This window comes from Rhinolophus sinicus, chromosome 18 (genome assembly GCF_057876585.1).
Source record: "Rhinolophus sinicus isolate RSI-liver-muscle chromosome 18, RSI-T2T, whole genome shotgun sequence".
NCBI lineage: Eukaryota > Metazoa > Chordata > Mammalia > Chiroptera > Rhinolophidae > Rhinolophus > Rhinolophus sinicus.
The window spans coordinates 96,495,312-96,613,100 of record NC_142518.1 but is presented as its reverse complement, the minus strand read 5'-3'; the positions used below and the strand labels follow the sequence as shown (position 1 = coordinate 96,613,100).

The following is a 117,789-nucleotide window of genomic DNA, read 5'->3' as shown; positions in this document are numbered from 1 at the left end:
TGACCAGTCCTCACAACCAATGAGCCCAAGGGTCAATCCTTCCCATTGGCATGCAAATAGCAACCAAGGCTCAACTACAAGAGGACGACACACACAACCCACACAAGGGACACACATGGAATGCTCAGCTCAAGTGACCAGGAAGACTGTGCCACTGAGCCCCACAGCACATCTACTACATAAGGCCACTATACTAAGACCAGGAGACATAGCAGCCCTATCTAATACATAGAAACAAACACAGGGAGACAGCCAAAATGGGGACACAAAAAAACATGTCCCAAATAAAAGAACAGAACAAAGCTCCAGGAAAAGAACTAAACAAAATGGAAATAAGCAATCTACCAGACACAGAGTTCCAAACACTGGTTATAAGGATGCTCAATGACCTCAGGGAGAACTTCAACAAAGACATAGGAAACATAAAAATGGACATAGAAAACATAAAAAGAACCAGGCAGAAATAAAGAATACTATAATGGAAATGAAGATACATCACAGGTAATCAACAGTAGATTAGATGAAGCAGAGGATTGAACTAGCAATGGAGAAGATAAGGTGGCAGAAAATACCCAATCAGAACAGAGAAAAAAATCCAAAAAATTGAGAAATTGAGAAGAGTTTAAGGGCGGAGCTTCTGCAACAACAAGTGTACCAACATTCACATCATAGAGGTACCAGAAGGAGGAGAGAGATCAAGGAATTGAAAAACCTGTTTGTAGTAATGACAGAAAACTTCCCTCACCTGGCAAAGGAAATAGATATGTTACGGGAGTCTCGGTTCTTCTTGTCAACACAGTGAAGAATCAAAGGTCAGCAAGTTGATTAGTCTGCAAGCAAGGTTTATCAGTGATGTGTTCTCAGGGAAGAGACAGGCTTAGCTGAGGTGGGAGAGAGAGGCCTAAGCAAGATGGGGGGGAGAGAGAGCGGGACAGAGGAGGGAGAGAGAGAGGGAGAGAGAGAGAGGGAGGGAGGGGGAGAGAGAGAGAGAGAGAGAGAGAGAGAGAGAGAGAGAGAGAGAGAGAGAGAGAGAGAGAGAGAGAGAGCCCTTGTCCCGAGGACTTATCTGAACTGGGAAGTATTCTGAAATTACTTTTTTAGTCACAGGAATCTAATAGTATCACATTTTTTAAAGGAACTGATAAAGAGATATTTTTTAAAAGTATGGAGGGTTGAGGTCATTCCTGGGTGCCACACTTGAAGGATATTGACCAGAAAATGTTCAGAGGCCAATGGCTGGGATGGTAATAAGGTCTGGAAACTACCTCATAGAAAAAAAGACTAGAATGGAAACCTAGAGGAGAAAATATTTGTGGGGACGTGGTAGCGGTTGCTAAATATCTGAAAGTCTGTATCTATGGGAGAGGAGATGGATTTTGCTTATTTTTTTTTGGCATTCCCTATGGCAAATTATGACCAAAGGATGGAAGGTAGATGAGTTCAATATCAGGAAGAATTTTTGAATGAGTAGAACTTTCTAACAGTTGAAAGTCTCTCTGACTCTCCTTCAATGAAAGTTCAAGTAGAAGTAAGTGAAGAGTCCAATCGTGGTGAGGGAGTCCTGATCCTCTCATTCCCTCCCTCGCACAATTAATAACTGCACACAAGTTTCAAAAATATATGTATTTTAACTTTTGTTATTGCTTGATTATGTAAGTAACAAATATTCTATGTGGAACAATTTGAAAATACAGACAAGCAAAGAGAAAAGCAAATGAAAACAAAATCATCCATCTTCCTACCTCCCAAAGACTTAAACATTTGGCATGTAGCTTTACAGACTTTTTTCTGTTATTTATCCATATAAATATGTATACATATACTTTTTAAAAACAAAAATGAGATCCCATTGACATTGCTTTTTTCTACTGTACAATATAGTATAAACATCCTTTGATGTCAAATGATATATGACTGTGCAGAGATTTCCATGGAATGAATTTTTTAGTCACAGGAATCTAATAATATCACATGTACTATGATTTGTTTAACCCAATGTTTGCCAAACGGTATTCACATAACAGCAATCCCATAAGATGACCCTTAAAAAAAGAGAACTTAGGTTAAACTGTTTAAAAATGTTTCATACCATATTCCCTTTCTTGGGCTTTCAAGATGTTAAAGAATCAAATTTAACTTAATTTCCGAAACTTACTCAACCAAAGACTGCCTGTGGCCTCCTCCCTCTTTAATTCTTCAGGATACTACTTATTCACATTTTATAAAACACCCTGAGAAATTCTGGCTTACCTGATTCTTTAGTTACACTTAATGGCATTAATTACATTCAATTTGTTATGTAACCATTCCCACTATTTCCAAAACTTTTTCATCATCCCCCCAAAAAACTCTGTAACTCCTCTTTCTCCCTTCCACCAGATCCTGGTAAACTGCAATCTACTTCCTGTCTCTATGAATTTGTCTTTTCTAAATATCTCATATAAGTGGAGCCATGCAATATTTGTCCTTTCGTGTCTGACTTATTTCACTTAACATATGTTTTTCGAAGTTCATCCATGTTATAGCATGTATCAGAACTTCATTCCTTTTCACAGGTGAATAATATTCCATTGTATGGATGTACCACTTTTTTATCCATTCATCTGGTGATGGACACTTGGGTTGTTTCTACCTTTTGGCTATTGGGAACAATGCAGGAATACTGACATACAAGTATGTGTTTGAGTACTTGTTTTCAAGGAGTGGAACTGTTGGATCACATAATTCTGTTTAATATTTTCTGTTTAACAGTTTGGAACTGCCAAACTGTTTTCCACACTCGCTGCATCATTTTACATTCTAACCAGCAATATACAAGGGTCCTATTTCTCCATATCCTCACCAAACCTTGTAATTATCTATCTTTTTTATTATAGCCATCCTAGTGGGTGTAAAGTGGTATTGCATTGTGGTTTTGATTTGTGTTTCCCTAATGACTAATGATATTGAACATCTTTTACATGTGCTTCTTGGCCGTTTGTATATCGTCTTTGAAGAAACGTCTATTCATAAAGTCCTTTGCCCATATTTTAATTGGGTTGTTTGTCTTTTTGTTGCTGAATTATAGGAGTTCTTTATATATTCTGGATTAAATCCTTATCAGATATGATTTACAAATATTTCCCTCATTTTATAGATTCTCCTTTCATTGTCTTGTTCATGTCCTTCAATGCACAAAATTTCTTAATTTTGATAAAGTCCAATTCATTAACTTTTTTCTTTTGTTGCTTATTCTTTTTGTGCCATATCTAAGAATGCACTGCCAAATCCAAAAATCATAAAGATTTACCCCATTTTTTTCTAAGAGTTTAATGGTTTTAGCTCTTCATATCTAGGACACTGATTCCTTTTGAGTTAATGTTTATATATGGTTGAGGTAGGAGTCCAACTTCATTATTTGCATGTGGATATTCAGTTGCCCTAGCACCATTTGTTGAAAACATTAGGTTTTTCACAATTACAAATAACATTACAGTAAACATCCTTTTCAAACTGTTCCATATTTTCCCCTAAGAAAAATTCCTAGAAGAGGGGCTATATCAAAAGATGTGCACATTTTGAAAGCTTTTGTACATACCACCAAACTTCCTCCAGAAACGACATTAGGAAACTACCACAGTAAATTCAAATACCACTTTCCTCACACTCTCAACAGCCTTGTATATTATAAAAAATGTTTAAGCCTCTACTAATCCATGTGGCATGGGAATGTGTTCCAAATCAAGTTTCAGGGAGTTGTAGTGAACTTCCCTTGACAGCCCCAACATCCTAGCCTCAGCAGCTTCCTTTCCAAAGACCTCACACTTGTGAAAAGATTACCCAAGAATAGGATTTGATGTAAACCACTGTGGAGTTTAATATCAGTCTAGTTAAGGAAGCAATCTAAACCCTTCCTCTCTGAAGAGTGAGGCTAGAAATGCAAAGTATAATTTGGTTCCTCTGCTGGATAATGCAATTTCAAAATATTTCCTTCCTCGGCACAAAATCACAAACCAGCTGTTTGTGACTTTCAAATGTGTCCCTCTTCCTTTGTGTTTAACGGAGAATTACCAAGCACCAAGAGCCATGCCAAGAAATCAACTAAACTGAATTTAGAGGATTTTTCTTATAGTCATTGATAATTATTGAAAAAGAAAAAGCTATTTTGCTGGTCATCTGCTTTTCAGTACTAGTTGAGTACTTCCAAATGTGTATTGAGACAGAGTTCTACAATTGATGTAACTTTTGGCCCTGTCTCCTTTGCATCTCTGAAACAAACATGCCAAGTATATCTTTATTTTATTTTTTCTCAAGCTGTAGTTACAGTAGAAAGAAAATTTTATGGTGAGTGCTTTGCCAGTGGGAACTTTTATTAATATGGAAATCCTGAGAGGATCATTTATCCACACAAAACAAGAAACTGGGGGAAATTAGCTTTCCACATTTCATCATAAAGCATGCATAATTCATAGAAGAGAGGAAACTATTGATGAAGCTGAACAAAATGAGCTTCTTGTTGCCAGAAAGAATCAAAATATTAGGTAGAAAGCTTTCGAATTTCCTAAATATTTTCTTAAAGCCTTGTGAAGTTTAATGCCATCATGACTTTCACCATCATGCTAGTAAAGATGAAGGCAGATGTTTTTACAGAATCAATAAAATTGTAAGAGACAGAAGGGATCTTATAAATATCTAGTCCAACCTCACTTTACAGATTGGAAACATGAAGCCCTCAGACGTGAAGGGACCTGCCCACAGTCATACAGAGCTAATGACAGAGCAGTTCTCCTGACTCTTGTACTAATAATGTAGTCCGGCCATACCCCTAAAAGGTTGACATGAACAATTATGTTACCAATTTACTTTGCTGTCAGTAATGCCACAGATTTCTCCAACTTCATACATCTAACTATTGTTCAATTAATAGGATTTAGTCCATAGCTGTATTAAGTTAATGTATTTCTTTCGAGAGACCATGGTCATTTTAAGTCTCCCATTGTTAAGAAAGTTGAGCAAGTTTCCAAGATTCCTCTATGATATATGACTCTTTCCACTTATACATTACATACATTTGTAAAAATCAACCTTAGTTATTCTTGGGTTAAGAACTACATTTTAAGAAATCTGTGAGATACCATGGAATTTAAGGGCAACAAAACTACCTTTTTGTCAGAGTGCCTACTGTTCTCTGGCCTTTTCTAAATGTACAGTTCAACTATTTGACAGTGAAGTCTACCTATATGATAGATTTTTCAAGCTCACCTTTTAGGATCTAAAATATTTAAAAACATTTCAGGCAACTTGTAATTAGTTTTCTCTATAGCTATACAAAGTGCCATACATGCATTTTCATCATGGATATTTATATATAGTTGCTTCTAGGTTAATTTTAAAAATTCATTTAGGAGATGAGATTAAATATATCCTGTAGTGGGAGTACTAATTCAAGGAGCAAGGAAGAAGACTAATGAAAAACTAGAATCTTAACTCACGGGCTTTTAATAGCTCATTTGATTTCCCTCAATTCTGAAGAGCCAATGAAACAGGCCACCTAGATACAAATTCTAACCCTATTTCCCCTTTTTAATGCAAAAGCTTTCTAATAGAGAGTTGTCCAACAAGAGAACGAACTGTTGTGTGAGGGAGTCCGTTTGTTACTACAGATTTCAAACTATGGCTAAAAGGTAATAATCTGTCTGGAATTCTTAAAAGGATTTTTACATTGAAAAGTAGATTAAGACTTCTAAAATCCTTTAAATTCTAAGATTCTGTGATTCCAATATTGTCATTCTCTCCTAGTTTCATAGCACAAGGGTCCTTTCATGTGTGTATCTATAGTCATTATCTTAGACTGCCTGGTATCATTATCTTTGTACTTTTGTTATCCCGCTTGAAGATAGGGATGATATCTCATTCATCTTCATATATCATACAATTTTAAGTATAGTTTCCTGTACACAGAAAGTGTTCATTAAATACCCATTGAATATACTTTAAATTATAACCTTAATTGGTTGCTTTAGCCATTATAAAAGTTAAGAACCATATTTCTTTCCCTGATATGAGACTCTAACTTTATTACTGCAGTGAATTTTTATGTTAAGATGAATTTGGAGTGCTGCTCTTTCATAAGGTTATAAGTAAAATAGGAGTACTTGATTGAACATGAATACATATTTAAGGCTTAAAAATGATGCTTTAAAAAAATTGAAAAACATGTTGCCTCTTTCATTTCCCCTTTCATTGATAATGTGAAAACTAGCATGTATGTACACATACAAACATATATAGTGATAAATTAGCATATTTATATATTTATAATATATCAGACATACTAACACATTTATAAAAATGGTCACCTCTTATTCTGTTTTAAAGATGGGTTATAAGATAGATGATTTTAAAAATGAATTTAAGACAGATGAAACAAGCAAAAATAAAAATTCCAAAATTATCCTGTTGTGGGTTGAACTGTGTCCCCAACATGATAATACTGAAGTTCTAATCCCCAGTACCTGTGAATGTGACCTTATCTGGAAATAGGTGCTTTGTAGATGCAATCAAATTAAGATGAAGTCACATTGGAAGGGGGGGGGTCCCTAAATCCAATTTTTGGTGTCCTTATAAGAAGGCCATGTGAAAACACAGGGACACAGGGAGAACCCCATAGGATGATGGATACAGAGACTGGACTGGTATGTCTGCAACGCAAGGATTTCCAGCAACCACCAGAAGAAGCTAGGAGAGAGATTACCAAGATTTATTGATAAATGTTCCTTATACAACTGAGTACCGTGTTTTCCCAAAAATAAGACCTAGCCGGACCATCAGCTCTAATGTCTTTTGGAGCAAAAATTAATATAAGACCTGGTATTATATTATATTATACCTGGTATTATACAATTATTATATTAGACCCAGTCTTATATTATATTAAAATAAAACCGGGTCTTATATTAATTTTTGCTCCAAAAGATGCATTAGAACTGATGGTCTGGCTAGGTCTTATTTTTGGGGAAATATGGTAGTAGTTTCACCCCCACTGTTCACTTTCTCCATCTTGAGTCTTTGTGCCTGAACATTCTGCAAAACTTTTTTTTTTTTTCTGAAGTGTCAATAATGCATGAGGACCTTTTCGTCTGTCAACGATCTACAATTTCAACAAGGCACATCAATGCAATCACACCTCATGCCATGAAGGCCCCTTATATAATTTACAATTGGCCGAGTAAGGGTCTGGCTAGTAAAGAAGCTGGGTAACAAAGGCAATATGGATAGTTCACTTGTCCTTAGCCAAGTAAAATCCTTTCCCAGTTTCAGGAGACCATCATGATCCCAGTCATCTCATAAACATTCAGTTTCATTTATTCATAGGTAACAAGAATCTTCCCCTACATATATACCCATTCTAATCAATTCCATCTGGGCCACTGTCAAAAAATTATTGGTGCCACAGAATTTTTCCCATGTGGGGCATACCTACATCAGATTTCCATCTTGATGATGATTTCCAACGAAAAGGAAAAACTTAGAAAATTTTAGATAATCATTCCTGTCATTAATGAGGAAATTTAAACTAATTACCAACTTGGTTTCACAAGGATACATTTCTATTTTTCAAAATGCTAATACTACCTTCAACTACTTAAAACACTACTTTAGATTTCAATTTTTTAACACATGATTTTTGTTATTAAGAAAACCCCTTAAGACTCTCAAATAGAAAATTGGGGTTTAAACAAACATTTATAGCCCTTAGGGAATAACTGGAAGCACATAACTCTCGAAGAGAAGCCCTAACATATTAAGTCTGTATTTAATAAAATCAGTAGTCATGATGATGAATAAAAAAGTAATTTATTGAAATGTAAAAGACCACAATTTATTGACATTGTCTTTTTTCCACATTTAATTAGAATACAAAATTAATCAGGGATAATCAAGTTAAACACAAATTGAGTAAAGCCCCAATTACATATTATTTTCTTGCTATTCAATTAGCTTTTATTCATCTTGCTTCCCCTACCTATTTCTTCCCCCAAAATTAAACATCCAAGGATTCATATATAAAATAGGTAATCATTGGATCAGTACCGTATAACTAGCTTGCTTTTAGAAACTGCTTTTGATAAGTGATTTTTTTCCTTAGTAAGTAGAAACTAGCAATTACTGAAAATATCATTAAAAACTAGAATGGATATTTAGTATGTAATCTTGAAAAATCATTTTACCTGTTGATTAATGGAACAATTACATTCCATCAGAACTTATGAGTATAATTTTATTTCTGTATTTATTCACATAAATAAATGGAGCTTTCAATTCATTTTCTTTAAGTCAAAGTGCAGCATGTTTCTATATATTAGCAGCCTAAAGATATATAACTATCTTCAACATAGTTCTTATTTAGAAAACAACTTTGAAAATATTACTATATTACTTTTAAGGACATACACAGGAATTAGACATGCATGTTCTATAAATAAACAGAATTTTAGGAAAAAAGATAAATAGGAAGTAGTCTAAATTATGCCATACAATTCTGTTATTGCTCCAACTTGTGTGTGTGTGTGTGTGTGTGTGTGTATGAGAGAGAGAGAGAGAGAGAGAGAGAGAGAGAGAGAGAGAGAGAGAAAGAGACAGAGACAGAGAGAGTGAGACAGAGAGAGAGACAGAGAGAGAGACAGAGAGAGAGCGCACACATACAAGTGAGAGAATGTGCATGTGTATTTCTCCATTGGTGAGAAAGTCTTGGGATGGGTGAATCACTTAGTTGAAGGTTCATCTACTATAATAAAAGGAGAACCAGAATTGTAGGCAACACAGGCGAGTTTGTGACAGTGCTGATTTTAGCTGGTGAATTACAAGGAGATCCTGTACTGCTGTTGTTTCCATCAAGAGCATCTGAACAGATGACAGACTAGGAGAAGACAATGCCACTTATTGATAACAGAATTCAAGAGATCTGCGAGAACTCTGCTTTGTCTACAAATGAACGCAAAGCATGTGAAGCAAAGAACTTGTACTATTTACAAGAGCAATTTCACAAGAGCAGTAAAACAAATCCACAGTAACAATAAATAAAAAATCCATTCACTGTATTTCCCATTTTAATTATTAAAACATACTTTGTTCATCACCCAGGATTTATAGATGATGCAATACAGAATTGTACACCTGAAATCTATGTAATTTTACTACCAATTGTCACCCCAATAAATTTAATAATAAAAAAAACACAAAAACAAACAAACAAAAAAAACACATACTTTGTTGGCACACTTTTCAATAATATGCTCAGCCTAACAAAGCACACAAAAATCCAAGATAGAAAAGATGGGCAGAAGATAACCTTTTACCAAGCTTGCATTTTTATGTATTTCTCTAATACCTCTTAATCGAATACCAAGACCCCACTTGTATCCACCATATATTAATGTCACACATGAAAGCCTGGGAGGAGATTTAAAGTTCATAGTATTTATTTGGAACATTAGTTTTATAACTTCTAAAAATATTTAATAACATACCATACTTTTGAACATATACAATAGTCAAAGTAAACTTAAAGATTAAGTGAAAATGGCTAATAAAAGTTTACAACCTGATGTTAAGACTCACCACTCATTCATATCAGACATTTAGATAGTATCAGAAGAAGCCACGTTGGTTGTGCCTTGGAAAAATCTCTTAGGCTGATTTTCAAATGCAGTTTCACCTATGACAAAAAAGCAAATCAAGGTAGATATGTTTCATCTAACATGTTTATTATGTTTTTTATTGCAAAAGTAAAACTTGTATATTGCAATTAATATATAAAGTACAGAAAAACACAAAGGAAAAATATTCTCTATCACCATTATCCAGAGATAATCACTTTTCAGTCATTCTTTTTAAAAAAAATTTAATATTAAAAATAATTTAAATTTTTCAATTACAGTTGACATATGTACAATGTAGTGATTAGACATTTATATAACTTTTGAAGTAATCACCCCCATAAATCTAGTATCCATCTGACACTATACATCGTTATTATAATATTATTGACTATACTCCCTGTATTTTACATCCCCATGACTACTGTGTAACCACCAATTTGTACTTCTTAATCCCTTCTCCTTTTCCACCCACCCCCAAATCCCCATCCAGCTGGCAACCATCAAAATGTTCTCTGTATATGAGTATGTTTTTGTTTTGTTTCTTTATTTTGTTGTTTAGATTGCATATATAAATGAAAACATATGGCATTTGTCTTTCTTTGTTTCACGTATTCCACTCAGCACAATACCCTCCAGGTCCATCCATTTCACTGCCGTTGTGACCAGAAATCTAGTAATTCTTGAATATGGGTATGTACACATAATTGGTTTTTTCAACAAAATTAGATTTGTACTGTATATAATACCAATATATAATCTACTTTTTGTTTCTAATGATTATAATTTTCTCATAATAATCAGTAAATTCTAAAACATGGTTTTATATAGCCATGTAGTAAGGCTGTATCATAATTTAATCTCATTCCTCATTTTAAACCTTTAGGTTGTTGCTATCTTTATTTTGCTAGTAAACATACATAATGAACTAAATATAAAAAGATCAATGTTTTATAGCATACAATGAGCAAAATAAATATAATTTTAAAGATTAAGAAGAAAAATCTAATTTCAAGAAAACGCAATGCCATAAACTTCACTTTGAAGTAAATGTCAAAATCTGTACAATGCTACACTTTCATGTGATAACTATGGGTGGATATAAGAAAAACTGATGTTGAAGCCCGTAACTTCTAGAGTAGAATATATTTGAATGATAAAATACTAAGCCCCCCTAATTCATTAAAAAATATCCCTAAGGACAGTTTCCACAGGCCTTCTTTAGGATTAGTATAATTATGGCTCAAAAAAGTATCCTGTCCCATTCCAGATTACACTTACAGCACCATGGAAAAATGACTCATCTCTTATTTTTGGTTTAAATCAAAGATAAGACAAATCAAAACAAATTCATCATAGAAGAAAATTAAAATTTTCTTTGCTAAAACAATTATTATTTGCAAAACGATATTTACAGCTGCCTAATTTCTGCAGATTTCTTAGAATTCCCACTCGAAGCCTTATTTTCTCTTGCTTATTTCTCATGGAAGTAACAGCTGCTTATTCCCATAAAATACACCTTCATATGCTTGGAGACTCTAACCTTTATCTCCACTCTCCTCCACTTCACAGAGTCCTCATTCTTTTTCATTCTCCTGCACCTCCCCCACCAGGACCTCTTTTTGATTTTTTATACCATCTTTCCCCACATTTCCCTTGTATTAATGGGCTCCAAATACTGTGTTTCCCCGAAAATAAGACCAGGTCTTATATTAATTTTTGCTCCAAAAGATGCATTAGGGCATATTTTCAGGGGATGTCTTATTTTTTCATGCACAACAATCTACATTTATTCAAATACAGTCATGTCATCTTCTTCTGGAACATCGTCATAACGTACTATGTAAATGCGTCCATCTGGATGACGATCTTAACTGGGGCTTATTTTCGGGTAGGTCTTATTTTCCGGGAAACACGGTAGGATATAGTTTCTGGTTTCCCCAATCAATATTCATATTCTAAAATACATAAATAAAATTTCTGCTCAATCTGTTATTGCATCTGAAAGACCAGATGAATTTTGACCAAATTTGGACATGCTATGTTTGGGAGGGTCTGACTAAAAATACAGACTATATAGTACATATAGAATTCACTGTGGAGTTCTTAGGGACACTTCAAAGAAACGAGGCAGTCACCTTCCAGAGCAGCTGGAAACCAGGTATAAGAAGCTTGTTTGTGATATACCATGTCCACCAAGACACTTGGCAGAAGCCAAGTCTATTATGTCAAAATTGAAATATAAATTTTTAAATCATAAATTCTCAGAAAATTCCAAGCATTTTCAGTGTCATAAAACATTTTCTGTGTAAATGTCTTAAAGGAGAAATAATTTAATTTAGTAAAACAGTGTCTTCAATTTAAGCATGTTTTATTTTAAAACCTCAAATGAGCCCAACTTTCTAACAGCTCCTTAACTGTTAATATATTTGAATGTTTTTTCAACACTAGCCCACACTTTCCAGCACAGGCAAAACACCCCTAAGCTAGGTCATTGATCCATCATCAAAAAACAATGTACTTAGTTTGGAAAAGAGTATCTTCCAGAATTGATCTAGTCTTAGAATATAATAAGTACATGCTGAGTTAGGTATGTTATGTTTCAATTTCTTTCCCTATAGTTTTGCTCTTCTTCCCCTCCTCCCTCTCCTCCTATTTTTCTTCTTCTTCCTCTTCCTCTTCCTCCTCCTCCTTCCCCTCCTCTACACCCCTTCCTCCTCCTTCCCCTTCTCCTTCTTTCCCATCTTAATGGATTTTTCACAAATACACATTTTAAAAGTTTAATCTCCTTTCTTATTTATCCATTTCCCTTCCAATTAGTTATTTGGTTAAACTTCATACTAAGCCTAGAATTCAGTAGTGGTGTTAACAAAAGACGAAGAACACAGTTTAGTGAGGTGGGGTTGAGGAATGGGATCCAGGATTGTGGGAGTTTAAGAAAAAAACATACTTCTGTTTTTTCCATTGCCCTTTTATTACTGAGTAGTTAGGTCATTTTCCATATATTTAATCAAAAAATAACTCCCATAAAGAAGTGAAACATCAAAGAACATATACCTTAGCATGCATTTTTAGTATTGTAAGTGCATCTAATTTGTATCAACTTTTTCATATGATATTAGCATGTACGTGTGGTGGCAGGGCAGGGCAGGGGTTGAGATTCAGCAGAATACTTGATAACTGATTTACTCTATTTATTTGTTCATTCGTTCATTCCCCACCTTATTTCAGAAAGTATTTAAGGCAGCTAGCTTGGTGAATTACACTTATATAATGGAAATCATAATACTCGACTAAACTGGAATCAAATTTCTCAATTCACAGTTATATGGCATTTTATAGCTTTCAAAATGACTTTACATATAGTTTTCTTTGAAAGGCCTCTAGTAACTTATCAAACATATTTCAAATAAATAAATCCTCTAAGATGAATTTTTGTATAACACTTAATTTTATGATATTTTACAAAAATAATTCAAGGCTATATTTATTTCTGCCGGTAGATAAAAGTACCTTTTCTTTTTATTGATCCAAGGATACTTGGTCTAATAATGTTGGTGGAACTTTGACTTCTTCTAAAATAAAATTATCACAATCATTACAAGAAAATGTTTGAACAAAATCAGCTATAACTATTTCATCATAACAGATCTAAAGACGTAGACTTTAAAAGGAGAGTTTGTATAGTATCCTACATCACATCATTCTACTGCTTTTCTCTAAATATGGGTAGAAACAGGAATGCTCCAGGACAGAAAGCTATCTTACAATTTATAAGGATTCAGGATTTCCCTGAGTTGTGGGGACAAAAGCTAGAAGTTATCTGCAGTCCTGGCCTTGACTTGCCTTGACTCAAGTGAGAATCCTGGGTGAATGAGCAGGTACAGTTATTTAAAGTTCAAGAGTTAGCTCTGATTCTTATCAACAAGCTTGGTCAGAGGAAGAGTATGTTCAAACAGGTTAATAATTGCAGATTCTTCATACATTCACATGTTGTCACACATTCTTAGTCACTTGATTATTTTCAATATACAAAATGATAAAGCAAAACAATGACATTTTAATTTAGCTAAAAAAGACATTACTTTGGTTGTCACAGAACCTGGAGCTATAATTTATTTGAAGTTTCTAAAATTCTTATTTTAATAAACAATTTGGTATTTTCATATAATATAAACTTACAGTGTAAATCGTCGCATAGGACTGGGTTTAGGACTTGTAAGCAAATCAGTACAACTCACACCAGTTTGTAATGATGGAGAAAAACATTGCTGAAACCAAATTGGAACAGAGGTTTTAAATCTGCCACTTTTCACAGAAACAGGGGCGGGTGGCAGGGGAGGGGGTTGATAGAGAGAGCAAAAGATCATGAGAAACTTGTTTAGAGTGTGGGAACTGTTCTGTATCTTGTGACAGGATTGTACACAATTACCAAAATTAATCATATTGAATAATTAAAAGCTGCTGACTTTTGTTACATGTAAATAATACTTTTAGGAAATGAAAAGAAAGGGGAAACTATAATTTGGAATCAGATATACAATACATATGGTCCCCAAAAGATTTGGGTGGTGAAGCATTAATGCTTCATAAGTATTTCGAGGGACACAGACTTTTACACACTCCTTTCTTACCTTCCCAATCCCCCTGGTAATAGAAGCTTTTGAGGATACTGGAATTAAATCAGTACACTTCAGAGAAGATGGATTCTCTAAATTGTTGTCAAGCTGTGTAAGCAGAAAACAGTGTACAATTGTAGCACCACCAATTATTTACCTATCAAATAATTAGGGAGGTAGCTGTGGCATGGGGAAGGGAATCCTTACTGAGTCAGTGGTTATACTAAGGTGAGGAGCTCTCACCATCTTCAAGCAAGCAGGGAACCCTAGATTCACTTCAATAAGCAAAGGTACCCTTTGCCTTTTGGGAAAGAGAACTACATGGTAATTGAGGGACTTCCCTAGTGACCCCAGAAGACCTAAAATGTGCATACTCAATATTGAGCGATACCTACTATACACACAAATCCTAAATTTAATTTTTTTCTCTTTTGGTTTGACTTATGCTTTGCTATTGAAAAATATAAGGGGTTAGCCTTTGGACAGGAGTCCGCCATCCTCCCAGAATGCCGGCATTTTGAATAAACCTGCTTTTCTTTCCACCCTCAAAAAACAAAACAAAACAAAAAACCCCCCCAAACCTATAATACTCTGCCTAGGAAGTAGCAAAAAGGATTTGGTTAGAACTAAGATACAAATGGGACAGCAAAAATAAATACAGCTATAAAAGATGCTTATAGATTTTATGTACACAAAATCAGTACTACATAATTCAGGATTTTAAAATGTCCTCTTTTCTTTTCCAAGACACAAGGAGAGTTGTATTACACATTCCCTTCCTCCTCCTAACACACTCGCAGATTCATTCACACCAACACCTAAAGTAATTAGAATCCTGTCAGTTAAGGGAATCCAAAGCATCTGTAAATTGTATTAGCACCGAAACATGGAGAGTGACAGGCTCCAGAGGTTATCTACTCATTCTTCAGGATTACTGAATCGGGGATAGATGCCCATCTAAGGCACTCCACGCTCAAACAATAATAAGATGTCACTGTTTTTGCTGATGACCCATTTCTTTATCTAATAATTCCCAAATCTGGAAATTGACATCTAACCAGAATCTCTTCTACTCAAATTTCAGCTCATTTCTTGTTTTGTTATTACCTGAGATGTACCTGGAAGAGAACCCTGAACATCATTCAACTACCACAACTAAGTAATCATAACGTGTACGAAGACGTTAACAAATGTTAGCAAGGGATGTAACTAAATCCCAAATACGTTTAACTTAAAGTTGTATGTTAGTGGGAGTATATGTGTTACAGGCATAAAAATGCACTGTTTTCCAGTAAATCCAATGTCTATGGCTTAAAACTCTAGTATATAGTTAATAAATTATGTAGAAGGAAGTGAAATCATTTATTTTATTTTTTGTCATCTAAGCAATTTAACCAGCACAACTGAACTTTTTAAAGACCCACTCGGATAGACAGGAAGCTGGTCCACAACAATATTTTTGTTTCAGACAACTATTTACTTTGAACCCCACTTTCAAACAATGTTAGTTATTTGTATGGGAAAATCATAAACTCTTTTTTAAGAGCAAGCAAAAATTATTTATGCAGCATATATAATTTTAGTTGTCAATGAAATCTTAGATTTCTAGATTTTATAGCAAACTAGGTAGTGCCAACATTGAAAATCAGTAAAAATTTCAAATTTTCTACAAAATTGAAGTGTTAATATCGTACCAAGTTCAAAGATTCTTCCATAGATCGACTTATCTTCATTGTAGTTTGTACCTCCCTACAAAAGAAAATACATCAGTATCGCAGTTTGCCTATCTAAAAGAAAAGATGTGACTGAATATACAAATGATCAGAATGGTAATTCAAAGTACACTACTCACCATTCATGCATTGCTTCTCTTTTTATTAAATCCATGCATTCTTCCTGAAAGGCAAGAACATGAGAATAAACTGAATAAAGTTCCTACAGTTTTACAAAGTGATTTCATTTGGCTGTACCTTTGTTATTATTCACTGGGCTATAGAAGAGCTGGAGTACAATGGAACCTCTAAACAAGTGTCTTGTTCTCTCCTTTTCATTGTTGCACCTACCACACTGAAGATCTATTACTTATGCATTGCAATGCATCAGATATGCAAGAACTAATTGGAGAAAAACTTTGTACCTTTCTTCATTCAAAAGAGAAAACATCAAATGTTAAATATTATACTATTTTCCCTTTTTTTTCTGTTCATGCTAATTATTACTTTTTGATTTACTTTTATTTTTCAATTACAGTTGACATTCAATATTATTTTATATTAGTTTCAGATATACAACATAATGGTTAGACATTTATGTAATTTACAGAGTGATCCCCTGATAAGTTTAGTACCCATCTGGCACCACACATAGTTATTACCATATTATTGACTATACTCCCTATGCTGTACTTTACATCCCAGAGACTATTTTCTAACTACCGATTTGTACTTCTTAATCCCTTCCCCAACCCCCCTCCCACCTGGCAACAACCATCAGTTAGTTCTTTGTATCTATCAGTCTGTTTTGTTTGTTCATTTATTTTGTTCTTTAGATTCCACATAAAATATTATACTATGTTTCCTATCATTAATACTATGATATTAATATTACTTAGAGTCCAAAACAAACTAAATGTTTATCAGTATGGGTTTACTTAAGTAAATGATGATACAAATATGATTTAAATCTAGTCATTGACATTGAAAAAATATTCATTACATATTAAGTAAGAAAAAAATAGATGCTATTTATGTAAAATTATAAACAAAAGGTGTTCAGAAGGATGTTCACCAAAATGTCAACAATACTTATCAATGAATAGTGAGGTTTGGGGTAATTTGTTCTTCCTTACTTTATGCTTTTACCATTTTGTCTGACCTTTTTATAATACGCAAATGTCATTTTCCACATAGTTTTAAAAAAATAACCCACATATGGAAAGACATCCTGTATTTGTGGATTGGAAGACTTAATATTGTTAAGCTAGCAATACTACTCAAAGTGATTTACAGATGCAATGCAACAACCCGTTATCAAAATCCCAATGGCAGGGACCAGCCCAGTGTCTCAGGTGGTTGGAGCGCCGTGCTGCTAATGCCAAGGTTGCCAGTTCGATTCCCACATGGGCCAGTGGGCTGTGCCCTCTACAGCTAAGATTGTGAACAACGGCTCTCCCTGGAGCTGGACTGCCTTGAGTAGCTTGGAGGTTGCCATGAGCTGCTGTGTGATGCCCTGGGCTGCCCTGGGCTACCATAAGCTCCCAGGAGTGGCCGGTGGCCAATGTGAGTGGCCGGCATCCAGAGTGGGGGAGGGGGAGGTAGAAGAAGGGGAAAAAATATCCCAGTGGCATTCTTTTGAAGAAGGAATCCCATCCTAAAGTTCACACATTATCTCAAAGAGCCCCAAGTAGTCAAAACAATTGTGAAAAAAAAAGAATAAACTTGGAAGGCTCACACTTCCTGTTTTCAAAACGTACTACAAAGCTACAGTAACCAAAATAGTGTGGTACTGGCATAAGAACAGACATTTTGGATCAATGGAATAGAGAGTCCAGAAATACACTCTTGCATATATGGTCTATTAATTTTTGACAGGGTGTCAAACCATTCAATGGGGAAAGGGTGGTCTTTTAAAAAATGGTGCATGGAAAACTGAACATCCACACACAAAAGAATGAAGTTGAACCCTTTCGTTACACCACATACAAAAATTAACTCAAAATAGATGAAAGACCTAAAGATCTAAAACTATAAAAGTCTTAGAAGAAAACAGGGCAAAAACTTCATGACACTGGATGTGGCAATGATTTCTTAGATATGATACCAAAGCAGAGATAAGAAAAGAAAACAATAGATAGTTGAATTTCATAAACATTTAAAACTTTTGTGCATTAAAAGACGCTATCAAGAGAGTGAAAAGACAATCACAGAATTGGAGATGCTTACAAATCATATATCTGATAAGGAATTGCTAGCAAGAATATATAAAGAACTCCTACAACTGAACAACAACAACACAAACAACTCAATTAAAATATGAGCAAAGGGCTTGAATAGATGTTTCTCCAAAGAAGATATACAAATGGTCAATCTGCACATGAAAAGATGCTCAACATCATTTGTCATTAGGGACATGCAAATCAAAATCACAATGAGGTACCACTTCACACTCATTTGGATAACTACTGTTTTAAAAATATGGAAAATAACAAGTGCTGGTGAGAATGTGGTGAAATTGGAACCTTCATATATTAATGGTGGGAATGCAAAATGGTACAGACATTGTGGGCAACAATTTGGCAGTTCCTCAAAAGGTTAAACATTAAAATACTATATGATCCAGAAATCCCACTCCTAGATATATACCCCAAAAAACTGAAAGCAGGGATTCAAACAGATACTTGTACACCAATGTTCACACCAGCAGGACTCACAATAGCCAGAAAATGGAAATAATCCAAGTGTTCATCACCAAATGAACAGATAAAAATGTAGTATATACATACAATAGAATATTATTCAGCTACAAAAAGAATGAAGCTCTAACATATGCTACAACATGGATGAATCTTGAAAACATTATGCTAACTGAAATAAGCCAAACACAAAAGAAAAAATATGATTCCACTTATATGAGGTACCTAGAATAGTCAAAGTCATATAGACAGAAAGTAGAATAGAGGTTATAGGAGATGGGGGGTAAAATGGGGAGTTCTTGCTAAATGGGTATAGAGTTTCTGTTTGGCGTGATGAAAAAGTTCTGGAACTGGAAAGTGATGATGGTTAACATCGTGAATGTACTTAATGCCACTAAATTGTATTCTCAAAATGGTTAATAAGAACCCACAGTCCAAATTCATCCTAGTGTTCCTAAAAACATATTTCACACATAATAAAGTATGTAAAATAGTGCTGGGAAAATATGGTGCTAAGTATTATGAGGAACATGAAATAAGCAGATGAGCGTCCCCTAAAGAGACCTAGAATCATATTTGATAGGCAAGCTTTATGTACATTAAGTCGGTGCTTTCCAAAGTAAGCATAATCATAGGCCAGGCGTACAAGATGATCCACTGAGAAGCAAAAAGAAAAAAATAACACAGAAATTCAACTTTTACATTTTCAAAAATCTAAAACAGTAAGAAGTGAAGGCTTGCTGATATTAGATATACAGATTGACAAAGGTGCCCTCACTCAGCCCACAGAGTCCAAAGATATTGTGAGAGAAGAGCACTTTTTAAATTTTTGTTTTTCAACTAACACACTTTAATGCACACCTCTTTTTTCTGAAATTCTTTTTTTTTTAAATTAAAGTTTATTGGGGTGACAATTGTTAGTAACGTTACATAGGTTTCAGGTGTACAATTCTGTGATGCATCATCTATATATCACATTGTGTATTCACCACCTAGAGTCAGTTCTCTTTCCATCACCACATATTTGATCCCTTTTACCCTCATCTACCATTCCCCACCCCCCTCACCCTCTGGTAACCATTAAACTATTGTCTGTGTCTATGAGTTTTTGTTTCTTCATTTGTTTGTCTTGTTCTTTTATTGTTTTCAGTTTTACATACCGCATATCAGTGAAATTATATGGTTCTCGACTTTTTCTGACTTATTTCACTTAGCATAATAATCTCAAGATCCATCCATGTTGTCGCAAATGATACTAAAGTAGTAACTTGGATTTCGAACGTCTCCATTGACAAACATTTCGGTTTAGAAACGCTGTAAACCCAGAGGTAAATAATTCAGTTTTCGAACACGCTTAAGTTTTCGAACACATCTCGAAAGTTTAACATGTCATGCACCTTCCACCGAGTGCAGATCCTGAGGCCTAGCTGTCGGCTGTTTTCAAACGTTTCAGAATCCAAATGGTCTTCCGGAATGGATTACAGTCGAAAACCGAGGTACCACTGTATTTCATTTTTTTCTTATGAAAAAATAGTATGCCATTGTGTATATATACTACATCTTCTTTATCCATTCATCTCTCGAAGGATACTTTGGTTGCTTCCATGTCGGGACCACTGTAAACAAAGCTGCAATGAACATCGGAGCACATATATCTTTACAGATAAATGTTTTCACATGTTTTGGGTAGATACCCAGGAGAGGGACTGCTGAGTCATATGGTAATTCTATTCGTAATTTTTTGAGGAACCTCCACACTGCCTTCCATAACAGCTGCACCAGTCTGCATTCCCACCAACTGTGTATGAGGGTTCCTTTTTCTCCACAGCCTCTCCAGCACTTGTTACTATTTGTCTTGTTGATGATAGCCATTCTAACTGGTGTGAGGTGATATCTCATTGTGGTTTTTATTTGCATTTCTCTGATGATGAGTGATGTCGAGCATTTTTTCATATGGCTACTGGCCATTTGTACGTCCTCATTGGAGAAATGTCTATTCAGGTCCTCTGCCCATTTTTCAATTGGGTTGTTTGTTTGTTTTTGTTCTTGAGTTGTATGAGTTCCTTGTATATTTTTTATATTAGCCCCTTATTGGAGGCGTTGTTTGCAAAAACCTTCTCCCATTTGGTTGGTCGCGTCTTTATTTTGTCGATGGTTTCTTTTGCTGTGCAGAAGATTTTTAGTTTGACATATTCCCTTTCATTTATTTCAGCTTTTACTTCCCTTGCCTTTGAAGTCAAATTCATAAAATGCTATTTGAACCCAAGGTCCGTAAGTTTAGTACCTATGTTTTCTTCTATGTGTTTTATTGTTTCAGGTCTTATGTTTAGGTCTTTGATCCATTTTGAGTTAATTTTGGTACACAGTGACAGATAGCAGCCTAGTTTCATTCTTTTGAATGTGGCTTTCTAATTCTCCCAGCACCATTTATTGAAGAGGCTGTCTTTTCTCCATTGTATGTTTTTAGCTTCTTGGGTGAAAATTATCTGTCCACATTTATGTGGGTTTATTTCTGGGTTCTCAATTCTATTCCATTGGTCTATGTATCTGTTTTTTCAGCCAATACCATGCTGTTTTCATTACAGTTGCCCTGTAGTACAAGCTCAAATCAGGGAGTGTGATACCTCAAGCATTGTTCTTTTTTCTTAGGATTGCTTTGGCTATTCGGGGTCTTTTGTGGTTCAATACAAATCTGGTGATTTTTTTGTTGTATTTCTTTAAAAAATGCCATTGGAATGTTGATGGGGATTGCATTAAATCTGTATATTGCTTTGGGTAATATGGCCATTTTAACTATGTTGATTCCTCCAATCCATGAGCACGAAATGTCTTTCCATTTCTTTGTGTCTTCTTCAATTTCTTTTAAAAAATGTCTTATAGTTTTCAGCATATAGGTCTTTCACATCCTTGGTTAAGTTTATTCCTAGGTATTTTATTCTTTTTGCTGCAATTGCAAAAGGAATTGTGGTTTTTTTAAAATTTCTTTTTCTGAGATATCATTGTTAATATATAGGAATGCAATGGATTTTTGTACATTGATTTTGTAGCCGGCCACATTACTCTATTTGTTGATTGTTTCTAATAGCTTTTTGGTGGAGTCTTCAGGGTTTTTTATACATAGCATCATGTCATCTGCGAAGAGTGACAATTTAACTTCTTCATTCCCAATTTGGATGCCTTTTATTTCTTTGTCCTGCTTGATTGCTCTGGAAAGGACTTCCTACACTATGTTGAAAAGCAGAGGTGATGGGGACAGCCCTGTCGTGTTCCTGAACGTGGAGTAAACGGCTTCTGTTTTTCACCATTAATTATGACATTAGCTGAGGGTTTTTCATATATGGCCTTTATTATGTTAAGTTATTTTTCTTCTATACCTACTTTATTAAGTGTTTTAATCATAAATGGATGTTGTATCTTGTGAAACACTTTTTCTGCATCAGTTGATATAATCACATGATTTTTGTCCTTTATTTTTTTATGTCATGTATCACATTGATGGTTTTGTGTATGTTGCACCATCCTTGTGCTCCTGGGATGAACCCCACTGGATCGTGATGAATAATCTTTTTTAATATACTGTTGCATTCGATTTGCTAGAATTTTGTTTAGGATTTTTGAATCTGTATTCATCTGAGATATTGGTCTGTAGTTTTCTTTTTTTGTGCTGTCCTTACCAGATTTTGGTATCAGAGTAATGTTGGCCTCATAAAATGAGTTAGGGAGTACTGTCTCTTCTTCAGTTTTTTGGAAGAGTTTGAGCAGGATTGGTATTAGATCCTCTTTGAAGGTTTGGTAGAATTCACTAGTGAAGCCATCTGGTCCTGGACTTTTGCTTTTGGGAAGGTTTCAGATTCAATTTCGTTACTGGTGATCGGTCTATTTAGATTTTCCAATTCTTCATGATTCAGCCTAGGAAGGCTATATGTTTCTAAGAACTTGTCCATTTCTTTCCGGTTATTGAATTTGGTGGCATATAGTCCTTCATAGTATTCTTGGATGATCCTTTGTATTTCTGTGGCATCCGTGATAACTTCCCCTTTTACATTTCTGATTTTGTTTATTAGTGTCTTTTGTCTTTTGATCTTAGTGAGTCTAGCCAAGAGGTTGTCAATTTTGTTAATCTCTTCAAAGAACCAGCTCTTTGTGACATTGATTTTTGTATTGTCTTTTTGTTCTCTACTTCATTTAGTTCTGCTCAGATTTTAATTATATTCTTTCTTCTGCTGACCTTGGGTTTCATTTCTTCTTCTTTTTCTAGTTCTTTAAGGTGTAACGTGAGGTTATTTATTTGGGAGTTTTCTTGTTTCTTGAGATAGGCCTGTAATGATATAAATTTCCCTCTTAAAACTGCTTTCCAGAGAACCATGTGATTTCACTGATATGTGGTATATAAACCAAAAACAACAAAAGAACAAGAGAAGCAAATGAGAAACAGAAACTCATAGACACAGACAATAGTTTAGTGGTTACCAGAGGGTAAGAGGGGTGGGGGGTGGGAGATGAGGGTAAGGGGGATCAAATATATGATGATGGAAGGAGAACTGACTCTGGGTGGTGAACACACAATGGTATTTATAGATGATGTAATACAGAATTGTACACCTGAAATCTATGTAATTTTACTAATAATTGTCACCCCAATAAATTTAAATTGAAAAAACAAACAACTGCTTTCGCTGCATCCCAAAAATTTTGGTAGGATGTATTTTCATACTCATTTTTTTCTATGTATCTTTTGATGTCTCTTCTTATTTCTTCTTTGACCCGGTCGTTCTTTAAAAGTATGTTGTTTAATCTCCACATATTTGTGGTTTTTCCTGCTTTCTTTTTGTAATTGATATCCAATTTCAAAGCCTTGTGATCAGAGAATATGCTTGGTATGATTTCAATCTTCTTAAATTTGCTGAGGCTAGTTTTATGTCCCAATATATGGTTTATTCTTGAGAATGTTCCATGTACACTAGAAAAAAATGTATAGTCTGATGTTTTAGAATGAAGTGCTCTATAAAAGTCAATTATGTCCATTTCATCTAATGTGTCATTTAGGGCTGTTATTTCTTTATTTATTTTCTGTTTGGAACATCTATCCATAGCTGTCAATGATGGATTTAGGTCCCCTACTATAATTGTGTTTTAGTCAATTTCTCCCTTTAGTTCTGTTAGTAGTTGCTTAGTACATTTCAGTGCTCCCTGGTTTGGGGCTTATATATTGGCGACTATTATATCTTCTTGTTGTATAGACCACTATATCATTATGAAATGTCAATCTTTGTCTCGTTACCTTTCTTATCCTGAAGTCTGTTGCACCTGACATCAGCATAAGTACACCTGCTTTTCTTTGGATACCGTTTGCTTGGTGTGTCAATTTTGATGCTTTTACTTTGAGTCTATGTTTGTCCCTGTAGCTGAGATGTGTCTCTTGAAGGTAGCATATGGTTGGGTTTAGTTTTTGGATCCAATCTGCTACTCTGTGCCTTTTTATTGGTGAGTTCAGTCCATTTACATTTAGGGTGATTATTGATATTTGAGGATTTCCAATCATTCTATCTCTGGTTTTCTGGTAGGATGGTGTCTCCATTGTTTCTTTGTAGTTTTGTTGCTGTCTATTATTTCAGTGTGGTGGTATTCTATGATTTTTCCCTCTGCTTCTTCTTTTTTTATGTTACATATTTCAATTCTGGATTTTTTTTTTGAGTGGTTACCATTAAATTTATGTAAAATAAAGTTTCATATTTAGAGTATTCAATTTTCTTCAGCATGCTTCCTTTCTCTATTCCCTTGTGCTGGTTGAGACCTTTACTCTCTCCCCTTTTATGTTGTTGTTGTCACAAATTATCCCTATTTATGCTGTGAGTTGATTCTGCGCTGCAGTACCATGTTCTCTTTCTCCTCTCTCTTTTTTTGAAGTGTTTTTTTCTTGTTTACCTTGTATATGTTTAAGTGTATAGTGTCCTATTTGATATGTGAGTTGCCATGTTGTGCTTCTGTCTGTCCGTTCATAATACTGCTCATGGTTTTGTATTCCTTTGCTTTTTTGTTTCAGGTCGAATAGCCTTCTTCAGTATTTCTTGTAGTGCAGGACGTGTGTTAGAAGATTCCCTCAGCTTCTGTATATCTGGAAAGGTCTTTATTCCTCCTTCATATCTAAAGGATATCTTTGCTGGATATATTATTATTTTTTATTAGTTTCAGGTGCACAAGACAAAGTAATACTTAGACATTACTTAGACGTTTATCATTTATATCCCTCACACTGTGTGAACCCCCCTCCCCCCATCCATTATCCCTCTGACATCGCACAGAGCCATTACTGGATATATTATTCTTGGCTCATAATTTCTCTCTTTCAATAGTTTGAATATTTGAGTCCACTCCCTCCTGGCTTGTAGAGTTTCTGTGGAAAAAAATATCATGATAATCTAATGGGCTTTCCGTTGTAGGTTACCGTCTTCTTTTCCCTGGCTGCCTTGAGGACTCTTTCTTTGTCGTTAATTTTTGACAGCTTCAATACAATGTGCGTTGGAGAAGGCCTGTTGGGATTGAGGTGATTAGGTGTTCTATTTGCTTCTTGGATTTGAGGATCCAGTTCTTTCCACAAATTTGGGAAGTTCTCATCGACTATTTGTTTGAATATACTCTCTGTTCCCTTCTCCCTTTCTTCTTCTTCTGGTATGCCCATTATTCTTATATTGCTCTTTCCGATGGAGTCAGAAAGTTCTTGTAGAGTTTCTTTCATTTCTTTTAAGTCTCAAGTCTCTCTTTTCTTCCATTGGCATCATTTCCAGATTTCTATCTTTGATGTGATTGACTCTTTATTCCATCTGGTCAACTCTACTACCTAAGCTGGCTAGTTCATTCTTCATTTCTTTTATTGAGTTCTTACTCTCAAGAAATTCTATTTGGTTCTTTTTAAAAATTTCAGTCTCTTTGGTAAAATGTTCATTTTGTTCTATGATTGTGTTTCTGAGTTCATTAAACTGCCTGTCTGTGTTTTCTTGCATCTCGTTGAGTTTTTTCAGAACTGCAATATTGAATCCTCTGTCATTTAAGTGACATATTTCCATGTCTTTAAGTTCCTTTTCTGGAGACTTTTCACTTTCTTTCTGAGCTGTCTCGTTACCTTGGTTATTCATGGCAATTAATGAATTATTATTTCTCTTCCTAGGCATCTACAGGAGTGGGCTCTGGAACAGGATGATAAGAAAAGGTCTTTCTTTTGCTTTCCACTGGATGTTGGTGGAATGTTTTAGTTTCTCTCCAACTGCAGCCTTTTATTCTCTCTCACTCTGTAGTGTTATATTTTCTATGCACTATTTTGGTTTCTCACACAATGGGGGTGTTCCCTGGCAGGTGGGCTTCCTCTCTGTGAGCAGGTTGCCTGGGTCAGGGCACTGCCTCCGTGGGGGGATGTGGAGAGCTTCTGAATTTCCACAGCTGTTCCTGCATCAGTTTCAGAGCCTATGTGTTTCAGTGGCTTTGTTTACTCCTGCAGAGATCTGCACAGATAGGTGGGCGCAGGGGTGGGCTGGGTTGTGAGACGTGGCCCAGAACAATGGTGGCAACCACCACCAGAGCCAGTCCTGCACGAAAGGTCCCCTCTCCTTTGCCCGTGTCCGTGGGCCACAGTTCTCAGAACTGTCAAAATTCTTTTTTTTTTTTTTTTTTAGCTTACACTGCTACCGTTCCGCTTCTAGAACTCTACAGGTGGGGATGGGGTGAGCTCTGTGGATAGGGAAGGGTTGGCTAGACTCTGTGCCTATGTCTTCCATTCTCTGCTGGGCAGTGAGGCCTTTAACCACCGTTTTCACCATTCTTCCCTCAGTTTTTGCTTCGATGTCTCTGCCGTGATCGTTGGGTTCAGCTGTGTTATATGCTGATCCCTTTGGTGGGACTGTGTGGCACAATGGAGCACTAGCATTCCGAATTCTTCTCTCTCCCACAACTACAGTAGCTCCAGAATGGAGTTCGGAGCTCCAGTCTGAATCCTGTGGCCCGTGGGGCCCGTATCTCCAAATTTCCCCCTTCACTTCCCTCATCCCCCACTTGCTCAATTTGCCCACCTTTAGATGATTTCAATTGCGCATCTCTTAGTCTTGCTTGTCTGCTGTGCAGAGAGTCCTTCATGGAGTTATAGCTGTTCAATTTGTTGTAAATTCCAGGGGAGATTTCAAGAGGCTCACCTGTGCCATTTCTATGACGTAAGGCATTTTAAAAAAAATAATTGAAATCAGATAGATGGTGGCTCAGACTAGAGTTGTGGCAGTTGAGGTGATGTGAATTGGTTGGGTTTTGGAGATGTATGTTTTTTTATCAGTTTCAGGTGTACGAAACAATGTAATAGACATTTACACCCCTCACAAAGTGATATCTCCCCAATATACTACCCATCTGACATTGTATATAGCTGTTACAATTCTATTGACTATGTTCCCTATGCTGTACTTTACATCCCCTGAATATATATATATATATATATATATATATATATATATATATGATTATATAATAGTTGATATTCAATATTCTACTTCAGCTTCAGGTGTATAGTGCAGTGGTCAGACATCTACACAGTCTATGAAGTGATCCCCCGGATAACTCCCATGCCCATCTGATACCCTACATTTTCTTTAAATTATTGATTATATTTACCAATCTGTGTTTCACATCCCCATGGCTATATTGTAAGTACTGATTTGTTTTTTTTTCCTTTAGCTAATTACAACTAATTGCAGTTCACCTGAGCCAAGTTAGGTGGCCATATGCATATGTTATGTAGCTTTAACTAAACCAAGTTCCACAAAATTAACAAGTGCCTTAAGAAGATTCCTACAAGGAAACCTAGGACAGAAGATTAGTAATAGAACTCTAAGCAAATAACAGGGAGATGGCAAAGGTGAAACTTGTGTTACTCCTAGCATACCTCATCATCTGCTACATTATTATGAAAACACAATGCTGAGCTCATCTGCTCTGTCAAGGAGCTGGCTAAAACAATTTTAAATCATAAAGATTATTGGAAATAGGAACTCACATTCACTCTCAATAATGACCTATAGTTAATAAAATTTAAAATTTTCTAAAACCATTCATTTTCAGGTTATCCTTTTTATATTTCTATTTTGCATATATTGTATGATTCACATTATATACTAGCATAGTAGTATATAGTCATAATTTAAATACAGTGTACATATATTGGAAACATTTGCTCAAACATTTTTTACTGATGCAGTATGTGATCAAAAGAGTTTAAATATCATTGTCTATAATACAGACAATAAGTGTTATTGGCAGTCTGTAATGGAAGAGTGGTGTGAGTTGTGTGGATTAAAATTTGAGTTAGGCCTTGAAAGATTTTTAAAATATGGACAAGCAGAGGGTGAAGGTCAGGGTATTCCAAGCAGAAGGAACCATATGAACAAAAGTTTAGAGGAGAGAAAAATACAGCTTGATTGAAACAGAGTTTGTGCTACGAAGTAATGAAAAACAAAACTGGAGAGGTGAAACAGGGCCAGATTTTATAACCTTAAATAACTGAAGAGTTTAAACTTAAAAGAGTTTGTGCAGAATAGCATAGCTGTTAGAACCACAGGCTTTGGAGCCAAACAGAACTGAATCAAATCCCAGTTCTGTAACTTATTACCTGTGCAACCTTGGGTAAGTGACCTAACCTGAGCCTCAGTTTCTTCATCCATATGAAGATTATGGTAATAATGAGGATAATGAGATGGTTATAGAGTTCTTATCATAGTGCCTGCAACCTATGTTAGAAAATACTCAATGTAACCTAGCCATTCTTATTCTTATTCAATAGGTAGTGGGAAGTCATTGTAACTTTTTGCACAGGAGAGAAAAAGGTGAAACTGATGTTTTAGAAAAGTTATCTTGGTGTTGGTTATGGAAGTCAGATTAAACTGGCAGAGATGGGACAATCTTATTAGAGTAATCTGGACCCAAGAGACAGAAGGAAGTAGCAGTGGGAACAGACAGGATGTTGTCAAGGAAGTATTAATAGGATTAGATGCCTAATTAGATACAGTAGAAAAATAAGGAAGAATTAAAGATGAACCTAGAGCTTGGAGCCTTAAAGCTGTGTGACTGTGACTGTTTTGATGCCATTATGGAAAATGAAGGAAATTGGGAAGGGTAGTTTAAGAAATTAATCAGTCTTTAAAAGAAATTTTAATTACATTTATTGGGGTAACATTGGTTAATAACATTATATAAGTTTCAGGCATACAATTCTATAATACATCATCTGTATATTGCACTGTGTGCTTACCACCCAGAGTCTAGTTTCCTTCTATCACCATAATTTGACCCTGTTTACCCTCTTCATCCTTAGCCCCTTTCCCCTCTCGTAACCAGCATACTATTTTCTGTGTCTATGAGTTTGTTTTGTTTGTTGTTGCTTTCAGTTTTATATCCCACATGTGAGGGAAATCATATGGTTCTCGACTTTCTCCATCTGACTTTTTTCACTTAGCATGATATTCTCAAGAACCATCCACGTTGTTGCAAATAACAATATTTCATCATTTTTGTGGCTAAGTAGTAGTCCATTGTGTATATATACCACATCTTTTTTATCCTATCATCCAGTGAAGGACACTTAGGTTGTTTCCATGTCTCGGCTATTGTAACTAATGCTGCAATGAACATAGGGGTACGTATATCTTTATGAATATGCATTTTCAAATTTTTTGGGTAGATACCCAGAAGATGGATTGCTGGGTCATAAGCTCGCTCTATTCTTAATTTTTTGAGGAACCTCCAGTCAGTCTTTTAAAACAAGGGAATAACAGTATGTCTTTTCAGCAAAATATAATTGTTAGTATAGTTCTTCCATGAATATTTATGTAGATGTTTTCCTCTAGTGAGAAGCTCAAAGTATTTTGTAATTCACTCAATCAACAAGTAAAGAACAAGTTTTCTCAGAACTAGGGCAGAATTTTGCTTATTATTCGTCCCATTGAAAGTTGGAAGATTAGCCATCATCAGTTATTTTGAGGGTCATTAGTAAAAGTGGGTTGACTCTTTTACCATTTATATCTTGCCTATTTCCAAAATGAATATGAGATGGCTTATAATGAAAAAAGATTTTAAAAATAAGGATAAAAGGTCAAGAGCCATGAAAATGTCAAGGGCAAAGAGTACTGTATGCCAGAAACCTAGGTTAAAGAGAGTTGCTTGAGCACTTATCTTAGCTTTCTACTTTTTAGCATCCAAGATAAAAACAGTAAGTTACTCATTTTTGCTCTCTGAAAGAGAGTATGCCTGAAAGATATTAGTTGCCTAGTGTCGGTCCAGTGCTCAATAAATATTTGTTGAAAGAATCAAATAATTTATAAACTAAGATCAAATTAAGTTTATTTTTTTTAATTAAATTTGTTGGGGGTAACAATGGTTATTAAAATTACATAGGTTTCAAGTAATACATCATCTATATATTACATTGTATGCTCACCACCCAGAGTCAATCCTCCTTCCACCACCATATATTTCTTTTAAAACAAGGTAGGCTATTCCCTTAAAGAATGTCTCTTCATAAAAGAGACTAGGTACTTAGCAGGTTCCAAAGAAAATTCAAAAACATATCACAGAAATCTAATGTCATTGTTTTACTAGAGTAGAAAATGCTAGCAAAGTCATAAGACAGACTAAATGTGAAACCTGGCCAGCAGATGAAAAAGCTCACTTTATGTAACAGATGATCTTTAAATTGTCCCTCTCAGAAACATGCCCTGTACTCCAACTGGTATAATCTGTTTTAAATGGCTTCATCGCACAAAGTTCCCTTATATTTGTGTCTAAATCCAGTTTAAATTATCCAAACCAGGTAATATAAAAAGATGGTAGTATGTGTTCTAAAGTTCACATTTGTGAAGATATAAGGGATGCTAGAAATACAGAGATACTATGCAAGTTGATAATTTTAAAAATTAATTTTACTTAAGACACTACAGAGAAAGTCACATTCTTACTGGTACCAATGATTTTATATCCTATTTAACACGTCAGAAAATAAATGTAAAGTTATAGAACAATATACTGTGAGTAAACCATCCTCTAAAATCCATCTGTTGAAGTCCTACCCCCAGAGTCTCCGAATGTGACTTTATTTGGAGATAGGGTCTTTGCAGAGGCAATCAAGTTACAATGAGGTCATTAGGGTGGGTGCTAATCTGACGAGGTCCATATAAAAAAAGAAATTTGGACACAGACATGTATACAGGGAAAACCATGTGAACGTAATCCATGTGAACATGAAGATGGCTATCTACAAGCCAAGGAGACAGGCCTGGAACAGGTCCTTCTCTCGTGGCCTCAGAAAGAACCAACCCTGCCAAACACTTGATCTCAGACTTCTGGCATCCAGAACTGTGAGAAAAAAAGTTTCTGTTGTTTAAGCCTCCTAGTTTCTGGTAATTTGTTATGGTAACCATAGCAAACTAATACACAAACTATTTCTGCCAGGCAGTTATTTATGTTTGGGGCTTTGGGAGATACGGCACTAAAAGCTGAGTGTTTTCAATCATCTTTTTTTTTTTTAAATTTAGTGGGGTGACAATTGTTAATAAAATTACATAGATTTCAGGTGTACAATTCTGTATTACATCATCTATAAATCCCATTGTGTGTTCACCACCCAGAGTCAGTTCTCCTTCCATCACCATATATCTGATCCCCCTTACCCTCACCTCCCACCCCCCACCCTCCTTACCCTCTGGTAACCACTAAACTATTGTCTGTGTCTATGTGTTTTTGTTTCTCTTTGTTTGTCTTGTTCTTTTGTTGTTTTTGCTTTATATACCACATATCAGTGAAATCACATGGTTCTCTGCTTTTTCTGTCTGACTTATTTCGCTTAGCATTGTACTCTCAAGATCCATCCATGTTGTCACAAATGTTCCTATATCATCTTTTCTTACCGCCGAATAGTATTCCATTGTGTATATATACCACAACTTCTTTATCCATTCATCTATCGAAGGATATTTTAGTTGTTTCCATGTCTTGGCCACCGTAAACAAAGCTGCAATGAACACTGGAGCTCACGTGTCTTTATCTATAAATGTTTTCAGATTTCTTTGGTAGATACCCAGGAGAGGGATTGCTGGGTCATATGGTAATTCTATTCCTAATTTTTTGAGGAACCTCCACACTGCCTTCCATAACGGCTACACCAGTCTGCATTCCCACCAACAGTGTATGAGGGTTCCTTTTTCTCCACAGCCTCTCCAACACTTGTTACTATTTGTCTTGTTGATGATAGCCATTCTGACTGGGGTGAGGTGATATCTCATTGTGGTTTTTATTTGTATTTCTCTGATGAGTAGTGATGTTGAGCATTTTTTCATATGTCTATTGGCCATTTGTATGTCCTCTTTGGAGAAATGATTCTTCAGGTGGTCTGCCCATTTTTCAACTGGGTTGTTTGTTTTTTTGTTGTTGAGTTGCATGAGTTCCATGAATATTTTGGATATTAGCCCCTTATCGGAGGCACTGTTTGCAAAAATCTTCTCCCATTCAGTGGGTTGTGTCTTTATTTTGTCGATGGTTTCTTTCGCTGTGCAAAAGCTTTTAAGTTTCATATAGTCCCATTTGTTTATTTTAGCTTTTACTTCCATTGCCTTTGGAGTCAAATTCATAAAATGCTCTTTGAACCCAAGGTCCATAAGTTTAGTGCCTAGGTTTTCTTCTATGTAGTTTATTGTGACAGGTCTTACGCTTAAGTCTTTGATCCATTTTGAATTAATTTTGGTACATGATGACAGACAGCAGTCCAGTTTCATTCTTTTGCACGTGACTATCCAATTCTCCCAGCACCATCTATTGAAGAGGCTGTCTTTGCTCCATTGTATGTTTTTAGCTTCTTTGTCAAAAATTATCTGTCCATATTTATGTGGTTTTATTTCTGGGTTCTCAATTCTATTCCATTGGTCTATGTGTCTGTTTTTCTGCCAATACCATGCTCTTTTGATTATTGTAGCCCTGTAGTACAAGCTAAAGTCAGGGAGTGTGATACCTCCAGTATTGTTCTATTTTCTTAAGATTGCTTTGGCTATTCGGGGTCTTTTGTGGTTCGAAACACACCTGATGATTTTTTGTTTGATTTCTTTAAAAAATGCCATTGGGATTTTGATGGGGATTGCATTAAATCTGTATATTGCTATAGGTAATATGGCCATTTTAACAATGTTGATTCTTCCAACCCATGAGCACGGAATGTCTTTCCATTTCTTTGTGTCTTCTTCAATTTCTTTCAAAAATGTCTTATAGTTTTCAGCATATAGGTCTTTCACATCCTTGGTTAAGTTTATTCCTAGGTATTTTATTCTTTTTGCTGCAATTGCAAAAGGAATTGTTTTTTGTATTTCTTTTTCTGAGATTTCATTTTTAGTATATAGGAATGCAATGGACTTTTGTACGTTGATTTTGTAGCCGGCAAATTTACTGTATTCGTTGATTGTTTCTAATAGCTTTTTGGTGGAGTCTTTAGGGTTTTCTATATATAGCATCATGTCATCTGCAAAGAGTGATAATTTAACTTCTTCATTCCCAATTCGGATGCTCTTTGTTTCTTTCAATGGTCTGATTGTTCTGGCAGGTTCTTCCAACACTATGTTGAAAAGCAGAGGTGATAGGGGACATCCCTGTCGTGTTCCTGAACGTAGAGCAAAGGGCTTCAGTTTTTCACCATTAATTATGAGATTAGCTGACGGCTTGTCATATATGACCTTTAATATGTTAAGGTATTTTCCTTCTATACATATTTTATTAAGTGTTTTAATCATAAATGGATGTTGCATCTTGTCAAATGCTTTTTCTGCATCAGTTGATATAATGATATGATTTTTGTCCTTTATTTTGTTTATGTGATGTATCACATTGATGGATTTGCGGATTTTGAACCATCCTTGTGTCCCGGGGATGAACCCCACTTGGTCGTGATGAATAATCTTTTTAATGCATTGTTGTATTCGATTTGCTAGAATTTTGTTTAGGATTTTTGCATCTGTATTCATCAGAGATATTGGTCTGTAATTTTTTTTTTTTTCTGTTGTCCTTACCAGGTTTTGGTATCAGGGTAATGTTGGACTCATAAAATGATTCAGGGAGTACTGCCTCTTCTTCAAATTTTTGGAAGAGTTTGAGCAGGATTGGTATTAGATCCTCTTTGAAGGTTTGGTAGAATTCACTAGTGAAGCCATCTGGTCCCGGACTTTTGCTTTTGGGAAGGTTTTGGATGACTGATTCAATTTCGTTACCGGTGATCGGTCTGTTTAGATTTTCCAGTTCTTCCTGGTTCAGCCTAGGAAGGTTATATGTTTCTAAGAACTTGTCCATTTCTTCTAGGTTGTTGAATTTGGTGGCATATAGTGCTTCATAGTATTCTTGGATGATCCTTTGTATTTCTGTGGTGTCCGTGATAACTTCCCCTTTTTCATTTCTGATTTTGTTAATTAGTGTCTTCTCTCTTTTTATCTTAGTGAGTCTAGCCAAGGGTTTGTCAATTTTGTTAATCTTTTCAAAGAACCAGCTCTTTGTCACATTAATTTTTTTTCTATTGTCTTTTGTTCTCTATTTCATTTAGTTCTGATCTGATTTTTGTTATTTCCTTTCTTCTGCTGACCTTGCGTTTCACTTGTTCTTCTTTTTCTAGTTCTTTAAGGTGTAATTTGAGGTTATTTACTTGGGATTTTTCTTCTTTCTTGAGATACGCCTGTAATTATATAAATTTCCCTCTTAAAACTGCTTTCGCTGCATCCCAAAAATTTTGGTAGGATGTATTTTCATTGTCATTTGTTTCTATGTATCTTTTGCTCTCTCCTCTAATTTCTTTTCCAGTTGTTCTTTAAAAGTATGTTGTTTAGTCTCCATGTATTTGTGTTTCTTCCTGCTGTCTTTTAGCAGTTGATATCCAATTTCAAAGCCTTGTGATTAGAGAATATGCTTGGTATGATTTCAATCTTCTTAAATTTGCTGAGGCTGATTTTATGTCCCAATATATGGTCTATCCTTGAGAATGTTCCATGTACACTAGAAAAGAATGTATAGTCTGATGTTTTAGGATGAAGTGCTCTATATATGTCAATTATGTCATTTGATCTAATGTGTCATTTAGAACTGCTATTTCGTTATTTATTTTCTGTTTGGATGATCTATCCATAGCTGTCAATGATGTATTTAAGTCCCCTAGTATAATTATGTTTTGGTTAATCTCTCCCTTTAGTTCTGTTAGTAGTTGCTTGGTATATTTTGGTGCTCCCTAATTCGGGGCATAAATATTGATGACTGTTATGTCTTCTTGTTGTATAGTCCCCTTTACCATTATGAATTGTCCATCATTGTCTCTTGTTATCTTTTTCACCCTGAAGTCTGTTTCATCTGATATCATTATGGCTACACCTGATTTTCTCAGGATAACTTTTGCTTGGAGTGTCAATTTCCACCCTTTCACTTTGAGTCTATGCTTGTCCTTGTAGCTGAGATGTTTCTCTTGGAGACAGTATATGGTTGGGTTTAGTTTTTTGATCCAATCTGCTACTCTGTGCCTTTTTATTGGTGAGTTCAGTCCATTTACATTTAGGGAGATTATTGATACGTGAGGATTTCCTATCATTCCATCTTTATTTTTCTGGCAAGGCTGTGTCTCCATTGTTTCTTTGCCTTTTTGTTGTTGTCTATTATTTCTGTGGGGTGGTATTTTGTGATGTTTCCCTCTGTTTCTTCTTTTATTACAGTATATATTTCAGTTCTGGATTGTTTTTGAGTGTTTACCCTTAAGTTACATAAAAGAAAGTTTAGGAGACTTCCGGAAAAATGGCGGACTGAGGTGAGCCTCTGTAAAGCTCCCCTGGAATTTACAAAGAATCGAACAACAAAAACTCCACGAAGGACTCCCTGCACAGCAGACAGGCAAGACGAAGAGGCCCACTACTGACTGAAATCACCTACAGGTGGGAGATTCGCGTGAATGGAGGGAGGAGGAAACGGAGAAGTGCGCGGAGACGGAGCCGCGTGGGCGCAGGACGCAGACCTAGCTCAGTGCTCCGAGCTCGCTGCTTCCCGAAACTACTGCAGCTGCGGGAGAGGGAAGAACTCGGACTGCTAGGGCTCCGCTTATGGCCCACAGGGCTGAGGGGACAGCATATAACACGGCTGAACCCAATGCTCACGGCAGAGACCTCGGAGAAAAGACTGAGGGAAAAAGGCTGAAAACGGCGGTTTAAGCCCGCACTGCCAAGCAGAGAAAGGAGCCTTAGGCACTGAGACTAGCCGCCCCCTCCCTCCCCTCCCAGAGCTCGCCCCGCCCCCACCTGCCCGGTTCTAGAAGCGATAACAGTAGCAGTGTCAGATCAAAACAACAGAAAATTTGATATATTTGAGAGCTGTGGCCCACAGACACAATTTCCCAGCCCAACTAGTTTCGGCAAAGGGTAGAGAGCTGTGGAAGCAGGACCGGCTGTGGTGGTGGTCGCTGCCATTGCTCTGGGCCACCTCTCACAGCTCACCCCGCCCCTTACCCCACCTATCTGGGCGGATCCCTGCAGGAGTAAACAGAACTGCTGAAACATACGGGCTCTGAATCAGGAGCTGGAAGAGCTTTGGAACATCAAAAGCTCTCCGCATACCCACCGGAACACTGCGCCCTGTGACCTAGACGAACTATTAACAGAGGAGAAGCCCGTCTCCCAGGGAATCCCCCCATTGTGTGAGAAGTTGGAATAGTGCAGAGAACACATAGCACTACCGTGTGGGAGAAGAAAAATAAGTTGCAGTTAGAGAAATAATAAAACATTCTACCAACAAGTACTGGCAAACAAAAGAAAGACCGTTTTCTATCAACCTGTTGCAGAAGTCACTCCTGTAGATGTCTAGGAAGAGAAATAGTAAACCAGTAATCGCCATGAATAACCAAGGCAACAAGATAGCTCAGAAAGAAAGTGAAAAATCTCCAGAGAAGGCACTTAAAGATACAGAAATATGTGACTTAAATGACAGAGAATTCAAGGTTGCAGTTCTGAAAAAACTCAACGAGATACAAGAAAACACAGATAGGCAGTTAAATGAACTCAGAAACTCAATCAACGAACAGCATGAGCATTTTACGAAAGAGATTGAAATCTTAAAAAAGAACCAAATAGAATTTCTGGAGATTAAGAACTCAATAGAAGAAATTAAGAATGAAATAACCAGCTTAGGTAGTAGAGTTGACCAGATGGAGGAAAGAATCAGTGACATCGAAGATAGAAACCTGGAAATGACACGGATGGAAGAAGAAAGAGACTTGAGACTTAAAAGAAATAAAAGAACTCTACAAGAACTTTCTGACTCCATCAGAAAGAGCAATATAAGAATAATGGGCATACCACAAGGAGAAGAAAGAGAGAAGGGAACAGAGAACATATTCAGACAAATTGTTCACGAGAACTTCCCAAACTTGTGGACAGAACTGGACCCTCAAATCCAAGAAGCAAATAGAACACCTAGTTACCTCAATCCCAACAGGCCTTCTCCAAGGCACATTGTATTGAAGCTGTCTAAAATCAACGACAAAGAAAGAATCCTCAAGGCAGCCAGGGAAAAGAAGACGGTAACTTACAAAGGAAAGCCCATTAGATTATCATCAGATTTTTTAGCAGAAACTCTACAAGCCAGGAGGGAGTGGAACCAAATATTCAAACTATTGAAAGAGAGAAATCATGAGCCAAGAATAATGTATCCAGCAAAGATATCCTTTAGATATGAAGGAGGCATAAAGACCTTTCCAGACATACAGAAGCTGAGGGAATTTTCTAATACACGACCTGCACTACAAGAAATACTAAAGGAGGCTATTCGACCACCATCAACAGGGACAATTTGTGGCAACCAAAACTCAAAAAGGGGGAGCGTAAAGGCCTGAACCGGAATATGGGAATGGAGAAAGTAAGCGTGCTGAAGAAAATGGAATACTCTAATTATCAAACTTTCTTTTACATAAACTTAAGGGTAACCACTCAAAAAAAATCCAGAACTGAAATATATACTGAAATAAAAGAAGAAACAGAGGGAAACATCATAGAATACCACCACACAGAAATAATAGACAACAACAAAAAGGCAAAGAAACAATGGAGACACAGCCTTACCAGAAACTAAAGATAGAATGACAGGAAATCCTCACATATCAATAATCTCCCTAAATCTCCCTAAAAAGCGAAAGCAGTTTTAAGAGGGAAATTTATCTCATTACAGGCCTATCTCAAGAAACAAGAAAACTCCCAAATAAATAACCTCATGTTACACCTTAAAGAACTAGAAAAAGAAGAACAAGTAAAACCGAAGGTCAACAGAAGAAAGGAAATAACAAAAATTAGAGCAGAACTAAATGAAATAGAGAACAAAAAGACAATAGAAAAAATTAATGTGATAAAGAGCTGGTTCTTTGAAAAGATTAACAAAATTGACAAACCCTTGGCTAGACTTACTAAGATAAAAAGAGAGAAGACACTGATTAACAAAATCAGAAACGTAAAAGGGGAAGTTATCACGGGCGCCACAGAAATACAAAGGATCATCCAAGAATACTATGAAGGACTATATGCCACCAAATTCTACAACTCAGAAGAAATGGACAAGTTCTTAGAAACATATAGCCTTCCAAGGCTGAACTATGAAGAACTGGAGAATCTAAGCAGACCGATCACCAGTAACGAAATTGAATCAGTCATCCAAAACCTTCCCAAAAGCAAAAGTCTGGGACCAGATGGCTTCACTAGTGAATTCTACCAAACCTTCAAAGAGGATCTAATACCAATCTTGCACAAACTCTTCCAAAAAATTGAAGAAGAGACAGTACTCCCTAACTCATTCTATGAGGCCAACATTACCCAGATACCAAAACCTGGTAAGGACAGCACAAAAAAAGGAAACTGCAGACCAGCATCTCTGATGAATACCGATGCAAAAATCCTAAACAAAATTCTAGCAAATCGAATACAACAATGCATTAAAAAGATTATTCATCACGACCAAGTGGGGTTCATCCCCGGGGCACAAGGATGGTTCAACATACGCAAATCCATCAATGTGATACATCACATAAACAAAATAAAGGACAAAAATCACATGATTATATCAATTGATGCAGAAAAAGCATTTGACAAGATACAACATCCATTTATGAATAAAACACTTAATAAAATGGGTATAGAAGGAAAATACCTTAACATAATAAAGGCCATATATGAGAAGCCCTCGGCTAATCTCATAATTAATGGAGAAAAACTGAAGCCCTTTGCTCTACATTCAGGAACACGACAGGGATGTCCCCTATCACCTCTGCTTTTCAACACAGTGTTGGAAGAACCTGCCAGAACAATCAGACCATTGAAAGAAACAAAAGGCATCCAAATTGGGAATGAAGAAGTTAAATTATCACTCTTTGCAGATGACATGATGCTATATATAGAAAACCCTAAAGACTCCACCAAAAAGCTATTAGAAACAATCAACGAATACAGTAAAGTTGCCGGCTACAAAATCAACGCACAAAAGTCCATTGGCTTCCTATATACTAACAATGAAATCTCAGAAAAAGAAATACAAAAAACAATTCCTTTTGCAATTGCAGCAAAAAGAATAAAATACCTAGGAATAAACTTAACCAAGGATGTGAAAGACCTATATGCTGAAAACTATAAGACATTTTCGAAAGAAATTGAAGAAGACACAAAGAAATGGAAAGACATTCCGTGCTCATGGATTGGAAGAATCAACATAGTTAAAATGGCCATATTACCCAAAGCAATATACAGATTCAATGCAATCCCCATCAAAATCCCAATGGCATATTTTAAAGAAATAGAACAAAAAATCATCAGATTTGTTTGGAACCACAAAAGACCCCGAATAGCCAAAGCAATCTTAAGAAAAAAGAACAATAATGGAGGTATCACACTTCCTGACTTTGGCTTGTACTACAGGGCAACAATAATCAAAACAGCATGATATTGGCAGAAAAACAGACACATAGACCAATGGAATAGAATTGAGGACCCAGAAATAAAACCACATAAATATGGACAGATAATTTTTGACAAAGAAGCTAAAAACATACAATGGAGCAAAGACAGCCTCTTCAATAAATGGTGCTGGGAGAATTGGATAGCCACGTGCAAAAGAATGAAACTGGACTGCTATTTGTCACCATGTACCAAAGTTAATTCAAAATGGATCAAAGACTTAAGCATAAGACCTGACACAATAAACTGCATAGAAGAAAACATAGGTACTAAACTTATGGACATTGGGTTCAAAGAGCATTTTATGAACTTGACTCCAAAGGCAATGGAAGTAAAAGCTAAAATAAACGAATGGGACTATATGAAACTTAAAAGCTTCTGCACAGCGAAAGAAACCATCGACAAAATAAAGAGGCCACCAACTGAATGGGAGAAGATTTTTGCAAACAGTACCTCCGATAAGGGGTTAGTATCCAGAATATACAAGGAACTCATGCAACTCAACAACAAAAAAACAAACAACCCAATTGAAAAATGGGCAGAGGACTTGAAGAGACATTTCTCCAAAGAGGACATACAAATGGCAAATAGACATATGAAAAAATGCTCAACATCACTAAACATCAGAGAAATGCAAATCAAAACCACAATGAGATATCACCTCACCCCAGTCAGAATGGCTATCATCAACAAGACAAATAGTGACAAATGTTGGAGAGGCTGTGGAGAAAATGAACCCTCATACACTGTTGTTGGGAATGCAGACTGGTGTAGCCGTTATGGAAGGCAGTGTGGAGGTTCCTCAAAGAATTACAAATAGAATTGTCATATGACCCAGCAATCCCTCTCCTGGGTATCTACCCAAAAAATCTGAAAACATTTAGAGATAAAGACACGTGTGCTCCAATGTTCATTGCAGCTTTGTTTACGGTGGCCAAGACATGGAAACAACCAAAATGTCCTTCGATAGATGAATGGATAAAGAAGTTGTGGTATATATACACAATGGAATACTATTCGGCAGTAAGAAAAGATGATATAGGAACATTTGTGACAACATGGATGGATCTTGAGAGAGTAATGCTGAGCGAAACATGTCAGACAGAAAAAGCAGAGAACCATGTGATTTCACTGATATGTGGTATATAAACCAAAAACAACAAAAGAACAAGACAAACAAATGAGAAACAGAAACTCACAGACACAGACAATAGTTTAGTGGTTGCCAGAGGGTAAGGGGTGCGGGGGGTGGGGGGTGGGAGATGAGGGTAAGGGGGATCGAATATATGGTGATGGAAGGAGAACTGACTCTGGGTGATGAACACACAATGGAATTTATAGATGATGTAATACAGAATTGTACACCTGAAATCTATGTAATTTTACTCACAATTGTCACCCCAATAAATTTAATAAAATAAAATTAAAAAGAAAAAAAAGAAAGTTTGGTATTTAGAGTATTCCATTTTCTTCAGCACGCTTACTTTCTCAATTGCCATGTTCCGGTCAGGCCGTTACTCTCCCCCTTTTTATGTTTCAGTTGCCACAAATTGTCCCTGTTGATGGTGGTCGAATAGCCTCCTTTAGTATTTCTTATAGTGCAGGTCGTGTGTTACAAAATTCCCTCAGCTTCTGTATGTCTGGAAAGGTCTTTATGCCTCCTTCATATGTAAAGGATATCTTTGCTGGATATATTATTCTTGGATCATAATTTCTCTCTTTCAGTGGTTTGAATATTTGGTTCCACTCCCTCCTGGCTTGTAGGGTTTCTGCTGAAAAATCTCATAATAATCTAATGGGCTTTCCTTGTTAGGTTCCCGTCTACTTTTCCCTGGTTGCCTTGAGGATTCTTTCTTTGTCGTTGATTTTAGGCAGCTTCAATATAATGTGCCTTGGAGAAGGCCTGTTGAGATTGAGGTAATTAGGTGTTCTATTTGCTTCTTGGATTCTAGGATCCAGTTCTGTCCACAAGTTTGGGAAGTTCTCATCAACAATTTATTTGAACATATTCTCTGTTCCCTTCTCTCTTTCTTCTCCTTGTGGTATGCCCATTAGTCTTATATTGCTCTTTCTGATGGTGTCAGAAAGACTTGTAGCGTTCTTTCATTTCTTTTAAGACTCAAGTCTCTTTCTTCTTCCATCCGTGTCATTTCCAGGTTTCTATCTTCGATGTCACTGATTCTTTCCTCCATCTGGTCAACTGTACTACGTAAGCTGGTTATTTCATTCTTCATTTCTTGTATTGAGTTGTTAATCTGCAGAAATTCTATTTGGTTCTTTTAAAAAATTTCAATCTTTTTCGTTAAATGCTCATGTTTTTCTTTGATTGTGTTTCTGAGTTCATTAAACTGCCTTTCTGCGTTTTCTTGCATCTCGTTGAGATTTTTCAGAACTGCAATCTTGAATTCTCTGTCATTTAAGTCCCATATTTCCATATCTTTAAGTTCCTTTTCTGGAGACTTTTCATTTTTTTTCTGAGCTTTCTTGTTGCCTTGGTTTTTCATGGCAATTACTGATTTATTATTTCCTTTCTTAGACATGTACAGGAGTGGCTTCTGCAACTGTTTGATAGGAAGAGGTCTTTCTTTTGTTTTCCAGTACTTGTTGGTAGAATGTTTTATTTTCTCTCTGACTGCAGCCTTTTGATTCTCTCTCAAATGGTAGTGTTATGTTTCCTCTGCAGTATTCCAGCTTCTCACCCAATGGGGGGATTCCCTGGTAGACGGGCTTCTCCTCTGTTAATAGTTCGCCTGGGTTACAGGGTGCAGTGTCCGTGTGGGTATGCGGAGAGCTTTAGAAGTTCCAAAGCTCTTCCTGCACCAGATTCAGAGCCCGTATGCATGTTTCAGCAGTTCTGTTTACTCCTGCAGGGGTCTGCCCAGATAGGTGGGGCCACGGGCAGGGTGAGTTGTGAGAGGTGGCCCAGATCACCACCTCAGCCGGTCCTGCTTCCACAGCTCCCTCCCCTTTGCTGGAAATATTTGGGCTGCCAATCTGTGTCTGCGGTCCACAGTTCTCAGAATAGCCAATATTCTGTTCTTTTGATCTGACACTGCTACTCTTCTGCTTCTAGCAACCGGCAGGTGGGGCCGGGGCGAGCTCTGGGAGGTTAGGGAGGGGCGGGCTAGTCTCAGTGCCTAAGGCTTCTGTTCTCTGCTCAGCAATGAGGGCTTAAACCACCGTTTTCAGCCTTCTTCCCTCAGTCTTTTCTCCGAGGTCTCTGCCGTGAGCGTTGGGTTCAGTCGTGTTATATGCTGTCCCCTCAGCCCTGTGGGCCATAAGCGGAGCCCTAGCAGTCCGAGTTCTTCCCTCTCCCACAGCTGCTGTAGTTCCAGGATGCAGCGAGCTCGGAGCACTGAGCTAGGTCTCTGTCCTGCGACTGCGTGGCTCCGTCTCCGCACTTCTCCCTTCCCTCCTCCCCCCACCCACGCAATTCGCCCACCTTTAGGTGAATTCAGTAATGGGCCTCTTCGTCTTGTCTGTCTGTTGTGCAGGGAGTCCTTTGTGGAGTTATTGTTGTTCAGTTAGTTGTAAATTCCAGGGGAGCTTTACAGAGGCTCACCTCACATGCCATTTTGATGACGTCCCTTCTCAATCTTCTTGAAATACAGCTCAGTTGTTATTAGGAAAGGAAAACTACTTAAAATAATAATTCCTGAATAGGTAGTAATTAGTATATGTTTAGAAAATTAACTTCCTTGCTAAGCATTTCACAATATATACATATATCATATTATTATATTGTACACCTTAAACTTACACAATGTTATATGTCAATTGTATCTCAATAAAGCTGAGGAAAAAAAGTAAATTAAGTTCCAGCTTGATGAAGGAGGACTGACTCTGGGTGGTGAGCACACAATGTGATATATAGATGATGTATTACAGAAATGCACACTTGAAACCTATGTAATTTTACTAACCATTGTCACACCAAAAAATTTAATTTATAAAAAAATTTTTAAAAAATTCTAGCTTGATGTTCTCAAGCTCTTCGATACCTAGAAAACAGCTAACAACCATAGTCAGGAAGAAATTGTCCATTAATTGCCTACCAGGAAGGGTAACTTAAACCATACACTTACTTAAATGTTGACCCAGAATCTAATATTGACTTGGGGCAGTGTGCTTATTTAAAAATAAAAGCAAATTTAATCAAATCAGTTTATAGGAAATACAGGGAATAAAAGAACATATTCAATAATACCACATGGAAGCAGAATCAGAATGAAGGGATTCTGCAGGACAGAAAGCTTGGTTTCTTCAATAAATGAGTGATATAGAACAAAAACAAGAGGAAAAGGCTGTTTTAAACAAAAGAGACCTAAGAGATCATTGTTGGAACACGTTTGAATGCCAAAAAAAGGGTATTTTTGAGAATCAGGTAAAATTTAATAGAAACAGTTTATTAAATAATACTAAGGAATAACTTAATTTTGTTAGATGTATTGATGACATTGTGATTATGTTAAAAAAAAGTCCTCAGAGATTCATACCGAGTGTTTACGGGTAAAAAGATATCAGGGATTTATTTTAAAGTATCCTCCTTCCCCCAAAGTAGAAGGGGATAGATTAAAACTGATGTATAAAATGTAGAAAATAGGTAAATCTGGAGGTTGAGTACATAGAGGTTCTATTTTGTGTCTTTAAACATTTTTTAATGCAGTGTGCCAGGCATTGTGCATATATTAATTCCTTTCATCCTCACAATGATCCTATGAGGTAGCTACTATTATTTCTCCTATTTTACTGAAAAATAAAATAAAGTGAAATAAGTGCCTTTATTAATGTTATAAGAGTGAAATGTAATGAGGTGAAAACCAGACATTTGTTTTGTACTTAAAAGGTTAAGTTCAATAGCTAAAAGAAGTCATGATAAAGAACGCATGTAACGAAATATGCAACTTAAGATACCTATGAGACCGTTATACTGCTGAAAGTAAATCTTAATTCTCCATTCAATCTGTAGTAATGTTATTTCTATTTTCCCATTTATTTTCTACTTGTTTTTCATTTTAAATGTTTACAATATATATTCTGTCACTATGGAAATAAATTGCTTTACAATTTATATTACTAACCAGTTAAATTAACCTTGATTTCAAGTTTTATAATCACATAGCAACATGTAATCAATTTTCAAAAAATGGTCTAATTTAGGGGAAGCAGAAAAAAAACAACACACACCAAAGTGCACAGATAAACCAGAGGTAACCTTACCTACTAGTTTTAGGTCCTTTCATTAAGAATTTCTAAATAGTTACATACTCACAATGACAAACAGTAAAAGAATGTTTTATCTACTAAAAGGTAAAATACTCTTTACCATATTTTCTTGCTAGTGCATGAGCTGGGCCTTAGGGAAGCCATGGGGTGAGAGGGAGAGAGACAAAAGAAGCAGGGAAGCAGGAGTCGCGTACCGAAAACTACGGTCACAAGATTCTACGGGTTTCGTGCCACTGAAACAGGGAAAGGGTAGCTGGAAAAGAATCCTGTAATTTGGGTAAATCTTGGTTTTGACTCTTACTAACTCTGGGCATTGGGTAAATTACTAAATCTCTCCCATCTTTAGTTTCTGACCTTGTAAGTTAGTTGTGAGATCAAATGAGGTCACAGATGTACAGTACCTACTACAGTAGTAAGTGAATAATAAATAAGTGCTTCGTAACAGTTAAGCCCCCCTTGAACAAAACTCTGCTTGTAGTTGGGTAAAAAAAAAAATCTTACCTATGGTAGTACGGTGATTTGATCTTTAGAATTCTGTAGCTAATCTTTGGATAATTAAAAGATTTAATTCTATGTTAGGCTTTTGCTATTAAACACCTACACACATGCATGCATTCACGCACACACATGCACAAAACACAAGCCAGTAAAGTACAATGTGTTTCTGAACTCAGGTCACTAAGAAGTGAACAAAACATGATAGCATAAAGGCCATTTTATCTGTCAAAAAAAATTCTTCATCTGCTAGTTTCAAGAAAATCATGATAATTATGAAGCAAAAAAATTAATTTTTATATACAGCATTCTTTTTCTTTGATAATGCTGAAAGAAGCTAGATTTAATGTAGAAGAGTACACAGTCTTTGTGGAAATTTCAATTTATTAAAATAGTTAATAAACCAAATAAAATTAGGACTTTTCAGTTGTTTTTTGTTTTTAAGAGAAACCATTCCTGGAATTAAAAACGTAAACACATGTGACCTCACTTAGAATTACTGAACCATAGGTATTTTTTAAAAGAAAAATAAAATTAACTTTTCTAAACGAACAGCTGCCAGTGTTGAAAGTCTTCTTACCTGTTTGATTTGATGAAGGCGACTGATAGAAGTACAAGTGGGAGAAGGTGGCAAAAACTGAAATTGAAAATATAAAAGTCAAGCTTGTTTTAATGTTTTGGATTATTTCTAACATTAATTAAGGCAATGGTGAATTATCTAAATATTTCTTAAATGCTTAATGCATGCTAGCAACAATATTAGTTAAGTTTAACATTTAAAAAATTAAAAACACAGTTGAATCTTGACAGAAAATTGTACTAATGAAGTCTCTCTCTACACACACACACACACACACACACACACACACACACACGGTGCCAAAAAAAATGTATACACATTTTAAGAAAGGAAAAAACTATTAAAATTCTAATACTTAATACATACCCATAACAAAAGACGAATACAAGTCACGTTTGACTTCTGCAATTACAAGAGGTGCTCAAAGTGGTTACCATCAGTGTAATTTTAACAAAATTTTTCCTTTCTTAAAATGTGTACACATTTTTTTGGCACTGTGTGTGTGTGTGTGTGTGTGTGTGTGTGTGTGTGTGTGTATCAGAACAGAATAAAATAACTGTTAACATAAGAAATATGGGACAGAAGATAGAGCATTTTGTTGATCTCTACCTTTCCTTTCCCAAGGCACTAGATCTTGAAATCATCTATTTTTTTCTTCCCAGTTTTAGCCCTTTAGTAAAGCTTAATGATAGGCATTATCCAGAAAAAGCTGGAACAGTCATAAATCAGCAGCTAACTTGCCAAGTATACAAAAGAAATATAAACAAAATATCTCCATCAATAACTCTTATCTTGGAATCTAGTTGGGGAAACCAAACTTTCATACATGGAGTGAGTTAAGGCAATCACTTTCAAGTAGTTCAGTCTATTTTACTCTTGTTTGCTCAGATGCTTGTTGTCTAGGCACTTTCTCTTTTTCAGGGCTACTTTCTCCTTTTCAGTCTTTTCTCAAGGTTTATGAGGACCCATACAAGAGGGAAATGAAAGAATGGAGGGAGTTAAAACTAATTGAGAAAATAAGGCTTGAAAATTACCTTTAGAATTCATTTATCCATTCTATTTGTATTCTGGTTGGTTCTTGAAATGCCAGATAACGAATTAACCATATGTTACTTGCACATTATATCTTAAGAGCACACTGAGTTGTGTATTGAAAAATATTTAATGAGCACCTACGATATGCTCAAGTACTGTGCTAGGCCCTGAGGATCCAAAGAGACATAAGACATTTTCCTGTCCTTGAGAAATTCAAAGTCTAGGTATGGTAACTAGGTCACAGGTAAGTGCCAGAACAAGTTATGATTTGTGAAAGTTCAAAGGACAGAGAACTCTGCCTAGGGTCTTGGAGAAGGCTTCACAGAAGAGGGTAGGAATTCAGTAGATAGAGAAGAATAGGGAGGGTATTTCAGGGAGTGGAAAGAGATGCTCAAGCAGAGAGGTATGCTTGGGGAACAGAGAGGTTCAGGGTGGCTGAAACTTGGTACATGACAGGGCATGACAGAAGCAAATTTGGGGAAATTTGGCTGAAACCATTTTGTGGACTTTGGACTTTAGCCTTTGAACCCAATAGAAAACCTAAAGCATAGGTCCCTCTGAGTTCTTAAACCTCAAAGGTATTTTAAACAAGATCATATCTGTTTTAGAAAGACAATCCTAGCAGCATACGCAGAACAAATTGAAGGTGGAGGGAAGAGGGGCTAGAAGCAGGGTCACTGGCTAGGTGAGAGATGGTGAGGGTCTGAATGAAAAAGGGAAGGATGAAGAGGAGGCAGACTGGAGAAATGATCAGAAAGAGTGGAAAGAGCTAAAGGTTGGCCTGAGGTTTCTAGCTGAAACCTCTAGGTGGATGGTGGTCAAGAAAGGCAGTAAGAGGAGCGAGCTGGTGGGTGCGGAGAAGATGAGTGCTCAAAAAAATGCGTTAAACAAATACATCTTTTTATGAATAGATTGTATGAATTTTCATTAGATTTTAAAATGTATCATACGACTTTTTAAATGTTTCTTCTTTTTTTAAATTAAATTTATTAGGGTGACAATGGTTCCTAAAATTACATAGGTTTCAAGTGTACATTTCTATAATACATCATATGACTTTTTAAAAAAAGATTTTATTGGGGAAGGGGAACAGGACTTTTTGGGGAACAGTGTGTACTTCCAGGACTTTTTTCCAAGTCAAGCTGTTGTCCTTTCAGTCTTAGTTGTGGAGGGCGCAGCTCAGCTCCAGGTCCAGTTGTCATTGCTAGTTGCAGGGGGTGCAGCCCACCATCCCTTGCGGGAATCGAACTGGCAGCCTTCGGAGTTAGTATGGGCTCCAACCACCTGAGCCACCGGGCCGGGCCCCCATATGACTTTTAAAGGAGCATATTACCTCACTAATTATATTTTGCTGAAGAAAGTGTTAAAATCAGTTTGTTTTTTCTAATCATTAGCTAGAAGATGGAGAAAACAGCCAAGGTTGTAAGAGCAACAATAGAATATTCTTATGTGGGTAACTGAAAATTCATTACATATAAATTATATTTCATAATTAGTGACAATTACTTCATTATAACAATTCATACCAGAAAAAATAGGGCTAACTCAAGTTTTTCAATATTAATTGAGCCCTTATTATGTGCAAGGAACTGTTTTTCTGCTCAGAGGGGAATAAAAGATTTAAGAAAAAAAACACACCTAATAATCCATAGTTATTACTATTTGAGACCTTACTATCGAGACATAAAAGCGAATATTATATAAGAGACAAGGAAATGAGTGTTAAATGGAGGCAAAGCGGGGTGGGAATGAAAAGCAAAGATTAAGTGAACGGGTGTAGGGGGTGGGAGGTGGGAAGACAGATTAAAAAAAGCATAAGGCAGAATTTGAGTTGGACCTTATGGGACAAGGATTTTGACAGCATACGAGTAAGCAACAGAAAAGTGTGAGTGCTTGACACATTTTAGGAAGGGTGATTAGTCCTGTGTGAGTGGAAAGCCGGGCATCTGTGGAGGTACAGAAGACTCTGATGCTGAGAGGGTGAAGATGCTGGAAAGCCTTGAATGCCATAGTCAAAGTTTGTACTTTGGGAAAAATTATCTACTTTGGTATACACAGAAGAGCAGATTATACCTAACAGCACTGTCTATTTAACTTTGGCATAGACATACTCACATATGCATCCATTCTGAGTCTGGTTCATTTCTATCCAGTGGGTGAGCATAAAGAGGGAGGGGTTGGACAGCTATAGACTGCCAACTGGACAGAAACTCAGGCTGGACTGTACTGATTGTGTTCCAGGGTTGATATTTCAAGAAAATTCCTAATGTAAATCAATAATGCTACTAGCTGACCCTTCTCACAAAAGTCAGGAAACATTTCTCAATAAAACTTGCATTAAAAAAGGGTGAAGGGGAATAAGAGACACACACTTCCAGTTATAAAATAAATAAGCCATGGGGATGTAGTGTATAGTACAGGGAATATAGTCAATAATATCACAATAACTGCAGAGTGACAGATGGGTACTAGACTCATCGTGGTAATTACATTGTAAGGTATATACTCATACATGTCAAATAACTATGTTGTATACCTGAAACTAATATAATATTGTATGCCAACTATATTTTAATAAAAAACAGTTTTAAAACTTACATAAAAGGGATATATTGGATATATGATTTGTTGCTATTTGAAACAGTGTTATGAAAACTGTAACAGCTCTTTGAAGCATCTATTTATGTTAAATGTGATAATGGTGATAATGCATGTAATATGCTTAGCACAGTGTCTGGCACATAGTATGTGCTCAATAAATGGTAACTGACTATTACTACCACTACCACCATTATCACCACCATCATCAAACACTTCTAGAGTTCAATGTTTAATAATTTATAAACAACTTGGATTATATATGGTATTTATAAAACTAGGGTATCCACTCCCTACTACCCAGCATTCTTCATCGTTTTCCCATCAGATCTTTTACTTTTGTTAATTTTTAATAGACTTAATTTTTTAGAGCAGTGTTTTCACAGCAAAATTGAGTGGAAGGTACAGAGATTTCCCCTGCCCTCACATAATCATAGCCTCTCCCACTATCAAAAGCCAAAGAGAAGTGGTAAAATGTTACAATAACTGAACCTACACTGACACAGCGTTCTCAGTCAAAGTCCATAGTTTACATTGGGGCTCATTCTTGGTGTTATACATTCTATGGGTTTGGACAAATGTATAATGGCATGTATCCATCATTATCGTATTGTATTAAGTATTTTCACTGCCCGTCCTCTGTGTTCCATCTATTCATCCTGAGCTTTTATTTTTTTCAACAGAAACTGACTTATTTTTTTCCTCTTTATAAAGCAATACATGCTCAGTATAAAACATAATTAATGGAGAGAAAAACAGCATCATCCACCATCCAGAGATGAATATAGTAAATATCTTGTTTATTTTCCAGACCTGGATCCTACTGCACATATTATTTTGCAGTTTGGAGGGTTTTTTTTGTGTTTTTTTTTTAGTAACAACACATTCTGGCTCCACATCTGGAGATGTCCACAGCTCTCAGCTCCAGGACCAGCTTCTATCAAAATGTCCATTGTTCATGAAATTCTGTGCAAGCTCAGCTTAGAGAGTGACCACTCTACACCCCTAAGTGCATGCAGATGTCAAAGTGTACACCAACTTTTATGCTGAGTGGGATATTTTGAACACTGAAATGGCCATCATGACTAAAGGTGAGAATGAGGTTACCATCATCAACATATGACCAGCCACAGCAATGAACAGAGACAGGATATCACCTCCACCTACCAGAGAAGGACCAAAAAGGAACTTGCATCACCTCCGAAGTCAGCCTTGTCCGGCCACCTGGAGATGGTGATTTGGGGCCTTTTGAAAACACCTGTTCAGTATGAGGCTTCTGAGGTGAAAGCCTCCTCCATGAAGGGGCTGGGGACTGATGAGGACTCCCTCATTGAGATCATCTGCTCAAGGAACAACCAGGAGCTGCAGGAAATTAACAGTCTACAGGAAATGTACAAGACTAATCTGGAGGACACTGTTTTCGACTCATCTGGTGACTTTCGCAAGCTGACGGTTGTCCTTGCAAAGGGCAGAAGAGCAGAAGGTGGCTCTGTCATTGATTATGAACTGACAGACCCAAGAATGCTTGGGATCTCTATGATGATGGAGCGAAGAGGAAAGGAACTGATGTTTCCAAGTGGATCAGCATCATGAAGGAGCAGAGGGTGTGTGGCCTCCAGAAAGTATTTGAAATGTGCAAGAGCTACAGCCCTTATGATCAAGAAGGAGGTCAAAGGAGACCTGGTCCAGTGTATTCAGAACAAGCCCCTGTATTTTGCTGACTCCATCGAGGAAGGCAGCAAGGGCAATTACCAGAGAGCGCTGTCGAGCCCGTGTGTGGGGGCTGCCTGAAACCTCAGATGGCATGAGCATCCACAAGTAGTGTTCTGATGCTTCCAGCTTGATGGCCATTGAAAATCAGCTTGAGACTAACAGCCCCCATGTGCCTATCCCCGTGAGGATGATATTAAATTAACATCGTCCACCCCCCACCCCCACCAAACTTATTTATGTAAGCATTGCCTGGCTTTCCTGGCTAGTCTCTCTTTAGGCAAAGAAATGACCAATACAAGGCTATGGAAGTGCAATCTATGATGTGAAACACATTGCCTTTTGTGTACTGTGTTGTAAACAGATGAAAAAACTGAATTTTTACTTTAGAAACAAAACAAAAATAACTTAATACATTCTAAGTATCTTTCCATGTCAAAATTCACCAGCAACACCATTTTAAAGGCTAAACATTATACTACATGGATGTACCGTAATAAAAAGCACTCATTATGTGCCAGCCATATCTTACTCAGTTCTCACAACAACCCCACGATACAGACATTCTAATTGTCTCCATTTTAAAGATTAGAAAACTGAGGGCCAGGGAAATTAAGCAACTTGCCCAAGGTCATACAGCTAGTAAATGCTAGAACTGGGATTCAAACACAGGTAATGAAGGCTCAATCATTTAACCTATTCCCTGTTGTTGGGCATTCATACTGTTGCCATATTTTTGCTTGCTTTTATACATAGTGCTGTGATAACAACCTTTAAGCTAATCGTTGCACACATCCTTAATGAATTCTTTAGGGTAAATTCAGAGTTGGAGTTTCTGGGTCACAAGGCTGTTGATACACATTGCCAAACTGCCCTCCAGAAAGCTTATACAAATTTACTTTCCAGCAGTGTACGAGAATATCAATTTCCTTGTACCTCTCCAACGTTAGATATTATTACTAATTAAAAAAGATTTGTATGCTAATTCTTAATGCATACTGTAAAGATTAATCTACTTTCCAAACAAGTAGAAAATATTGTGGTTTATCCAGTTTGGGATATTCCCCCTCTCCCATGTTCCCCTTCATTAGCATTGATCAGTGAGAAATTGTGCAGGGACATGCACCACATCTGAAAAATTGAGGTTTTCCTTTAACCACCCCTGTCCCCCCCACACCTTTGAACAAGCAGAATTTTGATATGCTTAACTCATGCTACTGAAGTTCATATCATCATCATTCAAATACCCTGAAAGTTTACAATATAGAATGTGAAATACTAAGGGTTTACAAGAGTAATAATTTAATTGAAAAGACATGCTAACCTGAACTTAAATATATACATATGCTCTATGTACAGAAACTACGGTACTTTAACTATACTATAATGATGTTTTATATATATATATATATATATATATATATATATATATATATATATTTATATTTATATATTTATATATATATATATATATATATATATATATATGAGAATTGCATGGTGTGGCAAACTGTTCTAAGGTAATTATGAAAAACTTCCTGGAAGAAATTATTTTTAACTGATATCTAAGGAAGGAACTGGTTTCATTTTAGACAAAGGCTTAGAATTTCCTATTGGAAAACTTTATCCAGGAAATCCTGAGAAGATTGCCTGACTGAAATTGATGACATCAACAGGGATATAGTGTGAAATGTCTGCAGAAGGTAGGATTTGAATTTAAGCTATAGAATCGTAAGCCACAGGAAAGTTTTTAAATTGGAGAAAATATGGATCAAGCATTGGACTTGGCTGATTCTTTTATAGTAATAATGTGGAAAATTCTTTTCTGGAAGAGAATTCTCCCAGCTTAAGTACTACAGGTGGTGTTTGCAAGGGAATTACGTTAGATAATTTTTCTATATGAAACAAAGTATTAAAATAGAAATAGTTTCCTGGGATGTCAATAAACTTCACTGGTGTTTTTTGTGTAATTTTCTCATTGTGCCTTTCTCTTACCCTCTGGAGGGAAAAAAGTCCTCGGGAGGAAGCAAGAGTCCCACCCAGCAGCAAGGAAGGATGTGAAGGGGGAAATTGGAGGGGTTGGGGAAGGTGCTGAGTGAAGCTCATTCCCAAGCGTTATCTCCAGTGAAGGAATTAAGGTAAAAAGAAAGACCAAGCTTAGTTCCATTTAAAAGACCACAGAACACTACTATTGTAAACACATTAAATTCCTTAAAAATAATTCTTAACTTTATTATGTTTGCTATTTTTTAACCCATTTCTTACTGTAGTTACAGGACATAAAACACTTAGAAAATGCTGAACAAGAGTTGTATGCTATGTCTACGCATGTTTCTGCCTAGTAGTTCCTCAAATGATTTAAGGTGGTTTATGAAGATTCTGAACATGAATTGAATGTAGGCTAGAAGGACAGAGCATAAAGTAGGACCAGGAATGCATTATACACTCACTACTGGGTGGACCACAAACTGGATTTAGAGTTTGTATAATAGTTGCCAATGTGAAAAGCAAAACCTAATTAGATAAATATTAGTAGACATAAAATTAAAATGAACAGATTGCTCAAGAAAAGCACAACCATTTCTGACAGGAAGACGAGACACTCTCCCGCTTCTTTTGGAATAGGAGAGGCAGGGATGGAGAAAAGACATGGCTGCACCAAATTCAACAGAGGAATCTCTTCCTCTGTGTCAAAGTGGGGGAATAGGCATGCCAACTTGGGGTTCTGCTCATCAGAAGCGGGGTGAAGTGATTTCCTGATAATGGTGAAGAAAACATTTGAGCTTAATTAAAAAAATAATTGTGGGTAACGGATTTTTACAACATTTGGAAAATAGGCATCTTTATTTGTATGCTAAATGATACCGATGGTTCTTCAATGCCCTCTGTCACGCTGATTTTTTTTCCAAACACTGTTTTAATTACATTGAAATACATGAAAAGCAGCACGAATTTTTAAAATTTTAAATTATGGTAAAATATTATAATATAAAAATTTCTATCTTAATCATCTTTATGGGTACAGTTCATTAGTGTTAAGTATATTCATATTGTCGTGCAACTAATCTCCAGAACTCTTTTCATCTTGCAAAACTGAAACTCTATACTCATTAAACAACTCCCTATTCACCCCTCCCCACAGCCTCTGGCAGCCACCATTCTACTTTCTGTCTCTATGAATTTCACTTCTCTAGGTCCCTGCAGCACTGATTTTAAGGACAGTCCAGTATGGGAGAGGACTCTCAAATGTATGGTTCATGATATCACTCAACAACAATTGTATATTTTCAAAAAAGATGTTTCTATTTTGTAATGTGATACAGATCAGCTAGAAATGAAACAATCTGAATTGTTGATACTTTGTGAAAAGCATTTAAATGATATAGAAATGCATCCAGTAGAATTAAAATTCGTCCTCTAATTCCATGCTCCAGAGATAACTACTACTAATAGATTGATACACATTCTTCTCAACATCTGTAATATATATGAGCATACTATACTCATGATTCTGAACCCTGGGTCTAATCACTAGCTACAAAGGTTAGTGAGGCTGCTGAAGTTGGTAGAGTGGTAAGATGGAGGAACTTGGGACTCTGATGACATCACTGAGCAACTGGATTTAAACAACCCTAAACCTTCCTTTCTTCAAAACTTATTTGAGATAAATGACCCTTATTGTTTAAGTTGCTTCTGATTGGATTTTTTTTAATTCTGGCAAAAGCATTCTAATTATCATATCACTCTTGTAGATAACTCAGAATGTCTATACTAAGGCAAGTGTATACCGACAATGAAGTGATACTTTGAACAAAATAAAAGCATATGCATAATGTGTTACACCAAGTTAAGCCAATAAGCCTTGACATTCCCATCATCAATTAAGATAAAATGACTTCATACCGCCGAATAGTATTCCATTGTGTATATATACCACAACTTCTATGTAATTTTACTAACAATTGTCACCCCAATAAATTTAATAAAAAAAAAAATTGGGGAAAAAAAAAAAGATAAAATGACTTCAGTTTTGCCAAACACAATCCATTATATAAGATGGTTACTTTTAAATATGCATTATATTAAATTGTACCCTATGCAAATTAAGAGCCTAGAATTCCTAAGGAAAATTATGCATTAAAAAAAATGCCACAAGAGATGGGTCAAAGATGGTGAATTAGGTAAAGGCTATGCCTACGACATCCCAGGATCACACCAAAATTACAAATAACTTACAGAACAATCAACCTCAAGAATCATCTGAAGACTAGTTGAACAGAACCTCTATAATTAAGGATATAAAGAAGCCACATCAAGACTGGTAGGAGGGGCAGAGACGTGAAACAGGCTGACCCCAAACCCACAGAGACAGGCTGAAGTCTGGGAGGCACACCTCGGAGACAGAGGTCCCACCTGAAGAGGGAGGGGCTCCCCAGCCCCATACCATGCTCCCCAGCCCAGGGGTCCTGTGCTGGGGAAAAAAGTTGCCACACCATCTGGCAGTGAAAATCAGCGAAGAGCCTGTCTGCTCTTCTTGGTGGAGTAGAACGTGGCTGGAAACCCAGACACCCTCTTGTAGAGCCGGCACATGGCCTCGCTTACTTGTGGGTACTTGCTTGGTCTCTGGTGGAGGGGGCGGCAGGTCAGGAGGCCCAGGGACACGTGGGGAAGGACTGAGTTATGTGGTTTCAGTGAGGGAGCTGGAGGGACAGGAGCCATTGTCCCTGTGTGGAGCCTGACACACGTGTGGCCTACAGGAGGGCACCATCTTTTCAGGGTTAAGTCCTCCCCCAAAGGGCCAAAACTGGGACTGTATTGGTCTGGTAGAATCCAGGTGTGCACACTGCCATGGTGGCACCCTGGGTCCCTGCCGCCTGCACAGCTGGTGCTACGTCGCCTCAGGAACTCTTGACTGCTGGGCTGCTGGCCCAACCCCACAGGTTGCAGAAGCCTGTATAAAGTGGGTGGAGGGCCTGTGGCAGCCCAGGAAACATTTGCTGGTGGGCAGTAACCCAAGACCTGCGCTGTGAGCCTGAGACAGGCGGTGGCTGGCTGAAGTGTTCTCAGGACATTTTTGTGGGGAGGTCATTGGACCAGCAACCGTGCTGCGGGAGCCAAGACTGCATTGACTTTGTAGAAACGAACAACCACAGCACTTAGCTCCCTGGAACCCCACCCCACCCACCTAGAGCTGCATTGCCAACGGCACTCTGGGCACCTGGGTGGCCGGACCAGCCCTACAAGACATGGAGGACTTTCACAGCACCAGACAATCTGCAATGGCCCGGGGAGATTTGAGTGGTATACATGACCCAAAAACTGCATGGCAGCTACTCGGTGGCAGCTGTCGGGAATGTGCAAGCCTGAGGCTGCAGTGTCCTCGAGGCACTGTACAAGGTGGTCACAGGCCAGGTACTGGTTGGTGTAAGAATGGAATCTGCATTAACTTTGTAAAAACCATGTCATGTCTCATGACTCTCTTGAACTACACCCTGCCTAGCTAGTGCTGCACCGCCAAGGGCACTCTCAGCACTGGGTCAACCAGCCTGGTACATGCAGCTAAGCAGCCTCTTTCAACGGCAAGGCCTTATGGGCAGCTGGCAGATGGCAACAGACCTAGGGGGACCTGGGGTTTTTGCTAAGCTACTTCAGGTCCACTATTGGTGGCAGCCAGCTTCAGTACACAGAGAGGCCACCCCCACATGTCTCCAGGTCCAGCACAGTCAGCAGCCAACCATATGTAGTTTTGAGGCACCTATCAGGTAGCTGTGGGCTGGTACCAGGCAAGGCTGAAATTGGCCTGCACGAGAGCCCTGCCCAGAAGACACCAGAAACAACACACCCAGAGGCCAGCTTCAGACAACACCACAGCACTACCTGGTTAGCCCCACAAGAAGCACACCTAAAGCGGGGGGTCTCAAAAGGCACAAGAGCCCATGGGGGCAAAGCCTCCTCTGAGGGGTCAGCCCCCTTACAGTAGCTCATACTCTGTGGGCATAGCCAATACTCACAGTCAAACTGGGAGTCAATCCAACCCACTGATGCACTAAAAGCAATCAAGACTCAACTACAACAGGAGAACACAAACAACACACAAAGGACACTCCTGGAACACAAGTACAGGAGATTAGAAGATTGCGCAATTGGACCACACAGGATACATACTACATAAGGCCATCTGGCAAACACTGAGAGGCATAGAAGATCTACCTAATACCGTGCTTCTCCGAAAATAAGACCAGGTCTTATACCATATTTCCCCCAAAATAAGACCAGGTCTTATATTAATTTTTGCTCCAAAAGATGCATTTGGGCATATTTTCAGGGGATGTCTTATGTTTTCATGTACAACAATCTACATTTATTCAAATACAGTCACGTCGTCTTCTTCTGGAACATCCTAATGACATACTAAATGCATCTTAACAGGGGCTTATTTTCGGGGTAGGTCTTACTCTTGGGGAAACATGGTATATAGAAGCAAACACCGAGCAGCAGCCAGAATGAGGAAACAAACAAACAAAAAACATGTCTCAAGTAAAAGAAAAGGAGAAACCTCTAGAAGTGGAACTAAATGAAATGGAAGCAAACAACCTACCAGAGACAAAGTTTAAAACACTGATTAGAAGAATCATTAAGAAACTTAGTGAGAATTTCAACAAAGAGATAGCAAGCATAATGAAGGACACAGAAACCATAAAAAAGAACTAGTCAGAAATAAGAACACAATAACTGAAATGAAGAATTCACTAGAAGGAATAACCAGCAGATTAGATGAAACAGAGAATCAAATCAATAATTTAGAGGTTAAGGGAGCAGGATTCACCCAATCGGAACAACAAAAAGAAAAAAGAATAAAAAACAATGAAGATAGTTTAAGGGACCTATGGGACAACATCCAGCATAACAACATTTGCATCATAGGGGTACCAGAAGGAGAAGAGAGGGAGCAAGGAATTGAGAACCTGTCTGAAGAAATAATGACTGAAAATTCCCCCAATCTGGTGAAGGAAATAGACATACAAGCCCAGGAAGTGCAGAGAGTCCCAAACAAGATGAACCTAAACAGGCCCACACCAAGACACATCATAGTTAAAATGTCAAAGGTTAAAGATAAAGAGAGAATCCTAAAAGCAGCAAGATAAAGACAACAAGGGAGCTCCTATAAGATTGCCAGCTGATTTCTCAACAGAAAATTTGCAGGCCAAATGGGAGTGGCAGGAAAAATTCAAAGTGAAGGAAAACAAGGTTCTAAAACCAAGACTATTCTACACAGCAAGGCTATCATTTAAAATTGAGGGAGAGATAAAGAGCTTCCCAGATAAGAAAAAGTTAAAGGAATTTATTACCACCAAGCCGGTATTACAGGAAATGTTAAAAAGGACTTCTTTAAGCAGAAGAAAGGAGAAAACAAAACAAAAATAAAAATAAAAAACACTAATGAATATCAAAAATAAGAATAATAAAATGGCAATAACTATGTACCTATCAATAATCACTTTAAATGTAAATGGATTAAATGCTCCAATCAAAAAACATAGGGTAGCTGAGTGAATAAGAAAACAAGACCCATGCATATGCTGTCTACAATAGACCCACCTCATATCGAAAGACACATACAGACTGAAAGTAAAGTGATGGAAAAAGACGTTTCACGCAAATGGAAATGAGAAAAAAGTTGGGGTAGCAATACTTACATTGGATAAAATATACTTTAAAATGAAGACTATAATAAGAGACAAAGAAGGATATTACATAATAATAAAGGAATCAATCCAACAAGAGGACATAACCCTAGTAAACACCTATGCACTCAATATAGCAGCACCTAAATATATAAAACAAATATTGCCCGAAATAAAGGCAGATATCAACAGTAACACTATCATAGTAGAGGACTTCAACACCCCACTGACACCAATGGACAGATCCTCCAGATAGAAAATCAACACGGAAACAGCGGCCTTAGATGACACACTACCAGACGCATTTAATTAATATTTTTAGGGCATTTCACCCCAAAGCAGCAGCATATACACTCTTTTCAAGCGTACATGGAACACTTTCCAAATTAGACCATGTTAAGCCACAAAACAAGTCTCGATAAATTTAAGAAGACCCAAATCATATCAAGCATCTTCTCTGACCACAGTGGTATGAAACTAGAATCAATTACAAGACAAAAACTGAAAAACACACAAACACATGAAGACTAAATAATATGATACTAAATAGTGAATGGGTCAACAATGAGATTAAGGAAGATATCAAAAGATACCTAGACACAAACAAAAGTGAAAAAAGAATGACCAAAAATCTATGGGACACAGTGAAAGTAGTCCTAAGAGGGAAATTCATAGCAATGCAGGCCTAATCAAAAAAACAAGAAAAATCTCAAATCAACAGCCTATTTTTACACATAAGGGAACTGGAAAAAGAACAGCAAAATAAGCCCAAAGTGAGTACAAGGAAAGAAATAATATAGATCACAGTGGAAATAAATGAAATAAAGACAAAAAAAAAAAATGACAATGAAACCAAGAGCTAGTTTTTTTAAAAGATAAACAAAATTGACAAATTTTTAAACAGACTCACCAGGAAAAAAAGAGAGGACCCAAATAAATAAAATCAGAAATGAAAGACAAGAAGTGACAACTGACTGCAGAAATAAAAAAATTTTAGAAAATACTACCAGCAACTACCTGCCAACAAATTGGACAATCTGGAAGAAATCGATAAATTCTTAGAAGCACACAATCTTCCAATGCTGAATCAAGAAGAAACAGAAAATCTGAACAGACTGATTACTACCAACAAAATTGAATCAGTAATCAATAAGCTCCCAACAAAAAAAGTCCTGGACCAGATGGCTTCACAGGTGAATTTTACCAAACATTCAAAAAGAATTAACACCTGTTCTTCTCAAGGTATTCCAAAATATCTAGGAGGAGGGAAGGCACCCAAGCTCATTTCAGGAGGCCACCATTATCCTGATCCAAAAACCAGACAAAGACATTACAAAAAAAGAAAACTATAGGCTGATATCCCTAATGAACATAGATGCAAAAATACTCAAGAAAATATTAGCAAACTGAATTCAGCAATACATTAGAAAGATCATACACCACGATCAAGTGGGATTCACTCCTGGTATGCGAGGTTGGTTCAATATCTGCAAATCAATTAATGTGATACATCACATAAACAAAATGAAAAATAAAAATCATAAGGTCATCTCGATAGATGCAGAACAAGCATTTGACAAAATCCATCATCCATTTATGATAAAAACTCTCAGCAAAGTGGGATTAGAGAAAGCATATCTCAACATAATAAAGGCCACATATGACAAACACACAGCTAACATCATACTCAATGGGGAAAAGCTAAAAGCATTCCCCTTATGATCAGGAAGAAGACAACGATGACCACTTTCACCACTCTTATTCAACATAGTACTGGAAGTTCTAGCCACCAGAATTATAATAGACAAGAAAAGGAAGTAAAAGGCATCCAAATGGGAAAGCCGGAAGTAAAATTGGCATTATTTGCAGATGACATGATACTGTATATAGAGAACCCGAAACATTCCACCAAAAAACTATTAGAACTGATAAATTTAGTAAAATAGCAGGGTACAAAATTAATATTCAGAAATCGGTTGCATTTTTATACACCAATAATGAACTCTCAGAAAGAGAAATTCAGAAAATAATCCCATTTGAAATTGCATCAAAAATAAAATACTTAGGACAAAATTTAACCAAGGAAGTAAAAGATCTGTACTCAGAAAATTATAAGAAACTGAAGAGAGAAATTAAAGAAGATACAAATAAATGGAAACATATACCACACTCATGGATATAAGAATTAACATAGTTAAAATGTCCATACTATCCAATGCAACATACAGATTCAATGCAATCCTAATCAAAATATCAATGGCATTTTTTACAGAACTAATAATCCTAAAATTTATATGGAACGTAAGAGACAGCACGTAGCTACAGAAATCCTGAGAAATAAGAACAAAGATGGAGGTATCATGCTACCTGATATCAACTTATACCACAAGTCTACAGTAATCAAAACAACATGATACTAGCATCAAAACAGACACATAGATCAATGGAACAGTACAGAGAGCCCAGAAATAAATACATGCCTATGTGTTTATTTAATCTATGAAAAAGGAACCAGGAATTTACATTGGGATAAAGACAGTCTATTTAAGAAATAGTGCTGGGAAAACTGGACAGATACATGCAAAAAAAAATGAAACTGGATCACCTTCTTACGCCATATACAAGAAGAAACTCAAAATGGATTAAAGACATAAATGTAAGACTCAATACCATAAAACTCCTAAAAGAAAATACAAGAAATAAACTCTCAGACATTACCCTTGTAATATTTTTACTGACATATCCCCTCGGACAAGGGAAACAAACAAAAATAAACAAATGGGACTACATGAAACTAAAAAGTTTTTTCACAGCAAAGGAAACCAACAAAACAAAAAGACATTCTGCTGAATGGGAGAAGATATTTGCCCACGATACATCTGATAAGGGATTAATATCCAAAATTTATGAAGAACTAATACAACTCAACACCAATAAAACAAACAGCATAATTTAAAAATGGGCAAAGGACCTGAATAGACGTTTCTCCAAAGAAGACATACAGATGGCCAATTGACATATGAAAAGATGCTCAGCGTCACTAACCATCAGAGAAATGCAAATAAAAACCACAATGAGATACTACCTCACTCCTGTTAGAATGGCTATCATCAGTAAATCAGCAAACAACGAGTGTTGGCGAGGATGTGGAGAAAAGGGAAACTCATGCACTGTTGGTGGGATTGCAAATTGATGTAGCCACTATGGAAACCAGTATAGAGGTTTCTCAAAAAATTAAGAGAACTACCTTATCACCCAGAGATTCCTCTCCTGGTTATTTATCCAAAACACTAATTCAAAAAAATATGACATGTGATCAAAAGATATGGTGAATGTGTAAATAAAAAAATTACTACAGTAAAAGACACATTGCCATTAATCCCCCTCAAAATATTCCCCCTCGCTTCAAGCACACTTATTCATCGTTCTTGCCACTTTCTGAAGCAGCTCTGGAAGTTCTCTTTTGTGACTGTCTTTACTTCATCCTCCATCATGAGTACGCTCCATGTCATACATCACTTCTGGTACGGCAATTTCTGTCAAATAAAAACATTACAGTGTGTCCTCATGCACCTTATTCACTGGTTCTGGCACCGTGCGACTTCTGGCTCTTCCCTAAAGTCAAAATGACCATGAGAGGAAAACGTTTTGAATCGATTCAGGACATGGAGGCAGCAACGACAGCACAACTAAAGACACTCACAAAAAGAGGACTTCCAGAACTGCTTCAGAAAGTGACAAGAACGATGGGATAAGTGTGTTCAAAATGAGGGGGAGTACTTTGAGTGGGATTAATGGCAATGTGTCTTTTACTATAATAATTTTTAATTTAAACATTCACTGTATTTTTTCATCATTCCTCGAATGCACCCCCTATGTTTACTGCAGCGCTATTCACAATAGCCAAGATATGGAAACAACTGAAATGCTCATCAATAGATGATTGGATAAAGAAATTGTGGTATGTTTATACAGTGGAGTACTACTCTGCCATAAAAAGAATGAAATTTTACCATTTTCAAAAACATGGATGGACCTAAAGAATATTATGTTACATGAAATAAATCAGACTGAGAAAACAAATACCATATGATCTCACTTATATGTGGAATCTAAAGAACAGAATAAATGAGCAAACAAAACAGAATAGACTCAGAGATAGAGAAAAAACTGATGGTTGCTAGACAGGAGGAGGTTTGGGGGATGGGAAAGGTGAAGGGGTTAGGAAGTACAAATTGGTAGTCAGAAAATAGTCATTGGGATGTGAAATACAGTGAGGGGAATATAATCAACAATGTTGTAAAGATTATTTAGGGTGTTAGATGGGTACTGGACTTATTGGGTAATCACTTCCTAGATAATATATATGCCTATCCACTTTGCTGTATACCTGAAACTAATATAAAATAATATTGAATGTCAACTATTTTATACACACACACACACACACACACACACACACACACACACACACACACACATATACAGAGGGTGCCAAAAAAAATGTATACACATTTTAAGAAAGGAAAAAACTGTACTAAAGTTGTAATACTCAATATATACCAATAACAAAAGATGAATACAAGTCACGTTTGACTTCTGCAATTACAAGAGGTGCTCAAAGTGGTTACCATCAGTGTAATTTTAATAGTGTTTTTTTTTCCTTTCTTAAAATGTGTATGCTTTTTTTTGGCACTCTGTAGATATGTACGTATATATTGTCACAGGATGTAAACCAAAGTACAGCATAGGGAATATAGTCAATGGTATTGTCATAGCTATGTACGGTGTCAGACAGGTAGTAGATTGGGAGGGGGTTATCGCTTTGTGACAAGTATAAATGTCTAATCATTATGTTGTTTGTACACCTGAAACTAATAAAAAAATTTATTCAACAAAATCACCTAAAGTCCATAGTTTAAAAAATGGCAGGTACATGGTTGCTCTGTATATGTACTACTACTTATATAAACATACAATATTTATTGAGCATTTAGTATGTGCCAGTGCTGTGCTGAGTGCTTTACACTGATTTTTTTTTACATGTTATAAGCTATTTTTTAAAAATTGTGGTAGGGAGGCCAGATGGCTCAGTTGGTTAGAGCACGAGCTCTGAACAACAGGGTTGCCTGTTCGATTCCCACATGGGCCAGTGAGCTGCGTCCTCCGCAACTAGATTGAAGACAACGAGCTGCCGCTGAGCTTCCGGAGAGGTGGCCGGATGGCTCAGTTGGTTAGAACACAAGCTCTCAACAACAAGGTTGCTGGTTCAATTCTCGCATGGGATGGTGGGCTGTGCCCCCTGCAACTGAAGACTGAAAACAGTGACTGGACTTGGAGCTGAGCTGTGCCCTCCTCAACTAGATTGAAGGACAATGACTTGGAGCTGATGGGCCCTGGAGAGATACACTGTTCCCCAATAATCCCCAATAAATTTTTTTAAAAAATTGTGGTAAATACACATAACATAAAATTTACCATCTTAACCATTTTTAAGTGGTATTAAATACAATTACATTGTTGTGCTATGTACGCTAAGTTTTTTTTTCTTTTTTCCTTTACATGTTTTATTGATAGTATTATACTGTCATTAATGTAATCACTACAACAAACTTTACAGGCAGATACTATTACATTCCCATTTTACACATGAAGAAATTAAGGCATAGAAAGGGTAATTTACCCCTGAATAACCAGGCTAGTCTATATGGTGCTACTTATAGGTCTTCACCTCTCAGTCATTCTTCAACCCAATCCAGTCTGCCTTCATTCCACCCCTCTCTCCATTGAAATTGCTTTCAAATATAAGAAATTTGTGAATAATCTCCATTTTGGTAACCCAAAGGCCACCTTTCAGACTTTATCATGTCTGACAGCTTGAGAGCATATGACTTAATACTTTTCCTTGGTTTTTCATGGTACTGCTTTTTTCTGAGTCTCCTCCCACCTTTCTGACCATTCCATCTTAGGCTTCTTTGGTGGCGCCTCTTCTGACTGATGTGTAAGTGTTGGCAATCTTTTTGCCAACACTAAAGCTTTTTCCTGTAGCCTTACCTCCTTTTATACTCTCTCCATAGGTCATATCATTTTATTCCCATAGATTTAAATAGCAATCTATTGATTCCTAAACGTGTGTCTCTAGACCAGATCTCTATCCTGAACTTCAAACTAGTGTATCTAACATTTCCACATGGAGATCCCAGAAAACCTCAAATGTAACATGTCCAAAACTAAACTTGTCTTCCCTTCTAAATCGACTCTTCTTCCAATATCCCCTTCTTCTTCTGTGGTATCACCACCCCATCAGTTGCCCAAGCCAGAGACCTAGCAGTCACCTTTGCCTCTATTGTTTCCCACTCTCCATTGACTCTATCACCAATTCATTGTACCTTTCAAATATTTCATGAATCTGACACTTTTCTCCATGCCCACTGCTATCACATTAGTCCCTAAATTACTATTAGGTCTTTGCCAGGGTTATTGCAGTTGCCTCCTATCTGATCGTCTTGCATCTACTTTTGCCCTCTTCAATCCACTTTCTACACTGCAGCCAAGGTAATAATCTTTTAGAAATGCAAATCTGATCATGTCAATCAGACAGAATTCTTCAATGACTTCCCATTGACCTTAGGTAAAGTGCAAAATATTTAGCATGACTTAGAAGGCCCTGCAAGATCTTGCACTAGTCTACATCTCCAACTTCAACTCTCACCACTTCATCTTTACTTCCACTCTAGCTAGAACGCCCTTCATTCAAATTCTCTACACACCAGATTCCCTTTCAATCCAGGCCTTCAAGCGTGCCATTTTTTTTATTTCCTAAACTAGCTAACTCCTACACCTCAGTAAGATCTCAGCTAAGATGTCATTTCCTCCCTACAACCCTCCAACTAGGTTAGATCTCCCAGGCAACTAGATCAGGGCTAATACATAGTAGGTTCCTAAAAATATTTATTGACTTTGCTGAGTAGAAAAGACTGGATTGGTATGGGGGTTTTGACAGACAAGCAAGTGCTCAATAAATAGTGTTGAAAGAATGAGTAAACGAGTGGATAGAAGATTTGTTTAATGAACAATTGTAATTTTTCCCCAATATAACATCAGTGCATTTGTGGTTTGAACGGAAAAGGGGCTCTGCAGTTGGTCGCAGACAGAGCTGCCTATGGAGCCCACCTGCCAACCCTGGGTCAGCGTGGCCCAGGGTGGAAGAGGGGCCACCTTGTTCCTTCTGGCTTGTTCGGGCTCCTCTCACTCCTTGCTGCTACTGATTTCCAAATGCCTTTCACTGGGTTGGTCAAAGGTAGCCACCTAGACCTAAGGAATCCACACAAAGGGTCTGTTTCTCAAACCAGAAATCTTCCATACAACTGACCTTCCATTACAAACAGAATTACTTAGATGGCTTGCTTGGCCTGGAATATAAATGTCTCTTTGCCTGAATAAGCCATATATATGCTGTTAAATACACATTTTCAGTTATCCATATCTTCTCAGTAAACCTGCTGATGGACTCTCAATTTATGAGATCGAGCAATAGAAAAACACAACTTTTCCTTTTAATGATAGCTGTGATCCCCAACCCCATTCTTTTTTTGCTTTCGCCACTTCCCTGGTGACCTGAGGCATTTGGGCGGCTGGCTCTCAGGCACCTTGGCTCAGTCACGTTCCGCCTGAATAAATGGCACCCATGAGATAGGTCAGCTCTCTGATATGGCTGTGAAGACAAACCACATAGTCAAGGTGACAGAAACAAACTCCCAGGAGGGCTCTGTCCTCCTCCTCCTACTGTGTTTCCCCCAAAATAAGACCTAGCCGAACAATCAGCTCTAACACGTCTTTTGGAGCAAAAATTAATATAAGACCCGGTCTTATTTTACTATAGTATAAGACCAGGTCTTATATAATATAATACCAGGTCTTATATTAATTTTTGCTCCAAAAGACGCATTAGAGCTGATTGTCCAGCTAGGTCTTATTTTCAGGGAAACATGGTAGTTAGTTTTTATTTTCAGCTCCTGTTTGATAGCTTTTTTTTTATCCTCTACTTATTGCACTGCTGTGATTTGTTGGCCATTATTTGAATTTTGTATGAAAAAAAAGCTTTGTTATAGAAATAAGAATACTATTTTTTTTAATCTGGAGAGACGATATTATGGTGACTGAAAATATGGTCAGGTGTCAAATATAAATATATAAAAGCATTCTTGTTGTCCTGTCGGTCACATTACATTCATTTTGTATTTGCTAGCAACATTGGAGGTTTCGTTTTTGTTTATGTAAACTCTAATTTCTATCAAGGTGTCATGGGTATTTAAAATTTAGTATTTTTTATTACAATTGTCTCAGTGCTGGTTAACTAATTTTTGCCAGGACCGTTATTGATCAAGCAAATAAATTCAACCACCATTTGAGAAAAAAGTAAAAGAAAAGGAGGCTGTGTAATAAATCAGACAATTTCAGTGTCCAAAAGTAACCTCACAGGATGATCTGATCATAAATTCCTAACTGGGCAGGTCCTGGTGGGTAGTCATGTCCCAGGCCTATAAAAGGTTTATCTTTGCCTTAAGCAAGCCCTGTCCACTGTTCTTCTGCATCTAGATTAACACATCTTTGAAATGCCAGAAGTCATCCTGTTTTCCAGACCCCTCAGAGGTGTAACCACCCTCAAGGAAGCACATAATCATGTTTAATCTTCCTTACATTCCCTCCTTAATTCCAAATATGTAAAAAGAACTTCAAAACTGTCATTTGCCAGAGCATTTGAGATCTTGCTTCCTGGCATGTTGTCAGTTTGGCTCAAATAAACTCATAAAGTTCTCTACAGATTTAGATGTTTCTTATGTCGATGGTGAGGATAATACTGAATATGATTATATTAAGAGGAATATCCAGTTTTAAGATTAGGAGGCAATATTTTAAAATGGGTTTCAAGCTATAATATTTCACTAAAATATCTTTTATAGATTCCATCATATTTAAAGATAATATATGAAAAATCTATGAACAATTGTATGTCAACAAATTAGATAATCTAGATGAGATGCACAAATTCCTAAAGACACACAAATTACCAAACTGACTCAAGAGGAAATAGAAAGTCTCAACGGACCTGTAACAAGTACAGTAACGTGTTAGAATCAGTTTCAAATACCTCCCAACAAAAGAAAGTCTAGGACCAGATGGCTTCACTGGTGAATTCTACCAAACATTTAGAAAAGTATTGACACCAATCCTACTCAAACTCTTCCCAAAATAGGAGAGATGGAACATTTCCTAACACATTCTAGGAGATCAGCATTACCCTGATACCAACGCCAGCAAAGGTACTGCAAGAAAACTACAGACCAATAACCATTATGAATGTGGGTAGAAAAATCCTCAACAAAATGAAAGCAAACCTAATCCAATAACACATTAAAAGGATTATACACCAGGACCAAGTGAGATTTATCCCAGGAATGCAAAGTGGTTCAACATGAGAAAATCAATGTAATACATCACATTAACAGAATGGACGGGGAAAAAAAAACCACACAAGACAATCTCCATAGGTACCCAAAAATCATTTGAAACAATTCAACATGCTTTCATGATAAAAATACTCAGCAAGGAGCAAATGGCAGGATTTCATCCTTTTTATTGCTGAAAAGAACTCCCCCAACATGATAAAGGGCATTTACCACAACCTACAGAGTTAATATGATAAGAAAAATTAGTTAACTCAATGATGAAAGACTGAAAGCTTTCCAGCAACGATCAGGAACAGGCCAAAGATATGTGCTTTCTGAAACAGGGAGGTGGTGGTTGAACAACATTGTGAATGCACTAAATGCCCCTGAATTGTGCACTTTAAAATAGTTAACTGTATGTTATATGAATTTTACCTCAATAAAAAAAATTCACATGATGAATCATTTATTCACTTTGGCTGACTGATCTCCTAGCATTTTTCCTATGTTTACAGGATAATTAGTAGATAAGAGTTATAATTTAGAGATTGCATCAAAACACCATGAAAAACAAATTTCATTTTCAATTCAAGATAAATGCGAGATAAAAGTTGAACTAAAAGCCTGAAAACTACTCTTAGGAAGGCTTGCAAATTTTCCTCTCAAAATTATAATGTTCTTTTAAAAACTGGAAGCCAGATGGTCTTATACATAAAACAAATCTCAATGTTAAATCTATATGAGATTTAAGAGTTAATTCTGCTGCAGTTGCAACAAAGCAATCATAACTGTAGCCCATGTGTTTGTCCTTCAGTAATGTTTAGAGCAGTGTTTCTCAAAGTGGGAGCTTGTTAGAAATGCACATTCTCAGGCCCCACTCAGACCTCCTGAATCAGAAACTCTGGGGTTGAGGGCTAATAGTCTGTTTTAACAAGCCTTCCTGGTGCACACTCAAGTTTGAGAACCACTGGGTAAGGTCAAGAGCACAATCTTGGCCAGTGTGCCTGCTATAGGCATTTTCTTACCAGACACTGTCGTGGCATTAATGCTGTACTGCTTCTTCTAGTTCTTAATGTGCCAGATTGCAACACCTGTGGAATATCACTGGCAAGAAAAAGAAAACATTGGTCATTTAAAATCCATTACAAAAACTTTTTAAAGAAATAAAATTTCAAATACTTAAATAGCAATGCCATTAATGTAAATGGCTTCTTTGTTGGGACAGCTGTGCAGATGTAGACATGAAAATACATATACACACATACACACACACATATACACAAAGCCTTAGTTGGCTGAGCCTAAACAAGTGTCCACGTAAAGTAAGGAATTCTCAAGCATGCGACTTTACCTCTAATCATTTTACCAAGAATAAATACAATTTATTGTGTCCTTGGAAATACCTCATATTTTGTGTAAACCCGTAATTGATTGAAATTTATGTGTGGAGGTACAATGTGCTAGTACCAGTTTCCTCTCAACTCCCAAACTTTTACACGAACAGGAGGGATAACCAATAGCAGGGGTCAATAGCACTGAGATATTCACAAATGTATTTCATTTGGCCGATTCAGTGTTTTGTTTTTGAATTAGTTGCGCACATTTCAAACACTGAGAGACTTCACATAAATAATCCAGATTTTCTGGCTTCTATTGAAAATTTGCAAGATTTTGTCACACTGGGCCACATTCCCAAGTGGCAGCAGTGGACTGAAGCTAAGCAGCTGCTGCCTGCTGAAAATGATGCTTGTGTCCTCAGCTTTGATGGTGCCCACCCAGCCGACCTCAGCCCTATTTGGGACCCTAAATAAGTCATCTTTTCCTTTTTATGTCTTCTTTTTGTTATAACTTTATTTTCAAACCGTTTAAGACTCACAGGAAGCTGCAAAAAGAATACAGAATATTCCTGTGAACCTTTTATCCAGGTTTCCCTAATGATAAGAAATTATCTTTAACATTTTCTTTTTTGCTCCCTAAATTCAATCAGGTGCCTGGTCTTCTAGGTTTTACCTCTGTGATCTCACATGCATCTGTCTTACTCTTTTCAGTCTTGTCCCAAACCAATTCAAAGCCACTTTACTTTTCCATAGATCCTGAAATAGTCTAATTGGTCACCTCACCTCTCTTCTTTCCTTACTGCCATCTTTCTAACAGACTACCAGATCACTTCCCTAGAGAACAGCATGCTCTCCTGCTCCAACATTCAGTGACTCTCCACATTGCCTGCGAATTCAGTTACCTTCTTTACTGTCATTCAAAGCCTTTCACAATTTAGTTCGACTTTTGGATTTCATGGACTACTAAAATTTCAAAATGAAATCTTGGCACAAATATATGGTTGCTACCATTCTTTTGCCAAGTAAGGTCACTTAAAAAAAAAATTACCATCTGCCAACACCATTGTCTCATTTAAAAAGGACATTTTTGGTAGTTTAAAAAAACAACAAAAAAATAGGAATAGCAATTTCAGAATATAGTCCTGCCCAGGAAAGGATGATTGGTGACTACTTAACAACGTATTTAATTATGCTGTACTTAACTTTAAAACCATGGATTGGTGAAAACATCACCTGGGATCAGTAATGGTCAGCAGATGAATATTTGGGAGAGACAGTGATGCAGGCAGAGTTGACTAGCTATCTGGAATACACCTATGCTTTTCTGCCTCCAAGCCTGTTCCATATACTTCAAATGCTTTTCCTTATCCCTCAACAATTCCACTGTCATTTCTCATTTTCTTCTTTGAATTCCCCTAGCACTTTCTTTCCCTTCCTAAGCACAGATCTAACTTTACCACATATTTAAGTCCTTTGTGTATTTATTTTTCCTATTAAAGTAAAAGCTTATTGAGCCTTGAGATACATTTTTTTCAGCATGGTAATTTGCATATAATAGGCAGTAATTCAATATTTTACAAGAGGATATATGTATGGATCTAATTTTTATTTCCTTTCCCAGTCATTTTCCCTATAAGAACAGGAATATATTCTAGCAGTCATTTAGAAGGAAGTTGGGGGGATGCTAATGAGTTACATATTTCCACTATCTTTTGTGAGTGGGGGTAATCTTAAGGCGGGCAATTATATTCTCCCTTAAAATTTTGTCTGCCAATTTTATTTAATAAGACTATAACTGAAAGAAATCAAGGCAGCATATACTTCAATTGTTATGTCACTCAACACGATTTCACAAAATCCTTGGTGACTTCTAGAACCGAGTTAAGTGCTATACTTACTTAGAAAAAGTGAAAGTAATGTAACCAGATAGATGTTCAATGCTCCATATCAAACGATCAGTAAGCAGTTCTGTCTAAACTACAATATATTTGTTAGTTATATTCCCAAAGCAATCATACTTCATGACCACTATTCTTCTTCTAGGTTTCTAAGTGTTTACTAAACCACATGGTTGGCAGACATTTTGTACAAAGAGCCAATAGTAAATACTTTGGGCTTTGTGGACCATAGAATCTCTGTTGCAACTACTCAACTCTGCCTTGTAGTGGGAAAGTGGCCATGAACAATAAGTAAACAAATGGGCACAGCTATGTTCCAATAAAGCTTTATTTACAAAACCAAGTGGCAGGCTGGATTTGGCCCACGTGCAGTAGTTTGACTTTCAAACAGAATTGAGGCAATAATAGTCTAAGTGTGCACTCAGGCTAGAGGTATTCAAAGGGGGAAGGCACTGGCAGAAATTCAAGAACTTAATCTCTAATTCTAATAAGAACCAGAAAAATAGAAGACAAAAACTAATACCTTTAAATAAAGTTATTGACACCAGTAGTAAAGTCAGCCAATTGGAGGTCTAAAGAGTATAAAGCACCAAGAGGTTCAAAACTTTTGACACTGGTATTTTTACTAATATTAATATAAGATGTATGCAAAACACTGCAGAGACTTCTTAAAAACAGTAACACTTGTATTAAAGAATTGACATTAAAAGAACAAAGTCTGCAAATGCTGGTGCAAGAGAGATTTAAACTTTCTGCAGGAAGCTCCAAGCTAAATTGGAAAATTACTTGTAAGAAGTGCAATGATATTTAGTGAGCTGTGAAAGAGGCAAAGCCCAACTAAGGGAAGGTGAGAAAAGTGAGCAGTGTATATGTGCAACTGAAAAGAACTGAGGTGAAAATGAATCCAACTAAGGCTCAGTGTAATTCTACATTTTTTTTCCCTTCACTGTAACTTCTCTGACCACACCCTAAACTTGTCACAACAGCACAAAATATGCCCTCAGATCATTTGGACGAGTTTCCTGACCTCAGGCATGTCATATATCATTCCTATCTTACTCCTTCTTCATAAACAACAGCCCCCGGACTTGGCCCACGTTGCGGTTTCTTTACCTTTAACTCCTACTAGATAAAGATGCAACTGCCCCGCACCCTTCTGTACAAATTTCAATTCATACATCAGGATCTTAAGCTACAGAATTTGACACTGCAACTATGCTCAAATTATGATAAAAATAAAAGAAAAATTTCAAATCCTTTGCAGAATAAAGCAAAGTATGAAGGAATAACTGGGATCATTCTGTTTGCTTCCAGGACTTTGGGGATTGGGGAAGGGGGTCTACTCTCCCCCCAGCACTTAACATATTAAACAGGATCCACATGTTTCTTCAAGTATATATCCTCCATCATCTATTTGCAACTTGTTTTTTCATTTCATAAGGCTTCCAATAAAACTAACATTCTCCCCAAGTGCTTTCTTCTACTAGCAGAGTGGTCCATAACAATTCATTTATTTGTACAACAGGATCAGAGTAAAATCCTGAATTTATAGGATGTTCTTGTTCTCAGCACAACATATGGAGCCTCCCCCCAACCCTTATTTTTCTACCCACCTACTGAAAATGGCAATGTATTATTTTTCGGTCGATCTTAGTTTGCTTTGCATTTTGTAACAATATATGCTCTTACCGCAAACGAGCAGAAAGCTGCATTTGTTTAATCAGCCTAGATGTTGATTAGTAGTGGACAAAGCACTAGCTTACTGTTTCCCCAAAAATAAGACCTAGCCAGACCATCAGCTTTAATGTGCCTTTTGGAGCAAAAATTAATATAAGACCCAGTCTTATAATATAAGACTGGGTGTAATATAATAAAATAAAATATAATATAATAATGGATCTTATATTAACTTTTGCTCCAAAAGACGCATTAGAGCTGATGGTCTGGCTAGTTCTTATTTTCGGAGAAACACAGTAGGAGTTAGGAGACAAAGACAGGTTCCTAGTACTGGCTCTACTACTATGCCATTTTGGAGATTTATGGATCTGTAGGCCTCAGTTTCTTCATATATTAAACAAAGAGGGTAGATCTAGTCTCTGAGTCCACTTCTAACAGTTGTGATTTACAATCACCAATTAGCATGATGCCAGCAAGAGGTGAGGAGCAAAGTTAACAATGCAGTGAATACATTTTTCAGATATTTTTTACAATATTGAGAAAACCTTATGATGTTGGGGTGTGAGATGAGCTATCTCACTTTAAAATTCTATTTTAAGAAATAATAAGCTTGAGTCATGCCAAAACTTTGGATACATGCAAGAAATAACAGTTAAATCAGTTAGGGTAGTGTTTCTAAACCATATATGTATGTATGTGTGCATATACATATATATATATATATATACATATATATACATATACACACACACACACACACACACACACACACACACACACACGGTGCCAAAAAATGTATACACATTTTAAGAAAGGAAAAAACTATTAAAATTGTAATACTCAATTATATACTGATAACAAAAGATGAAAACAAGTCACGTTTGACTTCTGCAATTACAAGAGTGGTTACCATCAGCATCCTCAAACGTTGAGCAACGTTGACCAAAGTGTCCACTTGTAAACTTTTTTTGGCACCTTCTGGCATATATGTGTATATGTATATATATATCTCCCTCTAAGGATCCTTTTCAGACATTTCTCTCCCAATCACTCTCCCTTGAAAATTCCCACGAAATTTCCACATGTATGTCTGTGCTTTATACATAAAAAAGTTATATATTTTTACATCCCCCCCCCCACCCAAGAACCAAGTTGGGGACAATATCGGCCATTGGGAATACAAAATTTAGGAGATCAATTTCTGTAGTACTTCAACTTTTTGTTCAAATAAAAAATAGATATAAAAGAGGCCCAAGTTTATTTGCTTGACAACCATTTCCATTTGTTGGAGGTGAAGGTCAGAGGTGACAAAGCAGCTGAGAGAAGAACAAAAATTAGTAATCACAGAAGATGTGGAGGCGAGGGTGGGGCGTGCTCAGTTTCTTTAAAGGAGTGGATAAGAGATGGGATGAAGTTAGAAAAAGTCATGTTCCACAGCAATTAGTTGCTGCTTTCAGGTGCTGGTGGACTGTCAGAAGAGGACATTAAGCTTCATATACGAGTTAACCTCAGGGTAGGTGTGTGCTCGCTCTTTCTGGCCAGCCCATCCCATTTCCCCCTTGGCTAAGAGTGGGGTCTCCAGAACCCAGGAACAAAAGAGGTACCTGCAGAATCTGGATGAATGAAGGGCTGGGAATGCTATTGGAACTCATTTTCCCCAACTCTTGCCACCCATCCCCCTGCTTGCTTCCTCCAGTATCTCAATCCTGCTCACCCAAGACCACTGATCAAAGGGGTGCTGTTGGTTCCTCTGAGGATGTTGCCTTCTGTGGTGGTTGAACTCGGCAGCAGCTCCAAGTCTAATTTCATTATCTCCTGTGACATATCTGTGTTGAGGAAGAAACCACTGCTTAGTTATAAGTTCTCAAGGTTTTCTGGCTCCCCTTCACATAAGGACAAGTCAGCTTGGTGAGATGATGTAGAGAGAGACGAAAAGGGGGAAAAAAGAGAGGAGGAAGCTCTTAGGTGAGAGGGGTGCTCACCTTTGCAGCCCTACTAACCCTAAAACCAGCGGGCATAAAGTGAGGCAGGACTGGCTCCGAATCGCCTGCCCCCCAAGCTCGGAACCCTTAACGTCGAAAAGATCCTCCATATCCAAGCCTATAATGAAAATGAGGAATTTATCTTAGTCACCTCCTCGAATCTTTCTCCTTTATCTGTCTCGGCCAAGGGAAACCTAGGTAAACCTTTCGGAATAAAGCGAAGATTACAACCGGCACATCTTAGAAAATCAGTTGGGCGCCGCCTCTTGGCGCATGCGCCCCGTGCCCCGCCTGGCGGCACATGCTCATTACGCAAGCGATGAGTATTATTACGGGCGCCTTTGTCAGTCAGGCCAGGGGCGCACGCGCAGTTGAGGAGCCCCCCTTTTTTGCCAAGCTCAGTCCTCCCTTTTCTTTTCCTAGTGCATATTTACTGTGGTAGTTCTGCTCCTACGTTAACCCTGGAATGGTTTCGTTAACCATTGTTTAGGGTACAAAGGGTGGGGAGGAGTAAGGTGTACGGGAGAGCCCTCCTTTCTGCCCTATGTGTGATACTAAATTTTCTTCTTTGGTTAATTCATGAACCCCTTATGATTGAGGCCAACAAGCTTGTTACCTCCCATAACGAATTTTTCCATCCTGTTACAGCAGACACACTACACCTTTGTAATTTTTAAAAAGCTAAAGTCTGGGAAATAAAACCACTCCAAAGTGCTTAGATGCCACCTGCTCCCAAAGGGTCCTTGGTAAGGCGCTAATCCAATTGAATCACTTGCGCAGATGAATCATTGTTTTCCATGTGGTTTCATTACTATTTTTTTTTTTTTACAATATCGTACAGTGTATATTCTTACAGTGAATAAAATCTAGCTCTTGAAAGTTATTCGTTTAAGAAAAAGGTTGAGTTAAAGCAGGGAGGCTTAACATCCTTTTTTCTTTTGTTGTTTCTTTTCTATTTTTTCTTTTTCCTTTTTTTTTGGCGGGGGGGGGCGGGAGGCTTGTTTTCTTAAAACAAATATCTCAGAATTTAGTGTCCATACAAATCAGTGTTTCCATTTAACAATGCTGTTGTCATGGTTCAAAACATTTTAAGAACTTCGTTTTTAGAATTTTTCACCATCAGGTAATGAGCCATATTGAGTACTGAAATCTTAACTGCACACTAATAATTTTGTAAAACCGCACATTTTAGGAACGATATGCAGTTCCCAGAAGGCAAGTGCAACTAGTGAAATGGGAGTTGTTAATTAAAATAGTCATAACATTGTATAGCACTTTATAGTTTAAAAATGTTTTCACATCCTTGTCTCAATTGGTTCAATCATGAAATCTGCTCAACCAATCAATGGTGAACTTAAAATGGGATTATCTTGAAACAGTTCATGACAAGTTATGACATGAAAGATCATAATCATTCTTCATTCATTCTGAGAATAGAATAAGAAAAGCTTAATTATATTAAGGAGAATTAGGTTAGCTAAATCCCAGACATGAGGGGATTTGGAGTTATCATTCCTGGTGTAAGGTGGATTAACAATAGCTACCATTTTGGAGGCTCCATGTCAGGTACTGTCCTAAGCACTTAAAATATGTGATCGAATTTAATACTTACAATAACTGTGACGTAGGTGCCATCACAATACCCATTTTTCAAAGGAGGAAACCTAAGCGCAGAGGGGTTACTCAAATTACAACTCCTAAGTGGCAAAGCCAAGTTTCCTCTGCCCTTCTATTTAAGTGAAAAGACAGACGAGGTGCCTCTGGATATTTCTCTGGACACTGTTTCTGTACTCAAAAGCACTTGATAAATACTTATTAAATTGTTTCATGAATACATGCGGGTTTAAATAATCTGTCCTTACAGCTATCTTGTGAAGTAGGTAAATGATTTCTACCTTACAGTTGATAAAATTCCAGAGAGGTTAATGGCACATAATTAAGTAGCAGTAGAATCTGAGCTTGTACCAAGATCTCCTGAAAGCCACAGTTAAAGTTCTTAGGGTACTTCAAAATTTTATGAAAGGTGGCAGCTAAAGGGAGTAAAGTTAGGGTGTATGCAAGAGGCAGTGGTTAAATACAGAACAGAGGGTCAAAAACAAACTTTCTGAATAGCAGGAAAATATGGAGTACACCAGAGAACAAGTGGATTTCACCTCTACTCTACTCTCATTTTTCAAAAAGTTTGTTAAATTCCTGGCAGGTAATAAGGTCTAATGGATACATTTTGAATGAATAGACAAAAATCTCATCATGCCTATGCATTACAGATACCTAATTTTCAAACATCTAAGTACAGTAACACTAAGAAAATAGGCATAATGAAACAAGGAAAGAACAACTGAGAGACTGTTTCTAGAAAGGGAGTAATGATATGAAACGACTAAATACATGAGATGGCAACAAGTTTCCAACTGTTATCAAAGAGAAGGAATTCTCTTTAAAGTGCACCTACACATCAGGAAACCAAAACCCATAAAGATAGAGACGGGACTCATAGTACGTACACAGGTTGGAATGTCAAAAGGAGCAAGAACAACAGAAACAAAGAATTCTGTATAATCAACACAGCATTTGATTATTTTTACTTCTTCTCATTTCTGCTACACATTATTATACCAACCTAGCTGTGTTTCATGATCAGCTCTTGCTGTTTCATAGTAATATACCATGATCTCAGATCGCTGGTTTGCTTAGATATACTTTAACTTTTATGCTACTCTCTTTGTATGCCCCCGTCTGCTGCCATCTTACTTATAAAAGGTGTCCCACAAACATGTCATAATTAGCTGTTATTATACCAGTTGCCATGGCAAATTTTAAGCAACATGTTAACCTTTAGTTATCACAAGAGCAACTTGACCCCAAGTCCACAAGTCACAAACATCCCCAAACCCCCAAAAAGTATACATGAAGAGCACAAGAAACCTACAGGCAAGAATGATGTGAATAAAACCTGGAAATGACCAAGGCAGTATCCATCTTTTCACATATCCTTGAGTTTCTCCTAATTGTTAAGCTCCTGAAAGTTAGGGATTCTATTAAATTGTTTGACTCCTCAGTTAGGGACTGTGCATGTGGTCAACAAATGTTTGTTTAGTAGTTATTGTGAACAATAGAATGTACTATAATTTTTTAGAGTAAGTTGGATGGGGGGTTGCTAAAGACCTTGAGATAGATACATAAATTGATTAAAAACAGGTTGCATTTCTAATCCAGTTGGCAGGAAAATATAGGCAATTTAAAGGAAACTTTCCAAAAGTGCTTTAAAAACTCTCATATTACAAGCAGAAAACATAAACAATGAGCAGAAAACATAAAAAATGAGGAATAAATTGACAAAGGGGCTTGGCAAGTTTAATATGGGACAACTGAAGAGGCAGGTAAAACTAGTTTTGCTAAATTGTGAAACTAATTTCATAATTATTAAATTTCCTGTACTTTCTATGTATGTATGATTAACACAATACAATGACCATCTTTCTCCCTGGGTCCTTCCAGTGCTGAGGATGAAATGAATTAATATTTCTAAAGTTCGTAGGATAGTGCCTAGCACACGGTAACTGCTATGTAGATGTTTGTTAAATAAAATAAATAATTCCAGATCTCACACGTGCCTAATCATGTTTGTTAGGGTCCATAAATCCTGGAAAGAAAAAAAAAACTTCTGGTTCTGCTACTTGTTCTTCCGGACGTGTTCCTACTAATAATATCGTTGAAGCTAACGGTGCTTGTCAAATGGAGGTGAGTGCTTCTCACTAGCTATATGAACGCTTTTTATATTCGCTTTGCTTTTTCACTTCCCTTTAGTGTAGTGAATCCAAACGGATCATCTGACAAAAAAACCGGCCCCTCTAGACAAAGACCAACAAAATCGAAGGGTTTGAAAAAATGTGCGGGGATCACAGAAATCAAGAGCATACAAACTGGGAACGAAATAACGTGGAACCCGCATGTTTCTATATCACTTGAATATTGGCTCAAACTCCTCCTGAAAGATGATGCTCCAGTGTCTCCAAACTATTGGTTCTTTTCAAAATCGGGCGCTAGGCTCCCAGCGCCAATGCTGTGGAGGAAAACGCCGGGGGCCCCCGTGGAAACGCCCCTCCCCTTTGGAGGAGGTTTGCGGGGCGGGGCTCCCACGCATGCTCCGTGCTAGTGCGCCCATTGGCGCGGCGGCCGGGCGCGTGCGCAGTACCCAATGGGTGCCTGAACGCGGAAGACCTGGCCCCGCGGAGGTTCCCGCTTCTGAAGCGTGGGAGGCGCAAGTCGCGGCAGGTTGTAGGTTTTGGTCTTGGCCCCAAGGGGTTCCCCTGGGCCATTAGAACCCGAGAGAGGAAGAGGAGGCACCGTAGCGGGGGCTGAGGGGCCGAACCCCCACCTGTACTCCAGGCGGGAGGGGTCGTAGGGAGGGGAGAAGCACTGATCACAGGGCTGAGGAGCCTCCGGGACCGATCCCGGAGCATGGGGGGCTGGACCGGGTCCCCAAGCATGGGGAGCTGGAACCGCCGAGGTTGCCTGGCCGGGCCCTGCCCGACTGTCAGTTCCTCGGTGCTAGCGCTGCTCAGGCAGCTGCCGAATCTGTAGCCCGGCCCCGCTGGAGGTCGTCGGCCGAAAGATAGCAGCATGAGTTCCGTCGCTGCCTAGTTTCTTCCCCCTCCTTCTCTTCTCCCCCGTCCTCTTTCCTCTCCTTCCTCTTCCCCATACATCGTTCTTCTCTTCCTCCCCCGTGCTCCTTTTTTCCCTCCACCCTGCCGTCTTTTCCCCGTCTTTTTGATTCCTTTCCCCCTTCTGTCCTTTGCCTTTTACCCTCTGCCCTCCTGCTTCTACATCTATCCTTTCCCCCATCCTATTGCTCTTTTCCGTCCTCCTTCCATCCCTCTTCCATTCTCTTCCTTTATTCTGTCACCCTCCACCACAACCTCTCCGTTCTCCCCTAACTCACTAGCTTCCTCCCCTCCTCATCCTCATCGTCCTTCCTTCCTCTCCTGCTTTTCTCCGCCCCAGCCCCCGCCCCCAAGCCTCCGCCCCTTAGCCCCCGCCCCCAGCTGCCAGTCCCCAGCAGCTCAGTCCTGCAGTGAGAGTGTTGAGAGTCCATAGCTAAGCCCCAGGAGCTGAGCACTGTCCACTGTGCCTGCCTGCGAGTCTCCGACATGGCTCAGGAGAAAATGGAGCTGGACTTTGAGCCTGACACATCTGATGGGGGCACCCTGAGGAGATCCAGCAGCGCTCCCCTGATCCATGGGCTCAGGTGAGCAGGGTTGGCGAGGGTGGACTACTGGGGTTCAGGGGTTCCTCGACCCCCTGCAAGCAGTCTTCCTTCCCTAGAGTGAGGTTTGGAGCACATTTGGGCTCTCCAAACTGAGGGGATGAGCACTTGTTTGCTTGACAGTGACTAGGGTCCTGAGGTGGAGTGAAAGTTTGACCCCAAACTCTGGGCAGTGTGGGGACAACGGGGCCCTCTACCTGGAGCTCTGTTGGTCCACTCTAAAAGAAACTAAAAGAATCTTCTGGCTCTTCTATCAGGTTGCCTGCCCTGCCTAATTTACACCACTGAATGTCAGACTGAAGCCCCTGGAACTAGACTTGCAACTTGACACCTGTCTCTAAGAGCTGCTATTTCTAAGCTTAGTTTAGGAACTCTGGCATTAACAGAGGTTTACTTGAATAAATCACAGTTTATCTAATAGCGTGAAATTGAATGGCGTGTTCATGTCCCATTAAGTGTTTCAGATTTGTTGCAATGTTTGCAAATCCTAAAGTTGCCTGAAATGCATTCCAGTGAATAAAAAAGGGTGGCATGTAGCATAGGTCCGTGAAAACACAGGTTTTAGAAAACAGTACAAAGACTCTGCTCTTGAATTTTAGTGGTAGGGTCTTGCGTTTTCATGTGAATTAGTCAACGGAGGGTCTGTTTTAAGGTAGAATCTTGTGATAGTGAAGGTTAGGCTGGCAGACCTCCTGAGTCTATTCCACTTCACTTTTATATGTAGACAGTTTATATTAGGTAGAGAGCCAATTTGTGAGACCCTGTAGAAATGAAATTAGTCCAAAAAAGGGGATGGGAGTAGAGTTAGCCAGAAACATTAATCAAGCACAGGGAAGGCAAAGAAAGAGGTAATCCTTGTCTATCAAACTGATTATAATATTCTCATTTTGGGGGAAAATGGATTTACTTTTTTTCTTTTATTCAATTGTGAAACTGAGGGAAAGATGGAGTGACTTTCCTAATGCCATCCTCTGTTCTACATTTATTTCTGATACTATAGGAATAAACCGGTCTTTTTTGGTTGCCTTTTTAAATCTGGTAGGCAAGCAATTGCTAGGGACTAGGGACTAGGGTGATCCCGTTGACCTGCGTGTAGACTGCTGTAGAAATAACATACTGTTTTTTGAATCACGATTTAAGTAATTTCTTGAAAGGTAGCATGGTGACAGAAGAAGGGGTGAGGAGACGAGGTCTAGTCCTAATTTTCTCCCTGACTGACTATGATTATGAATGAGTCACTTAGCCTTTCTGAGTCTCTGTTTTCTCATTTAAAATGTAGGAGAGCTGCATTAGGCGATCTCCATGGTCCCAAACCTAAAAATCCTTCTTGATCTCTCATCGTGGGCATGGCACTCTGCTAGGCACTGCAGGATATTGTACAAAGATGAACAAAACATCTCTACCAAGGGGTTTAAGACACATGCACATGCTTAGTTTTCTTTAATGAAAGGTAAAGTCAATGTCTCAGGAAGCATCTAATTTCCCATTGTGCTCTTTGGGTTCCAAGGAGGGAAAGATGCATTAGGTTTGTGAAATGAGGAGAAGCTTCATGGCGGGCATGGCATTTGAGATGGGTGCTGAAGGAGAGGAAGGATTTTGACAGATGGTGGTAGGTCGAAGGGGGGGCATTTGAAACAGAAGGGGCAACATGAGCAAAATTCCAGGTACATTTATTTAGTTGGACAGTGGGATTCAAAAGTAGAACACGTGTTTAGGGCCCCATGCTGATGGGTATTGTAGAACAGGGCTCCCCAGCCCTCGTCACATCATGGCACTCACAGAAAGCAGTACTGTTTGTAGGTCCGCTGGGGTAAACAGTTGAGGCTGCTCATTTGTGACTGGTGGGAACTGGTTTTGGGGGGGGCTAAGCTCTGAGAAGAAGCAGCTGGAGGCAACCAGTCTGGAGCTCCGCCCCATACTTCTAGTGGGTCTCCCAACCACCGAGATCAGTATCTTGGCTAACCTGTAATCCACAGCACACCCATCACTCAGGAAGCTCTGAAGAGGATGGTGAAGAGTGTATTCATTGTCTGAAATGAGCCATCGAAGATTTCATTGTTAACTGGAGAATTGGCATTAATATAGTCAAAGGATATCTTAAATGAGAAGACCTTAATAATTTTATTTTCATTTTTTCAGTGACCTTTCGCAGGTTTTTCAGCCTTACACATTTAAAACTCGGAGGAATAGTACAACAATTATGAGCCGTCACAACCTGGTAAGTATAGGAGTAAGTATCCTTAGTGGTTTTTATTGGGGGAAGCACTTTCAAATGTAGTTCTTTCTTAAGATGATGTGCTATGCACAATTGTTTACAATAGAAAAAATTATTTTTTCTGTCTTGTTTGCTGCTTAATGCTGTGCCCATGTTCAGCTTTCGGTGCAAAAGAGGAGAACTGGTTAAAAAAATTTCTTGGCTGTGGGGCTTTGTATTTTAAAAAATTGTTCATTGTTTTGTGTCACTGCTTGCATCATCGTGAGGTAAGTCAGGATTAACTTCTAATTCTAGCTTAGAACAGTGGTCTTTATTTGTCCTAGAATGAAAAAAATCACGTAAATGGTAGCAGAGTATTTATTTCTGTTGGCCAATGCTGTTTATCGAAAGAAAGACTCCTTTAAAATGCTGTATTTGTATTCTCAGTTGAGTTGCTGATCATGACTGTTCTATATAGCCAGAGCTGTCGGGGATCACCTTATTAGTTGGTTGTGTTGGGAGAAATTATGATGACGTTTTTATATAGCACCACTTCACATGGGCAGCCCAGTAGCTGCTGTGCTCTGGAAGACATCTGAGATGTAAGCAAACAGATCTCTCTCTAAATGGCTGAACTAGATTTCCATAGTCTGTGCACAAAGGTTCATCAGTTTATTTATATGAGAGCCTCTCTGATCTCTGAATCATCTAAAATTTATGCACAATTATAATAAGCTTCCAACCCAGTAGTGTGTGAGAAGCAGCAAATCAGAAGAGGTACATTTGGGTTAAAGGTATACTAATAACTGCCAGCAAGGGAGGAGAGGGGAAAACTGAAAAGCAGACAGAGGTGTCTTTAAAAAAGTTTGTGGCTAAGGATAAGGGCTAAGAACGTATTAATGGCCCCTGAAGTGTCAATGGCACAGAAGCGTAAAATAATTGATGTTCTTAAGGACACCTGGGTCTTCCTTCCACCTTTTCTTAAATGATAGTAATACATACCCTTGTATGACATTTTACATGTTACAAAGTACTTTCACACATTTAATGTCATAGCAACCCAATGAAGTAGGCAGAGCAGAAGATGTTTTTCCCAATTAAAAGAGGCAGCAGCTAGACTTAGCTGATATAAGTGGCTTGCTCAGAATCACACAATTAGTAAGTGGCAGAGCTGGGATTAGAATAGAGATCTTTCAGTGCCATTCTGTTTGGTATAATCTGTTTAACAAGGGGACAAATATCACACTTTTAAGAAAGATTTCCAGCTGAAGTGGCTGAAAATACTTAAAGGGGAAAACGTTAGCTATTTGGAGGTTTGATTCACTTCACCTCCTTTCCCTGAGGATCCTGGAAAATGTAAGTACTTTTTTTTGCTGTATATATGAAAAATGTTTCTGCGTCAGTAGCATAGCAAAGAAGGGGAAATGTATTTGCCTCTTTACACTTCACTTTGATCTTTTCTAAGATGTGAATGGAAGATTCTTAACTCTTCTAGGCTCATCTCTCACCTCTCCCTGACAAATACCCTAGGCTCTGGCTGCACTAAAATACCTACTTTGCTGAAGGGGTCTTGTTGATTCTTGCTCTTTTTTGATCCTTATGCTACCCTTCATCCCATCCCTGTTTCCTTTCTAGCTTTCCAGTGTGGAAAGCCTTCCACAGCGCCCTTTGGGTACTTCCATCATAATATCGATTACACCAGATACAGTATATCACAGTGTACTCTGGAAATCTTAATGTGCTTACCTATGTGCTGTATTAACCTGCAAAAGGTAAGGTGTTGATGGGTGAAGTGCAAAGGACGGGACTGATGAAAGAGACATGCAGAAGTAAGATGTTCATGATTTGACCACTGATTAGATATAAAGGCAGGGAAAAGAGGACTCAAAGTGACTGCACTTTTATTTCTTGGTGATGAGGGGGAAAGTGTTGCCTTTGTTACGAGTAGGGAAATTGAGAGGAATTGGTCGTTTGAAGGGACAAAAGATCAATGCTTTCTGGGCATGTTGAGTTCCCGGTGCCACTGGCCCCGTGCCATTTTCCAAAGCAATATTCTAAATCGTTTTTTAAAAACTCTGCAAGCCTCCTATCTCACCACCTTTCACTTTCAGAAGATGACCCTTCTCACTTTGCAGAGAAGGCAGACACCTATCTTGCAGACACGTCAGCTTTCTTCTCCTTAAAACGTCTTTACCTTCACATGTAATGTTTTCTCCTAATGGCTCATGTAGTTTTTCTGACTCTCCTGTCACTTTGGTCGGTCTGTTGTCTCTATCGTGTGTCTTCAGTCCCTTCCTCACCAGCTCTTTTCTTTCCGCCTCCTTCTCCCAACTTACACATCTACTATCTGGAAAACAAACTGTTCTCTTTTTTCGTAGGTCTCTCCTTCCCTTTCTTCTCTTTGCCTTTCAGAGTTTTTTGTTTTGTTTTCCAAAGCTGAGCTACACTCAACTGCCTCTAATTCCTTGTCTCCTAATTTCTTGCCAACTATTTGGCCAGTTTGTAGTCTCATTACTCCTACTACAACTCAGTTAAAAACTTGTTCTTGCAAAAGCCACTAAAGCCCACTTGCTTGTCCATGTTGGGGCTTCTTTTCTTATCCTTCTTGAGCTCTTTGCTTCACTGAACACCATTTACCAGCACCTCTTGGCTTTTTTCTCAACCTACGTTACTCTTGTTTCTGGCACTAGACATGGCTTTGCTCCTCCATACCCCTTTCGGGTCTACTTTCCAGTTCTGTCTAACTGACATGTTGTACATCGTGAAGGTGCAGCATCTAAATGTCCGACTTTCTCCACAGTCAGTGTTTCGCGGTCCTCACTTTGGCTTTCCTGATTATTTCACCGCCTTTGGGGTTTCTTTTGTTCTCTGCTGGACACGTCCATGCTCTCCTCCATACTGTCCTGTTAGAATCTCTCCTGCCTTATTTGCTTGCCTAGTAGCTTAGTGGTTTTCAGATGACCTTATTAAGAGTTCACCAGTAAACATGTATTACTTTCACAGTGGGAAAAAACGCTTTTTTTAAAAAGGATTTTACTAGTAAAGTTTTTCTCTTTTCAAAACCTAAGAGAGGAATAAGTCAAAGAAAGGAGTGGGTAATGAAGAGGTATCTTCTGAGGTAAAATCATCATCTTTCAGTGGATAACTTAAATTTTTTTTTCACCTGAGTTAGCTTTTGCCCAAACAACTTAGAACAGTTTATCACCGTTTTATACCACTCACTACATTAGTATTCAAACAAGTTTTAATAGGATAGGGCCTCTTGTAACAGGATAATTGTCTTACTGAGTTTTATAGTATTACAATTTCATTTGCATTTCTTTAGAGAATAAACAGTAGTTGTTCACATTATTGCTATTAGAACCTTGTAAGATCTGTTGATAGGAATCGTACCTTATATTTTGTCATCAGATTGTAACTATTTTAAAGGAACATAATTTGGCCCCCAAATCATTTCAGTTTTGTGTTAGTAAAAAATAGTGATCTAAGGGAAAGCAAGTTATTCTAAAAACTACATCTTGTCTTCCACATTGATTTTTCTTAACCAGTAAGGTTTGTGGTGATAACATTAGTGATCAAATTTCAGAATTGATTTAGCTCATGCAAACAATATCTTCGTATTGCAGTTTTAAAGTATTTTGGATAAACAATCATAGACACAACATTATACTGGGCTTCTCAGTCTGTCTTCTTCCATTGGTCCATTGGTAATAAAAATGAGTAAAATCAGTTTTTTCTTCTCTTATTACAGTTTCTGATTTTAGATTAGTGGGATAATGGATATTTCCAAGTCCTGGAGTCTTTTTTTATATAAATGTACACAGCTCTGCATTCATTTGGGAAAAATGTTAAAGTCGGTGCCTGTCTAGCGACAGATGGTGCCTTGAGGTTGGACACCTGGTATACTTTCTAAAGACTGAATGTACTGCCTCTAGTGCATTAATGTTCAGTAATTTAAAGACCTAGATTTCTAAGAAGAATATGAGAAATTATCTAGAAAGAGGTTGTACACTGGTGCTGACAGCAGACTGTTGCTTTGTGATTCAGAAAACAGTACATGTTTACTTTTTCTTTCTAGTTGCTGTCACCCTCACCTAATCGGATTCCTAGTAGCCGACTGCACCAAATCAAAAGGGTAAATTTTACTTTCTAACACAGAGCCACAATTTTCTGAAGTTTACATTTTGATTTTACTCTCATTTTGAAGTTTTAGGTAGCAAAAATGCATCAGGCTGCAACTGGCTAGTTGTAGACAGATTGAAATTCTTCTGAGTGTTCAGATAAAATACAGATGTGGCGTGGCTGACAGTCTTAGAATGTTAGTTCTGCTGTACTATGATTATGTCCAATCAGGTAGAAAAGTCTTTTTTCTTTTCTTTGAAATAAAGAACTGTGTGGACAAATATTCTATTTTCAGCACATGTTTGTCTTTGCAGGAGGAAGGCATGGATCTGATGAACAGAGAAACCGCACATGAAAGGTTAGCACGTCACAAGACCACGGCACAGCCTAATGTCTGTCTTGTTTCTGAGCACTGATGGTGTTTCATTGTTGTTTGTTTTAGGGAAGTACAAACGGCAATGCAGATAAGCCAGTCATGGGATGAGAGCTTGAGCCTGGTAAAGTTTTCACGTTTGCTTGTGTTTTTATTTTCTAGAAACCTTTATAGTGTTCATTGGCTTTATTAATTTTTTTCCTCCATTTCCGTCCCTTCTGTTTCCAAATTTGTATTCATTTTTGATCTCTGCTTTTCCACCAGAATATTGTATTGCAATTAGGGTCTGTACATTTCTACTCTAAAAATGTAGGTGTGTTTGAGTAGTAAAGAAGAGCTGTGATGTGCTGAATTGTGAATTATGAGGAAATAACGCTTTATGTTTACAGAGTGATAGTGATTTTGACAAGCCGGAGAAATTATATTCTCCTAAAAGGATTGATTTCACTCCAGTTTCTCCGGCACCATCACCCACCAGAGGATTTGGAAAGGTAGGTTCATTGATGTGGTATTAACTCTTTCACATACTGAGCTGTTTACTTTTTAAAACACACACACGCACACACATACACACACACATCACCGCACTTTTAATGAATCCAACAACTGGAAGGAAATTCAATGAAAGTCTATGATAGTAATTTGGAAAAAAATTATGTATATATAGTCTCATTCACATGTACATGAGAGACACATAGGCAGCTAAACAGTTCTAAGGATGATGTTTCTGTCATTCTGAGAAGAATCTTTTGAAAACCGGAGCGCTAGACCTATTTTAATATTGAGTATGTTTTTCTAGCAATGTTTTTCACCATCCTTACAAATGTTTGTGAGCAGCAGTGGGCTACCACCAAGTCCCATTCCTACTCCGAGATGCTTTTCCAGGTAGGTAAACCTGCTTTTCAAGTGTGGTTGAAATGCTACTTATTAAAATTGTCTTTCTGATGAATTTTTTCCATGACATTTTATTATGGAAATTTTCAAACAGACAGAAAAATTGAAAGAATTTCACAGTGAACATTCATATACCTATCACCTGTATTCTACCATTAACATTTTACCAGATTCATTTTTTTGAGGTTTTAGTGCCAGTTTATATTCAGAGAACATCCCTCTCCCATAATATGTCCTTTATAAGGAAGAAAATTTGTTTAAGATTGTAGACCTGTCAAATCCAAATAACTTTTTAATAAGGTTTATCTTTTAAAAAAAACTGTTGTGGATATTTTATGTCATGGAACGATTTTAAAAGATAGCTTTTTTTAAAAAAAAAGAAAAAAAGATAGCTTGCAATTCCGTGTTATTCCAGATTGCCTATGCCAGCTCAGGTCATGTATTGGCAATTGTTACTCAACCTACAACACAGGCATTTTCCATTTCTCCCTCTATGAATGTCAATTTTTTTTTTTACTTATTTGGTGGGCTGTAATGTTTATCTTGCATCTTAGAAGTACTTCATGTCATCCTGTTTGTTTTTTTCTTTGAAGCAGGAGGCATCGGAGTCCAGTCAAATGCATTAAGCCCAGTGCTCTTGGTCCTGTTAAAAGAAAAGGTGAGCATCACGTTGATATTTCTGATATTAAACCTAGTCGAACTTGAATTTCCAATTAGAATTTCTGTCTGAAATTAGTTTTAGGCATGACTTTTTTTTCCTAAGGAAATGTATGATACTCTTCCCAATGTACGCTTTACTGATTCTAATTTTTGTAAATTAGTTATTCGATACTGTCTATATTTTTGTACCTCATAACTGAATCTTATTCATATATTCATATCATCAATATATATTCCAAAAACTGTGCCTCTCAGTGATCTGAATATAAAAGAGATGCAAGTTGATATGTTGCAGAAATATATGCTTATGCCATGGCAGATAGGTCTATAAGCATGCTGTATGCTCAAATATAGGCCACCACCAAATTGTACCTTGGCAAAGAGAGACTTGCCTCATGTTCAAGTCTATAGGGTTTTTGATATAATGGGGGTGCTCTCTTAATTACCTTCTTTTGGACCACAAAGCACTAAACGAAAATGATCTCACTCAGTGCTAGTTTTAGATGCTTATGGAAGACACCTAATGGAGTCTATTTTTTAAAACGGCCAAAGAAATTTAACAGTTTTAGTCATTATTCCTGGGGATATGACTACATGATTGCAAGTGTTGGATGTCATTTTAAACAAAGAGTTTTAGCAATAATTTTTAAAAAGCAATTCAATAAGCAATTTCTTTGTGTAGATCACCTTCAGAGCCAGTAAATCAGCCCTCATGTTAGGTAAACAGATACTTGATTGCTTTGGTGAAGATTTTCCAGTAATAGCATCATACACAGAATCAAAAAGTGCTATATTTCAGACAACTTAAAATTAAAGATGGTGTGTTCTGGAAAATAGATCCTGATATAGTGACAATATTTGCGTTTAGTGAATATTTTTTTATAAACCAGTAGTCTTTTTCCTTAATTCTTTAAGGAATTATTTATAGTCCTAAGAACATTCTCAGGGGCTATTACATGAAAATAACATGTGGAAATTCAAACTATTATTATTGTCGTTATTATGAATTTGAAATTTGTTGCGGGAAATTGGTGGAATTAGTATGATTGTTTCGTTTCAGAGCTATTCCAAAATATACCAGCAGATGGAGGGATTCTTTGCTAAACAGGACGGGAGCATTGTTGCTCATGAGGTGTTGAAAGCCCAGCGGCAGCTTTTAAAAGCTGCATATTAAAGTATGGAACAGGCAAATAAAAATATAACCTTTCCTGAATTTTAGTAATATTCAGAATAGCTCCAGAGGAAAGATAATATTGAGTAATTGATAATATGGAAAAAAATGAATGCTGTATTTGTTTATGCTTGATCTTTTTCCATCATAAGAATCTTGTACAGGTTTAAGTTTACTGTTACTCATTTCCTACTGGAATATAGATAGGCCCATGACTTAATTTTCTTTAATATTCCATTTTAAGGCTCAGATAAAGAGCTTCAAAACCAAGGCATGTGCATGTTTTAAATCATAGCTTATTTGGAAAAGGGATTTTTCTGCCTAACTTAGGGTTGTTAGTCTTTGCACTCCTGGTGGCAAATGTTAAGCTTTATTCCTTTGATGCAAATTTTTCTGTTACCAGTTCTGAGAAAATCTGTAGGATTGAGGTAGCCGGTAAAATACCAATGTTGTGAATTGATTAATAATTGCTTTCAGTTATGGATATGCTTTCAAAGTTATATAGCCATGTGTCCCTTAACAATGGAGGTATGTTCTGAGAATGCATCAGGAGATTTCATCATTGTGCGACCATCAGAGTGCACTTACACAAACCTAGATGGTCTAGCCTACTACACACCTAGGCTGTATGGTGTGGCCTGTTGCTCCTAGGCTACAAGGCTGGACAGCATGTTACTCTACAAAACAACATGAGATTAAATTGAGCACGAGAGAAAATGATGCCATTAAGAGACACAGTAAACATGAGATGTATGAGGCTGCTGCTGGTGTAACATGACATACTGTTTAACAGCAAACTTTTTTTTATAATAGAAAGAGTAGACTAAAATAATGATAAAAAGTATAGTATAGTAAATACAAAGCCGTTAACAGTCACTCATCATCATCATCAAATATTATGCATTGCACGTAATTGTATGTGCTATTCTTTTATATGGTTGGCAGTGCAGTAGGTTTGTTTACAGTAGCATCACTGCAAATACATGAGGAATGCACTGCAGCCTCCCTAGGTTATAGGAATTTCTCACCTCCATTATAATTTTATGGGACCACCATCAAATATCAGGTCCGTTGTTGACTGAAGTGTCATTGTTATGCAGCCCATGACTGTTTTCAATCTTCATTTTCACTAAGTAGCCTAAAGCAACCTTTGATTTTATACACTCTTTATCAGACTAAAAACATTTAAACTCATTTGACTTCAACTCAGAAAATGTTCTGATATTAAAATATATAAAATCAGTGGTCTCTACTAATCATCTAGCATAAATTATTACACTGTGACTTTCAACTATTTGGAGATACTTTATTTTTACTGTAGTTAGCCTTGATTCATTTTGCCTGATGCAATCAGTGTTCTACTCTTCCATTAAAGAACATGAGTATATCCATAGCATGCTATATGTGATCAATGAGAAGGTTTTTTTAGGGTTGCTGACTTTTTGGTTGAGGTTATGTGGACGTATATTTCTTCTACGTTAAAGCACGTGGAAAAATGTCTTTCAGGTAACAGCTTAAAGAAGTATTCTGAGCTTTGGTTAAACAAAGATCAACCTGCTTTAGTAGTAAGCCTGTAACATTGTTTTACAGAACCATCATCTCTTTCTGTTTTAGGTGAAATGGAGACTGAAAGCCAGCCCAAGAGACTCTTTCAAGGCACTACCAATATGCTTTCTCCCGAGGCTGCACAATTGTCTGATCTCAGTTCCTGGTAAAAAAAAAAAAAGAAAGAAAAAAAAAAGAAATAAAATCAAAATGATATTAGGGTATGATCTATTTAAAAAGAGACATCAAAAGTATATTGGGGGGGGGGTGGTTAGCTCAGTTGGTTAGCGCATGGTCTAGCACCAAGGTTGCCAGTTTGATCCCCGCATGGGCAACTGTGAGCTACGCCCTCCTTAAAAGAAAAAAAAAAGTGTGTTGGGATCATTTAAAATATATTGAACTTTTGATCCATGCTCCAAAGATCTCCATGGAGGTGTATATAATGTGAAAAAGCAGATTATTTGAGAGTCATGAGTACTTCTTTGGAAATGTGTATCTTTTTGGCACCTTCACTTTCAGTCCTCTCTCCTGTTAGGTCAGCCTCTCTCAGTAGGTGCTAATGGTGTGGGAGAGTCAACAGCTGGATGGTGTGAGAGAGGGTTTCTGGGTTGCTCTGGGTAACGGTGTACTGATTATAGCTGCCTTGCCTGCATTTTGTACTTTATCCCTTTTTTGCAATTAAAAAGTTTTTCTATTAACAGTTGCCATTCAGTATTATTTTATATTAGTTTTTAGGTGTACCAATAGTGGTTAGACATTTCTGTAATTTAAGAAGTGATCCCCTTGACTAGTCTAGTGCCCACCTGCACTTAAACTCATATATAGTTATTACCATATTATTGACTGTATTCCCTATACTTTACATCCCCATGAGCATTTTATTTATTTATTTATTTTTTAAAATTTAATTTTATTAAATTTATTGGTGACAATTGTTAGTAAAATTACATAGATTTCAGGTGTACAATTCTGTATTACATCATCTATAAATCCCATTGTGTGTTCATCACCCAGAGTCAGTTCTCCTTCCATCACCATATATTCGATCCCCCTTACCCTCATCTCCACCCCCCACCCCCCACCCCCCTTACCCTCTGGCAACCACTAAACTATTATCTGTGTCTATGAGTTACTGTTTCTCATTTGTTTGTCTTGTTCTTTTGTTGTTTTTGGTTTATATACCACATATCAGTGAAATCACATGGTTCTCTGCTTTTTCTGTCTGACTTATTTTGCTCATGAGCATTTTATAACTGCCAATTTGTACTTTGAATCCCGCGACTTAGCAGAGAATACCAGCATTCTCTTCAGCCTGGCATTTTCTAAATAGCGTTATCTGTTGTTATAAAATATTTTTGAAAATTTCGGGGTATTCTGTCACAATGCTAAGGTTTCATTTTTATAGTAACACTTCCTGATTCCTATGGTCTATTCATATGTGTGTGTATGTGTGTGTGTGTGTGTGTGTATAGATATAGATATAGATATAGATATAGATATAGATATAGATATAGATATATATATATATATATATAGTCTCACTCATCCTAGTTTAGGTATCTCACTTAAGGCCCTTCACTGTTTTTGTGCTGAAGTTAACTTATTTTCCGGTACCTGAACTTGAGCACTTGGATACTGACATATATTGGAAGGAAGGGGAAAGGATAATAGCAGTGGCAGGGTAATTTAAATTTTTAAATACATTCTAATCAACTCACTAAGCACCCATGTTTTAGACATGATTGTGTATGAACTTTCTGTTCCTTGTTCAGAACTTTCCGTTCCCTGAGTTTTATGGCTGAGGGTCTTTTTAAAGAGCCCACGAGAGCATTCACTTTATTTATTTTTTTATTTCATTCACTTTAAAAGGATGGTGTTCTCTAAATGGAAGAATTGTGTAAGCCATTTAAGATATAAGGGTTAACAATTCCTTCTTTCGAAATCACTTATTCCATGTTTTGTGGAAGATAACCTGTACTTCTAGTTGACCAAGAAGTTAGATTATTCTCGTTTATTAGACGTGTTGATCAGTACTGTTCTAACCTTGGAACAAATACCTTTTAGATTGTTCTAGCTATTTTCAGCCCCATAGTCTTTCTTCTCTCCCATCTCTGTCCTTGGTAGCTCAGTGAGCTAATTTTGGTATAGAGTGCCTTTCCAGGTATGTAGATGATTGCAAAGAGAAATCTTTTAAAGCTTGTCAAGAGGACTAATGGATGAAACTCTATACTTAGTGGAAACTGCATATCACTTTTATGGTAAAGTGTGTTTTAATGTAGGCACATGACATTATAAATAGATTTGCTTACCCAGTTACTAACCAAGTAGCCGAGTTGGTAAAAGATGTGAAAGAATTTTGCCAAGCTAAAAACATACAGACAGAGTAAGGTGATTTGAAAAAAAAAAATTGTCGTAAAGCTGACTGTGCAGGATGCCATAAAACAGGTTTACGCAAATAAATAAGAAAGAGAAGGTATGGTATTTACCAAGGGTCCTCTCCCCTTGTTCAGATGTTTATTCCTCTGAGTAGCAAAACCCAAGCTATCAATGGTGGCTGTTGTGAGGTTTCTATTTCTGTTGCCATAACTCCCATTCTCCAAAGAACTGTGACTGGTATGAGAGCCCCAGGATCATTGGCATTGATGATGAAGGGCACTTTTGATCCATAAACACAAAAAGTGTTCCCTTACACTGGAGAGATTTGTTTATCACAGCTACGCATAGAGCACTAATAAGCCAACATATGGCTCAAATAATATGTTAAAAAGAAATTTCTCAAAATGCACAAAATTAAGTGTCAAAAATACTTAAGTAATTAAAATTTTAAATGACATTTTTAGTAAGTTTGTAGCATCTGGGCTTCTGAGGATATTAAAACTTAAGATTGTACTAAGATTTGGGGGATACCTTGGATACTAATATTGCTGATATTTTTGTCTACAACTAAGAGATTTTAAATATGATTTATTTCTGATACGTAAAAATTGGATCCTGCTTTTGCAGAAACTTTTTTCTATCTCTTTAATGTATTTTCATTGATCAGATATCTATATTCTTAGAAATGGGGTCAAAGACAGGAAATAGCTGTGTTCTGGTTTTCATTGCCAAAGATAGCAATCTACTTGATAACAAAGCTAAGGAAACAACTTGTATACCTTTGAGGGAGTAGAGAAAATATCAGATCATTAGTAGATGTTATCTAATCATTTAAATTGTTATAATTTGTTCCCCACCCCACCCTGCAAAGAAAAGATGGGCTTTAACACTTTAAAGTTTATATACTAGATAATGACCTTTAAAATCTGACATCTTTGAAGTACAAATTAAATGTAAAGTTTGAGTATGGATCCATTTGGAATTTGTGCCGAGTGTGCCAACCGCTGCCCAAAGAAATAGTAGGCTTACTCTCTATCATATTTCTTACGAAATGAAAATTCCGAAATCTCTGCCAACCAAACTTGGGGACCATCGTCACCACAAGGCAGGAATTATGTCATTCCGCATTTAGTCCTCATAAACATCAAGAGTTTGATGACAGCTGGGAAGTATACAAGGTGTGATAAAATACGGTGGATGTTTGAATTTTTAAAAAAATGTGTTACAGTAAAAGACACATTGCCGTTAATCCCCCTCAAAATACTCCCCCTTGCTTCGAACACACTTATCCCACCATTCTTGCCACTTTCCGAAGCAGTTCTGGAAGTCCTCTTTCATGAGTGTCATTAGTTGTGTTTTCATGGCTGCCTTGATGTCCTGAATTGATTCAAAATGTTTACCTTTCATGGTATTTTGACTTTGAGGAAGAGCCAGAAGTCGCACGGTGCCAGATCCAGTGAATAAGGTGGATGAGGACACACCGTAATGTTTTTGACAGAAATTGCCGTATACCAAAAGCGATGTGTAACACAGAGCGTTGTCATTATGGAGGATGATTTATGGCACACTTTAAAACACACCTTCTCTCAACCATAGCTCACACCCAACTGACTGCTCCAAACAAGTTGAAACTTGTCACACACTGTTACCAAGGTTTGATGCGCCGCTTCCTGTATTGAAGATCCCTACCATTCCGTTGAATGGCACTAGGCAGCAGCATTCACTGTATTTTATGATCACAGCAGAAAGACTGCACGTTATCCATCACTTCTGGTACAGCAGTTTCTGTCAAATAAAAACATTATGGTGTGTCCTCATCCACCTTATTCACCGGATCTGGCACCGTGTGACTTCTGGCTCTTCTCCAAAGTCAAAATGACCATGAAAGGTAAATAGTTTGAATCGATTCATGACATGGAGACAGCCATGACAGCATAACCAAAGACGCTCAAGAAAGAGGACTTATAGAACTGCTTCAGAAAGTAGCAAGAACTATGGGATAAGTGTGTTCGAAGCAAGGGGTAGCATTTTGAGGGGGATTAATGGCAATGTGTCTTTACTGTAATACGTTTTTTAAAAATTGAAACATTTACCATATCTTTTGATCACACTTCGTACCTTTGCATGGTGCTTTGATTCATTTTGTATGTGGGGAACTCTTGTTTTGCTCCTCTTTCTTTTGTGAATAAGACTCTGTGGCATGAAAGTAAAGGCAATTTTAGGGCTGCTAGTTATGTAGCGAAGATTAAGTGATAGTCTGTTTCTCCTATAGAAAAGGCAAAAGTCTTCCATGAATTTTCTTGCCCAGTATGTCAGTGTTAATGTGACTGCTGATCTAACCTTTATGGTTTTATTTTAACATTTTTCATTAGATTTATGTTAGTGATTTTAACATTGTTTTTAATGTTATATGTGTCATGGCAAGAGCATTTCGTAGTGAATATGTGACAAAGACTAAGATTTAATCATGATTTATTTAATAATAGAAATGTATACATATACTTTGAAGATGTTTGTGAAAGCTTATACATCTGTGCAGATACTTTTATCTGCACCCAAGGTGACTGTGGAAATGATCATCTTTAAATGTCTGATTTTAAAAACTTAGAGGTTATATGGATAATGTTGGAGCTTCCTAAGATAAAATAGTAGAGACCAGAGTACATGCTGTATGGACCAGTTTAACTCACATCAAGAGGTAGGGGCTGTCCTGCTATAGTCTGACCTTGTATCAGAATCTGTGCTGGGCTTCATAGGGCTATGGCCAGTTTCTAGTGCATTTACCTGCCTGCCATTAATCTGACAGAACCCAGTTTATTGACTGGACAAGGCACAAAGTGGCTCAGCTGGATCGTATGAGAGCACAAGTCACACCGGACAGCAGAGTTTTGTTGTTACTTTGTCATTTGAATGTTTTAATAATTCTCTTACAAGTTCACCCTTCGTTTTTTTAGACAGAGGGCACTACTTTAACAGTCATAAGTATTTTTGGTTGTGTGGTTTAAATATTGCCTCAAAATGTATATTCAGTGGCTGGAATGAATTAGTTCACTTTTGATTCATGGACTCCTTTGTCCAATTTGAATTATCTAGATCCTTTGCTTTCTTGCCATTGTCTGGCTTTTGGCCATTAGTCTAAGGCTCATTAACATCTCCATCAGAGCTTAAGCTAGGAAAGAAAGAAGAGAGAAACTCAAATTAGACCATACTTTGTTGCTTTTAGAAGGTTTACTAATGGACACTGTGAAAATCAACTTTTGTCCAGTGATCTTTCTGTGGATTCAAAAACATCACCTAAGTCTTGCTTTATGAGAATATGCTAACAGTGGTAATTTGTCTGCGCTTCCATGTCCGTGGGTAGAGGTGCCAGATTAATTATTAGGTTGGTGCAAAAGTAATTGCAGTTTAAAAGATTAAAAACAATGGCAAAAACCACAGTCACTTTTGCACCAACATAATAGAACAGAAACTAGATTCTAGTTTAGTGAAAATATCTGCTTAAAGGTTTACCAAGTTCTGAATCTAAATTGCGCTGGCGACTAAATGTAAGTGTGCTATTTTTCTGTTAATGAATAAAATTTTGTGTGCTCATATTTAATAATAGAGAAGAAATTCTTGAAAAAAAGATGAAATGAAATGTTCAGATTTATTTATTTTTTCTGAGTAACTTCCCCGCCAGCTTTTTTTTCTCAAGGTAATCAACAGTGTTAAATGACAGATTGCTCTGCGTGAGTCATGTTCTATGTTTTTGAATGAATATAGGATTCACCTAAACAAGCGGGTCTTATTACAAATGGAATCCTTCAACCCAGGGCTCACCATAAGTCTGGTTAATCCAAGCCTGTTTCTTCCTGCTAAATAGCACAGAGCGTGCCCTTCGGCTGCCCAGCCAACATGTGCTTTAGGAAAGTAAATTCGTTTTAATATTAGTCTAGGCAAAATGCTGCAGGAGGAAAAAAATCACATATGTTCCAAAGCAAATATAAAGGTCTTTTGATTTTCCAATGTCTTAGATTATCTGTGCAACTTTCACTAGTTTGAATAATTCATATTTTAGACGCCTTTTGCCTTTTGGTTGAAAAAATATCAGAGCCAGCTAAATTTTCCAAACTTATTTTTTTAAAAGTGGTATTATTAATGATGCATTTGACAGCAGTGAGCATAGAGTGGGAGCACTGTGGAATATACTATTTCCATTTTTATTTTTACTTTTCCAAAGCCTATTTGTATTCTGTCTCCACCTAAAAACAATCCAGAAGCAATAGAAAGAAATGGCATTTTGAAGAAAAATAGAAGGGTAAAGAAGTGGGGGAGTTATATTTCATTGAGGGTGGTATAGGGCCCAGAAACTTACAAATGTACCACAGGTTGCTTAACATTAGAAATATATTAACAGAAATTCATAGAAATGATATTAAAAGACTCAATATTTAACCTTAGTGCACATTAGATTAGGGTGGGCTTTTGCAAAGGAGCTAGTGACCAAACTTCAACTAGAACCCACATTTCTTGATTCATAATTCCTTTTCCAATTCTATGCTTTTCTTTATTTTCAAAAATAAAAAAATGTGTAAATCCTAAAACTGCCTGACTACCTATCCAGCTTTGTCTCTCATTGTGTTCTCCTTACTCTACTATAGCCAACTTACCTTCTTTTGGCCTCTAGAACTATCCTTGCTTCCTCTCAAACCTTACCTAGTTCGTGCCTACTCATTTTACAGATGACAGCTCAAATATCATTTTTGGGGAGACTTGTTCCTCCTTGTTCTCCCAAATTAGATCAGGTTGCCCATGTTATACATTCTGAAATCCCTTGTATCTTTCCTTTATTGCTTTGATCACAAATTTATAATTACATATTTATTAGCATGGTTATTTCAATGTCTGTCTCCTACACTCTCTTGTAAATTTGATAAGGGCAGGGATAAGGTCTGTCTTATATACCATTGTTTTTCTAATATCTAGCATACTTCCTGCCCTTGGCAGGCATTCAATAATATTAGAATAAAGGAATGAGTGAATTTCGGCCAAATATAGAGCATAGAGTTTTTATGTTGGATTGATGGGCATCAAAGCCAGAAAGGCAGCCTGATGCCAAATTGTGAAGGTTCTTGATTGGGAATGTTGAAGTATGGAGTCAGATTTATGAGCCAGATTGATTGTCGGGAGCCGTGAAGGCCTGGGCTGCATGGGTAAGGTATCCCTGGGCTACGCTGTAGAGGCTCTTAATGCCCAGATTAGGTGTTTTAGTGGAAAGGTAGGAGCAGAAGGCAGTCATCGGGATTAAAGAGGTGAATGGACTGTGAGGGTATTGGATCTGTGGATACAGAGCATTCCTTTTAGAAGCTTAGCTGGGTAGTAAAGGAAGGGATTAAAGAAAGGAGTCTTTTAGTGATGGCAGGGAGACCTTTGGGTTTTGAAAGAGGAAAGGAAATAGTGTAAGAAATTCATAAAATGAGAAGAATATAAAGGGCAAATAATATGGGAAATTAGAGAAAAAAATGTTTTTGAAGCGAAGGCCTCTTGGGAGTGGGGAAGTGGTAAAATCTAGGGCAGTTGAAAGGCTTTGGTTCTGGAGTAGAGGGACCGTGAAGTAATGTACTTGACAGAATTCTTCACACAGTCTGGGGTAGGTACCTCAGTGAGTAGCCATTCCTTTCACTCTAAGGCTGATGGGAGGGTAAGAAGACAAATATAAGCATAGAAATCTCTTGAGCTGAAGGTAAGGGAACCCCCTCACGAAAACCATGACCTGTCAAGAGGAGCACTTATTGTATGTTGGACATTCTGGTGCCTCCAGGAGAGCACTCAAAATGGTACAGAACCTCAGGTGTCTTACTTTGCATTTCCATGACTTTGTCCTTTTGCAGATATCTGAATATAGTACACGCACAATGTAGTTCATTGCTATTGCTTTTATGCTTTTTTGTTATTTACAAATGCTTTACTGATTCGTGAGTTCTTGAAATTGTGTTGTTGCATGTTATGTTTACATTTACCCTGATAGATGCATCCGCTTATAATTGTTTTTGCTTTGTCCTCAGTTCAGATATTTTGGATGGCAGTAGTAGCAGCAGTAGCAGCAATGGCTTACCCTCAGCCTCACTGGCTAAAGGCAGCACAACCGCAGTCTCCAGTAGCATGCTCCAATTCATGCCCTCCGTTCATCTTGATGGATGATCTCTCACCCAAGTGACTTCTGATCCAGTGTTTTAACTGCTGTTTCCTACATAAAACATTCAGTGAGGGACACAGAACTTTGATCCGTAGTGAGGATTAAAGTGTCACAGATTTAAACCACTACTTTGATGCCATTCTTCTTTGGCATCTCTCTTTTCTAAAGTTCAATTTTACAAGTGTAGTGACCTTACTTATGTCTCTTTTTGCTGATCTCACTTTGGATCTAGTGACTAAATCTCAAGTACTCATTTTTGATTGCTTAGAGTATGTATAGTTTTTTCTCAGTGCCTCAAAGAGTGCCCATCTTAGAGTCTATACTTTTAAGAAAAGCACTGATGTATTTTCAATAATGGTTCTTTTTTCCCAGCAGTGATATGACAGCTAGAATTGATCAGAAATTCTCTTGCTTGAGAGATTTTTGTCTTCTGTTGACTACATAGTTTCAAATCTCTCATTTCACAACAACAGATGCATTGCATTTGATTACATTAAATGTTTCTTTTTTTTCTCCATCAGCCTAAAGTACATTATTTTGTTTGCCCTTTCTGTTTGAGCTGCTTACTTGCCCCTTTCTCACAGAGCAGAAGAAACACATAGTTTCTTTCATTACTACCCATACTGCTTGTTTGCTGTTGGCGTGTGTGATGTGAGGATTGATTTTAGTGCTGAGAATGGAAATGGACTTACAGGGTGCCTGGAGTTGTCGCCACAGGTTCTTATGACTTAGCTACCACAGTTGTTGTTTTTCTCCCCAAACCTGTTGCCCCACGGAATGTATAAAATATTGTTAATATTTTTAGGTGGTGTCATCAAGGAGAAGAAATTCCTGCCTTGACCAGATGTGTGGAGCATCTACAAATGAATGAATAATGTTCTTTACACACAAACCACTGTGTAGAAAAGCATACATGGAGCTTGACAGCTTGTCTTGTCTTGGGGGGTATTATGAGGCCTGAGGTGTCTTGGGGTGTAGTGCTGTGCTGTAAAGATGTATATCACATGGTAGGGTAGAAAAGGGGGCATTATGTGACTGATTGCCACATGCTTTCTCAACTGCTACTTTTTTCTGATTACATTTTTGTCATTGGGTTCGTTTGTTTTGTCGTGTGTGGTGAGTGGTGCTGTTGACTGTGTTTTGGTCATTCTGTTGCCACTGGAATTGGAATCCAGTTCTTGTTCATGTTGCTTTATAGCAAGGGTGGTTTGATATCTACGAGGCAGCTTTTAGGAGCTGAAGAAGTCAATGTTATTGCGCATTCTGCTTTTAAGAAGCTGTTTGAGCTGTGAACAGTTTCTGTGATAGTAAGTCTGAGGTACCAGAAGTTATTTCATTTTAAAAGAGGGAAGTCCTGAACGGAGCTATTTAAAAAACCTGAGTTTAGTCTGTTGTGTTATTTATTATTTAAAACTGTAAAAATGTCTGTTGTGATGAATTTCTTTTAATGTTCAGGTATCATGGGTGGATTGTCTGTATTTAATATGCAAATTTGCCTGCTAGGATCATAATATTCTATTTTTGAATGAATGTAAGAAACGAAAACTACTGCACTTGTATCTTTTGAAGGCAAATATCCTTGAATTTTAAAGGAAGATGTTGCACGTTGTGGGTACTCACAAACTAGTAATACTGTATGGCTTGAAGGGAACCCTATTCTCTTTCAGTTATAAGAGAGCATCACTTAGCTAGCAGTAAGTAGTTCTGTTAGCATCAGATGTGTTGCTTGTTTTAAATTCTACTAACTGCCATAATGGCCATTAATGGCTTTCTCTTATTGCTTTCACCTGTGCAAAGTCCATAATCCTTCAAACCTAACATAAATGTATATATTGTGAAGATTGTTCCCTTGTATGCCATTTTAAAGAAACATTACTTTGATGTTATTCAGTGTGTTTATTCTGTTTGTGAAAGAACCATGTTAAGCTGTTTCTGCCTATATAGTACTAAGAGATGGTTTTGTCTTACGGGATATTGATCCACCCTCACTCTACTGTCTTTTATGCCTTAAAGGGACACTTTTAGCCATGATTTTTTGGCTCTAGTTTAGGACTCTTAAGAAATAACCTTTGGAATGTGATGATATTTATTTTTGAAATTCAGCGGTGGGATAGAATTGGGACAGGAAAATGAAATTGTTCCAGTGGTATGAGAATTAGGAGGCAAGATGATTCACTTTATTGTTTAAACTAAGGTTTGTTTTTATTGTTTAAAGTGACTAGAAAGTTAAGTTTGTGCAGGGATTGTTTTGAAATAAATAAAAGAGATACTGACCTTCAGATGAGCTTGATTGATGGTACTCCTTTATTTTTATATAAAGTTTAATATTTGAAAAGTGATCATTGTTATAAATTAAAATTATCCCTTCCTGGTCTAATATAGTCTTATATCATATTTCAGGCTTCTATTTGAAAACAAGTACGAGATAATATGATAAGAAAATGCTATAGATGATGAACTTTTGCTTGAGTTATATTATCACTGTATTTCATGATACCTGCTTTTGTAATAATAGGAAATTTTGTGAAATGCTGACCTTGTGTATGTATATCTTAGAGTGCAAATTTAATAAAGTGTGTACCACTGCATAAAATTCTGTAAAAAGTTTTAAAGTCTATTTCCTTTATTCTTATTAACAATTATTTTCTGCCTCCATAGCCCAGCATTGCATTCTCTATGTCTAATTTCAGTGAGGTTTTGAATAAAAATTTATCAGGAACACAAAAGAACTAATAGCTATATTAAAGTTTGAGCTGTTTCCCAAAACAAAGAGAAACGTCTCCCCATAATCTGTCAAATTTTCAAGAGCATTTTGTAGAATTTGACAATTTGAAGGTTCTTGCCAAGACCACATGTATTTCTTATTTGTTTTCAACTTATTATTTTTTTAAACATATTTGTAAGACTAAATTGTTTTTAGAACAGGATGGAGGGGTAGACAGGCAAAATATAAAATCTTTTATGTATGACTCAGGTTACAAACACTTGATTTTCTTTTCAGTATTTTAAAAAATATATGAACTATTATATTTCACACTTACGGAGAAGTTGTAAGAATAGCCTAAAGAACTCCCATGTATCTTTCACCCAGGTCCCCAATTGTTAACATTTAACCACATTTACTTTATCTCTTTGTCTTTCATAGGTATGTGTATATTTTTGTATGTATATATAGTATATGTATGGACACACATTTTTTCTGAACCGTCTAAGTTACAGATATGATACCGTTATCCTTAAATGCTTCAGTGAAAATTTCCTAAAGACATTCTACATAACCAAATTACAATGATCAAAATCAGGAAATTAATTTTGATACCATTTAATCTACAGACCCCATTCAAATTTTGCCTATGGTCTCAATAATGCTCTTTTAGCAAAAGTAATGCACACGCACACACAGGATGCCAAAAAAATGTATACACATTTTAATAAAGGAAAAAACTATTAAAATGACAATAATATATACCAATAACAAAAGATGAATACAAGTCATGTTTGACTTCTGCAATTACACGAGGTGTTCAAAGTGGTTACCATCAGCATCCAGACACTTCTGATTACGGCGAACTACTGCTTGAGCAATGTTGACCAAAGTGTTATCTCTTAAAATGTGTATACATTTTTTGGCACCCTCATATGTATACCGGGGTTGCCAAAAAATGTATACACATGACTTGTATTCATCTTTTGTTATCAGTATATATTGAGTAGTACAATTTTAATAGTTTTTTTCCTTTCTTAAAATGTATACACATTTTTTTGGCTGTGTGTGTGTGTGTGTGTGTGTGTGTGTGTGTGTGTGTGTGTATTTCACATTCAATATTATATTAGTTTCAGGTGTACAGTGCAGTGGTTAGGCATTTATATAATATATGAATTGATCCCTCCCGATAGCTCTAGTACCCATCTGACACCCTACATAGTCGTTACAACATTATTGATTATATTCCCCATACTGTGTTTCACATATCCATGACTTGTGACTACCAATTTGTACTTTCTAATCCCTTCACGTTCCTCATCTCCCAGCCCCCCTCCCATCTAGCAACCATCAGTTTTTTCTTTGTATCTCTGAGTCTATTTCTGTTTTGTTTGCTCATTTATTCTGTTCTTTAGATTCCACATATAAGTGAGATCATACGTTATTTGTCTTTCTCAGTCTGACTTATTTTATTTAACAAATACCCTCTAGGTCTATCCATATTGTTGCAAATGGGAAGATTTAATTCTCTTTTTTATCGCAGAGAAGTACTGCATTGTATAAATGTAGCATAATTTCTTTGTCCAATTGTGTATTGATGGGCATTTCAGTTGTTTCCATATCTTGGTTATTGTGAATAGTGCTGCGGTGAACATTGGGATGCATATGTTTTTTCAAATTAGTGTTTTGGATTTCTTTGGATAAATACCCAGGAGTGGAATTGCTGGGTCATAAGGTAGTTCTATTTGTAATATTCTGAGGAACATCCATACTGTTTTCCATAGTGGCTGCACCAATCTGCAATCCCACCAACAGTGCACAAGCGTTCCCTTTACTCCACATCCTCGCCAGCACTTGTTTGTTGGTTTATTGATGATAGCCATTTTGACTGGGGTGAGGTGGTATCTCGTGGTTTTTATTTGCATTTCTCTGATTATTAGTGATGTTGAGCATTTTTTCATATGTCTGTTTGCTATTTGTATGTCCTCTTTGGAGAAATGTCTCTTCAGGTCATCTGCCCATGTTTTAATTGGATTGTTTGGGATTTTTTGGTGTTGAGTTGTATGAGGTTTTTTAAAAATAAATTTTGGATATTAACCCCTTATCAGATGAATCACTGGCAAATATCTTCTCCCATTCAGTAGGATGTCTTTTTGTTTTGTTGATGGTTGGTTTCCTTTGCTGTGAAAAAGCTTTTTAGTTTCATGTAGTCCAATTAGTTTATTTTTTCTTTTGTTTCCCTTGCCTGAGGAGATATATCAGTAAAAATATTACTAAGGGTAATGTCTGAGAGTCTACTTTCTATGTTTTCTTCTAGGAGTTTTATAGTTTTGGGTCTTACATTTAAGTCTTCAATCCATTTTGAATTCCTTCTTGTATATGGTGTAAGAAGGTTGTCCAAATTCATTTTTGCATGTATCTGTGCAGTTTTCCCAGCACCATTTTTTAAATCGACTATCTTTAGCCAATGTAAATTTGTGCTTGCTTTGTCATAGATTAAATGACCATATAGGCATGGATTTATTTCTGAGCTCTCTATACTGTTCGATTGATCTATGTGTCTGTTTTGATGCCAGTACCATGCTGCTTTGATTACAATAGCCTTGTAGTATAATTTGATATCAGGTAGTGTGATACCTTCAGCTTTGTTCTTATTTCTCAGGATTTCCATGGCTATTCGGGGTCTTTGATGGTTTCATATAAGCTTTAGGATTAGTTGTTCTAGTTCTGTGAAGAATGTCATTGGTATTTAAATAGGTATAGCATTGAATCTATATATTGTTTTGGGTAGTATGGACATTATAACTATATTAATTCTTCCTATCAATGAGCATGGTATATATTTCCATTTATTTGTATCTTTTTAATTTCTCTCTTCAATGACTTACAATTTTCTGAATACAGGTCTCTTACTTCCTTGGTTAAATTTATTCCTAAGTTTTTTTTTTATGCAATTGTAAATGGGATTGATTTCTTAATTTCTCTTGCTGAGAGTTTGTTGTTGGTGTATAAAAATGCAACCAGTTTTTTAATATTAATTTTGTATCCTGCTACTTTACTAAATTCATTTATCAGTTCTAATAGTTTTTTGGTGGAATGTTTGGGGTTCTCTATATACAATATGATGTCATCCGCAAATAATGACAATTTTACTTCCTCCTTTCCCATTTGCATGACTTTTATTTACTTTTCTTGTCTCACTGCTGTGGCTAGAACTTCCAGTACTGCGTTGAATAAGAGTCATGAAAGTGGTCATCATTGTCTTCTTCCTGATCATAAGGGGAATGCTTTTAGCTTTTCCCCATTGAGCATGACATTAGCTGTGGGTTTGTCATATATGACGTTTATTATGTTGAGATATGTTTCCTCTGTTCCCACTTCGCTGACACTTTTTCTCATAAATGGATGATGGATTTTGTCAAATGCTTATTCATATGATTTTATTTTGACATTACTATATGATTTTTATTTTTCATTTTGTTTGTGTGGTGTATCATGTTAATTGATTTGTGGATATTGAACCAACCTTGTGTACCAGGAATGAATCCCACTTGATCGTGGTGTATGATCTTTTTAATATATTGCTGAATTCGGTTTGCTAATATTTTCTTGAGGATTTTTGCATCTATGTTCATTAGGGACATCAGCTTATAGTTTTCTTTTTTTGTAATGTCTTTGTCTGGTTTTGGGATCAGGGTAATGGTGGCCTTGTGAAACGAGGTTGGGAGCCTTCACTCCTCCTGGATTTTTTGGAATAGTTTGAGGAGAATAGGTGTTCATTCTTTTTTGAATGTTTGGTAAAATTCACCTGTGAATGATCTGGTCCAGGACTTTTGTTTGTTGGGAGCCTGTTGATTACTGATTTAATGTTGTTGGTAGTAATTGGTCTGTTCAGATGTTCTGTTTCTTCCTGATTCAGCCTTGGAAGATTGTATGCTTCTATGAATTTGTCCATTTCTTCCAGATTGTTCAATTTGTTGGTGTATAGATGCTTGTAGTATTTTCTTAAAAACATTTTTTTTTGTATTTCTGTGGTGTTGGTTGTCACTTTCATTTCTGTTTTTATTTATTTGGGTCCTTTTTTTTTTTTATGATCCTGGTTAAAGGTTTGTCAATTATGTTTTTCTTTTCAAAAAACCAGCTCTTGGTTTCATTGGTATTTTGTATTGTGTGTTTTTTTTCAGTCTCTCTATTTTGTTTATTTCCACTGTGATCTATATTATTTCTTTTCTTGTACTCACTTTGGGCTTATTTTGCTGTCTTTTTCCAGTTCTGTTAGGTGCAAAGACAGGCTGTTGATTTGAGGGTTTTTTTGTTTGTTTGTTTCTTTAGGTAGGCCTGCATTGCTATGAATTTCCCTCTTAGGACTACTTTCACTGTATCCCATAGATTTTTGAGTCATTGTGTTTTCATATTCTCTTGTCTCAAGGTATCTTTTGATTTCTTCCTTGATATCATTGTTGACCCATTCATTACTTAGTAACATGTTTTTCAGTCTCCATATGTTTGTTTCTCAGTTTCTGTCTTGTAATTGATTTCTAGTTTCATACCACTATAGTCAGAGAAGACTCTTGATAAGATTTCAATCTTTTTAAAGTTATTGAAACTTGTTTTGTGGCCTAACATGTGGTCTATCTTGGAAAATGTTCCATGTGCACTTGAAAAGAATGTATATTCTGCTGCTTTTGGGTGAAATGCTCTAAAAATATCAATTAAATCTATCTGGTCTAGTGTGTTATTTAACGCTTCCGTTTCCATGTTGATTTTCTATCTGGAGGATCTGTTCATTGGTGTCAGTGGGGTGTAAGTCCCCTACTATGATTGTGTTACTGTTGATATCTGCCTTTATGTCGGGCAATATTTGTTTTATATATTTAGATGTTCCTATGTTGGATGCATAGATGTTTACTAGGATTATGTCCTCTTGTTGGATTGATTCCTTTATTATTGTGTAATGTCCTTCTTTGTCTCTTATTATAGACTTCGTTTTAAAGTCTGTTTTATCCAATATAAGTATTGCTGCCCCAAAATTTTCTCATTTCCATTTGCATTAAATATCTTTTTCCATCACTTTTCTTTTAGTGTGTGTGTGTCTTTTGATCTGAGGTGGGTCTCTTGTAGGTAGCATATGTAAGGGTCTTGTTTTCTTATCCACTCAGCTACCTTATATCTTTTGATTGGAGCATTTAATCCATTTACATTTAAAGTGATTATTGATAGGTACATAGTTATTGCCATTTTATTCATGTTTTTAGCCTTTGTTACTAGTTTGTTTTCTCCTTCTGCTTAAAGAATTCCTTTTAACATTTCCTATAATATTGGCTTGGTGGTAATGAATTCTTTTAGCTTATTCTTTTCTGGGAAGCTCTTTATCTCTCCTTCAATTTTAAATGATAGCCTTGCTCTGTAGAGCAATCTAGGTTGTAGGCCTTTGTTTTTCATCACTTTGAATATTTTCTGCCACTCCCATCTGGCCTGCAAAGTTTCTGTAGAAAAGTCAGCTGGTAGTCTTATGGGGGTTCCCTTGTAAGTAACTATCTGTCTATCTCTTGCTGCCTTTAGGATTCTCTTTGTCTTTAACCTTTGCCATTTTAATTGTGATGTATCTTGGTGTGGGCCTGTTTGGGTTCATCTTGTTTGGAACTCTTTGCATTTCCTGGGCTTGTATGCCTATTTCCTTCACCAGGTTGGGGAAGTTTCTGTCATTATTTCTTTAAATAGGTTCTCGATTCTTTGCTCCCTCTCTTCTCCTTCTGATTCTCCTATGATGCAAATGTTGTTATGTTTGATGTTGTCCCATAGGTCCCTTAAACTATCTTCATTGTTTTTTATTTTTTATTTTTGTTGTTTTGATAGGGTGTATCTGCTCCCTTTTCTTCTAAATAGCTGATTCGAGTCTCTGTTTCATCTGATCTGCTGGTGATTCCTTCTGGTGAATTCTTCATTTCAGTTATTGTGTTCTTTATTTCTGATTGGTTCTTTTTTATGGTTTCTGTGTCCTTTATGCTTGTGATCGCTGTTGAAATTCTCACTAAGTTTCTCAAGCATTCTTCTAATCAGTGTTTTAAACTTTGTCTCTGGTAGGTTGCCTCCATTTTATTTAGTTCCATTTCTGGAGGTTTCTCCTTTTATTTGGGACATGTGTTTTTGTTTCCTCATTCTGGCTGCCGCTCTGTGTTTGCTTCTATATATTAGGTAGATCTATGTCTCTCAGTCTTTTTTGGGCGACCTTATATAGTATGTATCCTGTGTAGTCCAATTGCAACATCTCCCTAAATCGCCTGTGTGTGTGTTCCAGGAGTGTCCCTTGAGTGTGTTGTGTGTGTTCTGTTGTAGTTAAGCCTTGATTGCTTTTGTCATGTCAGTGGGTGGGATTGACTCCCAGGCTGACTAACTGTAAGGATTGGCTATGCCCACAGTATGTGAGCTGTTGTGTGGGGGCTGACCCCTCAGAGGGGGATTCACCCCCAGGGCTCTTTTGCCTGTTGAGACCCCCTCTTTGGATGTGCCACTTATTGGGCTAATTATAGTGCTCTTCTGTGGTCTGAAACTAGCCTCTCAGTGTGTTGTTTCGGGTTTCTTTTGGGAGGGACTCCTGTGAAGGCCAGTTTCAGCCTTATGTGTTACCAGCTCGTGGTTACCTGGCAGGAGCCACAAAGTTATATGTAGTTGGCTGCTGCCTCTGCTGGACCTGGAGGCATGTGGGGGTGGCCTTGCTGTGAACTGAGGCTGGCTGCCACCAATAGTGGACCTGAGGCAGCTTAGTAAGAAGCCCAGGGCCTCCTAGGCCTATTGCCACCTGCCAGCTGCCTGTAAGGCCCAGCCGTTGAAAGAGGCTCCTTTGGTGTGCAGGCCGGGTTGGTTTACCTGGTGTTGAGAGTGCCCTCAGCATTGCAGCATTGGCTGGGTGGGGTGGAGTTCAAGGGACTCATGAGACATGACTGATGGTTTTTACAGTTAACGCAGATTCAGTTCTTAATACTACTACCTGGTCTGTGACTACTTAGCACAGTGCCCCAAGAACACCGCAGCCCGCCACTGCTTCAGGGTCAGAAATTCCCAAGAGTTTCTCCGGAGTGGCTGCGGTGCAGTGTTTGGGTTGCTGTCCACCACCAAAGTCTCCCTGGTCCACCGCAGATTGTCTACTGCTGTAAAAGGCCTCTGTGGCTTGTGGGGGGGGGACAGCCACCCAGGCGCTCGGAGTGCCCCTGGCAATGCAGCTGTAGGTGCGTGGGGTGTGGTTCCAGGCAGCTAAGTGGTGTGGTCGGTGGTTTTTACAAATTCAATGCAGTCTTGGCTTTTGCACCAGTGCTGGGCCCATGACCACCTCACAAAAACGCCCCAAGATGACCACAGCCAGCCCCACCCGTCTCCAGCCCACCACCATCAGTCTCAGGCCTGCAGGTTCCTGAGCACTTCCCAAGAGACCCTATGGTGCAGGTCTTGGGTTACTGCCCACCAGCAAATGTTTCCTGGGCTGCCACAGGCCCTCCACCCACTTTATACAGGCTTCTGCAACCTGTGGGGTTGGGCCAGCATCCCAGCAGTCAAGAGTTCCTGAGGCGATGTAGCACCAGCTGTGCAGACGGCAGGGACCCAGGGTGCCACCATGGCAGTGTGCACACCTGGATTCTACCAGACCAATACAGTCCCAGTCTTGGTCCTTTGGGGGAGGACTTAACCCTGAAAAGATGGTGCCCTCCTGTAGGCCACACGTGTGTCAGGCTCCACACAGGGACAATGGCTCCTGTCCCTCCAGCTCCCTCACTGAAACCACACAACTCAGTCCTTCCCCACGTGTCCCTGGGCCTCCTGACCTGCCGCCCCCTCCACCAGAGACCAAGCAAGTACCCACAAGTAAGCGAGGCCATGTGCCGGCTCTACAAGAGGGTGTCTGGGTTTCCAGCCACGTTCTACTCCACCAAGAAGAGCAGACAGGCTCTTCGCTGATTTTCACTGCCAGATGGTGTGGCAACTTTTTTCCCCAGCACAGGACCCCTGGGCTGGGGAGCACGGTATGGGGCTGGGGAGCCCCTCCCTCTTCAGGAGGGACCTCTGTCTCTGAGGTGTGCCTCCCAGACTTCAGCCTGTCTCTGTGGGTTTGGGGTCAGCCTGTTTCACGTCTCTGCCCCTCCTACCAGTCTTGATGTGGCTTCTTTATATCCTTAATTATAGAGGTTCTGTTCAACTAGTCTTCAGATGATTCTTGAGGTTGATTGTTCTGTAAGTTATTTGTAATTTTGGTGTGATCCTGGGATGCCGTAGGCATAGCCTTTACCTAATCTGTCATCTTAGGGAATTTTTATATTGATCAATTTTACAAATATTTATTGAGCCCTGTTCTGGGAAATGTAAATGCAGATTAAGTTCATACCTTCAAGAAAACTAGCCCAGTGGAATAAACTGAAGTTCACCAACTGTTAGAATCACTGATTTGGGTGTGTTGAGCAAGCACAAAGAATGAGCACCCAACACAGGCTGTGGTCTGCTTCTGGAATACTTCCTGGAAGAGTAACAGTGAAGTTGAATCTTGAAGAACAAACTTGGGGTGGAGGTGGGAGTCAGGTAGAGTGAAATAGGATACAGGCAAGAAGAGACCCAGACACTATAACAGAAATAAGAGTAATTTGCTAATTATGAAAAAGGCTGTATTAACCAGTTACCCCAATATTTTTTTTTTTTTAAATGAGGCTTGAGAGAGAAACAGGCCTCATCTTGTCTTTTAGGATTTGAGAGTCTTTAGCTTATGTTGGTAGAAGTTGTATGTGTAGGTGTAAGGAGGGAGATTGCATGGAGAAGGTTAAGGACAAAATCCTGACAAGTATCAACATTTAAAAGGCAGTTGAAGGAGATATGAGGTGGCAAAAAAAGGAGAAAAACAGAAAGGTAGCTGCATCAGCAAAGCTAAGGAGGAGATTATCTCCAGGGTCACTTAAGATGACTGAAAATTTCTCATTGAATCTGATAATTAGGAGGTCCCCCAGAGACTTTTGTATGTGTACTTTTGGTGAAGTGGAAAGGGTAAAAGTCAGATGGCAGAGGCTTAAGTAAACGAAGGTTTACTATCTTCTCTAACTAAAGGAGTGGTTAGAGTTCCAAAGCTAAGGTCAGAATATAGAGCTCAGAGAAAGAAGCTTCTAATTTGGGTCACTGAGGCCTGTCTACTTTGGATAAAAGGAATTTATGTCCAAATTCTCTAACTTCCTCCTGTCCTGTTTGACCAACCCTTGCTCAATTACAATAGAAAATTGTTCCCATTTTTTTCTGTATCCTCAGAAACATACTAGCCACTCAATAAAGTTTTGTTGAGTAACCCCGCAGTCTAACCAATAGAGGGAGCTGAAAGAAAATCAGCAGGGAATGTTAACCTATACTAGAAGGAGCTGGAAGAATGCCCTGGGGAAGTGTTAACCACACACTCTGCCCTCTAGGAGGAGCATTAAGCTTCTTGTCTTCCACTCATTCCTGAGGAAAACTTGCATGAGGAATCTTCCACCTCGAGGTAATATTTATTAATATATACCTAATATGTACCTTCTGTTTGTGGCACATGATACCAGTTTTCCGTTTATGCATTATATGAAGTTTCCTATTAAAACAAATTTAGCAAATAATATTTTGGAATACATATATTTAAAAAATAAGGATAATAAAGAAAAAGTGAGTTCATTTAAAGAAACATGTTAAGCAAACTATAGCATGAGTGCTAGATATCTAGATATGGCCCAAATCTTCAAAGTAAAATATGAATCAGAACTCAGATCCAGGAAAGTATTGGGTCACAGTGGTGTCTGGAACTGTCATTACAAACAGATTAAAAGCTGTTGAATCTGTGTGGAATGCTCTTTTTGGGTGCCCCTTTGGATTCTCTGGGATTGTGATTCTGCTTTCTTCTGTGAAGTGTAGTAAGAGAAGTCTGGTACCTCTCCTTTAGCTTCTGAGAAGACACCCCCCCCCTTACCTTGAAGGTCACGGGGGGAACTTGTTTGGGGCTCAGGGAAAAGGGGTCTAAAGAGCACTCCAGCCCTGGTTTGTTAGGTCCTGGTTTGTTTGGAATTGAGGGGTTTCCTGAGGACTTTCAGTGCTAAAACAATCAAAGTCCTAGGCAAACTGGGACCAATCTGTCACCCTAAAAGGTTTCTTGCCTCCCTTAGTTGTGGTTTTCCTTTACTTTGTGTTTTCTTACCTATCCCTTCTGACTAGGGAGTGGTTAGAGCTCCGAAGCTAAGATCAGAATGAAGCGCTCAGAGAAAGAAACTTCTGGTTTGGGTCAGTGAGGCCTACCTATGCTGGACAAAAGGAATTTTTAGCCTAACAAATCTGGTAACTACACTGAAGTTTGAGTTGAAAGCCAAAGCTAGTGAAGTGTTTCTTTGTCTGAATCTGTTCTTGAAGCATTTATCTCCCTCCAGAACCTATGGGGTGGGGGGGATGGAAGGGCGACTGTGGCTGTTGTAGGTGGTGGGTCAAAAATTCTAGGATTTGTAATCCTGACCGTGTATATTTTCTCCTCAAAGACAAAACCAACATATCATAGAAGTGTTTAAATTATGTTGTTTTTTATTGGTTTTCTTCATTTATTTTTTAGTCATTTTATATGATCAATTATGAAGGAAAAAAGCTCATTATAAAAAGTTCAAACCTTATAGAAGTATGCAAAGTAAATAAACTCCTCCCCACACAGCCTTCATATTTATAATAGACACATATGCATATTTTAAAATTTTTTACTGAAATGTAGCATACAAAAAAGTGTACAGCTTGATGAATTATCACAAACTATGTTTTAGGAATGTTATAGGTGACCTGGGTGATGGTTACATAGAACAGTTTATGATCATTCATAGGGGTGAATGGCTGGAAGTGGTCATTAGGGAGTGCTTCAGGAGTTCTGGAATGTTCTGTGTTGATCTGGGTGATGGTTTATGCATTCATTTTTAGCAGCTGTATAGTATTCCCTTGTATGAACATTCCATAATTTATTTAACTGTTAGGTTGGTGCAAAAGTAATTGCAGTTTTTGCAATTATTTTTAACCTTTTAAACTGCAATTATTTTAACCCTTAATTTATGGTCATTTAAGTACTTTATACTTTATTAATATATATAAGTAATAACATACGTTTATCTTTGCTTCTGTAAGTATTTCAGCAGGAGAGAATCTTAGAAGTGATAAATTGCTGGGTCAAATAGTATGTACATATTATTCATTAGGTAATACAAGTTCAGTGTAAAAAATTCAAGCAATAAAAAGGGCATATAAGGAAAAGTCAGTCTTTCTTCTACCCTAACCCCCAGTTCTGTAAGGTCCTTTCTCAGAAGCAACCAGGGTTATTAGTTTCAGGTGGGTTTTTCCACAGATAGTCTATGTGTTTACATGTTTTATAGGCGCTTGTCGTGCGGGGCGGCCTGCGGGGTCTCTGCTCCTGCTCCCCACATAAGAACGCAGGATGTGGCAAGGCCAAAAAGGAACACCCACGGAGCCATAGGTAGGGGAGTCATACTAGTATAGTCTCACTGGAGGCTGGTGTCACCCGACGTGCAACCTGCTGTCCGCTTTTCTGCCAACCGACCGACTCCCTGCTAACTGCAATCCGCGCTTGCCAGCCACCATCTTGCTAGACCCCATCCGCTGCTAGCGTAGCCACAGCAGTTATATTAGTGGCCAATGGCTCGCTGGTTACAGCTGACGGCCAACTAGCCACAACTAATGGCCAACCAGTCACAGTTGATGGCCATTTACTACCTGAGCCAGCACCTCTCCACGTGAGGCGCAGAGCCTGGAAACCGCACTCCTGGCTCCGTCCCCACAGCGCTGCTTAAAGCCATAATTCACCCCACCAAGATTGTACCAATTTATAATCTCACCAACCTGGTATGACAGTTTCCATTACCCATTAGATATAATTCAAGGGTTCTGGAAAGATTTGAGTAAAAGAAACAGATTTGCTTTATTCACTCATTTATTGGAAATACATTCACATATTTCAAAATTCAAAAGGTACAAAAAAGCAGACAGTGAAATATCTCCCTCGCCTCTTCATCCCCCAGCCACCGTAGCTTCTCTCCTCAAAAGCAATTGTGTTTTCAGTTTCTTGTGCATCGTAACAGAGAAAGTTTGCATATGCAAGCAAACACATCTATATATTCTCTTATCCAAAATTTTACACAAATGATAGCCTATTTGTATGAGCTATAACTGGGTAATCTCCTCCTCCACCTCCCAAAACCTTAGTGACATAAAACAATAGTCATTCATTTTTTCCCGATGAGTCTGCCTGTAAGATGAATGGTTCTACTGCTCAAGGCCAGGTTCAGCTGATCTCAGATGATCAGTTGATGACTCAATTGGGGATTAGTTGGTCTAGAATGGCCTCAACTGGGATTATTTGGCTCTATAACACAGGGTCTTTCACCCTCCAGCTTTTTCTAATTGTTGTGTCAGGGTTGCACAAGAACAGAAGCACACAAGGCCTCTGGGAGCCTCGGCTTGGACCTGGCATACCGTAACTTCTGTTATAATTTATTGACCAGAGCAAGTCACGAGGGTAGCCTGGATTCAAGGGATGTGAGGAGCTGCAAAGCCATGTTGCAAGGGGTGTGGGATCAGGGAGGGGAAGAGGGAGGTCCATTTATTTCATGAAACATAGTCCTATAGGAATTGTTCTGTACCTTAACTTTTTTTCCTAGCACTGTATCTTGGAGATGATTTCACATTAGTCCTCAAAGAGCTTCTTCAGTTTTTTAACCATTTTATTTTGCTAGTCCCCTGTTGAAGGAAATTTTCATTGCTCCCAATCGTTTGCTATTATCTAACAATGCTGCAATGAATAATATTGATCATATGTCAGATAAATTCCTAGAAGGGAACTACTGGGTCAAAGGGTATGTTTATTTATAATTTTGATAGATATTTCCAAATTTAATTTAAAAATTTTTTCAACTTTTTATTTAGAAAAATGTCAACTATAGAAAAGTTGAAAGAATAGTTCACTGAGCACCCATATACCCTTAAGCAAGGTTAAACAATTGTTAACATTTTGCCACATTTGTTCTCTCTCTTGTCTCTCTCCTTCTTTGTCTCCTCCCCTCTCTCTACATATGTAATAATATTTATATTTATATACACATTTTTATGAACCATTTGAAATTAAGTTGCAAACATCAAGACACTTTCAGACATCTTTTCAGCCTGTATTGCCTAAAAAACAAGGGTGTTTGCCTACATAATCATTATTTTCTTAGCACACTAAAAAAATTTAACATTGATAAAATATTATTTCATTCACAGTCCATAATCAAATTTCCCAAATTGTCCCAATAATCTACTTTAGAGCTTGCTTTCTTTCTTTTTTTTTCCCAATTGAGGATCCACAGTTCAGGATCACAGGTCATGTAAATTCATTTAGTTGTTATGTATCATTAGTTTTCTTTAATACAGAACAATCCTGTACTTTTTTTCCATCACTCATGAAATATTCATTTTTGAAGAATCTGGGCCAATTGTCTTATATTATGTCTTGTAATTTGGACTTGTTAGATTGTTTTCTCATGATTATATTTAGTTATACATTAGCTTAGTTAAACACTGCTAACAGGAATACCATCTAGTTGTATTGCATTGTATCAGGAGATACATGATGTCGGTTGTCCCACTGGTAAAGGTCAAGTTTGATCACTTGGTCAAGGCAGTGTTCTCTAGATTGCTCCACTGTAAAGGTACCTTTTCTTATTTATTTGTTTATAATTTTTTATACAAAATGGTTTTCTTTTCCAAGTAGAGGAACAAATAAACTCAAAATTCAGCATAATAGTAACAATAAAGAAATATACAGCATCATGAAAATGAGAAGGATATAGGTGTTTAATGATTAAACCTTAATCTTATCAACAGCAACATTAATGAAATATCTGTTGAAATAACCTGATAATTTTATTAAGTAATGCTAAAAAAAAGTTCTTAATTTAGATTTTTAAATCATATTACATATGCAAGCATGGAAAACATTCAAAATTTACTTTAATAACAAAACTATAAATACTAAAACTAATTTTAAACCTTTATGATATATTTGTAATAACTTTCTTCTCTCATAAACTATGTATATGTTTTTGTTATAGCAGACATCAGAAAGGATTAAGAATTCAAGAAATACCTCATTTTAAAGTTAAATGAATAATTTCAAAAAGGTTTAATAATTCCTCGTTATAGCAAAGCATATAGCAAAGTATGCAGTATATAGTGCTAGACATCTAGATTCCTTTAACTTTGCTCCATCCAAACAGTCCCAGTTTATTTACCTTACTTTTCCTTGTTGGTTATAGATTTCCTTCCTTGCTCAACTAAAGAGCCTTTCCAAGGCTAACTTTTGTAGCTTGTGTGTTTTTTTCAGTTGTATAGGCAAATTTATTTATTTTTTTAAATTTATGTTTTAAGTATAGGTGGTATGCAGTCTTATATTGGTTATATTCGTTTCAGGTGTACAATATAGTGGTTTGACATTTTTATATCTTACAATATGATCACCCCACTAATTCTAGTAATAATCTGTCACTGTGCAAATTTATTGCAATTCATTGAGTATATTCCCCTTCCCCTTTCCACGAATCCTCCCAATCCCCTTCCCTCTGGTAACCATCCTGTTGGTTTCTGTGTCTATGAGTCTGTTTTTGTTTTGTTTTGTTTTTAGATTCCACATATAAGTGAAACCATACGGTATTTGTCTTTCTCTGCCTGACTTATTTCCCTAAGCATAATACCCTCTAGGTGCATTCATGTTGTTGCAAATGGCAAGATTCCATTCTTTTTTATTGCTGTGTAATATTCCATTGAATATATATATGCGTATATGTATATATATGCTTCTTTATTCATGCATCTATCAGTGGACACCTAGGTTGCTTCCATATCTTAGAATAACGCTTGGATATTTTAAATAATGCTTCAATAAACATA

The 117,789-nt window shown here is 37.4% G+C and overlaps 2 protein-coding genes, 1 non-coding gene and 1 pseudogene across 15 annotated transcripts; 3 read left to right on the top strand and 1 right to left on the bottom strand.

The window, feature by feature from the left end:
* Positions 1 to 9,439: 9,439 nt before the first annotated feature.
* Positions 9,440 to 75,639, bottom strand: LOC109437920 (PABIR family member 1-like). 6 transcript variants are annotated; one of them, XM_019717444.2, is made up of 7 exons: positions 75,506 to 75,639; positions 75,087 to 75,198; positions 69,486 to 69,564; positions 45,984 to 46,040; positions 16,110 to 16,153; positions 15,952 to 16,006; positions 9,440 to 9,697 (listed from the first exon to the last, which is right to left on the bottom strand). In XM_019717444.2, exons 2-7 carry the CDS (start codon positions 75,194 to 75,196, stop codon positions 9,608 to 9,610), a joined length of 435 nt encoding a protein of 144 aa, XP_019573003.1. In that variant the 5' UTR covers positions 75,197 to 75,198; positions 75,506 to 75,639; the 3' UTR covers positions 9,440 to 9,607. The 6 variants fall into 6 exon arrangements, with proteins under 6 accessions (XP_019573003.1, XP_088651005.1, XP_088651004.1 ...); XM_088794875.1 differs by lacking the exon at positions 9,440 to 9,697 and adding an exon at positions 13,720 to 14,365; XM_088794879.1 differs by lacking the exon at positions 15,952 to 16,006.
* Positions 50,562 to 51,407, top strand: LOC109437914 (annexin A2 pseudogene; annotated as a pseudogene).
* A 3,901-nt stretch (positions 75,640 to 79,540) lies between the features above and the next one.
* On the top strand, positions 79,541 to 102,734 carry PABIR2 (PABIR family member 2). Of its 8 annotated transcripts, XR_016019902.1 has the most exons (11): positions 79,545 to 80,602; positions 82,760 to 82,838; positions 86,893 to 86,949; positions 87,251 to 87,294; positions 87,379 to 87,433; positions 87,699 to 87,800; positions 88,109 to 88,194; positions 88,797 to 88,861; positions 91,649 to 91,745; positions 100,000 to 100,847; positions 100,936 to 102,734. XR_016019902.1 is itself a non-coding variant. In XM_019717455.3 (10 exons), the coding sequence occupies exons 1-10, from the start codon at positions 80,505 to 80,507 to the stop codon at positions 101,003 to 101,005; spliced, it is 753 nt and encodes a 250-aa protein (XP_019573014.1). In that variant the 5' UTR covers positions 79,541 to 80,504; the 3' UTR covers positions 101,006 to 102,734. The 8 variants fall into 8 exon arrangements, 6 of the variants coding, with proteins under 6 accessions (XP_019573014.1, XP_019573015.1, XP_074179383.1 ...); XM_019717455.3 differs by lacking the exon at positions 100,000 to 100,847 and having other exon boundaries at positions 79,541 to 80,602; XR_016019903.1 differs by lacking the exon at positions 100,000 to 100,847 and having other exon boundaries at positions 80,370 to 80,602; positions 82,760 to 82,850; positions 91,649 to 91,800; positions 100,936 to 101,072.
* LOC141569804 (small nucleolar RNA U109) lies at positions 91,372 to 91,515 on the top strand. The gene has a single exon (XR_012493597.1). It is a non-coding gene; the product is annotated as a small nucleolar RNA U109 (small nucleolar RNA).
* Positions 102,735 to 117,789: the final 15,055 nt, after the last annotated feature.

What these genes read in the sequence shown, in the direction of transcription:
- LOC109437920 (XM_088794875.1), bottom strand. Translation starts at nt 75,196, where the DNA reads ATGTCACAGGAGATAATGAAATTAGACTTGGAGCTGCTGCCGAGTTCA. An exon ending in TAATGCCACGACAGTGTCTG is followed by an intron (nt 46,041 to 69,485) that starts GTAAGAAAATGC and finishes TTTCAATTTCAG; the next exon opens with TTTTTGCCACCTTCTCCCAC. An exon ending in GCCTTCATCAAATCAAACAG is followed by an intron (nt 16,154 to 45,983) that starts GTAAGAAGACTT and finishes CTTGCCTTTCAG; the next exon opens with GAAGAATGCATGGATTTAAT.
- PABIR2 (XM_074323280.2), top strand. Translation starts at nt 80,505, where the DNA reads ATGGCTCAGGAGAAAATGGAGCTGGACTTTGAGCCTGACACATCTGAT. An exon ending in AGAGAAACCGCACATGAAAG is followed by an intron (nt 87,295 to 87,378) that starts GTTAGCACGTCA and finishes TGTTTGTTTTAG; the next exon opens with GGAAGTACAAACGGCAATGC. An exon ending in GGGATGAGAGCTTGAGCCTG is followed by an intron (nt 87,434 to 87,698) that starts GTAAAGTTTTCA and finishes TTATGTTTACAG; the next exon opens with AGTGATAGTGATTTTGACAA.